This window comes from Neovison vison, chromosome X (assembly GCF_020171115.1).
Source record: "Neovison vison isolate M4711 chromosome X, ASM_NN_V1, whole genome shotgun sequence".
Lineage (NCBI taxonomy): Eukaryota > Metazoa > Chordata > Mammalia > Carnivora > Mustelidae > Neogale > Neogale vison.
The window spans coordinates 114,101,825-114,246,003 of NC_058105.1; the positions used below are offsets into that span (position 1 = coordinate 114,101,825).

General features: G+C 42.2%; 3 protein-coding genes and 1 non-coding gene across 8 annotated transcripts in view; 1 reads left to right on the plus strand and 3 right to left on the minus strand.

Moving 5' to 3' along the window:
- Positions 1 to 556: 556 nt before the first annotated feature.
- On the minus strand, positions 557 to 50,135 carry SMS (spermine synthase). The gene is made up of 11 exons (XM_044234451.1): positions 49,869 to 50,135; positions 29,575 to 29,695; positions 25,449 to 25,539; positions 24,847 to 24,911; positions 20,061 to 20,236; positions 18,657 to 18,811; positions 17,901 to 17,990; positions 9,211 to 9,325; positions 8,353 to 8,432; positions 2,654 to 2,769; positions 557 to 1,056 (listed from the first exon to the last, which is right to left on the minus strand). Exons 1-11 carry the CDS (start codon positions 49,915 to 49,917, stop codon positions 1,017 to 1,019), a joined length of 1,098 nt encoding a protein of 365 aa, XP_044090386.1. The 5' UTR covers positions 49,918 to 50,135; the 3' UTR covers positions 557 to 1,016.
- LOC122897814 lies at positions 9,766 to 9,873 on the plus strand. The gene has a single exon (XR_006382651.1). It is a non-coding gene; the product is annotated as a U6 spliceosomal RNA (small nuclear RNA).
- A 50,960-nt stretch (positions 50,136 to 101,095) lies between the features above and the next one.
- MBTPS2 (membrane bound transcription factor peptidase, site 2) overlaps positions 101,096 to 144,179 on the minus strand; it is a 46,322-nt gene continuing 3,238 nt past the window's right edge. The window contains exons 2-12 of one of the 5 annotated variants that reach the window (XM_044235901.1): positions 144,046 to 144,179; positions 140,341 to 140,575; positions 134,204 to 134,307; positions 131,524 to 131,651; positions 123,470 to 123,588; positions 122,391 to 122,571; positions 113,707 to 113,801; positions 113,166 to 113,361; positions 111,707 to 111,782; positions 109,785 to 110,003; positions 101,096 to 101,257 (exon numbers count right to left, since the gene is read on the minus strand). The exon at positions 144,046 to 144,179 is cut by the window's right edge and continues 15 nt beyond it. In XM_044235901.1, coding sequence (XP_044091836.1) covers positions 101,206 to 101,257; positions 109,785 to 110,003; positions 111,707 to 111,782; positions 113,166 to 113,361; positions 113,707 to 113,801; positions 122,391 to 122,571; positions 123,470 to 123,588; positions 131,524 to 131,651; positions 134,204 to 134,307; positions 140,341 to 140,575; positions 144,046 to 144,179 — 1,539 coding nt within the window. In that variant the 3' untranslated portion in view covers positions 101,096 to 101,205. Of the gene's footprint in view, positions 101,258 to 107,088; positions 109,077 to 109,265; positions 110,004 to 111,706; positions 111,783 to 113,165; positions 113,362 to 113,706; positions 113,802 to 122,390; positions 122,572 to 123,469; positions 123,589 to 131,523; positions 131,652 to 134,203; positions 134,308 to 140,340; positions 140,576 to 144,045 lie in introns of those variants that run through there. The other 4 variants (XM_044235902.1, XM_044235900.1, XM_044235903.1 and 1 more) reach the window with 4 other exon arrangements.
- On the minus strand, positions 127,700 to 129,473 carry YY2 (YY2 transcription factor). Its single transcript, XM_044235905.1, has one exon. The coding sequence runs from the start codon at positions 129,283 to 129,285 to the stop codon at positions 128,053 to 128,055; it is 1,233 nt and encodes a 410-aa protein (XP_044091840.1). The 5' UTR covers positions 129,286 to 129,473; the 3' UTR covers positions 127,700 to 128,052.

Sequence of the window (144,179 nt, forward strand, 5' to 3'; positions counted from 1 at the left end):
TTTTATGAAAACAATATAGCCACTGATGTCTAATAACATGAGTCAGTAGACCGCCGCCCCGATGTAGCTGGTTATCCACAAACACGATACCAACCCTTTACTTGCCTGCATGTCCTTAGGGGAGTTTACCCTCTCTTGTTGTGCGTCTCTCCACAAACTACCATCCTATCTCTGTGCATCTAAAGATCTTCTTAAAAAGTTTCACTGCAGCAATCCAAAATGTTCTGTATTTCCACATCTAATACACTAGTAAGAGTGGGAATAGAAATAAGCTTCTGACTTTCAACTTTACAGTAAGGCCAAATCTTTTCCTATCCTCAGGTCAATTTTATAATGAAGAACTGGTGAATGTAATAGGTTGTGTATCATTTACCACGGTGGTAAATGAAGTCATTACTACTGTTCAAGAAAGGCCCTGCGGCCATCCCGTTATAAAGAGATAAATGGCACTGAGTGATAGAGGAGAACTAAAAAAAACCAGGGGACACCTTTGTTCTGTGAGATCATCGGTGAGAACATGGGGACCTGGCTGAAATAAAACAACAAACACATGAAATTTCTCATTTATAATTTTAATCGAAGCATTGCTATTCATTTTTTTCTTAACTCTTTCTTATAAGCACCAAATTTTAATAGCTAAGTCAATTTTTTGGGAAAGAAACACCATCAAAGAACTTTCCTCCAGAACAAAACAATGATGTTCATTCCTCCAAATAACCCAATTCGAAGTCTACCGAAACAAAAAGAAAAAGCCCACACACACACACACAAAATGTAACAAAAATCACATTCTAGGGGTTCAGTGCATTTAGCAGCCTTCGCTGTGCTGTCTAATCATCCTTCAGCTGACTTTCAAAAAAAATTAACACCCTAGCACATCAAAATATACATTTTCCATTTGCTTTGTTTAAATTAAAAATAATAATTAAAAAAAGAAGACTTGAAGGAAATCACAATCAATTGCCTGACTCATTTCGATGTCATGTACAGCACACATGATTAGGAGAGATTGGTCTTCAAGGTTTAGCTTTCTTCCAAACAGTGTAAAATACCCACCTGGACAGGGAGTCAAGGAATAAGAGCAGGTAATTCAAAGGAGGACAGACAGCACTGAGAATTTGTTTGCTGGCCTACAAACTGGAAGACAGTGAGTTTCATGGCTGAAAGCACTGCGGTGACGGGAATTAAGTCCTCTTAAGGAGGCCACATTTTGGCCTGGACGCCTCCCACCTGTGACCGGGACGCCGGTGGCGTGAAGGGAGCCGAGTGGAGAAAAGGCTAAAGGCATACGAACACTCCCTCGGAAGACGATACCGCTTCCTAGGTCTTAAAATGTTCTAGGGAATGAGTATGACAAGGAAGGGTGGGAGGGAAGTGAGAGATGGGGGGGCGGCTAAGGTGGGGGAATGAGAGGGAGGGAGAAAGAGGAGGAGACAAAGATGGAAGCATGGAGGGGAGTCAGAGGTCAGAAGCCTTTTCTCCAAATGTTATCAACTGATTGCTACAGTATCTCAATATATAAACAGATCTGAGTACAAAAGTGTTCCAAAAGGAAACCGTGATGAAGGTGGACGGTTTGGAGTGGGGAGAGAGGTCAGGGATCTCCACAGGTCATGGAAGAAAATGGCCGCCCACAGACAGACTGCTCCCCTCTCCCAGGGGGACCTAGGCAGTTTCCTAGGGCCTGTGTCTCTGTCAGAGGCTGCCGGGGCTTGCAGGCAAGGACTTCCCTGAGGGTCAGCAGTAGTCACAGGATCCCAGTAGTCACGGGACCCTAAAGAGTGCTGTGACAGGAAACTGGACTCCAGCGCCTCAGATGAGGAAGTTTTTATCTGGAGACCAGAGTCTGCTTTAGGAGAAAGAGAGGCATTTTAAATTTCCAATGGCAATCCTCATTCTGGTTTTTCTCTGGACTAACTTTACTAACGGGAGCTAATGAACAACACCAATATTAGCTCTGTAATCCCCCGCGTTATTTTTAGCTCTTGGTTTCTAGTGCAAATCGGGATCAAGTGAAGTGTAGAAACTAATATTAAGGTGGGATTAATTTTAATATAAAAGTCGAATGAGCGTATTCATTCCTTCTGCCTACTCCAGCTCAGGGGGAGCTTTTGAGGAGAGCTTCTGCAGCTTTAGATGCACAACGGTCTCCAGGCAGGCCAGTTGAGATGGCTCAGCCCGGGCCGCCTGGCTGGCTCAGCATCTGCCTCAGCTCAGGTCCGATCCCAGAGCCCGGCATCAGGCTCCCCGCTCAGCGATGAGCCTCTCCTTCTGCCTGAGCTTGCTTGTGCACTCGCTGTCACAGGAGTAAATAAAATCTTTAAAAAAACAAAAAGCAAAAAACAGATGGCTCACCAGGACTTAAAGCTCCAGCCTCTGCTGGGTGGGGCTTGAGAAGGAGCCCGGCTTAATCAGTAAAACGACCTGGGGAGCTGTGGTAGGGAGCTATGCCAAGGCCACACCCCAGAAGCTGAGGGTGGGGCCCAGGAATCAGCATTGTTTTCAAGTTTCAGGAAATGGCAGCCATATCTGAATACCATGGCCGTATATATACAGAGCTAATTCCATCTGTGATTGGACGGAAATGTTGCAGTGGCATGGGATTTACTTGGGTGTTGTGATCTGGCAACACAGTGGTATGGTCTAAGGATACAATTCCAAGTATGAAGGAACACAGACGATCTCCTTTGAGAATTCCACAGGACAATACAGGCGCCCGAGCTGTTCTTCATAGAGCGACAAGGCTTCCGTCAGATTGACACAGTTACCCTAAATCAAAGAGAAAAGCAAACAATGGGATTCTTGAGTCTCACTGAGGGTCCCCCCGGCTCATCTGAAGACCTCTAAACAATGAAAACAATTCTGGCTTTAGATGAAAGTTCATCTTTGAAAATGAGATAAGGCTTCTGTACTTTGACAAACTGTATTCAGTTCTACTTACAGATCCATTAGCTCCTTATTCTTCTACCTCGTTTATCAAGCCATTTCAAATGATTCGGCGTATGAAGCAACAGAAAGCAGAGAGACAACTTTCTCACCAGGAACACAGTCATTGTATTAACAGCACGCAATGAGCAAAGATGCATACACACCGCCGTTCAAGATGTTTGCGCCGTCATCACCACGGTGTTGAGAATGAAGCACCAGAATGACAATGTTCTTGATTTCCAGAATGGCTTAAAACTACAACCCTGGGGGGGTGCCTGGGTGGCTCAGTGGGTTAAAGCCTCTGCCTTCGGCTCAGGTCATGATATCCCACGGTCCCGGGATCAAGCCCCACATCAGGCTCTCTGCTCAGCAGGGAGCCTGCTTCCTCCTCTCTCTCTCTGCCTGCTTCTCTGCCTACTTGTGATCTCTGTCTGTCAAATAAATAAGATCTTTAAAAAGACAAACTACAACCCTAATCTAAGACAATGACACAGAATATAGTCACATCTCCATGCTTTCCCCCAAATATGTAATTTGAAGGCCTACAGGAATGAACATTTATTCAGTATATATGTATTCTCAATAACTAAGTGAGTAAATAAATAAATAAAGGATATCCCACAATTCCACTCCTTATCAAACATCTCTTGACTTCGCGGTTTTAATTTTTCTCCCTTTCTTGCCACCACCTTTTCAACTCCCCGCCCAGCACCCCCCAGTAGCCAATGGTCAGGGAGATAGAGGGAAGCCTGCTGGGGGCATCTGGGAAAAAGTTTCTGCTTCTGGACAACCAAGGATAAACAGAGTGACCCGCCTCTTCAACTTCTCTCCTACCTAGTACCTAGAGGTGACATCAGAAGCCGCAGTAGCCACTCTGTGACCAGAAAGGAAGAAAGGATGAATGAGATGCGGGCCAAGAACAGAGCAGAGCGAGGAACACAGGATCCGCATGGTTCTAGAGCAGGGCTGCAACGGCTTTCTTATTTTTTTTTTAAAGTTATCTCACACCCAACGTGGGGCTCGAACTCACAACCCAAGATCAAGAGTCCCATGTTCCACTGACTGAGGCTGCCAGCCATCCGTAAAGCAGAGCTTCTTCCTCTGTAATGTGCACGGGAGTCACAAGTGATTTTCACTTGGTAGGTCTGGGGTAGGGCTTATAATTCTAGCACCATTTCCCCCCAAGGGCTGCTCATAATGGGTACTTAATACCACCTACTACCTTTTAACCTCTGAAGTTCCTAACATTCTGAAGACTACTGAATGTGCGTGCCGATTCTAGTTCTTTTTTTTTTTTAAAGATTTTATTTATTTATTTGACAGACAGAGATCACAAGTAGGCAGAGAGACAGGCAGAGAGAGAGGAAGGGAAGCAGGCTCCCTGCTGAGCAGAGAGCCCGATGCGGGGCTCGATCCCAGGACCCTGGGATCATGACCTGAGCCGAAGGCAAGAGGCTTTAACCCACTGAGCCACCCAGGTGCCCCCCCGATTCTAGTTCTTGTTAATAACTTCACTTCCCCATGTGCCTCAGAACAGCCAAGTACAATATAAAATGAAAACCATTTACAAATGAAGCGTCCTGTGATGTAAGCATCCCCACGAAGGGCATTTCAAAACCAACCAACCAACCAACGAGCCACAGGCAAGTAGGCAAAAAGAACTATTCTGAGAGCTGCCCTTGGTGGTTTTAACTTAGCACATTCGCTCAACATGATGTCGTCCTTCAGTGCCAGCCTGTTTAGTAACCCATCATCTAAGGTCCTGCAGTGGGATTTGGCCAAAGAGCCCTTCACCAGTATATAATTTGGTTTCAACATCAAGTTCACTGTGAGAGTATATAAACACCACACGTGTAATTTACGATTCACAAATAGAAAACACTGCCTGGATGTTTTTAGAACACATCACCCCTGGGGAAGCTATAGAATGGAAATGCCACCTGGGTGCACATTTCAATGGTTTTTCTTGCCATCTTAAAATTGACACCACTCTCTCTCCACTGAGGGCATATGGGAGGATGTCCTTGCTGAGAATGTGGTAAGGAAATAGGAAAGTTTTAATTTGTTCTTCCCCAACATTGTCACAAAGCAGTTTTAAAAAGGAAAGGAAAAAAGCCTCACCACAAATGGAGACCTACCCCCAAAAAGTAAGGTTTCCTCTGTTTTTAAATGGAAATGCCTTTCTTTCTTTTCTTAAGAAAAACAGATCAGGTCTTTCTCCGCTGCCATAATGGTGTGCATGAACATCCTGGCCGACGCTCTCAAGAGCATTAACGGAGCCGAGAAGAGAGGCAAACACCAGGCACGTACTAAGCCAGGCTCCGAATTCCACGTCCAGTTTCTCCCCGTGATGTTGTAACGGCAAATCTGTGATCACTGATGATCACAGAGCTGGGAACACTGCCGTGAACCTCATACGCAGGTCAGACAACTGTGGCGTGATCAGCCCCAGATCTGATCTAGAAAAATGGCAGAATAATCTGCTCTAATCCCACCAGTTTGGTTTCACTCTTCTGACAACCTTGGCTGGCATCACGGACCATGAGAAGAAGCAAGGTGAAAATACACAGGAGAGAAAATCCTGGGATTCTTTTTCTTGGGATGTAACACAAGCAAATAAAACGTCTCAATGGATTAAAAAAGACATTGGAGATGCAGAACAAAAACCCAATAGCAGAGAACTAAACACCTTTTAAGGATGTGAAGTGTAAAAACCAATATTAAATGGTAGGAAGGGAAGGGAATATGGTGGGGGAGCATTCTAAGAGGTGTATCGCAATTCATTAGTTTGGTTCTAGAAAGTCTTCATCGGCCCATGTTAGGTGTGGGTAGGTGACACTTGTTTTTTAACTTTACAGATTTCTGTAATGTTTATACCTTTTATTATTATTAGTAGTAGTAGTAGTAGTAGTAGTATTTTTAGAGAGAGCATGGGGGCAGATGGCTCGGAAGTTGTGAGAATGAGGCTTGCACTGGACTCTGCGCTCATGGGGGAGTCTGCTTGAGATTCTCCCCCGGTCCCTCTGCCCCTCCCACTCGTGCTTGTGCTTGCTCTCTCAAATGAAATAAATAAATCTTAAAAAAAAAAAAAAGTCAGATGCTTAACTGACTGAGCCACCCAGGCACCTATTTTTATCTTTTAAATTCAACAGTTAACAGGTTAGGATTTCGGGGTGCCTAGGTGGCTCAATTTTTAAGCGTCTGCCTTCGGCTCAGGTTATGATCCCAGGGTCCTGGGATCAATCCCTGTGTCGGGCTCCATGCTCAGCAGGGGAGTCTGCTTCCCTCTCTCTCTGCCTGCCTCTCTGCCTACTTATGATCTATCTGTCAAGTAAATAAATAAAATCTTTTTTTAAAAAAAGAGGTTGTGATTTCTGTAATGTCAAAAAAAATAGCAGGTCCAGAAGAATACATTCTTTTTTTTTAAAAGATTTTATTTATTTTATTTGACAGAGATTACAAGTAGGCAGAGAGGCAGGCAGAGAGAGAGAAGAGGAAACAGGCTCCCTGCTGAGCAGAGAGCCCGATGCGGGGCTTAATCCCAGGACCCTGGGACCATGACCTGAGCCGAAAGCAGAAGCTTTCACCCACTGAGCCACCCAGGTGCCCCAGAAGAATACATTCTTAACACCACTGTTCTCAGCAAGTTCAAAAGCAAGGTAAACAATATCAGGATTTAGGAAATTTCACGCATGTGAAACATCTCTAAAAGAAAGTACAAGGGGGTGCCTGGCTGGCTCACTAGGGAGAGTGTGTGACTCTTGATCTTATAGTCACGAGTTTGAGCCCCACATTGGGCACAGGGAAGGAAGGAAGGAAGGAAGGAAGGAAGGAAGGAAGGAAGGAAGGAAGGAAGGAAAAATATGGGAATTAAAAAAAAATGGGTTACCTTCTGAAGGTAGACAGGGATTAGGGAGGAATATAGATGTGTCAAGCAAGGGTACTAGTAATGTCCACTTATCAAGGGGGGGTAGTATTTTGCCTAAGTTACACAAATGCCATATACATTATTTTGTATCAAAGAAATTCTACGGCTTTTCCTAATGTGAAGCGGAGAAGAGAAGGGAGGCAGATCAAGTCCAAGGACCTGTCTCTGTCTAGTCTCACGAAAGCCTATCTTCCCCCATTCAAACTACCGGCCTCCCCGCCCAGAGGCAGCTCAATTCACACCCCTGGGGCTCTTCGCAGCCCTCCCCAGGTTTCATTGTAGGCTTCCTATAAAGCATGGGTCTGCAAACTTCTTCTGTAAAGGACCAGACTGAAAATAGTTTAGGCTCTGCAGATCCTATTGTCCCCATCACAACTACTCAATGCTGCCCCTACAGCAGGAGGGCAGCCAAAGGTAAATTGTCACGAATGCGTGCGGCGGTCTACCAAGAAAATCTTATCGAAACAAGCAGGAGAGGAGATTTTGCCCATAGTCTGCAGACCCCTGCTTTGGAGTCAAGTCTAGAATGTGTTAAAAAAAAATAATTTCTAAACATCAGGCCCAAAAAACCCATTCATGAGCCGCTGTCGGTTTCCCTAGAAGCTTCCCAATATTTTCACCAAGTACAAGGTCTAGGATGAATCACCATGGGGTGGATCTTCGTGCAGGAGGAAGAGAAGGAAAACAGGATCAGCTGAAGACCAAAGTGTCTCTTAGAGTTGCCAAGTTGTTTTCAGCATTATTAATCTCGGATCCCATCAACCGCCCTGTGCCTGCATTAAAATGCCTCCTTGGGAGAATAAAGTTAAGACCTCTCTACTAATCCTTCACATTTAAACATACTAATGCTTTTTAAAGGTGTGCAGGTCTCCCAAAAGCCCGTAAGAATTATAGGAACCACAGTGCAATACCACCAAAGTGCTTATCTTCTGCTTATGGGTCAAGGGACTGTTGTACCAAGTAAAGAGACGCAGACCATCATTTAGCTCCTTTCGTGATCATTTTCAGAATATTCTTCAGGGCTTCGGTAGATTTTATGTATATGTATGTTTTACATAACAAAAGATACGAACTTTAAATTTAAGAAGCCCATAGAAAATGAGAAAAAAAAAATTTGCTTCCATCTGGTGGTAGGAGCACATACTACAGGCAAAGCAGTTTATGAAACTTATGTGGCTTTCCAATGAACAATCTCCTAGAGGAAAAAGTCCCCCAAAAAAAACCCAAATCACAATCTGTGTCTCCATCTGCTGGCAAAGACAACACACTACAGCCACAGCCCAGGGCTGGGCAATCAGGACAGCCAACAGTGAGGACAGAATGAATTCCCAAGGCAGGACAGGTCAGCTATTTATAAACTACTGTTTGAAAGAACATAATTCAGTTACAACGTTCTATCCTTAACAAATATAAATTTCAATAAAATACATGCAAATTCCAAAATATAAAATGCTTATTGAGACTTTTGGGGAAAAAAAAACAGTTAAGTAGTCTACCTGTGTAAAGTATTTCCCATCCTGTTTCAGTACTTTCATCGAGAGGTCAAGAATCAGTCTGAGAAATTCCCATGTGGAATCTGGATGTTAAAAAAAGATTTTTACATTATATAAATATGGGCTTGCATGCATTAGAAACAACATCTAAAAAGTCAATTATCCACATTAATATTCAACAATACCCCCAAAAAAGAAAGAAATAGCCAAGAGCTTAAGACCTAATATTCAAGAGCATTTACTGTCATTTTGGGGGAGTCCTGTACACACGTGCACATACTCAAGCAAGGTCAAAAGTATTCATGTGCTTAGCACTGCTTTAGCGATACCAATAAACATTTGAACAAAAATGCAGTGGTTGAAATCTGAAAGACAACAGCTTAAGAGGGAAGCAGGACATCCCAAGAGAGAAACAGCAAGGGTCATCACATGAGGACCTGGTCCGCAAGCTCAGCAGGAAGGCAAGATTATGGGAAAAACACTAACTCGGACACACCAAACCAGCAGCGACGTGGAGTAGATGGTCTAAGAATGGGGAACTGTCTCTGGTGTTGCTCAGAAAGCTCACCAGTTTGTCCCAGTACAGGTTAAAAATCACGTAACAGAAATAAATCCCCAAACAAGCTAAATTAGGAGCCATTTCATTTAGTGTCTCTCTCTCCAACGACTGAGTAAATGTACTCATTTAGTGTCTGAAATCCAACCATCTTTCCACCGTGGGCCTCAGCTGAACTACCTTGAAAAACTGAAGGAACCAATGAAGGAGACCATCTCTAAGAACCTTCCATTCCCACAGGGTGCCGAGGAAAACATTTTCATGAACATTATCTCGGTTATAACAGAAAAAAAAACAGGATCTACCTTCTTCTGGAGATGTGGAGATCGGAACAGCTGTCAAATCATTAATCACATAATCAAACTCTCTCCCTTCTTTGGCGTACCTCTTCAGTACTGGGATACAGTCTTCTATTAGAACCTTCCAAAGAGAAGAGGAACAAACACACGTGAGCCGATTCATGCGGGCCGAAGCGCTGAAACCCTTGGGGAGGGGGGGCGGGAAATGAAACTGCTGTTGGTGGCACATGGCCTGCCTTTGAGCATAAGTGACTTCCAGCCGTGCCCTACGGCTACAATTCCGTGTCTGCTAGAGGCTTTGTCTGCCTCCTCACTTCATCCAAGCAACATATCTGCAGGTACTATTATGAGCCACACTGTACCAATGGAAAACCAAAGTTAAGAGAGGTTACGCAGGGGCACCTGGGTGGCTCAGTCAGTTAAGCTTCCGAGTCAGGGCTGTGAGATCGAGCCCCACGCTGGGCTCAGCGCTGAGAGAGGCGTGGAGAGCCTGCTTAAGATTCTCTCTCTTCCCTCTGGCCCTCCACCCCTTCCTCTAAAGAAAACTAGAGAGAATATAGAGTGTTTGCTTCAGCTGCACACACACTACAAGTGGAACGATACAGGGGAAGATGAGCATGGCCTCTGCACAAGGACGAAACACAAATTCCTGAAGGGTTCCATACTTTTGAGAGATGGAGGGACGGAAAAGGGAGGGAAGGGGGGAGGGGTTACACAGCTTGCCCAAAGGTACCCGGTAAGAAACGAAGCCAAGAAGTACACCTAGATCTATATGAAAGCCAAGTTCATACTTTTAACTCTAGTCTATGGTCTCTCCTACCACTGTCTCTATGTTCTTCTACTTTTACCTTTTCTTCTATGCTAAGCACTGAATGACTTCACTGTCTATTGATTTTTTGCATCTCACCACCAAATTTTTACGTACAGTTTTTCCTTTTTTTTTTTTTTTTAGCCACTTAGAGTACTGTTGGTAAGACAACCGTGTAAGAAATACCAACTCCCACAATCACAGTTATTAACAAATAAGAACAAATTAAGAGCTGGAATTCTTGAACAGATGTGCAATAAACACATTTATCCTTGAACAACATGGGTTTGAACTGTTATTCGCTTATCATTTACAGTTTTTTTCCTCCTAATACAGTAAATAGGTATTCACAGTATTTTTTTTTCTAATGTAACACTGTAGAAGTATTTTCTCTTCCGTATGATTTTCTCAATCACATTTCCTTTTCTCTGGATTATTGTACGAATACAATACATAATACATGTAACATACAGAATGGGTTCACTGACTATGCTCTTGGTAACACATCCAGTCAACACTATGTGACTAGTTAAGTTTTGGAGGAGTCAAGTTATACTGCAGATTTCTGACTGTGTGTGGGGGGGGGGCGGAGCAGGACCCCTAACCCTCATGGGTCAACAGTACAGGAACTCGGTCTGGGGCCTGCCTTCACTGCTCTAGTTACAACACACTTACTCGTGAAAACCAAGTTCATGGAAGTCAGAAGTCAAGTTTGCCAGAATTCCCTAAAATAACCTGTTCCAGAATTTTTCCTCTGAACGTCCTTACACAGATCCTCAGTCACAATTTGAAGAACCTGATCTCACAGCCCTATTGCTTTATAACTTGCTTCACTTAATGCGTCATCTAAGTGTAACCACACAGAGATCAAGACACTCATCCAGCCCGTGGGACATGCGCGGTGCTCTCATACGCTCGCATACACTCCTACCAACACACATTCTCGCAGACGCACACGCGGTTTTTCTTAGAACTAGGATCACACACCTTCTGAACTCAAAAATGTTCATCTAACACCATTCCTGGTAAAGATAGATTTTTTTTTTCTGGGGGAGGGGTAGTGATATTTCTTAAAATTGTATCATTCCATGAAAAACGTATAATTACTCTCTAACCTCCTCGCACAGACAGATGCCGGTCTGCAGGGCACACATGCGAACACTGGGTTGCTGAGACCAAAGGCATGTCCACTTTAGTTTTTATCGTTTCAATGATAATTCACACTCCAACTAGCAGTGCATGCAAGCACCTCATTCTGTTGTGTCCCTCATTTTTATCTGTCCCTCTTTCTATTCTGTCAGGTCTCTTGCTACTGTCTCCACATGAACTTGCTGGACCATTAACAAAGGTGAGCATCCTGCTGTAAGTTTATAGGACATACGTACGATTTTTGTCTTCTGGGAAATACTAGTTCACATCCTTTGCTATTTTTCTATTTAGTTATCTTATTTTTTTAAATCTTAAATTGTAGTGGCTCTCTGCATTCTTGAAAGGATTAAATCCCTGTCGTGTTTGCTACCAGTTTTTCAGCTTCGTTTACGCAATCAGATGGTTGTCGTTGTTTCTGGGTTTCTTATCTTTCTTTAAAAGGTTTTCCAGCTCTAAGGTTAAATATGCTGAATAAGTTTTTGCATCCAGAGCTTAAGCCGTCGGAGATTAATTTTTCTATGGTTTCTAGGGTCACATTAACTTTGTTCTGATGGAGATGGACAGCTCATTTTGTTAGCATCACCTATGACATCAACTCAATCTCCTTTTCCCAAGCAAACTGAAATACACCTTAGGTCATCTTTACTTGCACGAATACACACTCAGACATGTTCAAAGTCTCCGTGCCATTCCTCTTATACGTGCATTCCTGTGTCAACATCACACTCCCTACTTCATTACTATGCTTTAACGGTAAATTACTAAACAACAAGGCAAATTTCCCTGCACTATGATTTTTTAGAAAAATTTTTCTTGGCAGGGCGCCTGGGTGGCTCAGTTGATTAAGCGTCTGCCTTCGGCTCAGGTCATGATCCCAGGGTCCTGGGATCAAGCCCCACATCGGGTTCTCAGCTCAGCAGGGAGCCTTTTTCCCTCTCTCTCTCTGCCTGCCTCTCTGCCTACTTGTGATCTCTGTCTGTCAAATAAATAAGTAAGATTTTATTTATTGGGACACCTGGGTGGCACAGCCAGTTAAGCTGCAGCCTTCGGCTCAGGTCATGATCCCAGAGTCCTGGGATGGAGTCCCACATTGGGCTCCTTGCTCACCGGGGAGGCTGCTTCTCTCTCTGCCTGCCACTCGGCCTGCCTGTGCTCACTCGCTATCTGACAAATAAATAAAATCTTTTTAAAAAATCCTTTTAAAAAATCTTTTTTAAAAAAAGGATTTTATATATTAGAGAGTGAGCACGCACAAGCAGGGGGAGCGGCAGGCAGAGGGAGAAGGAGGCTCCCCGCTAAGCAGAGATCCTGAGATGCAGGGGCTCCATACCAGGACCCTGGGATCATGACCAGAGCCGAAGGCAGGCATTTAACCAACTGAACTACCCAGGTGTCTCAATAAACAAAATATTTTAAAAAAATTTTTTCTTGGCTATTCTTAGGTATTTATTGTTACAAATGAAATTAAAAATCATCTGACTTAATTCTAAAAACTTCCTTGGGATTCTGATTGGACTTACTTATAATTAGAAAGTTAAAGACATTGTTCTGGTATTCTCATCCTAGAAATATAACATGCCTCTCCATATATTCCAATTCTTTTTTTTAAAGATTTTATTTATTTATTTGACAGAGAGAGACACAGTGAGAAAGGGAACGCAAGCAGGGGGACTAGCAGAGGGAAAGCAGGTTTCCTGCCCAGCAGGGAGCCCAATGTGGGGCTGGATCCCAGGATGCTAGGATCATGACCTGAGCTGAAGGCAGACACTTAATGACCCAGCCACCCAGGAGCCCCTCCATATATTCCAACTACAGTTGTGGTAGTTTAATAAGATCTTGACATAATTCTTATCAGTCCCACAATACCATTCTTAATTAAATATACTCCTAACTATTTAACAATTGGTCATTATTCCTAAATGTGAAACCTCAAAGTACAAAAATCCTAGAAGAGAACACAGGCAGGAACCTCTCTGACATCAGTCACAGCAACATTTTTCTGGATCTGTTTCCTGAGTTAAGGGGGAAAAAAGCAAAATTAAACTCCTGGGGCTACATCAAAATAAAAAGCTTCTGCAGAGCAAAGGAAACAATCAACAAAACTAAAAGACGACCTACAGAATGAGAGAAGATATATCTGCAAATGATATTATCTGATAAAGGGTTAGTATCCAAAACATATAAATGACTTACACAACACCCGGAGTACAAATAACACAACTTAAAAACGGGCAGAAGACATGAACAGACATTTTTCCAAAGACAACCTCCAGACAGCCAACAGAGATGGGCAACAGACACATGAAAAGATGCTCAGTATCACTCATCACCAGGGAAATGCAATTCAAGGCTACAATGAAATATCACCTGTCAACACAAGAAACAAAAGGTGTTGGCAAGGATGTGGAGAAAGGGGAACCCGCTTGCACTACTGGTGGAAATGCAAATGGCAGAAGCCATTATGGAAAACAATATGGAAGTTCCTCAAAAAGTTAAAAACAGAGCGCACCCTATGACCCGGCAACTGCGCTACCAGGTATTTACCCAAAGAATACAAGAACATTTGCTAATTCAAAGGGATACATGTATCCCAACGTTTGTGGTAGCGGTATTTACAACAGCCAAGATTCGGAAGCAGCCCAAGTGTCCATCAACTGATGAATGAATAAAGCATGCACGTGCACACACACACACTGGAATATTACTCAGCCATCAAAAGAATGACATCTTGCCATTTGTAATGATGGCTGAGCTACAGTGTATTATGCTAAGTGAAATATGTCAGTGAGAGAAAGACAAATGCTGTATGATTTCACTCATACAGGGAATTTAAGAGAAAAAAATGAACAACCAAAAATAGAAACAAACCAAAAAACACTGTTAACTATACTGAACAATCAGATGGTTACAAGAGGGGAGGTGGGCAGGGGGATGGGTGAACAGGTGATAGGGATTAAGAGTGCACTTAGCGGGGCACCTGGGTGGCTCAGTGGGTTAAAGCCTCTGCCTTCGGCTCAGGCCATGATCTCTGGGCTCTGGGATCAAGCCCCGCATAGGGCTCTCTGCTTGGCACGGAGCCTGCTTCTTCCCTTCTCTCTCTGCCTGCCTCTCTGCCTACTTGTGATCTCTGTCTGTCAAATAAATAAATAAAATCTTTAAGAAAAAAAATTAAAAAAAAAAAGTGCACTTAGCATGATGAGCAGGGAGTAATGCAGAATTGCTGAATCACTGTACTGTATATGTGAAACTAATAATAATAGTCTTGTTAACTACACTAGAATTAAAATTAATAACTTGGAAAAAATTGGTCATTATTCTTTGTCATTATTCTGATAGGATCTCCAGGCCACTCTCTACCTCTAATTTCCGTTCAAATTGTTCTGGATTTAACATAGCTTAAAAAAAAATTTTTTGGACTGTCTCCATCCAATCACTTCACCAAATTCTCATGAACTCAACTCATTTTCTAGGTGAGTTTCCTAGACTGTCTAAGCATTTAACAATTTAACATCATCTGCAAATAATGATTCTTTCTATATTTTTACTCTTCATTTTCCTAACTTACTGCCTTAGCTAATGCCTCAAAAACAATGTTGAATAAGGATAACAATAAGCATCTTCACCTTATTTCTAGTTTTACTGGAAATGCCATATGTATTTTGCCATTTTGTGTGCCATTAAGTTTCTGATAGTTTGTTATGTTTGGGTAGTTTCCCTTCTATTGAAATTTTATCTTACTTAAAAGACTTTTTATTAAGAATGCTAAATATCCCAAGCGCTTTGTCATCTGTTAATACACTATCTGCTCTTTTAAATAATTCATACAATCAATCATGTTGACAGATTTCTTAAGATTCCCATCTTTATGTTTCTGAGCTGAATCTTCTTTGGCCTAATAGAGTTCTTTAAATAAACTGCTGGATTTTGTTTTACTATTTTTCCTTAAGAATCTTGTATATTCATCAAAATCAATCTTTAGTTTTCTTTTTGTACTACCTTAAGCATTTTAGTATTAAGGTTACTCTATCATAAAAGGAATGGGGAGAACTCTGGAACATTTTCTATTTTCTAAAACTGGTTAAGCAGGGTAATTATGTGTTTTTGAAATAAACATTTGCAAAGACCTGGTGCTTTTTAGTAATGGTAGTATTTTAATGGATAAGGGGCTTGCCTGTGGATACCCCCAGATGAGGAAATCCCCAACCCATCCTTTGAGAGCACTCAGAAAACCCTCAACCTCAGAAAAAATTTCCAGGCTCCCCCTAATGGTTGTTCTAATCCAGCAAGAAGACGGAAGGGGTGGGCAGGTGTCTTCAGACATCTAACTTCCTCAAAAGCAGAACCATTTCAAATAAAATACTTTTCCATTCCCTAGAATGTCAATGTCAATGTCACCACCTGCCTTTGGTGCTCTGCTTTGCTTTCAGACAGATGTGCAAGTCAAGAGGTTTTTCAAAGCCATTAGTAATGGTCCCTCCATACAGCCAGCTGCTAATTACAACACTCTACAACTCCACCGTCCCGCACGTCTGGGTTGGTGGTTCTGCATATGCTTACATTGTTCTCAATCCATATAAGGAAGTTTCAGGAGCCAGGGAGCCCGGTATCAGAGTGAATCACTCTTCTAAACTTACCCTATAATCTTGAATAAATGTCCTTTGAACTAAGCTGAATCTTCCTCAGCTACAAAAAAGAGGAGCACAGCCACTTGGTGCAGGGTAGAGAATTACAGGTTAAAACACCTTAGGCAGAGAGTCTAGCTAACAATGCAAACATTATTTGACAACAATGGTAACGTTTAGCTCCATGTGAGTGAAACAAATCTGCCATGCTCTGATGAAACTGACCCCATCCCGCCCCCAGCACATGTGAAATATATATCCTTCTTTTCCCTTTTGCCCACGAAACAATCACACCTACATTTCAATAGAGACAGAACTCTCTTCCAGCTTAAAAAATTAACATGCATAAACCATGAAATCAAATTTGGATGCCAACATATTAGGGAAGATGCAATAGGGGTAAACAATTTACAGATCAACAAATTAAAGCAGTCATTTGAATTGTTTCCAAATCTGGAGAAAGGCAGTGCCTGGGTGGCTCAGTTGTTAAGCCTTGGCCTTCGGCTCAGGTCGTGATCTCAGGGTCCTGGGATCAAGCCCCGTGTCAGGCTCCCTGCTCAGTGGAGAGCGTGCTTCTCCCTCTCCCACTCCCTCTGCTTAAGTTCACTCTCTCGCTGTGTCTTTCCGTCAAATAAAAAAAATCTTTAAAAAAAAATCTGGAGACATACTTTTATTTCCTTTTTTTTTTAAAAAGACACACATTTAAGATCCTATTCAAATAAAATGTATTTGCTTGGTTATCTTGTTCTAACAAGTACTGTAGATAAAAGCACTGAACACGTGCATGCTCAAAACACAATACAAAACATATCCAACAAGCTGTAATGATTGGTCAACTTGCAAGCACAGTACAATTTAGGACAGAAACTAATTTGCTTAGCAAGAAGCAACTGCTGAGATGTACACAATTCACACAAAGAGTCTGAAGGGTAGCAGAACACGCCACCTCAAAGTACGCCACTTTGGTCTTTTACATTGAGCTGTAGGCACGTGAAAAACAGCAAATGGAGAAAGCAACTTTCTGTGAACTCCCCTTCAATCTGCCTGAAGACAAATCCTCTGAAAGAAACTCCACTGTCAGAGAGCCTCTCCCTAGTGGGTTCAACCAGGAAAGGGTGACCTCTATCATAGGACAAGAGACGGATACCACATCCAGACACACTCAGTCACAAATATCATATACCTACCGCGTGTACTCTTCCAAGGGCCCATTATCGTTCCTAAAAACCACTCACTTTGCCCAAGACACCTATGACCCCTTGCCCTATGAAGATGATATTTAAGCCTAAATTCTAAAGCGACCTCTGAGTTACTCACTTATCTCCGGGTCTCTCCCAAGCACACAACAGAAACATTACTCAACTGCTGTTTTTCTCTTGTTAATCTGTCTTCTATTATAGGAGTCTTAGTCAAGATCTAGAAGGGCAGAGGGCAAGGGTGCTGATAATCCTGAGTCCATCTCTGGCCCTCTAATCTTTTTCATGTTTGCACAATGACCTCTTGGGACTACATGTTCTGGAAGCTTAGAGATTAATAGATGTACGTCAGAAATGCCTGCCCAGGAAGGCTGGGATGCATTTTGGCTTCCTGTGAATCTGTTAGAGATAACAGTCTTTCCCCTTCCTCAAACACAGGTGGTGCCATAAAATCTAATGGAAGCTTGATTAAAGGCCAGTTAGGTCAGTCAGGTGCACACATACCCAGTGAAGGTCATGGGAACAGTGCGCTCCGACTCCAGTGCCCTTCCTACATGTCCTCTTCCTCTAGAACATCCGTGGACCACAGTCTGGACCTTGCAGAGAGTAACTATGCAGCTGCCGCGACCATCCTCCGCCCGATCCAGCCACTCAGTTAAGCATCCCGGAGTAAAACTTGGTGTAAACTCTACGGTGTGGCCTCCTTTGTTTTCCGGTCACCAAGTGCCTCATCAGTTTGGGGGGTTAATCTACTGTCCCTCCTCCACCTTCTAACAGTAGAGGGAAAAGTTTTCCTTCCCCCCAAGATGATCTATGTATCTTCTTAACCAATTTCCCTTAAAGTTGTTTTAGGAAGGTACAATTCAAGTCAATAACATATTATTAGCGGACTTCAAAATGTTATCTAGAAAACATAATTACCTGATAGCAGTCTCCTTTAAGATTGTCTAAGACGTCCCCACATGTTTTTCGCATGTATTTCTTACATCCATCAATCACCATTTGGTCAATGTTCCAACAGGTCAAGGAGAAATTAATCCTGAATTTGGATCTATCAAAGAATTCTGAAATAGTAATACTTTAAAGAAAAGGCAGGGGCACCTGCGTGGCTCAGTTGGTTAAGCGTCCGACTCTTGATCTCAGTTCAGGTCACTATCTCAGAGTTGTGAGATCGAGCCCAGCATCCGGCTCAGCATGGAGTCTGCCTGAAATTCTCTTCCTCTCCGTCTGCCCCTCCCTATACTCTCTTTCTCAAATAAATAGATAAAAATCTTAATAAAGGAAAGTAAAATCTTTATAAAGGTAAAACAAACATAAATTTTATAAAACTAACTTGGGTATCAGATTTACCAAAAAAAAAAAAAAAAAAAAGACACAATGATTTCATTTTTGTACCAAGGTCACTCAAAAAGAAAGGAATTGTCTCTTCTCATGAAGAAGCCCTTCCAGAAAGTGATAAGCAGTAGACACGGTACCAAGGTTGCTTTCTCGCTTTCTCCACTAGAGGATCTCTGCTGTTTTGTCTGTAGCCATATAAAAAGGCTACTGGTACTAAATGGAATGTTTGTTCAAGGCAGTATTTATAAGGCATTTGCCTCGTAACATTAACTGGAGTCTTAAGACAAAAAGAGGAAGGAAACAGAAGCCAACTGAACTTGACCTCCAAACAAAGGATATCTCTACCATAGTGACCATCTTTGGTTTCAGTTTGACTATTTCACATAATATGCCCCCATCTCCACCCCCAAGAATCAGCACATCTTTGCCACTGTAGTCTTCTTTTCCACTGCCCATGATGGCCTGGGTATACGCCAAATCACTCTCTGCCAGATCTAGGGAGGAAAAACACAGGTACAAAATGTTAAGTCTACCGAAACCCATACTGCGACCTGACTTGCCATCCTAGAAAGTGCTGGAATCTAGTCTAAAATTCGCATTGTTTTTCATTTTTGATCTTTAAAAACTGTCAACAATGTACAGAGGTACTTTTTTTTTTTCATTGTGGACTTTTCATCAACCCTACTCACCTGACACCTTATGTACCCCATACACATATACTTTGGTCAGCAGGAAAAAGAATTCAGTCTTAAGAATGTTCTGATACGCTGATTAAAAGCAATCACATCTTTTATTACATGAAACAGCATCTGAGAGTTGCTCCAAGTAATAGGAGAGAGAAAAAAAGCAAACTAGGGTTTGGAGGAAACAAGATTGGCCAGAAACTGCTAATTGTTAACACTCAATGGTGAGTATACGCAGGTTCATCATGCTGTTTTGTCTACTCAGGTTTGTAATTTTCCGTAACAAAAATAGTTCTTAAAAAATAAGCAGGGGCACCTGGGTGGCTCAGTGGGTTAAAGCCTCTGCCTTCAGCTCAGGTCATGATCCCGGGGTCCTGGGATCGAGCCCCACACTGGGCTCTCTGCTCGGCGGGGAGCCTGCTTCCCCCTCTCTCTCTGCCTGCCTCTCTGCCTACTTGTGGTCTGTCAGACAAATAAATAAAATCTTTAAAAAAAATAAACAATCATCTTTTCTTTATATGAGTATCGTGCCAATACTCAACACTAAGTATACTAAGAAAAAGGAACATCAAGACCAAGTTTTCATGGCTCTGCCATAAAACGTGAAAGCCTAGGGGCACCTGGCTGGCTCGGATGGTTAAGCGTTTGACTCTTGGTTTAGGTTCAGATCCCGATCTCAGGGTCCCGGGTTGGGGCCCCGGGGGGTCCTGGTCGGACTCCGCCCTCTGAGCAGTGTCTGCTTCCCCTCTCCCTCTGCCCCTCCTCACCCCCATTCACACATTCTAAGATTAAAAAAAAAGATAAAATCTTTCAAATAAAAAATAAAAATAAAACATGAAAGCCCAGACAATCCACGGGTTATTATGACATAAATGTTCCTTTCAAAAAAACAGCACTGCCAAGGACAAACTAGGACACATCCACAATGGTGCTCTTTGTCATGAAAGCACCATAACCTAAAACAGTCACTCTGCTATGCTAAGTGACTAGGATACCTAACTAGGGTAGCTAGTTAGCTAACTAGGTAGCTACCTAACTAGGGTAGGGATGGAATACTTACTAACGTCCCCGCTAAGGATGAGAATATTCCCAAACTGCTTCGAGTGTAGAATTTTAATGTTCTGATAAGGTGAATCTTCATCATACACCACTTCATCTATGTCATACTCAACCAGGCGGCCATCAGCGGTGGGCCAGTATCTGTCGACAGCTCCTCCTCGAACTATGGGTGGTAATCTGGAAAAAGGGAAAACAAGAATGAGCATTTACAGAACACCGCTTATGGGGCCGCTACCTTAAAAGTGAACCTGGAGGGGCACCAGGGTGGCTTAGTCAGCAGACGATGCCATTGTTGACCTTGGGGTTATGAGTTCAAGCCCCACGTTCGGTGCAGTGATTACTTAAAAAAAAAAAAAAAGTTTGGGGGGAAAAGCGAACCCGGAATCATAAGTGTATAAAAGCAAGCCATGTGCCCTCTGACCAGTTCCAGAATAGTATACAAATGTAAAGCCTGGGTTTTCAGCTATATACAAAACTGGACGACTAGCAAATCTCTGCCACTGTCATACATTAAGAGATTACCTTTTCAATGAACCTTTTTGGCATGCCTTCAATTTTCCCTAAAAAAAAAAAAGGCTGGACAAAATGGCCACCTCAGACATCACACTTCATTCCAAATGCCTCAGCAGGAATCTCTGAGCACGGCTCACCCCACACCACGCTGCCACTACCATGTTCACACAAGTGTACGGGGGTCTAATACCATCATCTGGTACACAATCCACATTCAAATGTCCCCACGACTGTCCCAACCACGTCACTTACAGCTGTTCTGCCATTGGATGAAGTATCATATGCTGTATTTTGTTTTCCTTTTTTACCCTCATTTCATCTAGTATAGTTTTTCCACCCGGTGTGTTTCCTAACATCTCAGGGAAGTGCAGATCAGGTGCTCCACAGAAATGCCTAAGGTGGGTTTGCGTGAACACCTCTTTCTTCATTAAGTCAGGGGAGCAGATATTTCCACAAGGCGCACATCAGAGGCAGAAGCTGTGTGCTTGTCCTATCATTAGAGATGCTAAGTGTGACCAGTTGGTTCAAGCGGATGGCACTAGATCCCTCCAACTGCAAAGGTACCTTTTTTCCCTCGGACATTAATAAGCAGCCTGTGGGGTAGCCCTCTCAAACTGCGCGAAAGCCCTGATCTCTCCACAAATTTCCAGTAGTAGCTTTGGCATCTAGAAGATTCTTGCCTGAATATATTATTACTACTAGAAGGATGGCAAACTGAGAATTTCCCATCCCATTCTTTTGCAAACGCTCAGTATTTCAGACAATGTGAATGTACTAGGAACTACCAGCAGAGGACACTAAATGACAATGAAAACCACAGCCTGATCCGGGGATTGGCAAACAGAACAGAAACAGAAAATGAGAACTAGCTCCCTGCCTACCTGTGTGCATGTCATGTGTTCTCCAGCAACAGTCAAACAGCTGTATGCTGAGATCTGCTACCTCTGGCTTCCTCTGGTGAGTCTCTGCCCTCCCACTCACCTGTTTCCAGGAATACAATCTGAGCCTGTTTTAATGAAGCTTCCTCTGAGCAAACACTGACAACCATGAAGAACATGAAGACTGGGGCGCCGGGCTGGCTCAGTCGGTTCAGTGTCCGACTAGATTTCAGCTCAGGACATGATCTCAGGGTCATGGGATGGAGCCCCACATCGGGCTGTGTGCTGGGTATGCGGTCTGCTGGAGATTCTCTCGCCTTCTGCTTCTGCTCCTCCCCCTGCTTGCATGTGCACTCTGTGTGTGTGTGTGTGTGTGTGTACACATATAGACAACAACATTCAGATTTACAAAGCAGATTCCCATTAATTCTCATTTAATCCTAGCAACTCTTTTTTTTTTTTTTTTTTTTTTTGAGAGAGAGAGACAGTGAGAGAGAGCATGAGCGAGGAGAAGGTCAGAGGGAGAAGCAGACTCCCCATGGAGCTGGGAGCCTGATGTGGGACTCAATCCCGGGACTCCAGGATCACGCCCTGAGCCGGAGGCAGTCGTTTAACCAACTGCGCCACCCAGGCGTCCCAATCCTAGCAACTCTTGATTTAACCTCTCCCTGCACTGCTTAAGTGAACAAAGGCAGCTGCTAGAATGTTCGCAGACCAGGCCTGTCTTGTAACATGTGGAGACCCAAACAGGACAATACATTCTCCTCCCACTCTCCCTCCCTGGCCCAGAGCAGGCAAACAGGACTTGGGGGAAGCCTCTTGGAGCCCTGGCTAATGGTTGGTGGCTACACAGAGGTAGGAGCGTAAACTACCAGTGACCTTAGATGAAGGTGAAAAATGCCAAGTCATGGGCTTTCAGGGGAGGAAACCCACCCCCTGGTTGACAGGCAAGCAAGCTATAAGAAAATGACTAAACTATGCAAAAACCTGATGAAACAAAATGTCCATTCTCAACTGTGTCACTAAGTGCCTTGGCTGAAGTAAGGAACTCATGGCAACACAACGGTCTTCATTTGTTTTAATTTTATTATATTTTCTTAAGATTTCATCTTTAAGTAATCTCTACACCCAAGATGGGCTCCAACTCATGACCCCGAGATCAAGAGTCGCACGCCCGACCGACTGACGCAGCCCGGCGCCCGGCAACACAATGGTTTTTAAAGACTGGCAAAGAAACAACAAGGATCTCTAACAGGATGAGGAAGCCATTTATCTTGATGAAGTACTCATCCTAGCATGAAGGGCATGACCGGAGATGTTCTGGAGGCCAGCACGACCCTTCTTTCAACCTTCACTGCTGAAAACTGAAGAGGATTGTAGAGAGCAAGTCCCGAGTCTCAGGTACACGGTGCCTACCGCACTCTCCCTCACCCCCGACCCCGACAAAACGTAGTGGACGGAAGCTTGTTCTCCTGTTTCTTTTCTTTGGAGAAAGAGGACATAAAAATAACTTATCTAATGCACCTCATAGCTTTTTTTTAAGATCTTACTTATTCATTTGACAGAGACACAGCAGGAGAGGGAACACAAGCGGGGGATGGGGTGGGAGAGGGAGAAGCAGGCTCCCCGCTGAGCAGGGAGCCTGATGTGGGGCTCGATCCCAGGACCCTGAGATCATGACTAGAGCTGAAGGCAGACACTCAACGACTGAGCCACCCAAGTGCCCCCATCCCATGGCCCACAGGGGAATAATGATTTCAGATAATGTTACGAGTTACTTGATGACTGTATTTCTAACCATATCATTCCCCAGACAGAAAAATGGCATCATTCTTGTCCTTTTGAGGCCAATTACAAAAAGCCTGCCACCAAGTACTCCCAGTAACTTCTGGACCCCTCTACCGTGATTTTACGAAAAGCTGTAAGGAGCGATGACAGGCAAAAGCAAGGTCTGTATTTTGAACTGAAAATATGAAGCTGAACTCCGCTCTCACTTGGAAAACTGCTCTTTCCGAAACAAAGACTTCTCGTGGGTGCCAAAACCCATAAATGTATTCCATCTACTTACTTACTCCTAGAAGTCCCCAATAGGTGTGCACCAGTCGAAGGAATGCTAAAAACCTCTGCAATCAGGGAAAGGTGGAAAGCCCAGAAAAGTGGACGGGTGTGGACATGTTTTTAAGGACAGGGAAGAGGGAAATATGGCTGAGGAGATGTATACTGAACTTAGGTGGGGTAAACAAATCTTGGTGCTCTGACCGACTTCCACAGTGGGCAAGTTGTACACTATTGTGTTCATTTACTGTCAGTTTCCTGCTTTCTACCCTATCAGGAGATTAACCAACATTCTAGTTGCCTTACATCAGCCCCGGAGCTTTCCTGTGGTCTGAAAAAACTTAGCATGCTGAGCTAATAAGTCCTCCACATACATCCTAGGTCTTGCCAAAATGAATGCCTGCTTCTGGAAAGTCCTGTCAACTAGAGAAATCTGTATTCTGGTCGCTTCCATCAGTGATGGCATGACCTTGATAAAGTCCCTCTAGGTTTCTCTGTGTTTGCTGTTGTGAGTAAGAGACAGATCTCCCACTATTCAGGGCCTGATAAGGAGCCACCCAGACAGGACAGGGGCAAACTGGTGAGAATTACTTGTGGGGCATCCATGATTAACTCCTATTCTTAATTCCCAGGCCCCTCACAAGACTCTGTCCATTCCAACAAATGTCAAAGCTGTGACTTCTTTCAAAGCTCTTTTAAAATCTGTTGCCATGCACAAATACCATTGCAGTGTTCAAAAGAAATGTTCCATACCCACGCTGTGCCGTAGCCCTTAGCTCCTGAGAGGGGCCAGTGAGACTGAGGAATGGAGCTCTTTTTATTAATTGAAATTTAAACAGCCACAGTCAGGATCGGGACTCGGGGGCTTAACTGTTCGGGGTGGGTGGCCTCTCGGATTCTTAGTATCTTGCCAAGTCACCTTACTCAAAAGCTTTGAGGCAAATTTTCTATCACCCCATCTTGTCATAAATCTTAGAACTGAATTCCACTCCGGAGCCCAGAGCTCTGAGCAGAGACAGCAACCTTTTCACTTTACTGGAGCAGGGTGGGGAGTTCTCGCATCCCCTACGACTGAGGCGGAAGCCTCCCCCAGCTCCTCTGCCTTATCCGCTTCCAGATCCTGATTCACTCACTACCTCCTCACTACCACAGCGCATGCGTGCACACGTGTGTGTGCGTGTGCGTATGTGTGTGTTCGTCTATTTTGTCTTGTTTGGGTGTGAGGCATCCAGTAGCTCAGTTTACCATGTTGGCCAGAAGCAGACACTACCCGGGGACAACACCGCCATTCTAATTTTACCAGTTCAACAAATATAAAAGGACATTCAGGAGTGGACTTACCGCTTCACCCGCACAGTACTGTCCTGACTCAATTCTTTCATTCTTTCTTCTACTTTGTTCAAAAGCTACAATTCAAAGAAAAGAAGTCATTGGGCTTACAGAATAAGCTGAGTACAACAGCTAAGGCTCCAGGAGGCTGAGGCCATGGTGACAGAGCTGGGCGATATTCCTGACCTCCCCCATCCCCGCAGCGGCCTCCGGGCCTGGCCCAGTTCCACACACCCACGCCAACCCGGCCTCCTGGTGCTAACCTCAGTTCAAGTCACCAGCAAGATAACAGGAAAGGGGAGAGCACAAGGATAATGCAGATATAACATACTGCTCAAGGGTTTACATTTCGTCCAATGGGAAGTAAAATTACTCAGTTTTCAAGCAGCCAAAGGAACAAGGACAAGCCAGGTCCCTAACAATTGAGGAACCACTATTTTTCTTCTAAAATCACTTAGCTGGAGGGAGGAGAATTTAAACTTAACTGGGCGATCAGCACTTGCATAAAATCATCTTATCATTAAAAATATGAGATTTGATTTAACCCTCAAATATCTGTAATTAAAAATCGGTAACAAAAAATTAAATAAAAGTAAATAAAGTGAAAAACCAACACTGTCCACTTCTTGGCCTTGCAAATCACCATCATAACTCTGAAGATCCAACAACACCAATCCATGCGGGTAAATTCTCAAACTGGCAAAGCTACAAAAGAAAGCATAATTTGAAGGTTAGGAATTGTATCATGGCATTCAAAAGAAGAAAAAAGACACCAACCCACCTAACTAAAAGGAAAGACCACTGCTCTTTTTCCCCCTACATTACATGGTTAAGCCTTTGCTTTCTTACAAGAATGTCTTCTTGGAGGTGGGGAGGCACCAATCATTTAGGGAAGATTTAGACAGTCAGCAGATGCTAATGTTTTCACATAACAGGTTTTTGGGCCCCAAAAGTGATTCAGTAGCAAGTTCTGTGAACCGGATTTTTTTTTAATTAAAAAAAAATTAAAGTAAATTCCACCCCAACTCATGACCCTAAAATCAAAAGTCACATACTCTACTGATTGAGCCAGCCAAGTGCCCTGGTGAACCTGATTTTTTTTTTAATCTTTTTACCTTATTGAGTGAACCTGATTTTTCAGAAGGTTCCTGGTACATAATTTGGCCAAGTTTAGTAACCATGGCCCTTCATCTTCGGATCTTCCCAATTAACCTTCAGCAAGTTCACAACGGAGCCATGGTTTTCTGACTGCAAGCAAGTGGTGGTTAAACTGACTGAGATCAGGGCTGGCACACTCTAGCCCTACAGACTGCAAACCACATCCAGCCTCCAAGACTTGTTTTTGTAAAGCCTGCGCACTAAGAATGGTTTTCACATTTTTAAGGAGTTGTTTAACAAAGAGAGAGCGAATATGACAGAGACTCTTAAGTGGCTCCCTACGAAACAAGCTTTCTGACCCCTAATTTGGGGGATCTCTGCATTTTTCTTAAAATATCAGAGTGGGGTGCGCCTGGGTGGCTCAGTGGATTAAGCCTCTGCCTTCGGCTCAGGTCATGATCCCAGGGTGCAGGGATGGAGCCCCACATCATCGGGCTCTCTGCTCAGCGGGGAGCCTGCTTCTTCCTCTCTCTCTGCCTGCTTCTCTGCCTCCTTGTGATGTTTCTCTCTGTCCAATAAATAAATAAAATCTTTTAAAAAAATCAGAGTGAATCACATGCAATAAAAGTCTATTGCGTAGAGAAACTTCTGCTTCAATCATACATGTACCTGTACAGACACAGATGACTGTGTACAGGGTTATGATATAAAAATACTTCTTGGGGTGCCTGGGTGGCTCAATCCGTTATAGGTCTGCCTTCAGCTCAAGTCATTGATCTCAGGGCTCTGAGACCAAGCCCCACATCAGGCTCCCTGCTCAACAAGGAATCTGCTTCTCCCTCAGCCTCTGTCGCTGCTCCTTCCCCTACTTGTGCTTTCTCTCTGTCAAATAAAATCTTAAAAAATAAAAAGGAATAAAATAAAATTACTTCTTAGTTTAAGTTGTGGTTAAAGAAACATTTGAAAAGTACTGAATTAGAAGAACTCTATAGGCAGCGTGCCTGGATTAAAAACTAAACACTCCTAGTTAATTTCACCTTCAGCCTTTGAAGGGCCCCCAAATCAAGTTCAGGTCCAGAAAACCACAAATAATTTACACCTGAATGAGCCTATCATTCCTTCCCCCTCCTCCACCACAGCACAAAGGAGAGGGGCTGAAGAGGAGTAAGGGTGGAGAAACATCACCCTTAAGGGGGGGGGGCTTCTAGTGCAGTCCTCTGCCAATGGAGCTGCAGAACACAGGAGCACAGACAATGCTGAAGTTAAGAGCAAATACAGGGACACCTGGGTGGCTCAGTTGGTTGGACGACTGCCTCCGGCTCAGGGCGTGATCCTGGAGTCCCGGGATCGAGTCCCACATCAGGCTCCCAGCTCCATGGGGAGTCTGCTTCGCTCTCTGACCTTCTCCTCGCTCATGCTCTCTCTCACTGTCTCTCTCTCTCAAATAAATAAATAAAATCTTTAAAAAAAAAAAAAGAGCAAATACAAAAAGCTCAAGGAATTAAAACCAGCCTGTGGACCAGGACCACACCATCAAAAAGTGGCTGTTAATCAAAAGTCAGGCCAGAAGCTGAGTATGGTCCTTCTGAGCTGGTGCCTGGTCGCCCAGGCAGGGGTGGGAGCAGTGAAGTTTCAGGACAGGCACCATGGGGATGGGGCCCAGGGGAGCAAGTGAGAGAAGAGGGAGACCAATGTTGAAAATACATTTTTAAACGAAGCATGTTAATTTTCATTTTTTCTGCTTTCAGAAGCAATTTCTAAACAGCTCTTGTCATTCAAAATTCCATTCCGGGAAGAATTCCAGGTCCCCCAGACAACTGGAAATGGTGTCCATGGTAGAAGATTTAAGAAGTGAGGCAGAGAAGTCGGCAGGGCCTGGCTGCAAAGGCAGGAGATTCTAAGAGAATCAGGCTTCAAAGGGCCAATGGGGATGGCGGGGTGGCATTGTGACATGGTTCAATTTGCTGCGGTCCCCAAAGGATGGACCACATCCAGGACAGCAAGAGACCTTGGCAGAGAAGGTGGAGGAAAGAGGCCAGGATGGAGAGGGGCTGGATGGAAGCCTGCAGGAGCTGGAAGGGATCAAGGACAGCTTCGAATCTCCACTTGCAGGAAACGTGTTATTAACTGGGCCAGGACGAGGAGGAGGGAGGGCAGGAGAGCTTGACGGTGGTGTTGCTTTGGGATCACCCTTTTGGTGGTGGTGTTGCTTTGGGATCACCCTTGAGAAAAATTATTCTAGATACATGTGAGGTATCTGTTAAACACACGCGTGGACATTTACTACATAGTCACAAAAACAAATCTGGGCCTGGTGAGAGAGGAGCTGGGGAATTCTTTGAGAGGCATCAAGAGAGAGAAGACCGGGACGCCAGGGTGGCTCAGTTGGTTGGACGACTGCCTTCGGCTCAGGTCAGGATCCCGAAGTCCCGGGATCGAGTCCCGCATCAGGCTCCCAGCTCCATGGGGAGTCGGCTTCGCTCTCTGACCTTCTCCTCACCCATGCTCTCTCTCACTGTCTCTCTCTCAAATAAATAAATAAATAAATAAATATATTTAAAAAATAATAAAAAAAAAAGAGAGAGAGAAGACCGATTATCCCTGTGGGGTGGAGCATGTTGATTTAGAAAGAGAATAACAAAAGGGGACACTCAGAAGTTCAAGTTTCCCTCATCTCCAGCATTGCCTTTTGGGCCTCTGAGGTTGTGGGAGTGGTTATTTTTCCTTTTAAGAGAGAAACAAGGGAGAGAATGCAGGAAACCGTATGGAATTCTAGTACTTTGTACCCACTGGGGGAAATAGAATTAAAGCCATTGAAAATACCCAGGAGTTCACATTTTAAAATTAATAGTGCAAATTACAAAGAATCTTACTAGTTCTGCATACTAAACCAGTCTAGATAGAATACAAACCTAGACTTAGGATAGCACAAAGAGCTTAATTAACACTCTGGGGTCTTCTGTTATCGGTCAGTTCTTAATTTAGGTTTCCTTTCCTATTCCCACAAAATATTGGCTCTCATGTATATATTGATTAGGTCAAGTCTGGATAGTCTATAAGAGTCTTAAGGAAAAGAAAAAAAACAGCCTGAAATCTTGGATCCCCTCAGCTTCCTGTCCCCTTCCCACTCCGCATTTGATAATGGTCTGCATTAATCACTAACAACTTCTACCAGGGCTATTCGCGGCGTGGTCAGCCGACCACAGACCAGCAGCATCAGCTTGCTGAAAATGCGACTTCCAGTGCTGCCCCAGAGAGGCTCCATCAAAAAACTCTTGGACTGGGGCCCGGGAATCGGGTTTAACCACCTCTGAATCATGGCCTGCAGTTCACACTGCTTTTGCTGCCCAGGGGTTCTGGGTCCTGGCCGCACAGAATCACCTGGTTGGGGGGGTGCTTTGGAAAAATCCTAATGCCCAGTGACCTCAATGTGTGGGAGAGTGACTGGGGTAATGTCTTGCGAAAGCACTCCCGGGGGATTCTACTGTGCAGCAAGGGCTATGAAGCACTGAAATCTAGCCCCTCTAGCATGAAACAGATCCCTGGACACGACCCCTCCCCCTTTGTTGTCCGGCCGTCCGTCTGCCCGGCCCCGCCCCCACGCCCCAGCAGCTGAAGTGCTCAGATGCGAAGGCCCCTCACCTGCCGTTTTTGTTGATATAGGTCGCTAGATAGCCATGGTCTTGCCAGTTGTGCACGGACTCCGTCATCCCTTGCTCCTGGAAAATGGACTGGAGGCCTTTCAGAATGGTCTCGCCATCAGCTGGAGAAAGAGCGAGAGAAGGCAAGGTGGTCAGGATAAAACACATCCCAAAGGAAAGCCAGTGAGGTGTGGTCTGATGACCGAACTTGGTAGGAAAACCTGAACCCAGAGTTGCCGGAAGTCACTTGGGCCCGTCGTCATGAGCTATGGAGGTTCTCAACCCCACGCGGATTACCAGTTTACACAAGACAGACACAAAAACACCAAGCACAGAGTTATTGGGCCAAGGATGCAGACAGGTTTTCGGCCAACTGGAAATGACCCAACACAATGTTTAGTTATGCACAGTGACCTGCACTGTGACCCCATTCGTGGCCAGTGGCCCGTCTTGCCCTCTCCCTCCCTACCCGCTCCCCAAGGGAAGCTCGGTATCCCCGGGTAGGACTTCGGTCAAGGTTATAGAAATTGCATTAATCTCTGCAGGTTCACATGATGCCAGAATCTTCAAGGACATCTAAAATTATGACGCCTACGAGGAAAAGCAAGATGCAATTTGTTCGCCTCCAGTTCGATCTGCTAAGCACTCACCGCCTGAGAAGGGCAAGGTAAAGAATAGAGAGGAGACAAAAGGGATTACTCTGTACTGTCCCACGAGCCCTGCACGGGCTGGTGCTTTTTCCACATGACAGAAAAAAAACAGTGTAGGCTGCAAAGCGTCAAAATGGACAGTATGTACAAAGAGTGTATCTGCGACCCGAACCAAGGCAAAAGAAAAAAACAAAAAGGTTCACAGCTGACCGCAGTGTGGTTTCACCAGAAAACTCACGCTAGAATTCCTTCCATAAACTAAGGAGTGCCAATGCTTGGACTAGACGTTAAGGAATTTTTCCACCCTACTTAGAATCTATCTCCAGCGATGTCTGGAACGATGCTCCCAAGACCTTCCAGAGCACAGTAAGAGTGAAGACCACAAACTGCGTTCAGAGGCCAAATTAGACAGGAAACGTGTCTTAGTCTAGCGAGCACAGACTTTTCAAAAAACTCCGAACTTAGCTGCCACTTAAAAATCAGACTTCAGGGCACCTGAGTGGCTCAGTCGGTTAAGCTTCTGCCTTTGGCTCAGGTCATGATCACAGGGTCCCAAGATCCAATCCAGCCCTGCAGCAGGGTCCCGCCCGGCTCAGCAGGGCGTTGGCTTCTCCCTTTCCCTCTGTTCCTCTCCCTGCTGCTGTTCTCTCTCTCAAATAAATAAAATCTTTAAAAAAAAAAATTCCACCTACCCCCACCGTAATGGGTGGAATGGTGGCCCCCAAAAGGCATGTCCACATCCTGACCCCCAGAACCTGGAAGTGTGACCTGATTTGGAAAAAGGGTTTTGCAGACGTAATTATAGATCCAGAGGTGAGATCATCCCGGATTATGCAGGTGGGACCTAAATCCAAGGACAAGTGCCCTCCTGACAGAAGATGAGACACGGGGATAAAGAGCAGCAGGTGCCAGAACACCGGGAGCCCCTGCAGCCAGAAGATGCAAGGAAGGACTCTCCCCTGGAGCCTTTAGGAGGACCATGGCCCTGCCAATAATGATTTTGAACTTCTGGCCTCCAGAACAGGGAGAGAATGTGTCTGTTCCCGTAAGCCATGTGATCACAGCACTTGTGCCAGAGCTCTGGCAGACGGATACACCCACCAAAATCGGTACTTTCAATTTCACTTAACAAATGATGGCAAACAGCGTAGCAAAAACGGCAGTGAAGGCATCACTTGCTAATCCTTTGAGTCAAACCGAACACAGAGCTATTAGGACAGCACAACCCAAACTCATGGATGACATTTAAAACACAACTAGTTCAGTGTGCAGCTCCAAGCCCCCACACAGCAGCAGGGATACACGAGTGGGTCCCAACGGGGGCCTGTACGGTACCAGCCACTGCGTGAGATGAAGAAAGCAAGCAAAGGGACTTCAAACTTCGCACGACAATATCAGCTGGGGTTCACCCACCAGGAAGGCATCTCCTCCTCTGAGAAGGCAGCACCCAGGAGGCCACAGTGAGAGAGAACAGGGGACCGGGGTAGAGCCAGAGAATGTCAGGGTGGCCAAGCCCTCTGCCAGCTGAGCTGTGGCTGCACCCGGGAAAAGGCCCCCCATCAGGGAAAGGCTCCTGGGCCTGCGCACACCACGCCCCCATCGCAACACAAGCACTGACCTCACGCCTCATTAGTGTCGCTCAGTTCCGGCAAAACTGTGTCTTTGGGAAACTCACGGAGAAAAGAGCTGGCTTCGTGATTCTCAAAGTGGTTTCAGGAAATTAAAAGGGGGAAGCTTGAATTCTATCCTCTGAATGATACGCAGTTTTAAGACCAAAATCCACCCCCTAAAAATTTCCGACTTCAAACTTCATAAACAAAAGAGACCTCGTGGGGCGCCTGGGTGGCTCAGTGGGTTAAGCCTCCACCTACGGCCCAGGTCATGATCCCAGGGTCCTGGGATCGAGTCCCGCATCGGGCTCTCTGCTCAGCGGGAGCCTGCTTCCTCCTCTCTCTGCCTGCCTCTCTGCCTACTTGTGATCTCTCTCTGTCAAATAAATAAATCAAGTCTTTAAAAAAAAAAAAAAAAGAACCTCGTTCAGTCTGTCTGCCACTGAAGCCTGCTGGGGACAAGCTACGAGGAAGTGACTGAGCTGCAGGGCGGTAAAGACAACGTGCCCAGCATGGCCGAGTCCCACTGAGCCCAGCGCTACTTGCCCTGAACAAGAAAGCCACTATGTCATTATTCAACCCCTCCTTGGCTAGAACACACGTTTTCTGTTTTGAAAGTGTATAAAACAAGTCATCACTCCTGGTAAATGGCCGCAAGACTGGGTTCTGTTGGCACATTACAGAACACGAATCCCCCCTATGCTGGTGAGGGGGACCATTCAGACAGGGCACCCCACGCAGGGAAGGCGGACCTCAGTCCCAGGGCTGAGCTGGAGAAAACTCTCCCTTGGGCCAGGGAAAGGGGTGTCTTTGTCTAATACACCGAAAACCCTTGATAGAGAGCCGCCCCCTTTTTCTAGCAGGCACAATTAGTGGAAAGGCACTGAGGGGGCCAGTGGAGGCCCTCCCACCAGGTTTCAAACTGAAGAAAAACATATTATGACAGAAACCCAATGGAGAGCATTACGTATTTCTATACTATGGGCTTGCCCCTCTGTCCAAAGAAATCTGCCAGGTCTGAATGTTATTTCCGGCTGTCACCTCTGCCTGGTCCCTTGTGGGCACTCAATGTGCCAGCCCTGCGGGGGATACACTGATGTGCCTTTCTGCACTCATTGTTCCCAGCCCTTGGAGAAGATTCCAGAAAGGGGCTCCAGAGCAGAAACTACCCAGCAACTCTTTTCCAGAACTAAGGTTTGAAAATGAAAAAAAAGCCAAGGACATGAGCTCCACTAGGTTCAACAATGAGGCTTGCTTGGTCATTTTTTTAAAGATTTTATTTATTTATTTGACAGAGAGAGATCACAAGTAGGCAGAGAGGCAGGCAGATAGAGGGGGAAGCAGGCTCCCTGCTGAGCAGAGAACCCAATGCAGGACTCGATCCCAGGACCCTGGGATCATGACCTGAGCCGAAGGCGGAGGCTTTAACCCACTGAGCCACCCAAGTGCCCTTTGCTTGGTCATCTTGATCTCAGGGGCTCAATAAATGTTTTGTGGTAAATGAAAATTTATTTTAGTTGGCTAAATTAATCAACCATATTGCTGTATCTTTGTAGAGTTTCTAGAATGTCTAAACCTGTGGTTTTCAATCCTAACAATGCATTATAATTACCTGGGGAGTTTTTTAAAAGTGGTATGTCACATCCCAGACCAATTAAATAAAAACCTGTGGGTGAGAACCAGGCATCAGTATTTTTCAGAGCTCCCTGGGAAATTCCAATGTACAGCCATGGTTGAGAACCACTGAGCAAAACCACCAGATACAAGAAAGAACAAGAAATCCCCACTATTTCCAAACTCATTAGTCGAGTCACCAAAAGGTTACAAAAAATGTTGAAAAGGGTCTGACAAAAGCCTGAACTCCTTACTAACAGGTAGCCTCTTACTAGCCAGTAGCCTAGGACATGCCCCAGAAAATGCTTTGCAGTTATCCAATTTCAACCTTCATGTCTGTCTAGTAAGAAACACGTAATGTGACCAAACACAATGTACTTCACTGTATCGGGGTTCCTCAACTGGGGTTGACGACACATGGTGTGAAGGACTGTCTTGTCCCTCATGTGCCTTTGGCAATCCCGGTCATACACACTACATGTGGGTAGTATCCCCGCTCTGTTTAAAGAGAGAAAGACCCCACACCCCCACTGCCCGGAGGGTGGGGGTGGGCAGATGCGTGGTGGGAAATCCCTTGAAAACTACCAGATGCTCCACAGGAGTGAAAATAAGCCTGGGGTCAGAGCATGCCCAAATGTGGGAACCCCAGACTGCAATGTCAGAAGCGGCTAAAAACCAGAAAATCTGAGAGTAAATTCAAATGCTAAAGAGAGATCATCACAGGGCTTTCAAGTACCCATGGTAATCTAAAACGTTTGGCACAAGTTCTTAGAAAACTCTGACCAGGCAAGAATGACGTGCAACTCTTACACAACTGAGCCTTCCGAAGTGCTCAGCAGCACAAGTGACCCATCTCAGGGCAAAATGTGTCCTTTGTCCACTAGACAACTCAATGTCCCCGTTTCTAGACCACCGCCCACTCTGTGTTTATTCAACAATAACTTAAAAAGAACCAATTTGGAGGTCTAGTCCAAATTAAATACACCACTACCAAAAGAAAGGAAGAGAGGATGAAAAGTGGAGTGGCGGGGGGAGAGGTAGGGAATGAAGGCCCACGTTTCATCTCGCTGCCTCATTTTCTCCCAGAGATCCATTTGTAGGCCGCTCGGACCATCAGCTCCATCTAGATGGCTGAACACCCCCCCCCGGCCCCGCCTCCTGCCTCTCTGCTCAGCACACTGTCCCACCCAGTCAAGTCTGAAATGGAGCTCGGACTTCTCTATCCCTCCCCTAGGTGTTAACGAATACCCTTGTCACCTAAAATCCCCCACGATGCTCCCCTTGAAGGTTCTTGTACAAATCCCCCACCACAGCCTCCCTGTCCCTCCAAACTCATTGGCCAGGCACCCAGCCGGCCCCCCACCCCCGCCACGCGCATCACACTTCCTCAACCCTCAAGATGGGGGCACCACTTTGCAGGGTTCCTGTAGGGAACCAGGCACCAGTGTTCCTTCCCTCCATCCCTCGTGATCTGGTGCAGCTGCCACGTAACCGGTGCTCCGGTGCTCCGTAGGCGGGCAGCCTCAAGTGCAAGTTCAGTAGAGCAGCTGCACTCACCCAGGCTGACCAGCCCAAACACCTAAGACACCCGGCACCTTGGCAAAGAGGGGGGAAAACAAACTTCAGTTAGACCTATTCTCACTTCTTTCTTCCCGTTTTAAGTAATGGCTAAGATCCTGTGGCCTCCTGAACAAGGTGAATTCCAGCTGCGGCTGCCCTGAGGGAATAAGCAATTCCCCTACATCTGGGGAAAAAACCTGCAAACTGCACCTTGCATCATGAAGTCCTTTTCAACCTAGAACACTTGGGCAAAGAACTCGGGACCCAGTGTGTGGCAGCCGCCCTCGTGCAGGACCATCAGCCTGGCTGAGCGCCCTGGCCTCCTCTGCAAAGTCAGAGGGCTGGAGCCCCGGAGCCGCTCACATTCTAGCAGCATCTGGTTCGTGAAATGAGGAGACCAATTTCCATCCTTGTCAAGCGTATCTGGAATTACGAAGACTCCTGCCCATCAATGCCCTGCCCCCTGTTACTATGCTTCCTAGTTCTCCCCCTCGATGGCTGAAGCTAGTCCATCCCCAAGGGGTTGATGAGTCCCATCATCACCTGTGCCCGAGTGGTGGAGCCCAATGCCCAGCCTCCTTCCTGCTCGCCCCTCTCCACCGACCCTGGTACCTCCGGAGCCTGGTGCCCTTAACTCTCTCTCCTCCACGCTCTGAGCCAGACATCTGTGTCCCTCTCCCTTCCCTCTCCCTTCCCTCTCCCTTCCCTCTCCCTTCCCTCTCCCTTCCCTCTCCCTTCCCTCTCCCTTCCCTCTCCCTTCGGGTCAGAGGCCACGCCCACGCCCACGCCCCCTCCTCCTTTCTGAGAGCTGGACTCCCCCCTGGGAGCTCACAGCAAGGGGAAGCATCACCGGAGAAACTGGTGTTGGAGAAGAGGAGCCAGGTTTGGGGTTGCACGGTTCCCCCTCACACATAAACCAGCTTTCAGGGTACCCCTGACAGGCTCCGAAACCTAAAGAGGAAGAAAGGGCAACTGGACTCCAACACAGCTGGAAGCCATTCCCGTATCTGCTGTTAAGCATCCACCCAGATGTGCTAATCTTGACAGTCGTGTTGCTGACATGGCATGGGTCGAAACTCAGGACTGTACACAAAATTTCCTCAATGTAAAGCATATCAAGTTTAAAAAAAAAATCTAGTCCAGAGTTACCAGCACCACTGGCAGAAAAACAAAACAGCACAGCACGCCTCGTGCACTCCCTCTCACCCACGTGGGGGCTCACAAGTGCCTACCGGTGTGAGAACATCTTCTGAACTCCCCGGGGACACGCTAGGTGTGATCAGAAACGTCAGTGCTGACAGGCAGCGAGTCCAGATTACCGAAATCAACTGATACCCAGAGAAAGCCTTCCGATTTCACAATTAAAAAGAGCTTAACACTTAAAATTATGTTTAAAGAAATCTTTTTTTTTTAAATTTTAACAAAGGGTCTGTGTTTCGAGACATCTCAAGACATTCAGAAGCTCAATAAATTCCCAGAAATTAAAGTGAAGGTCAAGCAGATGGCTTCCTGCGCTGACTTCCAAAGCTTCGGCTTCAATTCCCACGTCCAGTTCCTTTCACAACAGCTGCAAAACGATTAATCTCATCAAACAACACCAAGACGATGTTCAGAGCAGCAGGTTTCACAGAAATCAAAATTGTCCATGAAGCTGTAAACGGGTAAACAAACTACGGTCTAGCCACACCATGGCCGACTTACTCAGCCGGAGAAGGAACGCGGAACTGCTATGTGCTACGACACGCAGGGCAAGACGCTGAGTGAAAGAGACCAGTCACAACGGGTCACGCATCGGAGCATTCCATTTATAGGACACAGGCAGAAAAGGCAAACCCCTAGACGTAGAAAGCAAATTAGTGTATGCCAGGGACTGGGAGGAACAGGAAGCTAGGAGGAATGGGGCTGGTGGCTAAAGGGTATACGTCTCTTGCCGGGGTGATGAAAATGTTCTAAAATCATGGTGATGAGGGGCGCCTGGGGGTCTCAGTGGGTTAAAGCCTCTGCCTTCGGCTCAGGTTATGATCTCAGGGTCCTGGGATTGAGCCCCGCATTGGGCTCTCTGCTCGGCAGGGAGCCTGCTTCCTCCTCTCCCTCCGCCTGCTTCTCTGCCTACTTGTGATCTCTGTCTGTCAAATAAATAAATAAAATCTTTTAAAAAAAATCTAAACATAAAGGCAGCACTTTTAGATTCTCAGTTACTGTGAGGGAATCAAGGCGATGGAAAGTTCCAGCACGAGGTTGTTCCCCTTCAACCAACCATAAGCCATGCCCTAGGCACCAGATTAAAGGGGCTGGGAGGGGAGGTTTCCTCTGCCCCCCCCACCCCTCCACACACACCTGCCACGGAGTAACAAGTGTCTGAGCAGCTGCTGGGTGCAGGCGCTGTCCCGGGCACTGGCCGTGGCTTCCACGCCACGAACGCATACCTGCAGCCAGTCCCAGCGCCTCGCCTCACTGTGATCACGGTGGCAATGCACAGTGTGGCCACTACCGTTCCTAACAGTGTAGCGTGCATGTGAAAGTTGCCCCGAGAGTGGATCTTAAAAGTTCTCATCACGAGGAAAAAAATTATTTAACGATGTGTGGCGACGGATGTGAACTAGACTTCTCGGGGTGATCATTTCACAAGATGTACAAATATCAAATCATGTTGAAGGCCTAAATCGAATGCTTTATGTCCCTTACACAGTTCACCAAAATATTCTTCTATATTTAAAAATCAGAGCAGTGAGGTGAAACACGGAAACCCCAAAACATAGAAAGGGACAAAAGACACCTTGGAGGGCTTGTTTTCAGAGCAGTTTCTCTTTTTTCTTTTGAGAGAAGAGGGCGAGCGCGCGCAGGTGTGTGTGTGACAGTGAGGAGACGGCAGAGGCAGAGGCAGCTGAGTGCAGAGCCAGACACAGGGCTCGATCTCACAACCCTGAGAAACCTGACCCAAGCTGAAATCAAGAGTCGGACGCTTAACCAACTGAGGCACGCGGGCATCCCCAGGGCAGTTGCTGGTGTTCATAGAGAGCAACCAAACCCGGAAAAATGAGATACGGAAAGAAAGAAAAAGACCTACTGACACTGGATGGACAGCCACACAACACAACACAAAATACGTGCAAGTGTGCATTCAAGAAAACCACATGGCACTGCTTACTGTGCCAGCCGCAGGGACTGTTTCTTAAAACTCACGTTATCGTACCCTAGGCATACTGTAAATGGGCGGCTAATTCTTTCACGGCCCTGCCTTCCCTTTCCCACTGCAAGAGAACAGTTAGAAAGCCGTTTCCCGTCACCCCAACACCTGCTGGAAAAGGCCACGAGCCTCTGATATAACCACCTCAGTCTCTCCTAGGGCCAATCTCCTTACGACATTAAACAAGGGCTCCTAAGAATAAAATTTATGAGACACCATCCTAACCCCTCTTCAGTCTGGAACCCACACAGTAATGCAGTACTGTACCCTCTTGCCCCCGGTAAACCCACCCCCCTCCAAGACCAGGAGTCTTCCAAGCAGCCACAACCCCCAAACCTCAGTCAGCACCGGGAGCGAGGCACGTCCACGAAGTGCTCACGTGGCTCGAACTATCCAGTCCTCGCATGGCGACCCAGTCCTCCGGGGAGGCCAACCAAGAGTTATAAAGAAAGGCACAGAAAAGGGAGATAATGCAAAACGCCTGGCTTTCACCTGGGGAGCAAAGCGAATCGCAGCCATGAGATGCAGGACATCTGGCCACCTGAGCTCTCCCAGAAGGCGTCATCTGAGCAACATAAGGTGTGCCTGGACTCGACGGGTTCAAGATCCGTGTTTCCAGGGCGCCTGGGTGGCTCAGTGGGTTAAGCCGCTGCCTTCGGCTCAGGTCATGATCTCAGGGTCCTGGGATCGAGGCCCACATCGGGCTCTCTGCTCAGCGGGGAGCCTGCTTCCTCCTCTCTCTCTCTCTCTGCCTGCTTCTCTGCCTGCTTGTGATCTCGCTCTGTCAAATAAATAAATAAAATCTTTAAAAAAAAAAAAAAGATCCGTGTTTCCAGAAGAGGAAGTAGTAAACTCGGGCTGGAGCTGTGGACGAGAGCAGAAAACCACCAAGGCAGAGGGCACCGAAGAGGCCAGCACCCCAAAAAGCCCTCTCTGGGTGCTGAACTCAATCCAGTGGGAAGAAGCCCAAGAAATGAGGTGAAATCAGACCCCGCAGCAGCAAAAAAGGGATGAGCAAGGTGGTCAGAGGGGACTGGTAGGGTCTGGGGTCAGAGGACAGGAGAAGATGACCGAAGGCGCCTGGACCAGGAAAAATAACCAGCACTTCCAGCTTTAGTTCACAACAGCCATGCCCAGTCCACTGTGAGGAGTGAAAAGCATCCCAGCTGCCAACGGCCACCTCCCCTTCATCCCACAGAACAGCCGGATGAGAACAGGTCACAGGCCGGCCCAAGGTCAGGCAGCAATGGTTTCCTTCAGCTCCATGCAGAAGAAACCCCAGAAAAAAAGAAACCAGGAAGGTTTCTTTCCCAAAGTAGAAACTGTGGGATCACCACCTTGATTGTGCAGGAGCCCTTAACCAGGATCATCAACACCCTGCTCTCTTCCCACTGACTTGAGGTGGGCAGAACGCCTCACGGGGTCAGATCTATTACCCATTTGTGTTTCTGCAAACAGTCCTAGGGTCTGTGCCCAACCTTCCATGCCAGGTTGCGAATCAACCATGAAATAGTATTTCCAGAGATAGAGCAGTTTGGACTTTGTGGCATCAAAAAGCACATTCTTGTCAGAGCCATCCCTGAGGTGAGCCCCGGCACCTTCGCTTCTCCGGGCTTTGGCCAAGGCAGACTCAGTGACGTCAACATTCAGGACTGCGCCCTTCAGGCACCTCTCCGAGGAGATGACTCCGCGCCCGGGAAGTACTGGAGAAGTTAAGTGCCACAGAGATCAAAGTCAAAGGACACCAGTCAAAACTCCCCATACAGAGGAAGGAGCGTATGCTATGATGGATTCCAGATGAGAAAAAGGCCATGTGGAGGCCTGGGAATCTGTACTTGAGTATTTTTCCAGATGGCTTTAAAGTAAGCCACTGCACTTAGATGGTCTGAAGGCATGGGTGGACAAACGCGTTCCTTAAAGGGCCACACGGTAAAGATTTTAGGATTTGGCAGGCCTAATCAGGGCTCTGGAAGCCACCCGGAGGCCATACAAAGGAGGCCAGAAGAATTCGATGTGCCCCAGGTGCCCAAGTTTGCTGACCCCTAAATTCCTAACCAATAGGTATAGGGACACTATGCTGTAATTCTACAACCTGAATTTCCAGAAGTGACAGTCTTAGCGTTTGGGACTAGAATAATCTGAGGAATACTTTCTCCATTCAAGTTAGCAATTTATTAAATGCGGGGAGGGGGACGGTTGGAGGGAATAATAGCTAATAACCTATATAACCAGGACCCGCTGTAGATAGAAAAAGGATAATAAACGAATCTTACAAACAACTGTACACATTAATTTAGCAACTTAAAAAGAAATGGGCCAATTCCTCAAAAAACACAAACTATCACAACTCGCCAATATGAAGTAATCTAAATAGCCCTGTAACTATCATAGAAATTTAATCTGTAATTTTAAAACTCCCAAAATAGAAACCTTGCGCACAAGAAGGGTTTCACTGGGGAGTTCTACCAAATATTTAAAGAAAAATAATACCAATTCTATACAAAATCTCTTGCAGAAAACAGAAAAGGAATGCTATATTCATTTTATGAAACCATAGTCCTAATACCAAAACCAGAAAAAGACCGAGTCCTCAAAGAGAAACCTACAGACCAGTATCCCTCTTGAATATATACACAGAATACTCCTTTTGCAATCCTTAACAAATAAGATTTCAGCAACAGGGCGCCCGGGTGGCTCAGCTCATTAAGCTGCCTTGACTCAGGTTGAGATCGCAGGGTCCTGGGATCAATCCCCACCTTGGGCCCTGCTCAGTGGAGAGCCTGCTTCTCCCTCCCCCTCTGCCTACCTGTGCTCGCTCTCGCTCTCTCTCTCTGCCAAATAAATAAATAAGATCTTTAAAAAAAAATTCTTTGACTTAAAGAGCGCCTTTAAATAAAGTAAGACCAACCTTCAAACTGCCTGCCAATGCTTTATTTTCCACCTCTTCTTCTGCCAGCAGAACTTTCCTCATCTTTCAGGAAGTTAAATTCCCCCCTCTTTATAACCGAGCATCTTTATCCACTGGCACAATCTCAAAGTACTTAGCCCTAAGTCTCGCAATTAGTGTTCAGTGTTTTATGTATCATTTGACACTCTTCCAAACATTTATTGGACATCCCACCCAGCAACACAGTGGGTGGGATTTCGTATCATTAGAGCCTTCACGCAGAGGGAGAAATTAAGGCACATGTGAAACTACCCAGAGGGTCATCTAGAAGATGCTACCGGTTCTCAGCAGCTCCTTCTGGGTTTGCTGCTTAGCACATAAACCCATCGGACCCCAAGTACGGCCAGTAGCTCAGTGGCTCCTTCCGGGACACAGATGACAGTAGCCATTTAATGAAATCCAGGCCCACCACAACGCAGGGCCCCAGAGTTGCTTTTCCTGGGGTCTGGATAAGTGCCCAGCTCTAAGGGTTTCAAAGAGCAACCGTGCAGTGGTTTACACACTTGCTTTAAAAATGCAACCGAGGAGCGCCTGGGTGGCTCAGAGGGTTAAGCCCCTGCCTTCGGCTCAGGTCATGATCTCAGGGTCCTGGGATCGAGCCCCGCGTCGGGCTCTCTGCTCAGAGGAGAGCCTGCTTCCCTCTCTCTCTCTCTGCCTGCCTCTCTGCCTACTTGTGATTTCTCTCTGTTAAATAAAAAAATAAATAAATAAAAAATTTTTTAAAAAAATAAATAAAGATGCAACCGAGGCCGTCTCCCGACTCCTCAGCAGAACTGGGCCTGGAAGTGAACGCCCAGAAGATGGTGGCCCGCACGGCAGCACCAGGGAGCAGGCCTGGCTTTCAGGCACTGGGGAAAGCGCCTGCCCCGTGCGGCGCTCCAGAAACCCAACTCACGAACAGCTTTCCCGAACATGCTTTTCAACAGATGCCCAACCACACAGCCCGGGAACTTTCTAACGATCCTCACCTGCCAGGGATTAGTACTTCAAATCACAAAGCCCCGCATTCCAAATCCTAGCCGGGTACCAAGCCTGAAACCAAGAGCTCTAACTTTCCCAGGCTGGGAGCCCCAAGGAGGCCCCCCGGGAACCTTACCTCAGTTGTCTCTCCCAACAGGGTAACAAAGGCCCCAGCGGCCATTCAGATGCAGCCCGATTGGTGACACAATTAAGATGCAAACAAGATTTCGAAACTGGTAACTCTCCACTGCAAAACCTTCCATTATGTGTCCACTACTAGTATTTTTTTTTCAGTTTCCAATCCGGGAAGTTAAGACTATTCTATTTTTATTTGCTTCTCTCCTTGTTAGGTTGGACACTTTATGTCTACCTCTGTTGCCACTTGTATGTTTTTCTTTCCTAGGTTACCTAATCATAAGATTTTGTTTTTAAAGGGTGTACCAGGGTTTCTATTCCCAAGACGATGGGGTTTGCTGTCTGTTCCAAATACTGAACTGTTGCCGCACACGATACATGCATTTTCTAGCTTGTCTTTTTAATCTTCGCCAACTTAAAAGCACCTCCCTACGCCAGCCCCCCCCCCAACACACACTCAGCAAAGTGTCTAGTAGCTGGTTATGCAGTTGGAAAATGCAATCCTGAAAAAATGTCACATGCGGGGCTTCGGGTTACTTAAAAATGCACTTCTCTCATTAGCTGGGGTAGAGATTCCTAAGGCCTGGATGATGGAGTCAATTTCTTAAACAGCTGTTATCCCTTCCACAGCACTTAAAATAACGTCAGAACGACCAAATAGCTAGATGAGGCTTCTTGAGAGATCAAGCACAAACTCCCTTTACCATACGCCACCTCCACACGTTTAAAGAAATGTAACTTTGGAACTACACTCCAGAAAGATTCATTATGGTTTCTACAATTTTTTAATGGCAAGCTCACAAACTAATTCCCAGAAATGTGCAATTACTCAGTCTGGAGTCAAATACAGCTTGATTAGTGCAATTAAGAATCGTTTGCAGAGTTGGGGGCCAAGAGCGTTAGAAACAACCACAAAGCAAAATGAAGGGAGATTCCACTGAGACCTCCCCCAAACAGTCCATAAAACAAACATTTGCCAACAGCATTCAAGTTCGAGAGAATACCTAAAGGACGAAAAATGCCTGCCCCGGAGCTGTTAAATTCTGAGTCTGGGTGCCTCCCAGCTCCTTGGAAGCAAGCACAGGGAGTGTGAGACTCCAACCTGCGCAGGGGGAGGGACCGCTGGGCAGAAAGGACCCCAGGAAGGGCTGACAGTGAGTTTCGACTTTAGCCACGCGGTGATGAGAACACACAGGAGAGGCTTTTCAATGGGAAAAGGGACAGGAATCTGTTGAGTTTGTGGTGATCAGGCCCTTCCCCAAAATGGAGACACACTGGGAGGCTGTGGCCAAGAAGCGGAGCCAGGAAAAAAGGTGAACGCGGAATCTGAGAGCCTAGCGGACGCAGTCTTGCAGGCCTTAAGGACTGGCTGCCTGGGGCTGGAAGTGGGAGACGCCCCGCGTGCACAAGAAGCGAGGGTTTTGGGTTTTTAATGAGGATCCTATTATACTGATTCTCATACTTAATTAGCATCAGAATCACTGGGAGGAAGCTGGCTAAAAATGCAAATTCCAGAAACTCCCCCAGCCCAGATCGTGATTCAGTCAATCTAGAAAAGGACCCGAGCAAGCATTTCCCCCTTCCCAAGCATCTGCCCCCCCTTAAGGCTATATTGTTAAGCGGGTATGTGGGGGCGGGGTGTTGTTATCCCAACGGTAGATAAAGTGTTGGGACCAGGGAGGATAATGCCGAGACAAAGGGGAAAGCTTTTTCTCCTCTTAAACCAAACACACGATGCAATCAAAACTGGATTTTTCAGGTTTTGTGCTTATAGCTATGAATCACACAAAGACGATATGCTTCTACCAGAAAGCAGCTCAACCAACGACACAGAAAGCTCTGAGGATGGGAGGAAGGCTCAGGAAATCGGGGAGGGAGGGTCGCCAGAGGCCACAGGCTCAGCAGTGCAGAAGTGCTTGCTGGCCAAGCCCTCTACTCCTAGCCGAGCCCAGGGCAAACCTTGGAGGAAGGTAAGGCCCACAGTCCCTGCAATAGGACTCCTGATTTACGCATAACGGAGACTTCCAAAAAGGACCAGGGAAATTCTGATGATCTGTCATCTGCATGGCAGCATCGGCTTTGCTAGAACTTACACCGGGGGTTCTCTGCGTCAGCACTACCGACATCTTCGGCTGTCAGCACTGTGGGGGGCCTGTCCTGCGCAATGGAGGGGCGGAGCAAGCCCCCCTGACCTACAAAATGCTAGTAGCATCTCCCCACTTATGATAACCAAAAATGTCACCAAATACTGCCAAATGTCCCCAGGAAGAGGGAGGGAGACAGGGTGGTTGAGAATGAGGGCCTTAAACTAAGAGGCTTCGGCAGTCGTGGAATTAACAAAGGCCTTGGAATCAAACAGACAAAGCTTTGAATCCCAGCTACCCCATTTATAAGGTGAAAAGCTTCAATGGGCCTATTTATTCATCTTTAAAATGGGGATAACAGGACCTACCACAGGGTTGTTGTGAGGATTACGTAAAATAACGTGTAATGCGCTTAGGGCAATGCCTAGCCCAGGAGGCAACTAATAAATACCGGCTTTTATGTTTTCAAAGAGATGTCTGTCTTGAAGAGGAACCAGGGACATTAGCTTACAGCTCTGGCCTAGAGTGGAAACCTACCCTGCCTGAAAGAAACAATACACAGAATCCGCACTCTCCCTTTCCTCTCCAAGTAGGGGGTCTGAACCAGGGGTCCATGGACTCCCCAGGGGCCAGCGGATACAATGCGGGGGGGGGGGGGCTGTGAACTCAGATGGGAAAAAATACACATACTTCTCTTCACGAACTGAAACTTAACATTTTCTTCAGTTACGCTTGTAAAAGCACACATAGACTATGGTGGCTATCGTCACCAATAAAATCACAGCTTTTTCTTACACGATGGCTGAAATAGGATTTTCTCAGTTCTATTTCAAAGTTATGGAAGTTATTAGGCCTGATGCTAGATCATGTTATTTCATGTGCTACTGAAGAAGCACATGTTACCCTGTTACATATTTGGGATTTTCTTTTATCTTGCAAATTGTATTTTAAAGTAACGCATTTATGCATTTAAAATTCTTACTCTGACGGGCACCTGGGTGGCGCAGTCTGTTAAGTATCAACGTGATTTGGGCTCATGTTCTAGGAGTTGTGAGATGGAGCCCCCCCTTCCCACTCATGCGTGGGGCATGGAGCCTGCTTAAAATTCTCTCTCGCTCTTCTCTCCCAACTCCACTCAAAAAAAAAAAACCCAAAAAAACAAAAAAAAAACAAAATTCTTACTCTGAGGCTCCACAGTCTTCCTTGATAAGGGTCAAAAGCACAAAGTAAGAAACCCTATCCTAAATCTTTCTGGTTAAGTCCAATTCCCAAGCAGCCTTCTGTTAATTTATTGAACAAGATCTTTGTTATAAAACTACTTTCTGAATTGGAGTAACAAAAGTCACTGTTTCCCTACATCAACTATAAATCCGCGGTCTACAACCTGAAAGTAACAGGATCAGGCAGGTTTCCTCATTCAAGACCAGTAAATGTGTGTGCCCCGTTTTCCCCTAGGGGACTGGAACTAGCTTTCCATCTTGACCATAATATCAGGTCCATTTTAACCAGCACTTATGAAATATCTATGATGGACCAGAACTGTGTGCAGGATGCAGACACTGGAGGTCGGCCTTCGAAGATACTCCCAGCCCAGGGGAAGAAGTAAGACAAGGAGAGGACTGCTAGACCTTTTGAGGACTCACTGGCCAGAGACTGTTTGCTCTAACAGGGCCAGCAGAGCGTGAGTCCACACTGCCCACTGGACAACCTAGCCCACTTACTGCCCAGCTTATATGACCGGGAACAAGTTATGTGTCCTGCACCAACCCAGAGAAACTCAAACCATCCAAACATGGAACATGTGTATTCTTGTTAGCCTCGGCTGAGAAATCACTAACTGTTTTCCGGGTTCAAAAGTCCTCAGAATCCAATTCTTCACTTACAAGATGACCAAGGAATAGGTTTTGTTTTTTAGCAAAAATTACAATTTCCTGAATTAGGTCATCAGCCCCAACACTAAAGAGGCACCACCAGGATCAAGCCATGCCCAGTGGTGGCTGAGTACTAGCGGGCTTGCACTGGTAACTAAGTTATATGGAATCGCAACATAATAACGTAACTAAGTGGTTCGAGTTTAATTCCATTAAAATCACATCATGGAACTGGAGCATTAGGAAGGATTACTGACAAATGGGAAAAAGAACATGAATCCAGGCTCCACAGGCATTTGACTCACCCTTGAGTCACATGCAGTACTTAACATGCCAACACTAATGCCTTTTGACTCATTATTATCAATTAAAATAAATGTTTTTGGAGACCTCACACACAGGTGGTAGATTTCTCACCAAGTACCCCTAACTGAAAATTAGAACTTACGTAAGATCCCAGTCTAGCCAGATTCCCTTATTTTCCAAGTGTAGACAGCTATCAACAGCAAGGGTGATATGTCTCCCCCAAAGTTGTGGGGAAACACTAAATCAGAGTTCTCAGGGCACCTGGGTGGATCAATGGTTAAGCATCTACCTTCAGCTCAGGTCGTAATCTCAGGGTCCTGGGATGGAGTCCCACACCTCGGGCTCCCTGCTCAGCGGGGAGCTTGCTTTTCTCTGTCCCTCTGCTTCTACCCCTGCCCTCCTCGTGCTCTCTCGCTAATAAATAAGTTCTTTTTTAAAAAATTATACATAAGGGCGCCTGGGTGGCTCAGTGGGTTAAAGCCTCTGCTTTCGACTCGGGTCATGATCCCAGGGTCCTGGGATCGAGCCCCCGCATCGGGCTCTCTGCTCAGCTGGGAGCCTGCTTCCCACTCCCTCTCTCTCTCTGGCTGCCCCTCTGTCTACTTGTGATCTCTGTCTGTGAAATAAATAAATAATCTTTTAAAAAATTATACATAAAAAGAATCAGAGTTCTCTTACTCCCAAAACACTTTCGTAGGGACTCAAGAACAAAGATGAATGTATACACACATCCCACTCATCCCCCTTCTGGGTATTGTTTCTTAGAATGTTCTTCAACTCGGGCGTCAAAATTTTTTCATCTTTAAGATGAACAGGCTGAAAGGAGCACCTGGGTAGCTCAGTCAGTTAAGTGTCTACCTCGAGCTTAGGTCATGATGAGGTCCGGGGAGGGGTGTTCTGGGATCCAGACGAACAGTGAGCCCCCTGCCCCTGCTCAGCGAGGAGTCTGCTTCTCCCTCTACCCCCTCCCCTCTGCTCACGATCTCTTGCTCACTCTCTCAAATAAATAAATAAAATAATTAAAAATGTTTTTTAAAAATTAACAGGCTGAAAATTAAGGATAATTGGCTGGAAATGTTTTATTTTCTCCTTGCCCAATTAAATCATTTAGATGTCTAAACCTTGCCAGCTTAGAACCTGCCAGTTTCTCCTGCTCCCCTGTGCATCTATGTCCTGTGCATCTATGGTCCTCTCCCTCTCTAGCCACTGTTAGCCCCAAGTTCTCTTTCTTGGGGCACCTGGCAGGCTCAGTCTGGAGAGCCATGTGACCCTTGATCTGCACTTTGTGAGTTCAAGCCCTGCGCTGAGCACAGAGATTATTTAATTAAGAAAATTAGGGGCACCTGGGTGGCTCAGTCTGTTAAGTGGCTGCCTTCAGCTCAGATCATGATCCTGAGGTCCTGGGACATAGAGCCCTGCTCTGGGTTCCTTGCTCAGCGGGAATCCCGCTTCTCCCTCTCCCTGGGGGCTTGTGTGCGCTTTCTCAAATAAACAAATCTTTCCTAAAAATTAAAAAAAAGTAAAGTCCTCTCACTTTTTCTTCATAAAGTGAAGGTTCCCCCCGCACTTTTACAACGTAACACAGAAGCCCATTGTGAGCCGTCATTTCAACATACCACACTTGAATTAAGCAGAAAGCTGTTTAAGGCTTCAGGCACCAGCACAGACTGAAATAAGTGCCAGAAGCTTCCAGCCTCATCCTGAGATTACCCTCCTCAGAGCCTAGAAAACCCATGTTCATTAAGGACAGGTCAATGTTCACATATGCTTCCACCGAGGACACTTCCTAAACGCAGCTGGGCGACCCAGAACCACTTCAAGCCTCATCCTCCTCACCTTTAAGCTCAGTATGCAAGAACCTTCACTAACCACTAATCCCTAAAGTTGGAAGGGTTCATTACTCAACAAAACCTGAGCCATCTCACACCCAACACTAGCTGCTCGCTCCAATCACCATTTTATCTCTTGACTCTCCCAGTCATATCCCTTCTCTCCATCCTCAACTAAGAAGTGTGGGAACTAAAAAATGCTTTGTTTTCTCAAAGTCACTTCCCAACCACTGAATACACTGCGATTACTTAAGAACCTTGTCGTATTTTAGGGCAACTCTCTTAAAATCAAGCCCTATGAAGTGTGCACTGTCCTTTTTTTTTTTTTTTAAAACCATGGGGAGGATAGTACTCCGAAAGCTTGAGAGGTAAGGCCAAAGTCCCATGCAGAGCCAATCAAGAAAGACAAGATGCAAACCTAGGTCTTGCTTCAAATCCCCAAAGTTTTTTGTTTGTTTGCTTAAATTAAATCTGCCTTCGGAGAGCCTTTAAGCTTGGGGGAGAAAATGCAAAATGAGTTTTCAGAACTTCAAGAAAGGAGAAGAGAAAGAGAGAAAGTGAAAAAGCCACGGTTTTAGGTGGGAACAGGAAAGGTTTGCTCCATCCAATTCGAGGAAAACGGTGAAAAGGCCAGATATGGATGAGATGCTTCATGTGGGATGCACGGGAAGCGCCGATTCAAGTCTGCAGTCCTTACAGGTTTAAAATTAAAAGCCAGCGGAAAAAAAGGCTGGCAGTCCTACCCCTCCCCCCGCCACGTTAAAACCCAGAGAGAAGCATGCAAAAATACCCTTCCCCTTCGTAATTGCTGCACACAGTTCCCACTTTCCAGCCCTCTGTTCTGGCCGGCTGTGTTCTGAGCCTCCAAGACTCGGAGACTTATAGTTCCCGCGCCCAGACCTCACCCCCCCTTCCATAATCTTCGTTTCCTTTCCCGTCCCCGTCCCTTTCCGCGGGACCCGTCTCCTACGCAGTCGGCTAAGAATTCTGCGAGCGCGGCGCGGTCCTGCCCCAGCCCTGGCTCCCACGAGGGGAGCCCCCGCCCCAGGGTGGAGGGAATTTACCCGCCTCCGAGTACAGGAAAAGGTCACGCGGGCGGCCCCGCGCGGCGCACGCCCCCCGCCCCTGCACCTCCGCCCTAAGTGGGGGCCCGCAGACGCGGGGGTGTTCCTCCCCGGCCGCGCGGCGCCAAGGGGACCCTTGCAGGGGCGGCCACGCCCGCACGGGACGCGCGGGTGGGCGACCCGGGCCTCGCAGGGCGGCGCCGCGGGAGCAGGGCTGTGGGGGGAAGCGGCCCCTCCAGGCCCCGCGCTGCGGTGGGGACCGACCTCGGCGGGAGCTGGAGCGCGGCCCCCGCCCCGGCCGCCGGTGCACGCGGCCCCGCAGCGCGCTCGGCGCCGCAGCCGGAGAGCCTCCGGGGCCGCGCGGGCCGTCCGCATTGTTCGGCCCGCGGCGCGCGGCGCGCGCCCCGCCCGGTCCCCGCTGGCCCCAGCCCGGCGGGCGGCGCGGGCGGCCGGGCAGGTGGCCGCCGCGCGCCCTCACCTTTGGCGCCGAGCTTGAAGTCGAGCGTGCTGTGCCGTGCTGCTGCCATAGTGAGGCGAGGCCCTGTGCCATGCCTGGGGGAGGCGGCCGCGGGAGACTGGGGGGCCGCACGGCGTGTCGGGCTGCGGCCGGCGGGGAGTGAGCCGCGCCAGGGAGGCCGAGGGTAGGAGGTGGGAGGGATCGCCGGGAGCGATCCGGGGCGCGGGGGCGGGGTCGGGCCCGCCTCCGGGAGGGAGGAAGCGAGGAAGCCCGCAGCCCCGAACTTAGAGCGCAGGGTGTGGGGCCTCGCTAATGCAATGGTGGAAACGTGGGCGCCGTGCTCCCCGGCGTGCGTCACCAATGGCTGCTCCCGCGCCGATGATCGGGCGGGCGCTCCCGCCATCCGTTAGGTCACCTTAGGTTTGAACAGTGCAGCACGACTTCCGGGGGGGGCCCACCCCTTACACATCCCCAGACCATCCCCCAAGCCGGGGCCCCTCTTATTTCCTGGCTAAGTCAAGAAAATCAAATGCTAGGATCCACCCCGTATGCTAAAAGTACTGCCGCCTTTTCCTTAACTCTTGAAATGCTACAGTTAAACCCATTAGAATTATTTCCATTATTATTAGCAAGGGTCGGCTTGTATTTGGGGATCAAATGAAAACCTCTTGGTTTTACTGACCTACGTTTGCATGAAAAATGGGAATGGTGGAGAAGCAAGTCAGAGAATAAGGCTGTTAATGCTGATTTGGGATATTACAGATTCCAGAGTTGCTCCCCCATTACTGATGCCCCTGTTCCGAGGTGGTGACCCTTTCCCCTGTGGGCTTCTCTTTGACTTTGCGCTTATGGCTGTATTCAACACGATGTGGCAAAGGAGAGAACATCAGCGCGCCCTAAAGCCCTCCTTTATTCCACCGAGAGTAGCCCTGAGCAAACGGTTCCATCAGGCCAGCGGTCTTCCGTGCGTCCCTCCGTGTCCGGAAGATCCACAGGAATCACTGTAATGGCCAAACTTCAACTGCGTGAACTTCTGTACCCTCGTGAAAGAATAAAGAACCTAGGTATTGAACTCGCCTCTCCCGAGACCAGTCCCTAGTGCTGTTTTTCGGAGTCTTTCACCTTTCTACAAGAACCGAACAATACAGCCCATCCTGTAAAGAACTGGATCTCCCTTTCCGCACTTGCTCTGTGTATGTTCCTGTCTGGGATCCCAGGGTCTCAATTTCTCGAGCTATTCTGTTATCTCAGGCGTGCGTCTAGCTACCTTAGATTGCAGCTCCTGCTTTCATCCTTGGACATTCTCCAGTACTCGCCACTTCTCTGAAGTCCTGTCAGGGGGACCCAGTTGTCCCTAGTCATGCTGCATGGACAGCAAGACTCCAAAGGTCTCAAGTGTACCTCTTGTCACTGTCACGCAGTTGCAGGGCAGGCCTCTAGGGCATGTAACCTGCGCATTGGCACAGCGCCTCAAGCTCAGACAGGCCCTGAACTTGGTTTCTCTGCTCCTTCTTGAAATTCTTAACAATTTTGAACAAGGGACCCCCGGCTCTCCTTTTGCACTGAGCCTGCAAAATATGTAGCCCGGCCAGCTTAGCAGCTTGCGTCCTTAAGCACGAGCAGCAGTGGCCAGTGAAGGTGTCTCCCCTTACTTCTGCAAGGGGGAAAATAGACAGAGGTGAACTTCCTTAAGATGCTTTCTCATTAGCTAATCAGATTGTCATTAAAAAAAAAAAGTGGAGTTTAACACAAGTGGTTCATGACGTCAGCACAACATCAGTGATAAATAGGCCTCGAAATGGAGCCCACACTGTTGAGGTGCTTTTGGGAGTTATTTTAAAGATCTTTGCAGTGTCGGGCATTCCTTACCAATGACAGAATCCTGGCAGAATTGCTAAAGATAAGTCATGGGCAGAACCAAGGTCTTCAGCCCTCTTTAAGCATCTCCAACTGGGCTGTAAGTACCTGTTTGGACTCTAGAATGTGTTCTCATTGTCTGGGTTTTATAATCCAGGCCCCTGGCTTCAAGGCCTGTTACAGGATGAATAATCATTTTGTTTGTGGGAATTGCTTGTGTTACAGTTGACCAGTGTGTGCTGTGTAGCTTTTGTCACACCAGATAATTGAGCAGCCTATCCTGCAGCAGAGAAGCAGGAGAAATTTACCCAACTACAGCCTGCGCTCTCAAAACAGCCTCCTAATCAACAGAATCTTGGCAATGGTGAAAATGTGGATATTCATGGATTCACATCCTCTGGCCTGACCTTGTCTGCTCTTGGCCAAAACTGAGGCCCGAGACAGAAAAGCAGCCCCTGCCATCTGGGAACTGGCCAGGCAGACTTCCATTGAACATAAATAATTCCCCAGGACACCGACATCAGACAAGGCCACTCTGTGGCCAGGATGGGACAAGACAAAAACAAGACCACTCTGTAATCCTGTGTGAACACGGAGAACAAGTGAACCTTGTCCAAATCACAAATGTCCCCACACATGCCCGCATCCTGACTAACAGGAGGGACTGCTGCTTCCTCACCAGTCACAGACTCTGTTGGGTCTTCCCTGCTTCTGGAGAAGATTGAGGGGGACCCCTGACCCTGGAATTACTTCGCTCCCAGCCAGCATCCAAACCAGAGCAACACCCAGCTTCTTTGAACGCTCCCCTAAAGCCCCTGCCACGGGCCCAGTCGTCCACGTGGTCTCGTCCCACACGGCTCCCCGTGGTCCATCGCTGCCACGAGAAGAGAACCGCTTGGTCCACACCAAGTGCGGTCCTGGGGCCGGGGGAGGGGCGGCGGCTGGAGGGTGGTAACAACAGTGACAATAACCTTAGAGGGAAAACCGTGGGCTCTTTTATAGCCAAATGCTACTGATGCTAGGTATTACTCTTAGCCAAAACTCACCTTCACATGGTCCCACCTGCTTCTTCACAGTCAGGCCAATTTAGATGTCTGCAACAGGAGTTTTTATAAATTCAGAGGAATAGGGGCGCCTGGGTGGCTCAGTTGGTTGAGCTTCTGACTCTTGATTTCGGCTCAGGTCATGATCTCAGGGACGTGGGATTGAGCCCCACGTCTGCTTCTCCCTCTCCCTCTGCTCCTCCCCCCTCTTGCTCTGTCTCTCTCTCTCTCTCTCAAACAGATAAATAAAATCTTTATAAATTCAGAGGAATAGCCATAATGTCTGTCCAGCTCGGTTAGCAACAGTAACTCTCTAGTGGGAAGAAGAAAGTAGAAAATGGAAAAAGGCTGTCTGTTCGCAAGGGGAAGGTGGTGGCAGGGAAGCAAGGTGCTAAGTGGAAACCTCGCCAGGGTCTAAGAACCCAGAGGCCAACAACAGTGCTGCTGTTCCAAACCTTCTTGTGAAGGGAGGTGGGGGGGCGGGGTGGGGACCAGCAGCCCTTAGCAGCTGCACCTGCCATCAAAGCCAGGGGCCTTTTGTTTTTTCTGTTTTCAGCAGTTCACTTGGGTCCCTTGGAAACACTGCCTCCCCGCCCCCTGTGTGCCACTGTGGTGAAATCACTTCCTCTCTTAAAAAACAACAATAACAAACAAACAAACTTAAAAACCTGGCCTTAGCTATTAGGGTTGGAATGGCTGACAGAACCCTGTATCGCTCCCCTGCCATTCTTCAGATAGAGATGTGCCTGGCCCAATAAGTTGAACATGATTTGAATTTCTGATTAAAAAGACCGAGTAACTGAGAGCATTCTAGGGTCTTTGGCATAGTGATTCCCAACTTTGCCTCCATAGTGGAATCACCCCCGGAGCTTTAAATCCTGCTGACAGGGATGCAGTCTTAACATCCGGATTGTTAGAAAAAAACAAAAACCCAGGAGAGTCCAACGTAAAACTGTGTCCCTGCAAAGACAGAAAGTAGTGTGAACCACGAGCCATACAAGGACACACCCACAAGGCTAGCTCTGATGTAAGTAAACAGATTTTGAAAGCCAGGAAATAACAAGTGTCAGCAAGAATGTGGAGAAAGTGCTGGTGTAAATGTAAATGTAAAATGCTGCCTCTGCCTTGGAAAACAGCTGGGCAATTCCTCAAAAATCTGAACAGACAGTTACCATATGACCCAGAAATTCCACTCTTGGGTATGTACCTCAAAGAATGGAAAACAGGTGTCCAAACAAACACTTGCACACAATTGTATTTACAACCGCCAAAAAGTAGAAAGAACCAAATTTCCATTGAGCAATGAATGGATAAACAAAAGATTATTCTGCCATAAAAAGGAATGAAGTTCTGACCCATGCCACCACATAAACGAACGTCAAAAACATTACACTGAGCGCAAGAGGATAGACAAAAGGACAAATAATGCATGATTCCACTTGAAATGTCTAGAATAGGGAACTCCATAGATTTAGAAATCAGGTTAATGTTTGAGTGGGAGGTGTGACTGATTAATAGGTGTGGGGTTTCCTTTTGGGGTGATGCAGCATCTTGGAATTAGACACAAGAGGTGGTTGCCTAATACTGTAAAGGTACTAAGTGCCAGTGAGTTTTTCACTGTTAGAGAGTTAATTCTATGTTATGTAAAGTTTACCTCAACTTTAAAAAAAACAAAAAAGATTTGAAGACTTACCAAGTTGGTAAGGTGAAACTATACAGAAATTTTTAAAAAGATTTTATTTTTATTTATTTGAGAGACGCAGATAGCAAGAGAGAGCACAAACAGGGAAGAGAGGGAGCTGCAGGCTCCCCGCTGAGTAGGAGCCCGACTTGGGGCTCCATCCCAGGACCCCAGGATCATGATGTGAGACAAAGGCAGATGCCCAACCAACTGAGCTACCCAGCTGAGCTGCTCCATACAGAAATTTTTAATTTTTTTTTTTTAAGTAGGTGCCATGCCCAGTGTGGGACTTGAACTGAAAACCATAAGATCAAGAGTTACCAACTCTCCGGACTAAGCCAGCCAGATGCCCCTGCTGTAAAGGAATTTTTAAGTGAACTTGATTCCCTGAAGCAAATTTCAAGTACGTGACCCATCAGATGGAGTTGAAGTGAGGTATTTACAAAAAAGAGCAAAATTGAAGGTTGGTAGGAAACCATCCTCATGGTCATGGTTTTCCCAGAGAAAGGCATTCTTAAGCCTCAGTTGCTAACTTACTTAATCCCAACAATAGCTGTAAGAAGTAGGTATAATTATCCCTATTTTACAGACAAGTTAACTGAAGCATGAAGAGGTTCAAGGGCTAGAGAAACGGTCAAGCCGAGACAGGTGGCTCCAGGGTTGGGCTGTTCACCTCCTCATGGTACTGCCTCTGATTGCCCTGCCTGCTGGCTCGAGGCATCTGCGCAGGTCCCCAAAGCACGTATGAGTCCACCTGCCTCCCCATCAGGGTGTGTATGTAATCAAGAGGCTGTTCTGCCTCTCTCTCGAGCTCCCAGCCTAGCTCCACCAGACAAGGTCTGTGGTGAATTCCTAGCCCACCTCCCACCAGCTATGTGACAGTCGTCAACAGGTTCAGCAAGTTTTCTGTGCCTCCTTCGCCACCTCTGTAAAATGAGCTAATAATAGTACCCACCTCATAGAGCTGTTGTGAAAATTAAATGAGTCAATATATGACAAGCACAGAGGGCAATATCTGACACATGATGAGTATTCAGGAAATGGTAGATAGCAGTGATAAGGAGGATATTGATATCATCATTATTTTTTAAGATTTTATTTATTTATTTTACAGAGAGAGAGCACAAGCAGGGGGAACAGAAGAGGGAGAAGCAGGCTCCCCGCTGAGCAGGGAGCTTGATGTAGGACTTGATCCCAGGATCCTGGGATCGTGACTTGAGCCGAAGTCAGACACTTAACAGACTGAGCCACTCAGGCTTCCCTGTTGATATCATTATTAAGGCACCATCTACTTTTGGCCCCGTGCTCCTTCGGGACGCCTGACCTTTTACCTTTACGCTCCCAGTGCTTGGCACGGGGCCTGAACACAGTAGGCCTTCAACATCTGTGTCTTTGGAATGAACTGAGGAATAGATCATCATGCTTGACGCCCCAAAGGACTCCAAGCAGTGACCAGGTTCTCTGAGTTCAGATGCTGGAGAAGGGAGATGAGGATGCCAGGCAACCCGTGCAATTTCCCCACTCTGTTCTTTATCATTTGACTCCTATTCCCAACCCCCAGGGTGCAGAGGCAGTCCACGGCCCATTCAGAAGCCTCTAACAGTTTGTTGGTAGAACTCTCTGGATAATTACTTAAGAAAGGTAAATGACAAACTGGGTTTTCCTCAAGACATTTCAAGCCAACGTTGTGGGTGCCATCCATAATCCTCATCTGTGTTTGGGCTGACTCTTTGATTTTTTATTTATTTATTTTCATTTTTTAAAAGATTTTATCTATTTATGTGTGAGAGAGACACAGAGAGAGAGAGAGAGAGAGAACCTGCACTTGACGCAAAGCCCCCACATGAAACGCTGTCTGACCCACTCCACTTCCTCCTTTCCTCTCACTTCCAGCAAAGAACGGCATTGGGGGAGGGGAGACTTAATTACTGCAATGCATTCCTTAAGGGCCTGGGCCCAAGTAGTGACATAAGCCAAAGTGTTACCAAAGAACATAGAGTGTATTTGGGTTCAAAAAGTAAGGCCTGGCTTCTTGTCTGAGTGCGGCATCTGCTACAGCTGTACTTGAAGGTGGGTCTACATTCTCAATTATTAGTGCTACTTCCATATCTATTTTTCTGTAAGAATGATTCCTTAGTGCCTAAAGCCTCTAGAGAGTCAGTTCCCAGAATCGTTAGGGTCAGGGCCTTCGTCAGCCAGCCTGGATCCTAACCTTGATTCTCCCATTAGCTTGCGGGTGACCTTTGACAAAGCCTCTCCACTTCCTGTCAAGTGTGCATCATTATAGGCACCTGTTTCACACAGTTGCGGGGAGGATTAAGTGAATTCGTAGAAGTATAGCACTTAGAACAGTGCTTAGTGCATAGAAAGCCCCACAGAAGGATTAGTTACTAATTATTAATGAGTTGCGATTAATGTTTAACTGGTAGTTTCTTTTCCCTTGTCCAAATGGGGAGTTCCTGGGCATTTACAGCACACTCCCATTTCAGCTGCCATTTCCCTGCAGCAGAGCCGAAAGTTTTCCAAAGCCCACAGAGGGGCCACTTGTCTTAAAATGTATGTGATACGGGGCACCAGGTGGCTCAGTTGTTGGGCGTCTGCCTTCGGCTCAGGTCATGATTCCCGGGGTCCTGGGATGGAGCCCCATATCGGGCTCCTGACTCAGTGGGAAGCCTGGTTTCTCCCACTCCCCCTGCTTGTGTTCCCTCTCTCGCTGTGTGTTTCTCTGTCAAAAATAAATAAAATCTTTAAAAAATTGTATTTGATATAACCTGCCAGTCAGAGGTAGTCCCAGACGCCAGGCGCAGTGGGTTTGGAGTGGAGCTGCCGTTTTTGCAGCATGGCAGCCCTTACCCGCCCTCCCCTTTTAAAGTAGGTTCCAGGCCCAGAAGGAGCCCAGTGTGGAACTTGAACTCACGACCCTGAAATCAAGATCTGAGCTGAGATCTAGCCTCAGACACTTAACTGACTGAACCACTCAGGTGCCCCTGGGTTTTGCCGTTTTACCTACCAGAACTTTGGGTCTTTGCCCTCACCTGAAACATCCTTCATCCACTGGAGAAGCCTACACACGAGCATTCGAGGCCCAGATCAAATGCCAGCCGCAGCCCCTTCATTTGCTCAAACAAGTACCCATAGGTCAGCAGTCAGATCTCCAGTGAAGAACTTTCCACCTTGCATTAGTGGCAGCGCGTTAGAGCCCCTTGTACTTGGCCTGTGTTTCTCTCCAGCTAAACACTCCTTCCTTACTGGGGCTAAAATCCAGAAAGTTTGAGTGACCAGTCCAAGGTCAGGTGCTTGTTAGTGAAATGAAGGCTCAGGGACCAGGATCCTGGTGCCCCAGTTTCCAGGCCAGGGCTCTTTTCTTTTCTTTTAAAGAAAAGATCCCTTGGGCTCCTGGGTGTCTCAGTCCCTTAAGCGTCTGCCTTAGGCTCAGGTCATGATCCTGGTGAGCCCTGCCTCAGGCTCCCTGGGCTCTGCTGCTCCTCCTGCTTGTGCTCGCTCTCTCTCTCTCTGTCAAATAAATAAATGAAATCTTTAAGAAAAAATAAAGTTAAAAATGGTCTTTTAGGGGCACCTGGGTGGCTCAGTGGGTTATGCCTCTGCCTTTGGTTCAGGTCATGATCTCAGGGTCCTGGGATCGAGCCCCATGTCAGGCTCTCTGCTCAACAGGGAGCCTGCTTCCCCCTCTCTCTGACTGTCTCCCTGCCTACTTGTGATCTCTCTCTCTCTGTCAAATAAATAAATAAAATCTTTTATTTTAAAAAAGGTCTTTTAAAAAATAAACTATATTGCTGTTATGTCCAACTCCCACTATTGAATGTTGTTCACTATGGACCACAGTATTCGTAAAGTATGTCATTTCTAGTCTTTCCAATTCAGCAAAATTTATTCCCTGTTTGAAGACGTAATGGGGTGCCTGGCTCACTCCGTAGAGCATGTGACTCTTGATCTCGGGGTTGTAAGTTCAAGCCCCACACTGGGTATAGAGATTGCTTAAAAATAAAATCTTTAAAGACGTAGACACCGAGGCCAAGTGACCTGCTCAAGGCCACATGTCAGTCTGCCGCAGAGTAAGGTCTGGAATGTGGGTCAGATTGAGTCCAAAGTCAGGAGAATTTCTCTTCTATCATGTTGCCCTCAGGACTAGAAATGAGAGCACATAAAAGCACTGAACGGTTCATTGAAAATATACTCATTCTACATGCAGACAATTGTTGTTTTAAGGAAAAGGAAGAAGAAAAAGAGAGATTACATTTTGGCATGCAAAGGCAAAACAATAAATATTCTTTTTCCTGTTCCTGGATCCCATTGCAGCTTCTTCAAAGCAAGTGAATTTATGCATGTTGACACAGCTCTTATTTTAAAAATCTTCTTTGGCTCCGTTTTCAGCTTCTTCCCTTTGGCACAACCAGTCCCATGACTCCCCTCTGTCAGGCTCTGAGAATCTACCTAAAATCCTTATGCAGCAATTACTGTTAAGATCCATACCGCAAAGGAGACTTCATTCCTCCCCACTAAGCCACAGGTCTCTTCCGGTTTCACACTGTATTGCCAAGGCACATCAACTTGTTACTCATAAAAGTCTTGCACTATAAGGATATACTCACATTACTTTTTTAAAAAATAAGTTCATGGGCGCCTCGGTAGTTCAGTGGGTTAAAGCCTCTGCCTTCAGCTCAGGTCATGATCCCAGGGTCCTGGGATCAAGCCCCCCCTCGGGCTCTCTGCTCGGCAGGGAGCCTGCTTCCCCCTCTCTCTCTGCCCATCTCTCTGTCTACTTGTGACCTCTGTCAGATAAATAGATTAAAATCTTTAGAAAAATAAAAAATAAGTTCATAAGTTTTTTCTTAATCTTAACTTGCACATTTTCAAAATCATTTACAAATACATAGTTTTCTCATTTTTGTCTGAAATAGATATTGTTTCAATCTACATATACCAGTTGACATTAAAACTCCACAAGTAAAAATTAACATATATTATTTTAAACATGCTTCCTTTAAAAATATTAGTTTATTGCATTTTGGTTCTTTGTAGTTAATTTAAAATAGTTCAGAAACTTTGCATTATCATGCTTGTGCAAAAGAGAAATTTGTACTGCAATGCAAGACGTCTGCCAAATGGGAAAAATAAAGCTAAAAGAACATTCCATTGCTGTTAAATAGCAAAGGTAAGATCAACGACTGGGCCAAACTGACCTCATATGCCTCCCACCGCGAGACACGGAGAAGGACCCAATGTCCCTTCTGTGATCTTCTTGCCAAAAATGCACACACAACCTGAATCAAATCATGAAGAACCATCAGACCGACTCAAACTAAGGGACCTTCTACAAAATAAATGGCCCATGTTCTTCAAAAAATGTCGAAGTCAAGAAATACAATGAAAAGTGGAGGAACCATTTCAGGTGAAAAGAAACTAAGACAATGTGACAGTTAAATCACAACATGTGATTCTGGATTGGATCCTGGACTAGGAAAGGAAAATAGCCATACGAGACATTATTAGGACAAATGACAAAAGTGGAACAGGGACTGTGTATTGAACAATAGCTTTGTAGCCAATGTTAAGTTTCCTGACTTTGATCAGTGTACTGTGATTGCATAACCGAATGCCCTTGTTCTTAGGAATTACACCCTGAGGCATTTTGGGTAAAGGGGCATAATGGCTCCAATGAACTCATGGTTTGGAAAAAAATTATAGATGCACATATAAATATGTATATGCACATACACGTGCAGGGCGAGAGACAGGGAAAGAGAGGGAGACGATAATGCCAATGGGATAAAATGTCAATGGTGGTTGAAACTGAGTAAAGATAAACAAGAGCTCCTTGTACCCTTTTTTGCAACTTTTCTGTGCAGGTATTTAGAATTATTATTGGGGGGCCTGGATGGCTCCGTCAGTTAAGTGTCTGCTTTTGGCTTCGATTGGCTGTGATCCCAGAGTCCTGGGATGGAGCCTATGTTGGAATCCCTGCTCAGTGGGGAGTCTGCTTCTGCTTCTCTCTCCCTCTGTCCGGCCCAGCCCTCCCCCTCCCCCGTGAATGTGTTTTCTCTCTCTCTCTCTCTTAAATAGACTTTAAAATGAAATAATTATCAAAATAAGGTTACCAGGGCACCTTGGTGGCTCTGTCAGTTAAGCATCTACCTTCGGCTCAGGTCATGATTCTGGAGTCCTGGAATGGAGCACTGCATGGGGCTTCCTGCTCAGTGGGGAGCCTGCTTCTCTCTCTACCCCTCCCCACAGTTTGTGCTCTTTCTCTCTTCTGTCTTGCTCTCTCAAATAAATAAATAAAATCTTAAAAAAAAATAAGGGTAGTAAAGTGGCGTCTGGGTGTCTCAGTAGGTAAAGCCCTGGCTCTTGGTTGCAGCTCAGGTCATGATCTCAGGGTCCTGGGATTGAGCCTGAGTCAGGCTCCCTGCTCAGCAGGGAGTCAGCTTGAAGGTTCTCTTCCTCTTCCTCTGCCCCATTCCACCCCACATGCTCGCTCTAAAATGAATAAATAAATCTTAAAGAAAAATAAAGTTACTGAAAACAGTGACTGTACAGAAAACACAAGAATGTCAAAAAAAAGAAGGAAAAAATCCCTAAGGTTCCTGTAGATAACATAGCAGCATCTAAGACATGCTTGAATCTCTTGGTAACAGGCAAGCTTGATTTAAGGGAAACAGTCTGCTTTTTAAAGTGCAGGGTTGAGGTGGCTCAGTCGGTTAAGCGTCTGCCTTCGGCTCAGGTCATGATCTCAGGGTCCTGGGAGCCTGCTTCTCCTTCTGCCTGCTGCTTCCCCCTACTTGTGCAAGCTCTCTCTCTCTCAATCTCTCTCTCTCTCTCTTTCTCTGTTACAAATAAATAAATAAAAATCTTTTAAAAAAAATTAAATGCAGGGTAGAGGAAAATAGGAAGGTCTCCTTTTGGATACTTTCAGCTCATTGTTCACAGATTTAATAAAAATACCCGGTAGGTTCGTGCCTTATCCAGCCTCTCCAGGAGGTCTCCAGGTCACTGCTCACCTTCACTGCTGGCTTTGACACCTGTATAACCTCAGTTCAATGCCCGCCTCATCCTGGGTGGGGCTGGGCTTCTGGGTGGAAAATTTCAGCCGAAGCCCTATGGGCAGTTCCTTGATCACGTGATCTCCAGTAATTCTGGATTCCTGGAGCGGAACGGAGGAGGTGGCGGCACCAGGTACAGGCCGAGGGCCGCTCCGATCTGTGTGCTGTCCCTGATGTTAGATTGCACGAAACCCTTCAGTCCCTCATCCCGCACTATTTCCTGCTCCTTCTCGCTCTCCTCATCTCCATTCCCTCCCTATGGTTGGTCCTCACATGCTCAGCCCCTCAAGCCCTAGTTCTTTGTCCCTCTGTACTCCCAACCCTGGATCAGTCCAGCTTCCGGCCTCCTCCTGTCCTTTCTACTTGTTGCTCAGGATAACGAGGAAAACCTCACATTGGTGCCGACTGGTGTACACACACACACACACACACGCGTATAAGTGTGCATGTGCGTGCCCGCACACGCACGCATACATGTGTGTGCATGTGTGTTCTTTTACCCCCAACGCTGGGCTCTCACCACATTTGGCAATCTTTTTTCACCTTTTTTTTTTTTTTGGTTCTTTTGTTACGTGATCTTTCTTGGCTATTTTATATCTTTGAAACCTCTTTATCCCGTGGCTGCTATGATACCACTATCTCCGGGCTCCTGCTACTTCTTTGACTTCACAGCTCCTTCACTAACTTCTTCATAGGTTCCTGTTTTCTGTCTACATGCTGGGTTTCTGCAGGGTTCCATCCTTGGCATGTCTGCTCTTCTTATCATGCACCAAAGGTTTTCAAACCTGGCTGCATATTAGAATCACCTGGGAAGCTTTAAAAAAATGGCCATGCCTGGCTCATCATCCCTGATTTGATTGGCTGGTGGTATGGCCTGGACATCGGGGTTTTTCAATCCCTCCAAAGGACTGTAAGGTGCAGCAAAGGTGGGGAACTTCTTTCTCCAGGTGATCCTATCTACTACTACAATTCTAGCCACCTATATGCAGAAGACTCCTAGAGCTCTGCCCCTGGCTCCCCCTCTTCCCCTGAGCTCTGCACCTGTCTCTGGTTATATTTACCCCTACAGAGTCAAAGTTAGATGTCCCAACTGAATGCTTTATGTTCCTCTCCAACATGATCTTTCTCATGTAATCCCAAACCTAAAAGAGTCACATGTTAGTAAATGGAGAATAAAAAACAGACTGTCCCACCGTCCACTGAGTTGACCACATCAGAAACTTTAGACTCATTCTTGAGTCTTTCCTTTCCCTTCCCACTTCACCAAACATCAAATCTTTCTTCCTTCCTTCCTTCCTTTCTCTCTCTCTCTTTCTTCTTTCATCTTCTCTTCTTCTTCTTCTTTTAACGATTTGTTTATTTGAGAGAGAGAGAGAGAGAGAGAGCGCACAGGGAGAGAATCCTCAAGCAGACTCTGTGCTGAGTGCAGAGGTTGAAGCGGACTTGATCCCAGGGCCCTGAGATCATGACCTGAGCCAACATCAAGAGCTGGACGCTTAACCAACTGAGCCACCCGGGTGCCCTGACCATCAAATCTTTCTTAACTCTGTCCCATTGTGTCCTCCCATCCCCTATCTCCCATTCCCTAAATTCAGGCCTTTATTCCTACTATCTTGTACAATAATAAGTGGATTCCTGCAATTCATGCCCCACTGGCTTCAACTATTATCTTTCTAGAATACAAATCTAATGATACAATAACCCTCTTGCTAAAACCCAACGATGGCTGCTAAATGCCTGTAGAATAAAGATCAAGGGCTGCCTATACTTTAAAGATACACCACGGTCTGGTCTTAGCCTTAGTCTCAGCTACCTCATGGTCTTTCAGGAGCCAGTAATGTTAAAAAAAATTGTCCAAAATTTGGAAATAAGATTACTTAATCAAATAATAAAAAGATTAGTCCATGCTCTTTCAATGTCATACTAGACTACTGTGTTACCGGATGCTGAGCAGCACTGTTTACTGGAACCACAAATGCAATTTTAAATTTTCCAGTAGGTACATTAAAAAAGGAAATAAAAAGAAACTGGAGAATTCGATGCTAATACATATTATTTTACCCGATATATTCAAAATATTATCCTTTTAATGTGTAACAAAATAATTGTTTTTAATTAAAACAATTTTTTAAGTAATCTCTGCACCCAGTGTGGGGCTTGACCTTACAACCTCGAGATTAAGAGTTGCGTGCTCTACTGACTGGGCCAGCCAGGCAGCCCAACAAAATTATTAAAGAGATATTTAACTTTTTAAAAATATTTTATTTATTTATTTGACAGAGAGAGAGAGAGCACACATATGTGTTAGCGCACAAGCAGGGGGAGTGGCAGAGGAAGCAGGCTCCCCACTGAGCAGGGAGCCCAATGTGGGGCTCAATCCCAGGACCCTGGGATCATGACCTGAGCCAAAGGCAGATACTTAACCGACCGAGCCGCCCAGGTGCTCAGGTGCCCCTTAATGATGTATTTTAGATTCTTTTTTTTTACTTTAAGTCCCTGAAATTCAGTATGTATTTTACCCTTACAGCATATCTTTGCATGCTATGTTTGCAAGAGAAGTATTTAATTTGCATTTAGATTTCATACAATTTATGAAAAAATTTAGTTCATAAAAAAGTTAGTTCATAAAACCAACTTGTTTTTAACATACCTAAAAATTTTCCTGAGTACCAAAAAATCGTTTTTAATATTTACATATACATTTACAAAACTAGTTGATTTTTTGGAAGAAGTGATTTGTCTTTGAAGTAAAAGGGATGGCAGTTTCAAAACTATGTCTGTCGAAGCTATGTAAATTAATTAGTGTCAACTCTGTATTAGTTTCAAAGGGATATTATGCTATTTGAAAAGCAATGCTAAATTTATCAATATAAACAAAGCGTCCTTCAATTTTTTTCTTACTTTTTTTTTTTTTTAAAGATTTTATTTATTTATTTGACAGAGAGAAATCACAAGTAGATGGAGAGGCAGGCAGAGAGAGAGAGAGAGAGGGAAGCAGGCTCCCTGCCAAGCAGAGAGCCCGATGCGGGACTCGATCCCAGGACCCCGAGATCATGACCTGAGCCGAAGGCAGCGGCTTAACCCACTGAGCCACCCAGGCGCCCCAATTTTTTTCTTACTTTTTACAACTAATATACATAACACTATTTCAATGAAAATCTTCCCCATATTGATTCATGTTAGAAAAAGGTGTAATATTATTATTATTGATTTGAATCATGAAAAGTGTCAATTTTAACATGAATTCTTCTACCTGTCTAGTTAAATGACAAATAAGCTTTTCTCTTCCTAGGAGCTTTGAACTTATCCACGAGAAAACATGTAAATCACAATGTCATTTTAAAAATTAATATTTAGCAAGCATTCTTTTTGTTTCAAGAATATATTCAATCGCTGTCAACAGCGCAGTAAAACTTTGTAAAACTTTTTGTGGCTCAACTAAAGAGCACTGGCAGCAAACACAAGATCATTAAAATCATTGTCTACTTCTTTCAGCGGTTCTGTAACCACTGGTGATGAGTCATAGCACTTGTATATGCTGCATCGTTTTAACAACTGTATCCATGATGGTTTCATACTTTGTTTCAGAGGACTGAGCAATCTGAAACAGGTTTTCTTTTGTGTGCAGAAATCCAAGGCATTATCAAACTGGCCAAAGTGGCAAGTTCAGAGCCAGTTACCATTTTTGAAACAATTTTTATTGTACGTTCAATTTTGAAGGTAGGCAACTAATTTTATTGATTATTTTCTTGATTATTCTCATCAAATTCACTCTGTATCTGCCAAAAATGTCCATTATTAATTGTTCACTTTATTATCTTTATTCAATTTGTATACAACAAACAGCTTTTCTGCTTTGGTTGGCTACAGCAAATTATATGACACTTACAACATACTTACTTCAAATCTCTGTCTTCTTCTTCTGGTACCATACGAGTATCTCCATCTCCACTCAATTCTGCCTCAGGAGCATGCCTTCAGTTTAAACTTAAAATTAGTCCATACTTATGTCTTATTTTTAAAACAGTTTAATCCAGGGTGCCTGGGTGGCTCAGTGGGTTAAAGCCTCTCCCTTCGGCTCAGGTCATGATCCCAGGGTCCTGGGATCGAGCCCTGCACTGGGCTCTCTGCTCAGTAGGGAGCCTGCTTCCTCCTCTCTCTCTGCCTGCTTCTCTGCCTACTTGTGATCTCTGTCAAATAAATAAATAAAATCTTTAAGAAAAAAATAGTTTAATTCTATTATAATCGAAAGCATAAGAAGTATTTCATTTTGGGGACACCTGGATGGCTCAGTCGGTTAAGCATCTGCCTTTGGCTCAGATCGGATCAGGTCCTTGAATCAAGCCCCGTACTGGGCTCCCTGCTCATCGGGGAGCCTGCTTCTCTTCTGCATGCCGCTCTCCTTGCTTGTGCGTGCACTGTCTCTCTGACAAATAAATAAATAAAATCTTAAAAAAAAAAGAGGTATTTCAGTTTAGGAGCACCTGAGTGGCTCAGTCGGTTAAGTATCCAACTCTTGATTTCAGCTCAGGTCATGATCTCAGGGTTGTAAGATTGAGCCCCTAGTGAAGCCCCATGCTCAGCATCCTTCTCCCTCTCCCTCTGTCCCCACCACCCCCCTCTCTCCCTCTCTAAAAAAAAATCAGTTTAGTTACAAATTATGATTTACCCAGGTATGCCTGTAAATGGTAAAATCTGTACAAAAGGTTCAAGTAAACACATTTCGGTGTTAAATTAGTGCATAGGAATTTACTGAATTACTGAATTGAATAGACCTTTGACACTAACTAGAGTGATGATGTGTTTTTGTGTCATACTGGAGATGACTCAGGTACTCAGCACAGGCCTACAGTACAGCAATGTCTATGAACTATAACAGTTAAAGTGAAATGCAGTCCTACTTAAACAATGCAGTGGAGTTTCATGGAAAAATATTTTACACCGTTTCAATTTTAAAATAAAACTTAAAAGATTTCCTGAACCCACCTTAAGAAAAGCTAAGAAGGGGCTCCTGCGGGGCTGAGTCGGTTAAGCATCTGCCTTCAGATCAGGTCATGATCCCAGGGTCCTGGAATCGAGCCCCATGTCGGGCTCTGTGCTCAGCAAAGAGCCTGCTTCTCCCTCTCCCTCTGCATGCAGCTCCCCTTGCTTGTGCTCTCTCTTTCTCTGGCAAATGAACAAGTAAAATCTTAAAAAAAAAAAAGAAAAAGAAAAAGAAATATTGCCATGTGTAACAGCATGGATGGATCTAGAGGGTATAATTCTAAGTCAGTCAGAGAAAGCCAACATATAATTTCACTCATATGTGGAATTTAAAAACAAAACAAATGAACAAAGAAAAAAAGAGACAAACCAAAACCAAAACGAAACCAACCAACCAACAAAACCCCAGACTGTTGGCTACAAAAAACGAACTGGTGGTTGCCAGAGGAGAGGTGGGCGGGTGGGGAGGGTGAAATACATAAAGGGGATTAAGAGGACACTCTCTATGATGGTCCCTGAGAAATGTAGAGAACTGTCGAATCATACTGTACACCTGTAACTAATATAACACTGTACGGTAATTATATTTGAATAAAAATAAGTAAATAAATCATTTATGGTGAGAGGCATATGTATGATATCAAAAAAGAAAAGAAAAGAAAAAAGCCAAAAAACCAAACCCAAAAAACTTGAGGTTCTCAGTCCCACTAGCCTTCCTTTTTTTTTTTTGAATTTTTAAATTTTTTTACTAACATATAATGTATTACTAGCCCCAGGGGTACAGATCTGTGAATCGCCAGGTTTACACACTTCACAGCACTCAGCATAGCACATACCCTCCCCAAGGTCCATCACCCCACCACCGCCCTCCCCACGCGCAACCCTCAGTTTGTTTTGTGAGGTTGTCTCTTATGGTTTGTCTCCCTCCCGATCCCATCTTGTTTCATTTATTCCTTTCCTACCCCCCTGCCTCTCAGCTTCCTCATATCAGGGAGATCATACGCACGCTAGCCTTTCAAGTCCTCAGTATATGTGGCTAGTGGCTGCCATACTGCCTAGTGCAGATCCAGAGAAACGTAACCTCAACCTAATGACTACTATTGGCTGGAGCTGAGACATCATGAAGTTATATATATGCTTGTTAACTTTTAGAAAATATTGATAAGACGGGGTGCCTGGGTGGCTCAGTCAGTTAAATGGCTGCTTTCGGCTCAGGTCATGATGCCAGGGTCCTGGGATCGAGTCCCACATCGGGCTCCCTGTTCAGCGGGGAGCCTGCTTCTCCAGTGCCTCTGTGGGGTTTTTGCACTAATCCTTCCATGCGCCCAAACTGTGAATAAACTCACTGACAATGCCTTGTACATACAACAACAAATGCAGCGCATATTTCATCAGTCCCTGTCCCCTCCCAAATTTTATAACTCACTGTTTATGTTTCTCTCTTGCCCACTAGCCTGCAAGCCCTTGGAGCAGGGGCTCTGTTTTATTAACCTCTGTGGTTCAATGCCTAGGATACTTCCCAGCATAGAACAGGAGACTGGGCAGGCTATAATCTGTGAGGAATGAGTGGCAGAATGAGAACGCCCATGTATTCACTTTCACATGCACGCACACAGCCCCTACTATGTGCCAACCTAGGCACCAGGGACAAAGCCATGAACGTTCGCAAGTTTGGAATACAAAAGGACCATGATTTAACCGCTTGGATATGATCAGACAATGGATTTCAAAGCAGAAATCAAAAGACATAACCAAGAAGGCAACATAGACCAGACTAGCTTTACAAAGTGGGACCTTCGTCCCATCTAGGAATCAACTGCATCGCTCTGAAAGTGAGAAGTAGTGTCCTTAATAGACTTCTTTCTCAGTGGGCGTCCCATCCGAACACCTTATGAAAAGCCTGAAAGAAAAGGACAGCTCTTTGCTTCTTTTCTTTCTCCCAATCTCGTGATTCGGGATCAGAATCACAAGTTGGCAAACCTACACAGAGTTTGTAGCATTCTGTTTCAAGCACAGACTCTGTTGAACTACAAATAGAATTAAGTGTTTTCATCACAGTTGGACTTCCACCTTCTCTGCAAGCCGTGGAGTCCACCTGCTGGGTAATCAGTCAAAGGCACTCGCTTTCTTTCTGTATTCCTATGGCATCAAGGCCACCATTTCCACAGAGAAAAATCTAACTCTGAAGTAGGGTCCTTTGATCGTAGTTATGGTGCTCTTATGTTCACGTAGCAAGATGAGACACCCCAGGGATAACTTATTAATTATAATGGAGTGATCTGGGAGATGAGACCTGAACCAAATGATCCAACTTTTCGACATGGATAACAGGACAAACTGACATCATGTGTCTCATGGTGTGATGCTGTAGTCTCTGGTTATCCACTGTTGCAACATAAACCATTCCAGAATTTAGTGGCTTAAAATAACAATTTAGGGGAATCTTCAAATCAAATACAAACAAATGAACAGAAGCATTTTTCAAACGCATAACATAGTCCCATCGGGGAAGGGGTCATTAATCCAAGTAATTCTGTTACTCAGAATTTGGACTACATGCTCTCAAGCTAAAAAGAACTCCAGACAAATATTGAACTCTAGTAAGAAGATCCTTTTAGCACAGGCATGAGATCACAATTCTGAAACTACTTTCTATGCATTCTAGGATTAATCGAGTAAGTCAATATATTGTGAATGGTGGGATCCCGATTTTCATTGTTGGAGAAGGTAGAAACCATTATGGAAAAGGGGAGGAACTGACTGAACATTGCTGTGTTGGGTTGGAACCAAAGGTATCAGTTTTTGTGTTTTTATTTTTAAGATTTTATTTATTTATTTATTTGACAGGCAGAGAGGCAGGCAGAGAGAGAGGAGGAAGCAGGCTCCCTGCTGAGCAGAGAGCCCTATGCAATGCGGGGCTTGATCCCAGAACCCTGGGATCATGACCCGAGCTGAAGGCAGAGGCTTTAACCCACTGAGCCACCCAGGTGCCCCAAAGATATCAGTTTTAATATGTAGAGATAGCTAGATATAGAAATGGTACAGATACATGTGACTGTTATGTATGTATTCAACACATATGTGTGTACATGTATGTATACACACACATATCTATATATACATCTATTTCCCAGCTCTGTCTGCTGCTTAAGGACTCTTATTCTGGTTATTTTTAATACGACTTTAAAAAAATACATTTTCAGGGGCATCTGGGTGGCTCAGTGGGTTGAACCCCTGCCTTCGGCTCAGGTCATGATCTCAGGGTCCTGGGATCGAGTCCCACATCGGGCTCTCTGCTCAGCGGGGAGCCTGCTTCCCTCTCTCTCTCTCTGCCTGCCTCTCTGCCTACTTGTGATCTTTCTCTGTCAAATATATAAATAAAATCTTTTAAAAATAATAATAATAAAAAATAAAAAAATACATTTTCAGGGCACCTGGGTGGCTCAGTAGGTCAAGGTGCCTGCTTTTGGCTCAGGTCATGATCCCAGGGTCCTGGGATTGAGTCCTGCTTTGGACTCCTTGCTCAACAGGAGGTCTGCTTCTTCTTCTGCCCCTCGCCGACTCATTCTCTCTCTCGTGTGTGCTTTCTCTCTCTCAAATAAATAAAATATTTAAAAATAAATAAAAACAAACTTTGTAAGGCGTGGAGTAAAAAACGTTTTAAAAAAACATTTTGGGGCCTCCTGGGTGGCTCAGTGGGTTAAGCCTCTGCCTTCAGCTCAGGTCATGATCTCAGGGTCCTGGGATCAAGCCCCACATCAGGCCCTCTGCTCAGCGGGGTGCCTGCCTCCTCCTCTCTCTCTGCCTGCCTCTCCGCCTACTTGTGATCTCTGTCAAATAAATAAATAAAATCTTAAAAAAAACCATTTTGAAACCAAATAATTGACTTAATGTAGCAAAACAACTTATTGAATTCATGTCTCTACCATTGATTTATAACTCCTTTATCATGTATTAGATTATTAAATGTACTAGTATCTACGTCTTGAATACTTAATTCTTTTATTCTTATGCCACTCCACTCATGTGCTATATGTCGACTCATCTAATTACACCTCTGAAATTTTGGACATTTGAACGATAATAATAACAACAATAAAATAATATTTTAAAATAAGAGTTCAAAAATGCCCTGTTTTTTTTTTTAAAGATTTTATTTATTTATTTGACAGACAGAGATCACAAGTAGGCAGAGAGGCAGGCAGAGAGAGGAGGAAGCAGGCTCTCCGCTGAGCAGAGAGCCCGATGTGGGGCTCGATCCCAGGACCCTGAGATCATGACCTGAGCCGAAGGCAGAGGCTTTAACCCACTGAGCCACCCAGGCGCCCCCAAAAATGCCCTGTTAAACAACAGAATGTCTAGCCTTGAACTGAGCTATTGCCATCCAGAGATCCTGAGCAGCTGTATCTTTCCAGCCTCTTTGAGTACTAGCAACAGCAAGAAATATATTTTTGCCTTAGAACTTATCACACACATATTTATTTACTTGTGGTTTTTTCATTCATTCATTTAAATGTGGACTCATATATTCTTATCTTATTCAATAAAATATAACCCTTAATGTTATTTATGTTTATGCTCAAACTGTTTCAGTGTTTTGACCTGTATTCTGTGACCTAGTAACGTGTCCGCACCATTTCTCGACATCCCGTCCTTGATGGCACAAGATGATCCAGGCTTATCCTATCCTAAGTTGGCCATTTCTCCGAGGATCCCTGGTTCCTTTTATTTTATTTTTTTAAAAAGATGTTATTTATTTGACAGAGAGGGAGACAGCGAGAGAGGGAACACAAGCAGGGGGAGTGGGAGAGGGAGAAGCAGGATCCTGCTGAGCAGGGCTCAAACCCAGGACCTGAGCCAAAGGCGGACACTTTATAACTGAGTCACCCAGGCGCCCCCAAAAATAGACTCTTAAATACAGAGAACAAACTGGTGGCTGCCAGAGGGGAGAGGGGTAGAGGGAATTGGTAAAATAGATAAAGGGGATTAAGAGGTACAAACCCTCGGTTATAAAAAAAAATAAGTCATGGAAATGAAAAGTACAGCATGGGGAATATAGTCAACAATATTATAATAACGCTGTTTGGTGACAGATGGTGACCACACTTACTGTGGCGAGCACTGAGCCATGTGTAGAATTGTTGAGTCATTATGCCATACACATGAAACTAATGTAACATTATATTTTAATTATACTTCAATTTTTAAAAAAGCTGAAGTTGTTTAAGGGCAACTTCCCTTTTCCAAGTGTTTGTTTTTAACCCAAGTTCCTTAAAGGAGTTATGCTGAGTTGAGAGAGGCCAACTGCATAGACTCTACCAATGGTTTCCTTTTTTAAAAAATTGTATTTTTTTATTTTTAAAGATAGTTTTATTTATTTATTTGACAGAGAGACAGAAAGCACAAGCAGGGGGAGTCACAGAAGGAGAGGGGGAAGCAGGCTCCTCACTGAGCTGGGAGCCCAACATGTGGGTCAATCCCAGGACCCTGGGATCATGACCTGAGCCGAAGGCAGATGCTTAAATGACTGAGCCACCCAGGTGCCCTAACTGTTTTTATTTTTTTAGCTTTTATTTATGTATTTGAGAGAGAGAGGGCACAAGGTGGGGGAGGGGCAGAGGGAAAAGCAGACTCCCCTGCTGAGCAGGGAACCCGGCCCAACATGAGGCTCCATCCCAGGACCCTGAGATCATGACCCATGGTTTTCTTTGAATTAATTTTATTTGAACTCATTGCGTGTATTTCAGATAAAAGATTCCTCACCTTAAAATGAAGAGATTGGACTGACCCAGGGGTTATTAACCTGAGGTTTGGCAGATCAGTGACTTTTAAAGAAAAACATCTGCTTTTCCTTTTCAGTGATCCCTAACAAAAGTGTTTCCTTCAGTTGCAAATATAAGTATCAAACCGCAATCCCGCTAGCAGGAACTGTGACTTGTTACTAGTAGAAATCACAAGTACTTTCACATCACATGACTGTTCTTGCAGATATCTTAAAATATCATTTATGATCAATATTACATCAAAATCATGGTAGTTATTAGATTGATGTTAGATCTTGTATTTAGTGGATTAAATAAAGATCTACATATATCACATATTCATACATTTTTATACTTCAGTAACCATATTTTCAATGTAATTGGTTTCCTTTGTATTCCTCTGTAAGATGTTTTATGCATCCAAAAACATTGTTCTGGGGCACCTGGCTGGCTCAGTCAGCGGAGCATGGCAACTCTTGATCTTGGAGTTGTAAGTCTGAGCTCCACACTGGGTGTAGAGATTACTTAAAAATAAAATCTTTTAAAAAATAAAAATAAAAACCAGACATTATTCTGAGAAGCCAGACTGAAAGGGCCCCTGGCTGGGTCAAAAAATATTTAGAGCCCTTGAACAGGACACTCTGGTTTTTGATGTCCACTTTGGTATGTACACAGGATCTCTATCTGTCTCTCTGGGAACACTGCCCATAATTTAGATAATTATCTCTGTGACAAGGTTACACTGACATTTTGATCATTCCATATCTGACTTCAAATACAAGCTAGTCCCCAAGCCAAAACATCGAAACCTTTAAACTCAACCTTCCATACAAACCCGTCTCTTCAATTATTCTCTAACACTTTCACAGCAAAATGTGGGAAAAACAGAACGAGAAATGGAACCAAAAAACCCATGTCTTATTTTTAGTTCTGCTCTCCGATCCTGGGAAAGTCATGTAATTTTTCTGAACCTCATCTATAAACACATTTAGATCATCTTTAAAATCTGTAAGTTCCCAAGGCAACTGGGTGGTTCAGTTGGTTAAGCATCTCCCTTCGGCTCTGGTCATGATCCCAGGGTCACAGGATGAAGCCCCACACATTGGGTTCCCTGCTCAGTGGGGAGTCTGCTTCTCCCTCTCCCTCTGCCCCTCTCTCCCATCCCCCAGCTCACCCTCTTTCTCTCACTCTCTGTCTCTTTCAAATAAATAAACAAAAGCTTTAAAAAAATAAAAGCTCTAAGTTTCTTTTCAGTTGTTAAATTTTATACTTCTGAAATTGATTTTCTGCTAGGTGTGTTCTTTGGCATTCAGTTCTTAGTATTCTATCTTTAATTAATTCATTCACTTATCAGTTATTGATGGGACTAACTAAGCAACTAAACCAGAGGGTCCTGGAAAAATTTTCCAATGAGCCATATTTAAGCTGAGTTTTGAAGGCTGAGTATGAGTCCATTAAGCAAGGACAGGACAAGAACTTTCCAGGCAGAGAACACTGCCAAGGCCCAGTGTGCTTAGTGCCCACAGTGCACTGAAGGGCTTTACAGGGGTTCAAAGGGTACCAGATCTGTACAGTATCTTTCTTATAAGCCTGGCCTCCTTAGCTTATAGGAAATGGGAGAAAGTGTACAAACAGGTGAAGTGACATGGTCAAGTTTGTGTTTTGGGTAAACAGCCTTGAGAGCAATGAGAAGCAAAGGGGAAACTGAAATCAGAAAGATCAGTTAGAAAGGAGGATCCTGCAATATTTGACGTAAGAGATAATGGAGACTCAAATCAAGGCACTGGCAATGAAAAAGAATAGTCAAATGAGTAAAAAGAATGGAAGTAAATGATCTCATGAGAAACTGGATGTGATGATGAAGGAAGAATCTAGGGTGACCCTAGCTTCTAGTGAGGGCACCTGAGTGAAGAGTGGTATTGAAGGGAGCAAATATTCACCAGAATAGGGAATACCAGAAGAAAAGGCTCTCTGGGGAAGAAAGCTAGGCTTTGAAATGTTGAGTTTGAGGAGCCTATTAGACCTCCAGAGAGAAAAATTCTGGCCAGCCCTTGGAAATGAGAGCATGGAATTCTGGAGAAAGAGACTCCTGGAGATGTAGAATTACTTTTTGTTCCTGGAGATAAAGAACTATAAAAATCACATGAGGTAGCTGAAGCCATTCAGTTAGCTCCTCCCTGCCCCCTGCCAACAGCACCAGCAATCCCGCCCCTCTGCAGTGCCTCACCTCACCAAACCCCTCCAGTCCTGAGTCCTGAGCTTGCTATTAAGGCTTGCAACAGTTGCTTCCTCCTCTGTCTCACCTTTCCCATTGACCATTGCTACTCGGTAACACATCTCTGTGTTCTTTAGGATACAAGCAAAATCACTGTAGCAAAGGAACCCCAAAGTACAATAACTGATACATGACAGGAACTTCTTTCTTTCTTATGTAACAGTTCGGGGCCCACAGGTCAGCTCTGTTCCATTAAGGATACACAGGAACCTAGACTGATGGTCAGCTCTGCCGTTCTCAGCATCCCACTTAGGACTCAAGGAATCGTTCCAATCATTGTCATTTCAACTGGGGCAGCAGGAGGTGGTGGCGGTGAGAATCCAGGCAAGAAGCTTCATGTTTTTAAAAGATTTTTAAAAAATTTATTATTATTATTATTGTTGTTGTTATTATTATTTATTTGACAGAGAGAGATCACAAGTAGGCAGAGAGGCAGGCAGAGAGAGAGAGGGAATCAGGTTCCCCGCTGAACAGAGAGCCCGATGTAGGGCTCCATGCGGGGCTCGATCCCAGGACCCTGAGACCATGACCTGAGCTGAAGGCAGAGGCTTAACCCACGGAGCCACCCAGGCGCCCCTTTTCAAAAAAATTTTTAAGTAATCTCTACGCCTAATGTGAGGCTCAAATTCACAACCAGGAGAGTAGAGTACTCTACCAACTGAACCAGCTAGGTACTCCAGGAAAACTTCATCTTTATTAAAGATAAATGCACATGACTTCTGCTCACATCCCATTGGTCCAAACTCAGTCATGTGACCACACCTACCTTCATGGGAGACTGGGAAATGTAGTATCTTGCCGGGTAGCCAGATGGTGAGCTCACACTCAGAGAGGCTCTGATACTAAAATGTAGAAAGCAAAAATGGACACAGGGAACAATTAGCAAACTGACATTTCTAAAGCCCTGGCCATCTAAATATTCATGCACACCCTTATTTACACACATAGAATGCATTCATCTCTCCCCTAAAGAGATAGCCCGAAGTATAATCCATTCATTGAATGTAAAATAAAGTTTAGCATCTCTGGGTAGTGTGTAGTCCTCTCCATCGGGTCTAGCACCAGCAGTATATCTAACAGAATGGAATGCCTCCACCATTACTCAACTTTCAGTATATAATGTGGAGTGGGAACAGGTTAGCTCCAGTGAGCATTCCCGTTTTGTAAGGGGAAGAATGGAAAGCATTTAGCAGTCACAGGTTCATAGCAATGATATATTGTGTTGAACAAGAAAGGCAGATTCCCTGTCTTGGAGTAAAGGAAGTCCTTGCGTCAGACCTTGGTTATGCATTCTGGGAGGAATGTCTTGAACCTTGTCCTCTCTGGAGTTTAGCTTTGTCCTTGTTCATTATTCTACATGGTCATAACGGAAGTGGGCTGTGGAGAGTATCCTGTTCTTTCTGTCTGTTGGTTTACTTGTTAATAAGAAAGTTGTATTAAAAACTCCCACTATGGGACGCCTGGGTGGCTCAGTTGGTTAAGCGGCTGCCTTCGGCTCAGATCATGATCCCAGCATGCTGGGATCGAGTCCCACATCAGGCTCCTTGCTGGGGGAGAGGGGCTGCTTCTCCCTCTGCCTCTGCCTACCAATCTTTGTCTGCCTGTGCTCCCTCAGCTCTCTCTCTCGCTAACAAAGACAAAACAAAACAAAACAAAACAAAACTCCCCCTGTAACTGAGAACTGTCTTCTTCTTCTTGTTGTTTTATCAATTTTTATTTAATGTATTTTAAAGCCATGATATTACCTACATAGAAATGTAAGATTGTTCTATCTTCCTGGTAATTGGATCTTTTCTTAAGAAAGGAGTTGCTCTGGGGCTCCTGGGTGGCTCCATTGGTTAAGCGTCTGCCTTCAGCCCAAGTCCTGCTCAGCGAGGAGTCTGCTTCTCCCGCTCCTCTCCACTCTTGCCCTCTCTCACCGTCTCTCTCTCTCTCAAATAAATACAATCTTAAATAAATAAATAAAAATGTTTAAAAAAAGAAATTACTTGCTTTATTTCTAATAATGCCTTTTGCTTTGAAGTCTATTTTGTGTGCTATTAATATAGGTAGACCTTTTCATTAGTCATTGTGGGGAAAATGTTTCTACCTTTCTGTATCATTATGTTTTAAATATAGCTCTTTAAACACATAGTTGGATTTTGTTTGTTTGTTTTTCATCTCACAATCTTTGTTTTCTCTCTGGAAAACTTCTTCCACTTACAGTCAATGTAATTGCTGGTATAATTGTATTTAAATCTACCATCTTCTTATGCATGACTCTTCTTCTGTCCTGTGTTCTGTTTTCTTTCCTTCCTTGCCTTCTTTTGGATTGATTATTTTTATCATTAAATTTTAAAGTCTCGTGTAGTTTAGGTATCATGTGCTCTTTTGGTGGCTATCCTAGTTACAACAAGCACACTTCACTTATAAATATCAAATGCGAACTGCTATTTTTCCTCCACTCTAAATGTGAGAAATAAAGATTTAACCTCCTCTTAACCTTTTAGGCTATCATTGGCAGGCATTTAAAATATCTATTTCCATAGGACATCATAATAACTGTTTCACATAGTCAATGATCATTTAAATTTACCCAGTATATGGAGTTCCTCGGAGTCTGTTTTGTTGTTAATTTTTTCCTGGTGGTTGTTGCTCATGGTTTTCCATCTCCTATTAAGGCTTAGTTCTCTTTAATTGTGTGGTAGAAAAATAATTTATAGAAAAAAGTGGATGCCCAGGTTGATGTTTCCTTCTAGACAAAATAGTCATTTGCTTTTTTCCAGGATCACTTTAGTTCAAGATCAAGATTTGAGATTTTTTTTAAGCAAGCCGCTTCCAGTTCACCTTTCCTTCTGGGGGAGTGTGTGCGTGTGGAATGGGAAATGGTTTACCAGTTCTCCACCCTTGTCAGGTCGTGATTTGACTTTTGTTCTGCTCATCCCATAAAGGTTGATAAAAAGACAGCTTACCCTTTCAATTGTCTCTTCAGGATCGGCTAATGTCCATAAGGTGAACATGTCCAAAAATGACCAGGCTCACTCCTCTGGACTTCCATCCTGGTCAGGGTCTCACCCTAGGAATTTGTCAATATTTTGTTAGTGTTTTTATGCTTCTAAAAATATTGTCAGTAAATTATGTTCAGCAGGAAGGATGATCTGAATTAGCTAGTGTGCCATTATTGAAATTGGACGTGTGACTTCCTTAGAGTTCCTAGGACAATGTTTCTTCATATGGGAATCCATGGACCATGTGTATCAAAATCACATTATATGCATTAAAAAACTGGGATTCCAGGGCTGCCATCTCAGACTTCATTCAAAACCTACTGTCCTAAACCCAGAAGTCTGCTTTTTGGGTAAGTTCTCGGGCTCTATTTCTTAAGACTTTAAGTTTGAGAAATTTTGCCCCAGAGCACAGTAATAGACATTCAAGGAATTTGACTTGTTTGTTTGTTTAAGGGTCATGTAGGTCAGAAGAAAGCCAAATATTGCCCCAGTCAGAATTTGGTCAATGTTGAAATCTCCCATCTCCTCACCTTTTGAGAAAAATCCTCCTTAAGACAAGATGATCTCTAAGAAGAACTCTAAAGAACCAAGACCTTAATCTAGAGCCAAAGTCCAATCCCATCACACTCCCCTTTCTCAGGAGTAGCATCTGTTTTGATCAGTCATGGATGGCAGATACTTTAGTGTGCTTATTAGTTACTAATGAAAGGTTTGAGAAAGAACCTAAGTTACCCTACAGATATCTTGACCCCAAATCTACTAGTAAATCCAATTATGGGGGCACCTGGGTGGCTCAGTGGGTTAAAGCCTCTGCCTTTGGCTCGGGTCATGATCCCAGGGTCCTGGGATCGAGCCCCGCATCGGGCTCTCTGCTCAGCGGGGAGCCTGGCTCCTCTCTCTCTGCCTGCCTCTCTGCCTACTTGTGATCTCTGTCAAATAAATAAATAAAATCTTCAAAAAAAATCCAATTTTGAACTAGCTTCAAAAAATAAACAACAACAAAAAAAACAAAACAAAAAGCCCCCAAACCTAACCCCAAAATGGGTTTTTTTGAGACTAGTTCATAATTGGATGTCAATTACAAAGTGAAAATATTAAGATTTTCCCCCCAATATTATTGTTTGCCAAAATGATTTAACACCATATTGGCCTTCAACTTTATTTTGAACTTTACTGGTCCAAGTACTCTGTAGATCTTGAAATAACTGTCTTACAGCTCCTCAAGCCACTCTAGAGTCCAGTATTTTTAGCCTGCCTACTAAAGTTTCTGCAAACAGCAGGCAAATCTGCATTCCACCCTGTCAGGAACATGATTAATTATCTATTAGGATCAGCCAACAAAAATCTATGTTCCTGCATTTCTGTGACACACTTACTTAAATTTCTTAGCTTTGGTCATGCCTTTAAGTTAGAGTGCTTTCAAAAATGTTTGTCTTTGCTTTCTTGCAAGACTAAGAGAAAAACAAAAGAAAAACAAAACAAAACAAAACAACCAAACAAAACCCACTGCCAAGCAGTTGGCGACCAACATTTAAAGATTTCTCGTTGCTGCACCAATGTGTGGTCTTAGATTTCTTCAACTTTTAAAGGAAAAGCTTTGTGTGCATTCTTGTGTTTTCCACAGCTCATGTTACACACACCATAGACATCAAGAGAAAGTTTTAAGAAAATTTGAGCTTTTTAATCAGATGATCTTGTGCTCTACTCAGAAAATGAAATTCCATGGGGGAAACTGCTACTCAGAGTAGGCTTTGTTCTTTTATAATATTCATTTTCTTTCATTGCTCTCTAACCAAGAGGATACTTCACCAACCATTTGAATAGGGAGGATGGTATTACAAATGAGCCGTTATGGAATTTTTAAAAATCAGATCTGTTTTGGAAACTACTATCAGTTGAAGAGTGGTTTATACGTGAACTGTGCTAAATTCCTTAAAGTTAAGCCAACTCTGAATATGCTTGACTGAGGAAATAATATTTGTCACTTCAGTAAACGAATAGGCTAGCATACATTACATGGGCTATAGTAACCTATGTAACATATGATTGAAAAATAATCACATGTCCTTATGGTTTCGTTTAACCAGATTAATCTGCTTTGGTAATGGAATCACTTATGCATAATTAAATATATCTAGATTATGATTCTAAGGAAAGGGTAATTTGTGACTAAAAAGATATCTCTAAAACCTGCAGGTTTGGAGCAACTTCACAATTTTAGGTTTTTAAAAATACCTCTTCACGTGTACCTCGAAGGCAGAAAACTGGCCTTGCTTTAAATAAACCACATCTCTTATTTCTATAGGCTCTTTATAAATCCATTCATGGCCCTTTATTTCATCAGCTCCCACTGTACTGGGTTTATAACCCTTAAGGTGAGTGGGATGTATGCAACATTTCATTATGTGAGGAAAAGTTACCTAACATTGGAACCAAAGGAAAAGGATGACTGCTTGTCCTTTGAACATTGGACTAAAGCTTTATTTCAAGGCCTTTCTCTGACAGCCCCACCCAGGGAATGTTTAGTTCTTGAGAGGAATGCACTGCTGTGTTGGTTAAAGCTCAGATATGTTAACTTGTAGATTTTTGTCCAGGAGAGATGCAAAAGATTTCTGGGCAGAGGTTCTGGATTTATTGTCCTATTTTGCTTCTAATTTAGTAAACTAATTTCAGCATGCTTTTCCTTTAGGAACGTATACATCTGTCTTTTGAATTCTCCTTTGTACCATATTTACCATTCTCCCGCTTCTCTCATTAATGCATAAAACCCGTGATATGTATTCATTCTATATTTTCATTAGGGTCATGTTTTTGAAAGTTATACTTTGTCTCTATGAAGAAAAAGAGATGGTGCTCACAAGACACCCAAGATGAAGAATCTCCTTTCTTTAGTTCATTCAATTTCACCTGTCTCCCTGGGGGACATGTATTATAGGTACTAAACCAATGCATTTTGATTGCGCCCCCCCTTTAAATCCCAGGTCCTGCTAGCCTTCTGACAGAGTCGTCAACTTTACTGTCCCAAGAAAGGAAGGATGGACAGGTAAGAGAGAGGGCCTTCACCTCTTTTTAGTAAGACAATGTACAGAAAACTCAGGCTTTTGGGGGAAAGGGCTTTCTAAATGACAAAGCTTCCTTTTAAATACATAGGGTCTGTGTGCACAGTAGAAGGGAGACCCCCTCCCCCGGGGCTGTAAAGAATGAGGGGAAAAGCAATTGTGGATCAGTTACAGGGAAACGGGGTTGGGGGGGTGGAGTTTGGGAGGAAGGTCACAAGACATAATTATCCTGATCTCCTTCCAGGCTGAAGTACTGGGGCAGGAAGTAGGTTAGCCAGGCTCCTGGGAAAGCAGAAGACAGAAGTGGGGCCATCTGGATTCTGCTTTTCTTTGGGAGGATTAACATATGCCCTTTGCCTCTTTGAGGTCATGATAGCCACTCCCCTCGCTCACACAGCTGGGTGTCTTCTTGGAGAGGAGTAGAGGGACAGTGGAAATCTGAAGGACTGAGTTCTTCACTGAATCATCCAAGTAGAGACTCTTTACCTACAAAGACATTTTATAGGATTGAATTCAGGTAAATAAATTGGACTTGATCTTCTTCCTCCTACCAGTGTCCACACAGAATACAAGAGCTTGTAAGGTCGATGAGGGCAAACTTACAGAAATAAGAAAGTTACATTTTTAGCCCAACTAGGTATATCATGAATAAATTTGAAAGGTTGTGTCAAGGAGGAAAAATTTCTTCTGCCCTTCAAGGTCCTTCCAACTGGACCAAGAGTCAAACTGACATGAGAAAGATTAACAGGAATAAATCAAATTTAATTTCATGAGTATGGGGAATCCACAGACAAGGAAGATAGTAAAGGAACAAGAGCCTTAAATGAGCTCAGGAGCCCGGTAGGGGTCTGGATACAAAGGGGAGAAAACCATTAGCAGAAAGACGAGAGGTATTTGGAAAACAAGGTTGCTCTATTATTTGGTTAAGTCTCTTTGGGTAGAGAGGAATCTTTGTAAATAGCTCTCTTCCTGGGACCAACAAGCAGTTGAGGGAGAGGTAAGGAGTTTTTCTTGAATGTGGTGGGTTCTGATTGCTTTTGACTCAAACTAACATTAATGCCAAAGTGGCCCATCTTGGGACATACCTCCTTGGCCCTAGTTTCCTCCTCTGAAACTTCTCTTAAATTTTACATATAAAATTTAATCAGGTAGATCATTCTGTCTTGTTGAACCAGCCCCTGCAATAAGTTAGTTCATTTAAACTCATTTCAGGAGGCAGTGATGCAATTGTGTTCTCAAAGTTAGGCCTATGGTTCAAGCAATCAGGTTTTAAAGTTTTATTTATTCACTCGACAGACAGAGACCACAAGTAGGCAGAGATCGCAGAGAGAGAGGGGGAAGCAGACTCCCCGCTGAGCAGAGAGCCTGATGCGGGGCTTGATTCCAGGACCCTGAGACCATGACCTGAGCCAAAAGGCAGAGGCTTAACCCACTGAGCCACCCAGGCGCCCCCAAGCCATCAGGTTTTAAATAAGAGGCATTTATATGGAAACAAAAGAAAAAGAATGGTTAATTGTTGGATCAAATTATAAACCAGTTTTTGAGTTCTGAGGCTAGCCAGCCAGTTGAGATTTCTGGATGCCAAGCTTGAATCATCTTTGGAGAGCGTGACAGCAGGCAGTGTCAGCCTGATAGATTTTCTTGGTTTGTAGTTCAAATGTTTGTGGTGATTTTTTTTTTCAAGGGGAGGTTTATTTAACATTATTTCTATTAGAATTACATATTTCTGGAAACCTAGTTTCTTTTTCTTTTTTTTTTTTAAAGATTTAATTTATTTATATGACAGAGAGAGATCACAAGTAGGCAGAGAGGCAGGCAGAGAGAGAGAGGGAAGCAGGTTCCCTGCTGAGCAGAGAGCCCGATGTGGGACTCGATCCCAGGACCCTGAGATCATGACCTGAGCCGAAGGCAGCGGCTAAACCCACTGAGCCACCCAGGCGCCCCAAACCTAGTTTCTTTTTTAAGTAAGCCCTACGCCCAATGCAGGGCTTGAACTCATGACCCCGACATCAAGAGTCACACACTCTAGTGAAAGCCAGCCAGGTGCTCCGTGTTAATCTTTTTTGAATGGCCCAAAGAGCAGTAGACATGTAGATTGCCTACATGTGAGCTACTGAGGCTTAGTCAGGTAAGCAAGCGTCTGTCTCCCTTCAGCTCAGGTCATGATTCCATCCTGGGATCATGCCCCGTGTGGACTTTCTGTTCATCGGGGGGTCTGCTTCTCCCTCTCCCTCTGCCCTTCCCCGCAACCCCACCTCACATGCTCCCTCTCTCTCTTTCTCACTTTCAAATAAATAAATAAAATCTTTTTTAAAAAACGGGAAATATAGAGAAGAGATAGCTATTTGGAATGCTCATAGAGCTTTGGTAACATCACGGGTTTTTAGACTGAGGAACATTCTCCCAAAATATGAAATGGCATACACTTTTGGTTGTCTACCAAAAACCTATTCCTCTCTCTCTCTTTTACCTTCTGGAAGGGTCTGTATCCTATAATAGAGGATAATAATGCCAGATACTCTCTTTCCCACTCTCCTTGCAGGTAGCCAGGCCATGTGGACCAGGTTTGGTCAGTGAGGCCTTCAGCAGCACTCTCTTTAGATGCTTCTAGAAGGATTTTCAATCCTGATGAAAGCAGGATATTCAAGGAGAGCTTTCTTTCCCACTTCTTCCTTCCTGTCATTTCATAGGCTATGGGAGCTGTGGAAACCATATTGCAGCCATTAAGCACTAGACAAAAGTGCATGGGTCACAGACAACACTGTTTAGCTTGGGATAACTGTCTACCTCTAAACTTCTTGTTAGGTAAGACAATGAAACTTCCTGTTATATCTGCCACTTTTAGTTGGATATTCTTATTCACAGGCAAACACATCTTAACTGATTCAAGATTTTAAACATAGTCCAGAGAAATCTATTTTATACCAAATATTTACCAATTTTCCCTCAGATATTGGGAAGGCATGTTACTGAACATAAGCGTATAAGAAAGTCCTTTTAACATTGGGATAAAGCGAGGCTCCCAGTACAGAGTCCTGACCTGGTAACATGTCAAGTTTTATGGTGTCAGAAATAACTGTTCATAATGTCCAAGAAAAGACATACTATCACAGTGAAAATATATGTTAGGAAAATTTTTTGGCTAAATTTATTGGCACAATTATTAGAATACAATTCAAAAATAATTGGTTTAAATTTTAAGAGCAAAGATATGACTGCTAATCTTAATTATCTGAGATTCTTCTTAAGGATTTAATTCAAATGTGTCATTTATTCTGATTGTAACAGGAATTTTGAATTGTCCTATTTGAAATGCCATATGAATTCTCAAGATTGAAAGTAGAATTCATAAACAAAGCAGCTTTGAAATTGTTTCTGAAATGTCTTAGAAAACCCAGATAGGGGCGCCTGGGTGACTCAGTGGTTAAGCGGCTGCCTTTGGATCGGGTCATGATCCCAGGGTTCTGGGAGTGAGCCCTGCATCAGGCTCCCCGCTCAGTGGGAAGCCTGTTCTCCCTCTTCCACTCCCCCTGCTTGGGTGTCCCTCTCCCACAGTGTCTCTCTCTGTCAAATAATTAATTAAAATCTTAAAAAAAGAAAACCCAGATATCTGACCTGGTATTTTACCTAATGAAACAGAAAAGGCCATTTGCTAAAAAAATTGTTATTCATAACATTATGAACTACATTATAGATAATTATATTATGAATTACATTGTTTTTAACCAGCATTTTGCTAGAAAACTCTCTTCATTAAAATTTTAGATTTGGGGTGCCGGGGTGGCTCAGTCAGTTAAGCATCTGCCTTTGTCTCTGGTCATTATCCGAGGGTCCTGGGATCAAGCCCCACATTGGGCTCCCTGCTCAACACTTCCCTCTGCCCCTTTTCCCTGCTGTGTTCATTCTTTCTCAAAAAAATAAATAAAACCCTTAAAATATTTAGATTTACTGTAATTTATATGGAACACACATATTCTACTTACAGATTTGGAACATTTAGCAATTGACTCCCATTTTCCATTTGCTGTGACAAGGCATATAATTTTTCTAAAATGTATTAGATCAAGTTGAAAAGTGAAATTAATATGAAAATATCTATTAAAGGATGTTAGTATCCAAGCTGTCCACCTTTTCCATCTGTCATTCATCTAGATGTAACCAGAGTTTATTAAATATACCATATGTACCACAACCGGGATAATTCTGTCCCCCAGGGAACATCTGGCAATGTCTGGAGACACTTTTGATTGTCACTACTGGGAAGGGGGCAGGGTGCTGCTGGCATCTGGGGGCCAGAGGCCAGGGATACTGGTAAGCATCCCACAATATACAGGTCAGCTCCCCAAAAGAAAGAATGATCCTGACCTAAAATGTTAATAGGGTTGAGAAACTCTGGCCTACACCAAGCATTTTGATGTTTAAAATGCTTAAAAGGGCTGCCTGGCTGGCTCAGTCAATAGAGCGTGTGATTCTTGACCTTGGGGTCATGAGTCAAGCCCCACATAGGGAGTAGAGTTTACTTAAAAAACTAAGTAAGGGGTGCCTGGGTGGCTTAGTCAGATAAGCGTCTGACTCTTGATTTCAGCTCAGGTCATAATCTCAGGGTTGTGGGATCCAGCCCTGTGTTGAGCTCTGGACTCAGTGGGGAGTCCAAGATTCTCTCTCTCCCTCTCCCTCTGCCCCTCCCCTGCTCTCTCTCTAAAATAAATAAAGATAAAAATCTTTAATGAATCAAATTAAAAATTAAATAAAATATAACACAAAATGGCTCTTGATAAGGAAAGAATAGATTATTATCATTTTAAAGTCATCTTAAGAGACTGTCAGGGGAAACCTTGATTCTTACACACTGCAAAATATTAGATTGAAGTCTAGCTTGTATTATGTATGTATGTATGTATTATTATTATTATTTTGGTTTTTGTGTGAGTATTTTTTCAAGTAATCTCTCCACTGAATGTGGGGCTCAAACTCATGACCCCAAGATCAAGACTCAGATGCTCTACTGACTGAGTCAGCGAGGGCCCCTGTATTACTTGTTTTGTATGAGAAATTCCTTCTTTTGATGTGATAATATTTTCTTTCATGTAAAGATGGAACTTAGATGGAGCCTTCCTTCCTGGAATTCCATCTTTGAAAAAAAATCTGTTGTTTTTCTAGTCCGTCTGGAGGTGAACCTGAATGTTACTAACATTGCAAAGATTTCTCACCAAGGCATGAAACTATAGATGTGAATTTAGCCTAAATTATATAGCTATAGGAAAGTCAATTTAAAAACTTTTTTAAAAAAGATTTTTATTTATTTATTTGCAGAGAGAGAGCACAAGTAGGCAGAGTGGCAGGTAGAGGGAGAGGGAGAAGCGGCTCTCCACTAAGCAGGGAGCCTGATGCGGGGCTGGATTCAGGACCCTGGGATCATGACCCAAACTGAAGGCAGCTGCTTAATTGACTGAGCCACCTGGGCACCCCTAAAAACTTTCTTTGTGTCTCAGTATTTCCCTGTCCATAGAATAGATACCCACTTTGCTTATACAGATAATGTGGTAACATTTTATTTGGAAAGAAAGTCACAATCCAAATCTAAGATCTGATATAAGAGAGAAGGTCAAGAACACCAAGTCCATGTTAACCTTCCTGGTGTTTGTAATTTAAATGTCTTTTTAAAAAAGATTTATATATTTATTTGAGAGAGCGAGAGCGTGAGCATACACACATGTGAGTTGAGGGGAGGAGCAGAGGGAGAGAGAGAGAAAGAATCCTCAAGCAGATTTTCTGCTGAGCGGGGAGCCTGAGGTGGGGCTCGATGCCAAGACCCCGAGATCATAACTTGAGCTGAAAACCAGGAGTCAGACATTTAATTGACTGAGCGACCCAGCAGCCCCTAAACATCTTTTCTTTTTAATTGAGAGATGGCATACATTTCTTATGTCTGTGAAAGTTTAAACTGCAACACAGAGAAGGAAATTTGCTTTCTTTTATTTTTAAAGGTTTATTAATTTATTTCAGAGAGATTCAGAGAGAGAGACAGAGAAAAAGGAAGCAGGGGAAGGGGCAGAGGGAGAGGAAGAGGGAGAAGCAGACTCCCTGCTGAGTGTGCAGCCTGATGTGGGGCTCAATCCCAGCACCCTGAGATCATGACCTAAGCCAAAACCAATAGTTGGACACCGAACTGACTGAGCCACCCAGGCACCCCAGGAAAGTTCTTTTCTTTTCTTCTTTTTTTAAAAGATTTTATTTATTTATTTTAGAGAGAGGGAAACAAGAGAGATCACAGTGGGAGAAGGAGAAGTAGAATTGCTTCTGAGTGGAGAGCCTGATGTGGGACTCGATCCCAGGACTCTGGAATCATGATCTCAGCTGAAGCAGTTGCTTAACCAGCTGAGCCACCCAGGCGCCCCAAATTTATTTTGTTTTTTAAAGATCTCTAAGGAAAGTTGTTCTGTAGCTCATCCGGTTGTTCTAATATCTAACCTATGTAAGATATGACACATTACAATGTAGACTGATATAACTAGTTTGGAAAGCAGTTTGACAATATTTATCAACTAACCTCAGAAACTTCCAGGGTGCCTGAGTGGCTCAGTAGGTTAGGCACTAACTGTTGATCTCAGCTCAGGTCTTGATCTCAGGGCCCTGAGCTCAGGCCCTGCATTATGCTCCACACTGGGCATGGAGCTTACAGAGAGAGAGAGAGAAAGAGAGAAGAAAAGAAATATCCATGGCCTTTGAGGCAGTAATTCCTTTTCTGAGAATTTATCCTGAAGTGTCATCCTAAATATACACTAGCCTTTCTACAAAGAGATATTCCTAAAAGTGTGTTTTACCCCAGTGAAAAAGTAGAAAGTATCTAACTGTACCACAACTAAAATAGTAGATTGAATTGACTAACTTGACTCAGCTTTATGTCCACATAATATTAAAAATTGGGGACCTGTCTGGCTCAGTTGGAAGAATGAACGACTCTTAATCTCTGGGTCGTGGGTTGAAGCTCCACGTTAGGTACTGAGATTACTAAAACAAACAAGCTTAAAAATTGTTTTACAGAACACATGTGATAACATGGGGAAGTATTTTCATTAAAAATAATACAGGATATGAAACATCATTTGCTGCATGACTATAACAGCATAGAAAATAAATCATTTGAACCCACCCAGGGACTCAAAAAACAAAAGAAAAGAGAAAAGAAAGAAAGAAAGAAAGAAATCAAGCAAAATCCTATAAACTCATATAATCAAAACTGTTTACCCAGAAATTCCCTTTCTAAGAGATGATCTTAGGGACATGATTGGTATAAGAAAATTAATCACTAAGCAAAAAAGTTTAAATGAATTTAATGGTTTTTTTAGTAAAAAAGTAGAAACAACTCAAATGTTCTATCTGTGTGGATACACTGTACGTTTACTATTAAATTTGACTTTCTTCTACTGATCTGTCTCATGTCACTTTGACATGAGCTAGAGGGTCTTTTTAAAAAAGATTTATTGGGGCGCCTGGGTAGCTCAGTGGGTTAAGGCCTCTGCCTTCGGCTTGGGTCATGATCTCGGGGTCCTAGGATCAGGCCCCGCATCGGGCTCCCTGCTCAGTGGGGAGCCTGCTTCCCCCTCTCTCTGCCTGCCTCTCTGCCTACTTGTGATCTCTGTCTGTCAAATAAATAAATAAAATCTTAAAAAAAAATAAGAAAATAAAAAAATAAAAAAGATTTATTTATTCACTTGAGAGAGAGACCATGAGCAAGCAGGGGAGAGGGCGGGGTAGAGGGAGAGAGACTCTCAAGTGGACTCCATGCTGTGTGTGGAGCCAGGTGCTGGGCTGGATCTCACAACCATGAGATCACTACCCGAGCCAAAATCAAGAGCTTCATCAACTGCATCACCCAGGCACCTTCCAGCTGGAGGGTCTTGAAAGGCAGAGGAAATTCCTCCTCGCCAACAGCTGATGCAATCTGCAGGAAACTTGCATTCGCTGGGAACCTGTCACCCTGAGAGACCCTTGGGACATCTGACATTCAGCCAGTAGCAGGTAAGATTTCTTACCACGTACGTCTCCTGGAATTGCTGTCTGGGGAGGCAAATGGAACCAGAGTGGTGAGAGGCCTTTTTCTCTCTAAGTTTAGATTAGCAGGAGAAAATACTTATGGAACCAGTTCCTTGTGCTAGGTTACTCTTTGGCTATATTTGGTAGAGTACTCTTTGGTCCCTGATCCATTTCCTCCCAGAGATGGTTTTTGTTTCCCTTTGTCTTGTCTTCGGTGTCCCTTAATGCCCACTTGCGGTAAAGGCTGTTGCTAAGGAACGTGTTGGAAGCTGAAGCTGCAAAATTTTAAGTGTTTTAAGTCAAACACTTGAAAACTGTTAGAGTGTTTACCACCTCAAGAAGATTCCAGTAAGTTGTCACAGAACAGGTTAGATCAACACTATATCACCCCTGAACCTCAAGAAAACATCCATGCAATGAGATATACTGTAAAACAACACATAATTCCTAACCTCACTGCACTTCCCTCCTAAGTATTAGTGTGGCTGTGGCTCCAAGAGACCCAAGGCCTAGCCAAGGTTGTTAATGTGCATGTAAAAGATTTGTCCTTTCCTTCTTGTCCTCTGTGTGTGTGTGTGTGTGTGTGTGTGTTTAAATATTTATTTGTTTATTTGAGAGGGAGAGGGAGCATGAGTGGGAGACGGAGAGAGGGAAAGAATGCCAAGCAGACTCCCTGCTGAGTGTGGAGCCCAACATGGGCTGTACATAGGCTTGGATCCCATGACCCTGAGATCATGACCTGAGCTGAAATCAAGAGTCAGATGCTTAACCAAGTGAGTCACTCAGGTGCCCAGTCACGTGTTCTATGTCTAAGAGTACAGCTGGGGCACAGGAGTGCAAAAGCACCTGGCTCTGGGGCTCCCAAACAGAACAAACAGGTTTGGCCACTTGCCACTGAAAATCCAAAGGCAGAGAAGGAAGGGGTGGTGAACCAAGAATGGAATTTATTTCAGTGAGGCCAACACCAAGAAGACAGTGGATTAGCATCTCAGAGACTATCACCAAAGTGCTAAAAATACTTCCAGGTTTACATCAGGAAAATGTGGGGCAAAGGTGGGTCAGTACCTGCAGGCAGGCAGTGAAGGTCAAGTCGATCATTGTCCTGTAAGTCAAGCACGGGCAGGGTCTTGCTGGCTCAGGACAGTCCTTGCTTGAAGGAGTAGTTTTGGTTCCCATCAGGAGTGCTTTGCCCACAAGGTCTTTTGCCGGAGTTAAGAGATAAACAGGAAAGAAGAACTTAATCAATTAGAAAGTTTGAGGTCAAAATGGAGGTAGTTTAAGTCCTCTTTTAAGAGCCTTGCTTTGTGAGCAGTGAGAATATTCTCTTGGTCTCCACCATTCAGAGGGTGCACTTTCTTGAGTGCAGTGGGTGGCCAGTCAAATACACTGAGATCCAAGGCTCGCGCTGTCTGGCCGTGGGAAGTTTGTCATAAGAGGTTCCCGCCCAGAGGAAACCCTGTCGTCTCAACCTTCGTTGCTTGTCAGTGCTGGAAAGACCCATTCCAGAGCACCTGCCCCATGTCACAGATGACCAGGTCTCTAACCGAAGGCATCTCACGATTTTGTGAGGACCAGAGACCGTTTCCCCTACACCATCCTTCCCTCATATGCAAGAAAGGCCTTTGCTTTCTCAGATGAATTCTAGAAGTTAACTTTTGAATCATGGATGCTGTGTCATCTAACCCCTCTTTGGATGCCTTGCATCTCCAGTTAAACTGTTAAGGCTTATTGGTTTATTAATACATCCTACTCATCAATGACTGAAGGACGGAGCCTTTAAATTGGTTATATTAAAAACATTTTTTAGGGGTGCCTAGGTGGCTCAGTTGTCAAGCGTCTGCCTTTAGCTTAGGTCATGATTCCAATGTCCTGGGATGGATCCCCCTGCTCAGCAGGAAGCCTGCCTCTCCCTCTCCCACTCCCCCTGCTTGTGTTACCTCTCTCGCTGTCTCTCGCTGTCAAATAAATAAAATCTTAAAAAAAAGAACATTTTTTTAATAGACAGCTCTCAACTGTCTTATTATTATAGTGGCTAGCCTTAGGGACCTCCTTGACAAGATGAAACAACAGAAATTAGACTTATGACTTAAAAATAAATGTCCAGGGACACCTGGGTGGCTCAATCCGTTAAGCAGCTGCCTTTGGCTCAGGTCATGATCCCAGGGTCCTGGGCTGAAGCCCTGAATCAGGCTCCCTGCTGAGGTTTGGCCACTTGCCACTGAAAATCCAAAGGCAGAGAAGGAAGGGGTGGTGAACCAAGAATGGAATTTATTTCAGTGAGGCCAACACCAAGAAGACAGTGGATTAGCATCTCAGAGACTATCACCAAAGTGCTAAAAATTCTTCCAGGTTTACATCAGGAAAATGTGGGGCAAAGGTGGGTCAGTACCTGCAGGCAGGCAGTGAAGGTCAAGTCGATCATTGTCCTGTAAGTCAAGCACGGGCAGGGTCTTGCTGGCTCAGGACAGTCCTTCTTGCTTGAAGGAGTAGTTTTGGTTCCCATCAGGAGTGCTTTGCCCACAAGGTCTTTTGCCGGAGTTAAGAGATAAACAGGAAAGAAGAACTTAATCAATTAGAAAGTTTGAGGTCAAAATGGAGGTGGTTTAAGTCCTCTTTTAAGAGCCTCTCCCTCTCCCTCTGCCTGCCGCTCTGACTACCTGTACGCTCTCTCTAGCTCTCTCAAATAAATAAATAAAATCTTTTTTTAAAAAAAGAAAAAAATAAATGTCCACATCCAAAGTAAATTCCCCTTCTTTTTTTTTAAAGATTTTATTTATTTATTTGACAGAGATCACAAGTAGGCAGAGAGAGAGAGAGAGAGAGGAAGCAGGTCCCCCACAGAGCACAGAGCCCAATGAGGGGCTCAATCCCAGGACCCTGGGATCATGACCCAAACTGCAGGCAGAGGCTTTAATCCACTGGGCTACCCAGGTGCCCTGTAAAGTCCCCTTCTTAAAACCCAGCTTCACCTGCCTATTTTAACTTCCCTTTCCCTACAAGACTTACAGGGAGCACTCCAGCCTAATCTATAGGCTCAAAGTATACAGGTTGGGTGCCTGGGTGGCTCAGTTGTTAAGCATCTACCTTTGGCCCCCGGTCACGATCCCAGCGTCCTGGGATCCAGCCCCGCATTGGCCTCCCCTTTCCGCTGGTAGCCTGCTTCTCCCTCTCCTACTTCCCCTGCTTGTGTTCCCTCTCTGTGTGTTCCTCTCTGTCAAATAAATAAATAGTCTTTAAAAAAAGTATATAGGTTGTTCATGTAAATGTTATATGATTTTTGTCCCCTTAGTGCCTGTGGTTCTGGATCACACTGCTTCGAAGAACGAAGAGGTAGACCAGATGCAGAGTGGTGGGCAGCAAAGCAACATTTGTTGAACAAGAGTATAAAGCTCCCGGAGAAGAAGTGGGTCCAAAAGGGTTGCCCTCAAAGTTTCTAAGGTTAAGGGTTTTTATGAATTCTTTTGCAGAACTTTCTCTCTTTTAAAAGATTTTATTTATTTATTTGACAGAGAGAGATCACAAGTAGGCAGAGAGGCAGGCAGAGAGCGAGGGGGAAGCAGGCGCCCTGCTGGGCAGAGAGCCCAATGATCCCAGGACCCTGAGGTCATCACCTGAGCCGAAGGCAGAGGCTTAACCCACTGAGCCACCCAGGTGCCCCTTGCAGAACTTTCTTAAGCAATCAGGGCTTTGGCCACATGTCTGTCTACCTATTAGTTTAATGTCTCTGAGCTGATGGTCCTTTTTGCTCACATCTGGAGGCTTATGTCTTAATTGCCTCTTGCCTGTAATAGAGACAAATGCTTTGTGGTTATTTTAGGACGTTTTGCTGAAGTCATTTCTGCAAAGGCTGCAAAGCAGAATGCTAGTGTGGTCCTGTCTAAGTTGTAAAATGAGATGTTAGTTTTTTATCTTAGCTGTCCTGACTCCATATTTTCTTGCTGGGGACTCTGGCCCTGACTGGGGACTCTGGACTTGTCCAACTAACTCCCAGCAGTATTGCTAAAATTAACTTGTAAAAGGGATATATGTAGCCAGTTTGAAGGCAAGAGCTTGTAAGATTAGGCATATAAAACTCAGAATGACAAAAACTAACCCAAATGTTTTTCACTTTCACATAATCTGGGAAAGTATTCAATATGAAAGCTAATTTAAGGTTGTTGATTAAATTAAAATACACATTTTTAGAGTTAACAGCATTAAATATAAAACTTATAGTCTGCCTGTATTCACTGAAAGTCAAATAAGTCTGTCATTTCTGCTGGAAAATTTGTCCAAAAAACCCCAGAGTAATGGTTGACTTTGTCCAATGGCTCATAAAGTTTTGTGGGTAATCTAAATGTAATTGTTAAGAACAAGTAGATTAAATAGATGTACAAAGGCTTATAAGTAAACTTGTAAGTAGTTTCAAAATCTTTGGTAACCTGAAACTTAAAAACTTTTGCTAAGTTAAATGATGAGTTAAGTTAAATTTATTGAATACCTAAATCATTTCCAAATAAGACAAAATAATAAAGCATCAAGTACTAAACAGAAATTTATCTGTTTTTCTCTTATACAGAGAAACTAAAGATAAATACGGGTCTATTAGTAAACTTGGCTTTGTTTTATTGAAATATTATACTATGAAAAAGCACATTTCTGGAAATATGAAATGTACTCATAAATTTGCTAATGTAAAGAATAATTGTGTAGCAGATGACTCAGAACTACTTACCAGTTTTCACTGGAAACTAAGTTTTCAAAAAGTTATGATTTCTAATAAATGTAAATGAGACTACTGGAAATAAGGGGAACAACTCTGTATGCAAGGAAAATACGACATTTGTTTTTGATAACAAGTAGTATAGGGAATAGAAATGCATTTTTGTTGAGTTGAGGGAAAGAAAATGATTTTGTCCTAAAATGGGACTGGTCATTTAAAGTGGGAAAACTGGGGTGCCTGGGTGGCTCAGTGGGTTAAAGCATCTGCCTTTGGCTCAGGTCAACCCTAACCCAGGGTCCTGGGATCAAGCCTATTCTGCAGGAAGCCTGCTTCCCCCCCTCCCCTTTCTCTGCCTGCCTCTCAGCCTACTTGTGATCTCCGTCTGTCAAATAAATAAATACATCTTAGAAAAAAAAATAAAGTGGGAAAACTGAGGACAAATGGGAATGTAAAAAGAATTGCAGAAGGTTTATACAAAAGGAATCTTTTGAAAGGAATTTGTGTGGTCAATACTGGCTAAGATTAAGATAAATTTAAGAAAGTAAATGAATTTTAATATCAAAAATGAGAATTGTGCATTCTCTTTACTAAAAGGATGGAGTTTTCTTGAACTATTGGTCTGTTCTTAATAAGAAATTATAAACGAAAGTTTTTCTTTACCTTTAATGTTTTCTGCCTAGGGGTGCCTTGGTGACTCTGTTAAGCATCTGCCTTAGGTTCAGGTCATGATGGAGTCCTGCACTGGGCTCCCTGCTCAGTGGGGAGCCTGATTCTCCCTCTTCCTCTGTTCTCCCCCTGCTTGTGCTTTCTCTCATTCTCTCTTCCGCTGTCAAATAAAATTAAGTAAGTAAGTAAATAAATAAATAAATTAAAGTTACTTGCCTAAAAAACAAGGATTCTATGTTTTGCCAAAATAATTTCCTTTTTGTCAAGTCTTTGATTATTTGAAAAAAAAAGTCAAAACAAAAATTTAAAAAAAAACCTGAGTCTTAATATTAAAAAAGCTAAATTTTGTTCACTATTATATAACCTTCTGTATTTGCCTTTAATATATTTTATTGTCACTTTGGTTAAATGGATAAATACCATTTTGTAATAATTTGTGATTTTATTTAATCACATGTTCAAACCTTTTAATATTTTTTAACATACTTTGCAAAATCAAATTCTTTTTTTAAAATAAGATTTATTTGTGAGAGAGAGAACACATGAGAGGCAGGGAGAGGCAGAGGGAGAGGGAAAAGCAGGTACCCCGCTAAGCAGGGAGCCGGACTTGGGGCTCAATCCCAGGACCCTGGGATCATGACCTGGGCTAAAGGCAGACACCTAACTGAGCCACCCAGGCGCCCCACAAAATCAAATTTCTAAAATAAAGTCTTTTGGCCACGATCTGTGGTGTTAAAATGGGCCCATGGAACATTTTAAAGTTTTTGTGAGACATTAAACTAATTAGGCTTATTTGGTATGTTAAATCACATGAGAAGCAAATTCAAAAAAGTGGTACTAAACCCTCTTAGACTTTGAGTAGATGTGTTATTAAGATGAATGTTCTAAAAATGGTATGAAATGCCAAAAATCTGATGTCCTGGTATGTAATTAACTTGAAATGTTCATTTACAGGTACTTTACTCTGATGCTGTTACAAATGTGTTTCATATTCAAAGATACTCATAGAAAACCTCTGGGTATAGGTTTCTGATAACCTTAAGATCCTAAAACTGAATGAGTAAGAATTTCTAAAACGGGGAAAACTGTATTTAAGTAGAACAAAAAGTACTAACATGGAACTACATGAACTGAGGAGGGTAATTACAATTTTTATGACTTTGTTTAAAACATTGCTGAGCTTTTAAAAAAATGCTTTGTTTTTCCAGATTCTAAAAAAAGTACTCTTAAGCTTATTGATATATAACAACTTGATAAAATGTACTTTTGTGAACAGATTGAAACATTTATCTTTTGTCCCTACATGATCCCAGAATTCAGAAACTGTCAGTGTTATTTTTTTTTTTTAGACTTTAAACTTTTTTTAAAAAGATTTTATTTTTAAAGTAATCTCTGTACCCAACATGGGGCTTAAACTCACAACCCTGAGATCAAGGTTCACATGCTCCACTGACTGAGCCAGCCAGGCTCCTCGAGTGTTTCTATATTTTTATGGCAATATATATTTGTATAAATTCAATAAGAATTTGTTTTCCTTGTAGCAGGACACAGTTGGAAACATGCATTATATGACACAACAGAAAATGAAAGACTTTGGCTGCCTCCATTTTGACCTCAAACTTTCTAGCTGTGTTCTTCTTTCTGGCTTATCTCTTGGCTCGGGCAGATCTTTTTTTTTTTTTTTTTTTTTTTTTAAGATTATTTATTTATTTATTTGGAAGAGAGAGCAGAGTGTGTGAGAGCACAAGTAGGGGTGTTGGGGCAGAGGGAGAGGGAGAAGCAGACTCCCCACTGAACAGGGAGACCAATGTGGGGCTCAAAACCAGGACCTGAGCCAAAGGCTGAAGCTTAACCGACTGAGCCAGCCAGGTGCCCCTGTACTTCCCATTTTGATTTGGAAATTTAAAAAAAAGGAAGGAAGATCCTTTGAGATAGTGTCCGTTGTCCGATCTCCACAGAGCCTACATGTTCGAAACTTGTGTTTTTGCAGACACCCAGAGGGAAGTCATTTAGTATACTGAACAACTTTACTTTTCAGGTTGAATCCAATTATTTTATGCCTCCAGTGTCTGAAGTGTGGTAGAGATCCTGGCTCAGAAACACATGGGTGAATGCCTCAGGCTGTGTCTCTTCTGGGTACCCTTTCTTGAAGAAGAGTTAGGCTGGTTGGGGCATAGCCTTTCTTCCTGGGGAGCAGGTGGACTCTGCTTTTTGGACATCCTCCTTGAGAGGTCTGCTTCAGGAGTAGGACTGGTGGCATGTGGTCCCGCAGCATCTTCTGTTAGATAAAGGGATGAAGGCCTTCGAGTTTCTTGGGGCTGCTCCTGACAAGACTACAGTCTCTCTGGTCTCCGAGGCCAGGTTGGCCCTTGAAGTTCTGTTACTCCACAGGGGTGAAGGCATGGGTGTACTAGTGAGAAGGGACTGCAAAGTCTTCCCCTCCTTGAAGTCACGAGTAGGTGGCAGAGCTAAAACTTGGACTCAAAATATTTCTTACTCCATTTCTCCTCTTTTTATCCTTTAATGTGTATAGGAACTATGTAATAATCAAATAGCATGGCAAAGGCAAACGTATTCCCAGCACACTCCACTCCGATGACATCAAGGATTGATGACCAATCATCCAAAGAGTTCATTCTTACCAGAATGTGGCAAGCCACTTATTTTTCTCAGGGGAGAAAACAAACATTACCAAACTTTCACTCATAGGACTGTAAGATTTTTTCCTCTTTTTAAAGACTACTGCATATATGATTTTTACAGTAAGCAGGGAGCTAAATATCCATGAGTAAAATTCCTGTGCCATCCTTCCAAACCTGGGGAAATTTTTTATGTTATGTCTGGCCTTCCACTGTAATAGAGAGAACAGTTCTGCTCATCCGTCTTCTTGTCTCCAGTAGCTGAGGGTAGGTGTGAAATTGGAATGTACCATATAAGAAGGAGGCTCATTTTCTACCTTATAGAGTGGCTTTAGCCATCTGCTCAAGAGAGCTCATTGACTACCATTATGACCTAGGCCCTGTGAGGGTGGCCATACCAAGGGGAAACAAAGAGTCACAGCCCTCAAGGACTTTATAAACCAGGAAATGAAATAGGACACATGAGATCATAGGTAAATGCCATGAGTACAGATATTTATAAAACACATGCTACAAATGGATAAGCCTCGAGGACACGAGGCTAAGTAAAATAAGACAGTCACAAAAGGCCAAATACTTTATGATTCCACTCATACGAGGTAGCCACAGTAGTCAAATTCACAGAGACACACAGTAAAATGGTGGTTTTTCAGGGGCTGCGGAGAGGGAGGAATGGGAATTATTGCTTAATGGGTATGGAGTTTCAGTTTTTCAAGATGAAGAGTTCTGAAGATGGACAGTAGTGATGGTTGCGTAACAATATGAATGTATTTAATGCTGTACAACTAAAATGGCAAATTTTATGTTATGTATGTCTTAACCACAGTTAAAAACAACACTTGAGGAGAAATATCAAATTATGGTGTAACAAAAAACACAAGAGTTGGCACTAAAAGAACCTGAGTTCTCATCCTTACATTTCTACTGACTGACTGTGTGAGCCTAGCCAAGTCATTTAACTTCATTAAGTGCCCTAATCTATAAGGCAAAGAAAATGACTGTGAGGTTATTGGGAGAATTCAAAGATGTAATGTATGAAAGAGCCACTTAGCTAAGTGTAGGGGTGATACAAAATAACTTTTATCTTGGAGGTGATGAGGGAAGGTTCCATAGGGCACTGTAATTTGAACTGGTCCTGGAAAGGTAGGGGAAAACATTTATTGAGTGCCAATTTAGTGACTATTTCAGTTAACACAACCAAGTTTTGAAGGTATCATTCTCGAAAAGAAGAAATTAAAACACAAGGATATAATTTGCCCAAATCCAAAAAGCAGCTCTGTCTTTAAAATCCCTCATGCTTGCCATTTATAGGAAGCTGTGGAAATAAAAAGTGTTGAAATTGGGAATCAAATAAAATAAAGTTAAAAAGTGGAGATTCAATAAACGCAGAAGCTGGTTCTTTTTTTAAAAAAATCATTTTATTTTGAAGTAACTTCAAACAAAATTTTCAAGAATACAAAGGAAAAAAAAATACAAATGACTCCCTCATGCCCTTCAACGAGCTTCAACAATTGTTAACATTTTCCATTTTTTGGAAAGATTTATTTATTTTACAGAGAGATAGAGAGAAAGCACGCACAAGCAGGGGGAGCAGCAGGCAGAACGAGGGAGAGAGAAGCAGGCTCTCCGCTGAGCAGGGAGCCCAACTCAGGACTGGATCCCAGGACGCTGGGACTATCACTTGAGCCCAAGGCAGACGCTTAAGTAACTGAGCCACCCAGGCAACCCAACATTTTGCCATCTTGGCTTTATTATCTCTCCCTCTGAACCATGTGAGAGTAAGTTTCACATATCATGCCCCTTCAGTCTATCAGAGGAAAAAAAAAACTTTTCCTCTACTCTGTTAGGTTAATAATTTGATGTCTGCAAATTAAACTAGACAGATAAACAAGAGAAAAAATAAATTTATTTACACACACAGCACAGGAGTTCACAAAGAAATGTGACTCAAGGCACTTTGAATTTGGGGCTTATCTGGCATCTACCAGGGGACAGATAGGAGCACAGAGTCACTGATGGGTGAAGAAATGACTTCTCAGAAGGAGGGAGAAAGGGCACTTATGAAAAAACAAATGGCTTTTCGGAAAGATAAATGGGCTCCTAAAAGAACTGGTGGGAGATACGATAGTTTTGTGTCAATGCCTGTTTGAAAAGATTTGAGGGGCTCCTGGTAGGAGATTCATGACAACTGAGTTCCTTTGGGAAGCCCTGCTTTTAGGCAGCTAAGGCATTTTAGGAACTCAAATGTCTTTAGCTCAAAATCATTTTTATGCCAGACTGTCTTATTCTGGACCCTTTCAACTTCTAAACTTCTGCCCTGTGTTTTCCGAGAACTTAGGTAAACAGAACATTCTCAAAATCAGGAAATTCAGTGCTATCATCCCAGAGCTGAGTACTCTGTACCTGTTCTTCAATTACCTCTGCCAGTGTGTCTTATCTAGAAGGGGGGTTGGCTCAACTGCTCCTTGCAGCTATAGGAGAACTCCATCTTACTCAACAAGGATTTCTGGAGTACCTACTCTGTGCCAAGCACTGTACTATACACTTAGGATTCAAGATAACTCTATTTGCAGCCATGTTTCCTCTTCCCCCCTCTGACACAGGGCATCTCTCTTGCTGAAGGCTATTGCTCTACTTGTGCTCTAGAGCCCATCTCCTCCCTTGACGATCTGCTTTCTTTTTCTTAGGTTCTTCCCATCAGCACCAGAAACATTTCCATGATTTTCCTATTGCTAAAACAGTAACGACAATACTGACACTTTCCTCTATATCCTTTACCAAGTCCCATTTCTCCCCACCCCTTCCAAATAGAACTTTGTTTTTTAAGATTTCATATATATATATATATATATATATATATATATATATTTGAGACTGAGGGAGAGAGAGCAAATATGAGCAGGGAAAGGGGTAGAGAAAGAGGGAGAGAGAATCTCAAGTTCACTCTGCACCATGCCCAGGGTTCTACCTGCGACGCCAAGATCACAACATGTGCCAAAACACACAGTCCCAACATGAGTCAGATGCCCAATCAACTGAACCACCCAGGCACCCCGCCAAATGGAATTTCTTGGGTACGTTTTCTGCATTTGCAGTCTCTCCCTGCACCCCCACTCCCCACCCCTCCGTCCACAACAGCAAGGCTCAGCTTTCTGTGCTGCACTGGGGCTGCTCTCTCAAGATCACCTATGAACTGCTAAATGGACATCTGGCAGCCTCTCTCAGTAACATCTCACGTTATTGACATCTTCTTGCTAGATTCTCTTCCCTTTGTTTCTCTAATACCAAACTCTCACTTGTGATTTTCTTCCTAATTTTCTAAAGTTCATTTTTCCTCTTGCGTTGTACCCTTTTTACCTAAATGCTGATGTTCCTGAGTGCTCTATCCTAGGACACCTACTCTTTCCTTTTCCTTTTCTTCTCTCCTAGACTATCCACTCCCATGGGTTTAATCACATATTTAATTAATAATTAATAATAATTAATAATCACATATAAATCAGCTTATACATGGTGTCTCCAACTAGCTTCTCCAGAGTTCCAGACCTGTCTGTCCAACAAACTACTTGAACTTCTCCCAGGCAGTCAAACTCAAGAGTTCCAAATTGAACTGCTCCTTGTCTGGTGTTCCCTAGCCACCATTCAATTGTCCAAGCCAGAAACCTGAAGTCTTCTTGACTCCTTCCTGAATCTAAACCACATGAAACCATCAAATAGAGTGGATCCTACTTTTGATTTGTCTTTCTCTCTTTCAACCTCTACTATCACCATCCTATTTTATATCACCATCAGCTCTTGCCGAAAATAGTGAAATAGTCTCCTCACCCATTTCCCTGCCTCCAGACTTGCCTCCCTCCAACCTATGCTTTAGCCTTTGTCAAGGTGATCCACAAAATGCAAATATGATTATGTCACTCTTTCGCTTGAAACTTCCAAACACTTCCCACTTGCAATTAGGCTAAAGTCCAAAACATATTTGTAGGACCTGGCCTCTACCAACCTTCTTGGCTTAATCTCTTGTCACCCCATGCCTGAAACATTTAGTAATGCTTAGCATATATATTTTCTTTTAAAAATAGATGGTATTTTTTCCTTACAAAATACAAAAGAAAAAAAATTGACTTATTTATTGCTGTATCCTCAGAGCCCAGAACCGTGCCAAGAACACAGTAAGTATGCAATAAATGGTTCCTAAATGAATGGAAGAATATTTGTATCAGTTCTAGTGGCTATAGAATGGGAATAAGCAAAAAAATGGAAACTTTCAAATCCAACAACCATCTCCTGGAATAGCGCATTTACAAGAGTCATATTCTAAAATTTGGCAAATTTAAAAACCAACTACAATGATCTCAGAGGAAAAACATTTTGAATGGGGAAAAAAGTACCCTTATTCAAATTTTATAAGAAATAAAATACACATTCATAATATCTTTATTATCTCTTATTTTCATGATTTTAAAGTATGACTAAAAATGCATATATGTGAACAAGTAATCAAGGAATGCAGTGTTTCAAACTTAATCATTATATAATTAAAACAGATGAAGATAAGATACTTACTTTAAAGTCTGGACATCTATTCCAAAGACAGTTTTCTTTTTAACCTTTAAAGACTAATATTAAACAATCCACAGAGAGAGGAATTAAAGCTTGAAAATCTAAGAAGCAAAAAAATAATTAAGAAGATGATGAAAACAGAACCTTTTAGATAATGATATATATATTAAGGATAATCTCCAGATTGCTAATCTATATTGCTTAGGAATGAGAAACACTATTTCAATAAAGCTAAAAATGCCTCAGGGAAAAAAATGATTTAAGGACTCTTGTCAATTAAAGTACAAGACATATTCTCAATTTAAATTGAAAAAGTTAATAATAAATAGCTGCCTCCTATATGAATAAGAATGGTTTATTAAATGAGAGATAATTTCACATATTATATCCATTCTCTCCAAAGGATATAAATTCATGACTTCTTGGCTGGCATGAAATATCTCTTAAGACTAGCCATCTCCTTTCAGATGACTGGCTAATCATTTGGGGATAACAAAGCACAAGGTTATATTCCTACTTTGCACCAACATCAAAATACATTGCTTGTAAATTAAAGATTATAATATTTGAAAAAAATGAAGTCATAAAATGATCATAAAATGTTTGTGAATATTTATAAAATCTTGATAAGACTCTGAAAACATTTCGCCAAAGGTAGAAAACATAAGGCAAAGGTTGACACATCAGGATATATAAAAATGTAAAAATAAGCATTAGCATTATACTTAAATGTAGTTTTAATTTATTCACATGTAACAAATCAAATGGCAGAGCTGAGCTTATGATGAAAAGCAGTAAGACAATAATCATTCCCATGAAAAACGGGCGAAGGATGGGAATAAATGAAAATAACACAATGGCCAATAAATACATTTTAAAATGTTCAACATTTTTTCTCATCAAGGAAATGCAAATTAAAATGAGATGCTATTTTACATATCTAATTAAGAGAAAAAATGTAAACGCAACAAGGCAATATGTATATATAAAACATTCACATTTTGAGACAGTAATTTTTCTCTTAAGATTATCATAAGAGTTTCTAGAATTATCCAAAAAATCATAGATATGCAAAAAGACTCAGTTATAAGTATGTCCCTAACTGCTCTGTTTATAACACTGCAAAACTGGAAATAATAGGGGTTGGTTAATTATGTCATATTCAGGTGTGCCTGGCTGGTTCAGTTGGTAGAGCATGTGACTCTTGATCTCGGGGTTGTGAATTTAAGCCCCATGGTGGCCATAGACCTTACTTTAAAAACAAAAAAAAAAAAAAAGAAAAAATATGGTATATTCAATGCTGCAATATTATATATCCATTTAAATAACACTAGAGTATTAATAACATTGAAAATTGTTTATAATACATGATAAAGTTTAAAAAGCAGTTTACCAGTTAATCTATAATATAATCCTATTTTCCAATTACAATTTACTTTAAGATGTTTTCTATAACAAATGTGTATTTCTTTTTTAGTAAGAAAATTGTTTTTCTATAAAGGCCAAAGGAATCACATTATCTCCCTCCTTCTGTTCCAATTCTGTACTCTCCAAGTAAATTCCTGATTATCAACTTCTTTTTCCCAGGTATTTCTGTAACAAAAAAGGGGATGCCCTGGACTGGAGAAGTGAACATTCTGTAAACTGCAAAGTGCTACCTACTTCCCATTGTGGATTTCTGGTGATACATACAGCCTAGAAAGAAAATTAGAAGCCATTAAAGGAGGGAAACAAAGTGACTGAAAGGGAAGAAAACAATGCTAGGAATAAAGTATTAAAGTCAGGGACCTATAAGAGAAGGTAAGGTATGGTCAAATGTATTTGTAAACTCTTGCAACAAATATGAGTCCTGAGTAATGAAAAGTAGTAAGAAGGTGAAGATTACTGCAGGGAAAGAGGGACAAATGATGTGGATTTAAAAACCTACATAAGAACACACATTAAAAAAGAAAGCTTAGCCTCTTTTCTAATTAATTAATGCCAAATAAAATGAACACGTAAAAAAAATAGCTTATTTTGAAATACAATATCCTAAACTGTGCACAGAGTAGACAGCTTTCTATAATCTGATGTAGTCCTCAAAGTCCATTCTACCCCAAATTCTCTCTCATATTGGTTCATCACAATGTGTCCTTCTGAGTTAAAATGTTTGGGTAAGAGCAGGTTTAATTGCCCAAGTTACTATCAGTACACATACCCACAAAGGTCATTTTGAATTGTTTCACTGAGCAAAATCTTTAGCCAACATCTTAAGTATTATGATTTTTGGCTCATTTTGATTGGAGGAAGAAATATTTTAAAGGGTCAAGGACTGGAAGACATCTGGACAACAAGAGCGAGCCCAAAGGCAGTGGAAGCCAAGGAGGCATATCAAAAGGAGGCAGGATCTGACACTGTGTGATCAGGGATGTCAAGGCAAATTTATGTCATAATTCTGCATTATGAAAATAAGTAATTTAAGTATATAATATCTTGAACATTCCAGGCACCATATTAAGAACTTCATGTAAACTGCTTTAACAATCTTAAAAAGGAAAATACTGTTATATCTATTTTTAAAAATAGTTCATGCTACATAGAAAAATAAACCTGGAACCTGGATTTCCTACCTCACACCACATATTGTAGAAATCAAAGATCTCATTGTGAAAGTACAACTCTAAAGTAAATAGAAGAAATTGTAGAATATTTCTGTGACTTTGGAAAAGGACAGGACTCAAAAAATTAATGGATTTTACTGTATCAAACTAAAGATACACTTGTTCAATGACAAAACCTCATGAATAAAACTTATAAATGGGTGACAGATGGAAAAATTATTTGCAACATCTAAGATGGACAAGAGATTGATATCTAGAACATGGGCTGTTCTATAAACAGTAAATATTTTAGGCTTTGGAGGTCATATGGTCTTTGTTGGAACTGCTCAACTCTGCTGTTGTAGCATGAACAGGGCCATACACAATATATAAATGAATGAATGTAGCTGTGTTTTTTAAAAATATTGATTTATTTCAGAGAGAGAGAAAGAGAGAGCGAGAGAGCAGGGGAAGGGCAGAGGGAGAGAGCGAATCTCCAGCAAACTCCCCATTGAGTGCAGAAACTGAAGAGGGGCTTGAATCCCAAGACCCCAAGATAATGGCCTGAGCCAAAGTCAAGAGTCAGAGGCTCAAATGACTGAGCCACCCAGGTGCCGCTGAATGGGGCTATGTTCTAAGAAATCCTTATTTACAAAACTAGGTGGTGAGCAGGATTTGGCTTGCAGGCTGCAGTTTGTTGACTCCTAATCTAGAATATACAAAAAATTCTTATGGATCAATAAGAAAAATTTAGTAAACTCAATGGACAGCCCGGCAAAGGATATCAATAAGCACTTGGCAAAATGAAAAATCTAAGTGGCTAAACAAGTATATGGATGCCCAACTTTATTAATCGAGAAATGCCAATTAAAAGTAAATACATTTTGGGGGCGCCTGGGTGGCTCAGTGGGTAAGCCGCTGCCTTTGGCTCAGGTCATGATCTCGGAGTCCTGGGATCGAGCCCCGCATCGGGTTCTCTGCTCAGCGGGGAGCCTGCTTCCTCCCCTCTCTCTGCCTGCCTCTCTGCCTGTTTGTAATCTCTATCACTTAAATAAATAAAATCTTTAAAAAAAAAGTAAATACATTTTGTACACATCTGTGAGAACATGAAAGTCAGACAATTCGGGTGGAGGGAAGGGCATGGGGAAACATGGAACCCTCATGCCTTGCTGATGAGGGTCAGTTAGACATTCTGCAGAGCAATCTAGAAGTGCTAAGTTAATAAGTATATGTTTCCATAATCTAAATAAAGGAGAACTCCTTGATAAAGGGTAGCAGGCACCTTATAACAACAAAAATATATTTGCCTTATTTTGTAATTAGATTTAACATATTTTTCTCATTTCACTAGAGATAGACAAAAACACCATCATAGACTGTCACTAGTCTACAGATCAGCTGTTATAAACTGCTTCTATCAATGTGTTTTAGATATGGAAAAAATATTAATATTCTTAGCATCTAATTCTTTCACAGTTTAGAGTTTCGTATGTTTAAGAGAACTGGTTTTAGATACTAGACTGAGTGCAAAATTTACATAAACTTAAGATAAAGCAAGACTTCAATTTTGTAGGATGGACAGCCAATGAAGAGGGTTCTATTCTTAGATCTTTCTGCATTTTTTCTCTCTTCTGAAGAGTGTCAGGAGCACATCAGCAGAAAAATCTGAGAAACGATCAGTTAATAAGAAGGGATGATTATTGAATATCCATCAATCTTTAGCTAAATAAAACTAAGATATGGCCAAAACACCAAGAGGAGCTTGCAAATACACTGATTAAAAAGGTGTATTACCTCGGGGTGCCTGGGTGGCTCAGTGGGTTAAGCCTCTGCCTTTGGCCCAGGTCATGGTCTCAGGGTCCTGGGATGGAGCCCCACGTTGGGCTCTGCTTAGCAGGGAGCCTGACTCCCCGCCCCCACGCCTGCCTCTCTGCCTACTTGTGATCTGTCAAATTAAAAAAAAAAATCTTTTAAAAAAACTGTATTGTCTTAAAGAAAATATATCCACATGCTTTATCTTTTTTTTTTTTTAAGCAGGGGGAAGGGCAGAGGGAGAGGGAGATAGAATCCCTCTGCATCCAGCATAGAGCCTGACACGGGGTTCAATCTCACAGCCTTGAGTCATGACCTGAGTCAAAATCAGGAGTAGGATGCTTAACTGACTGAGCCACCCAAGGCACCTTCACATGCTTTATTAAGTAATCTCTACACCCAGCATGGGACTTGAACTCACAGCTCTGAGATCAAGAGCTGCATGCTCTACTGACTGAGCCAGCCAGGCACCCCTTTACATGCTTAACCTTAAAAATGATTTATTTAAACTCTATTCTAGTATTGAAAACCACTTGCAAGTTAAAAGCTGTGAAATAAATGAAACATTATCTTACTTTCCAGTGTTTTATCACATGTTCATTTGCTTAAATTTAGTTTATACTAAAGCTTATGCATACTATTGTTTTTTGAGTAGTCATTGAAAGAAGTTTACCCAGTGAATTGTACATATTAAACAGGTAGATTTTATAGTATTTAATTCTATCTTAAGCTGCTAAAAAACGTGGTTTAGATAATCAGTCATCTAGACTTGTGGCTCTTAAATGTAGCAGAATGGGATCAGAGGCAAAAAGGAGGAGGGGAATGATGCCAGCCAATCAGGATTTGGGCTAAATTTCCAGCCTATTTTATCTGGCCTTTAGGTAATCTAGAAAGAGAATATGTGCCCGTGTGTGTGTGGGGGGGGTTGTAGAGAGGGAAAGAGAGAGAGAGGGGAGGGGGAGAGAGAGGAAGAGAGGGAGAGAGATTGAGGCTGGCACTGTGGACAAGGGAGGGAATGCTAGAGCAAAAGTTCAAGATGAACCAAATGTCAGAGTTGAAATACTTTTCCATGAATTCCTAAGAAACAGAGAAGACTTCTGTTGGACACTACTGAAAGGAAACGTGACAGTCCTCTAAAACAGTAGCCGGAGCACAGGAATCTTATTTAAAAAAGATTTCTTTCAGGTGCCTGGGTGACTCAGTTAGTTAAGTGTCCACCTTCGGCTCAGATCATGATCACAGGGTCTTAGGATTGGGTCCCACATCAGGCTCCTTCCTCGGCTAGGAACCTGCTTCTTCCTCTCCCCACTTATGCTCTCTCTCGCTATCTTTTTCTCTCAAATACAATTTTTTTAAGACTTCTTTCTGTGGCCCGCAACAACTTTCATATAAGGACTGCTTGAGTGGAAACTGAAGGTTGCTTTTAGAAACAAGAATTTAAATATGAAGATCACACACTGTATGTAAAGGGAACACTTTTGGTAGAAAAGAACACGTTTTTTTTAAAAAAAGACAATACATAGATATGATAAAACACAGAGTGCTGGTACACATTTATTCTTTTATTGCTAAACATCAAATGCCAGCGGCTATGGTATCTTCAACTTGAATACTAAGAATGAATTACAGCATAGTTGAAAGAAAGATCCATAGAAAAAAATACCTGTGCACCATTAATTAGTATGTGGACATTCAATAAATACCACAGGACAAACTGATGACGGAGAGCCATGTATCCATGAAGTGCCTGTCTAAAATTTGCTGTTAGAATAGATGACAATGACCCTATAAGAACGATTATCAAAAGGTCAAGTTAAAACGCATGTCTTTTCCAACTGAGATGAAAAGAATATATATGTTCTTTACACATTGTAGGTGATTTAAAAAACTGTGGAAAATGTAAACAATGTAGAGTAGAACACTGAAAATAAAGTACTGTTGAACAATGTGACAACACAGAAAGCACATTTTTTTCAAATCCTCAAAGTAATTCATTTTTCTAATTGCTCTACATTAACCAAAATGGGTTATTTTCATAAAGATGATAATATACTAGGGACACAAAGACCTTCCAAGTTATTTTGTTGTTAACATATATTTACAGTAAATATTCAATAATACTATTCATAGCTTACTTAAATAGAGACATGCTTTTCTAATCCATAAATACCAGTATTCATCATTCATTCAACCACGTTTATTAAGTATTTATGATGTCTCATGCACTGTGCCAGGGATGCAAAGCTGAGTATGGCATGGTCCTTGCTCTAGAAGTGCCCACAATCAAGCTAAGAGACAACAGATAATATTTCCTATCTTACACGATGAGGCCATTTCTATGCAAATGCAACTGATCTGCTCATTATCCTAATAAGAGTGGTTCTCAAATCCCGACCCTATAGAGCAAGAGACCAAGATGTTCAAATGCTACAAGAAAGTGAGGTGTTTGGTTGTAGCTGTTTTTTTTTCCCCACCCAGAAAAAGAAGTTAATGGGTAGGATTTCCTCTATTAAAATTTTTTTGTTTTAAAAAACTGACCTGCACATATACAACATGTTCATTAGTAAACTGCATAGTTCATGTTATCAAATTAATTATGCAAGTATTTCATGGTATTCTCCAAGTTCTATTATCTAAACAGGTCTGAGCTCTCTGCTAACAGACTTTGATCCCGAATGACTATCTACCTAAGAATACAACAACCACCTTTTTCCTGGGATAAAAGAATAACTTGTATGATTTTAGTAGTGGTAATAACTGATGACATCAAGTCATTCATAAAATCTTAACAGTATACTCAATAAATAATTTCTATTTAAGAAGGCAGGCAAACTTGCAATACAGTCTAAAGAACTTCTTAAAAATTAAAAACCTTTATTGCTGAAGAGCAGCTCAATAATCAGAAAAAGGTGAACCCCAAGGAATGCCTCACTTAGTGAAAAAGTTGGGTACACAGTTGTTAATGTTCTTGAGTGTATGAAGGAAGCACGTATTTTTCAACAAAGAACAGTACACTCAGACACTTCTTTAGAAGACCAAGAGCTTCACAGTGGCCTGTTGACTTCCTGGGTCTTCCAGGGTTCCAGCTCCAGTCCAAAAGACCTTGAACTACTCAGGGCTCTTTTGGGCTCAAGAGTCAGTTCCCAGGCTCTGGCAAATCCACATCTGTACTCATGTGTAGTCATTCTCACTGTACTACCAAGTCTTCTGTGGACCCATAGAGGTAGCTTAGGAGAAAGATGGAAAGCAAGGACTGGGTGTTTACAGTCAATACAGAGAAACATGGAAGCTGCTGGTGAGGACAGAGTATGGTTGAGAGCTTAAGGTAGTTGCTCCTTGAAGGCAGGAACCCAGGACCTAGGCCGCAGATAACCCCAGCAGCACAAGAGAAAACGTCTACCCTGAAAGGGTTTTGAGCTTCAAAGCTTTGTGGAGAATGGTAACCAGGATTGCAGCAGATCTGTCTCGTGATCTGTAAGAAGACCAGGCTCAGTTCTGACGCTCAACTTTAACTTCCTCAGCTCACATGCTGCAAGTGGAAGATACTTCTTATAGCTCACTCTTAATGTCAGAACACAGTGCTGCTTTATGAGGGTACGTATGGGGACACTTTATCAAAGAGGCAACTCTTGTAGGGCAAAGCATGTGTCATTGTAAGCCCTACTTCCTACTTTGTTCCCTTATTTGGTATCATTTAACAAAGATTTTCCCTTTCATGTCAGCTGATGCTTTTATAGAATTTTATTAATTGTAATCAGACCTCAGTTGTCAGAGTACAAAATAATATATCAATAAATCTTAAAATACTTTTCAAACTAAGAAAAAAGACAAGATATGTAGGCCAAGGAAATGCTCACCCTTCCACTTGGCCAGAGTTTGGTCTTCTTCAAATCTGGGTTAATGATGCTTTTTCAGAAAGTTTGCCCCAATTAATTCCACCCAATTCTCTTCTCCTTTACACTACTGCAGTATGATATGTAGTCACACAGAATGGTTTAATATAAATTTTCACTTGTTTAGAAACTGTTTCACAAGCATCTGAAATTTGTTAAGTTCAGTCTTTAAAATTAGGATGTGGTCAGGGACTATGCCTTTCATTTCTTCTGTTTATCCCCCATTCAGAGTTTGGATATTCTGATACAGGAGGAGCTTAAAGTTGTTGGTTAAAATGTAATTTTAAGGAAATGCTTTCTCTTTCATATAAAGTATCATTCTGCATGATGAGTGCAAACATTACCGTGCTGTAACCATCCAGAGTCCCAGGGTCACGTTGGCAGCCAGAAGTACACTACCACCAAGCAAGATGAAAAATCCTATCAGATCTTTGATATCATTGTCTCCAATCACTGAGGTAAGGGTAGCATCTAGGAAAGAGTTTAAAATCCACTGACCATCCAAGGCAAAGCAGGGCACTGCATTAACAATAGCCAGAGCTCCTGAAAGAGAAATCAGGTACCTGGTTGAAATGAGTTAAGGAGCCGACTGTGAAGTCTGAGTGGAAAACACACATTTAGTAATCAGAAGAAGATATTTTACTAGGACTACATTTGAGATTATACTTGACTTCCCTCCTTTCTTTAAATTTCTGCCCACTAGTATAGGATATTCCTTCTTAGATCCTGGTATTTACTTATTTATTTTTTAAAAGATTTATTTGAGAGAGAGAGAGAGAGAGAGAGAACGTGGGTGAGCAAGGGGGATGGGCAGATGGGGAGAGAGAGAGAATCCTGAAGCAGACTTCTCACTGAGCAAAGAGCCCCATGAGGGGTTTGATCCCACAACCCTGAGACAATGACTTGAGCCAAAAACCAAGAGCTGGCCGCTCAACTGATAGCCACCCAGGCAATCCAGATCTCTACTATTTCAAACAAATCATTTGTATTATTTTTTTTAAAGATTTTATTTATTTGACAGAGAGAGAGAAATCACAAGTAGGCAGAGAGGAGGGCAGAGAGAGAGGGGGGAGAAAGCAGGCTCCCTGCAGAGCAGAGAGCCCGATGCGGGGCTCGATCCCAGGACCCCGGGATCATGACCCGAGCCGAAGTCAGAGGCTTTAACCCACTGAGCCACCCAGGCAAAGCTCAAAAACCTTGACTAGAAAAATAAAGGCCAACCATTTGCAAACTAAAGCAATCGATAACAAACTCAGAGGAAGATTGAGTCTTTGTAATCTTCTAATGACACAAGGAGGGAAAGGAATGTGGAAGCAATTAGAAATAAGGGAAAATCACTTTTTGATCCTTACAAAGTACTAACTTATCTTAGGAAACATGAAGATTTTGGCCCCTTCAACTCTATTTTACTATTATCTATGAGGTGATAGAGTAAATATAACTATAACATAACTATTTTATTATCATCTATAAGGTTATGTCTATCATAAATCTCTGAGACAAAAGTACAATCTACAAGGTACAATCTTGACTGTACATATTTTCCAGTAACTGCTCATTTGTTTTCCCTTTCACATTTCTGCAAATTATTGAGGAAAGAAATGAAGATGATTTAAAAGCGACAAAAATATGTATTGTGCACGTGAAACTGATATAACACTGTAATGTTAACTACAATGGAATTGAAAAAAAAGATAAACTTAAAATCTAGAAAGTTTTAAAAAAAAGTGACAAAAAGAAAGAACCCTTACAAACTGCTCAGTTTGTTCAGATTCTTCATAATGATGGATTTAAAAAATCAAGTTTTATATTCAAACAAAATAAGCTGAAGAACTCAAGATATTGTCCTCTGAATTGCTATTTTGATAGTGGAAACCAGTTCAATCTCCCTTTCTCATTCCTCCATTTAGTCAGAGTTAACGGGCTCAGACAGGGCAGAATTCGTCACCGTGGTAGAAATTGAAGCTTTCAATCTTTATAAACTTACTAAGGGGCCTTAGATCAGTAAATTCAACTCTCAACTCCCAATTTATAGTCTCGGTTCCTCTTCTTCCATATCTTAACTTTTTTCCTTCCCTGATCTCTCTCTCTCTCCTGTGACTTCTTCCCTCCTAGTTACAATTTGATCTTTTTCAACTTTAAAGTCTCCTTTTTAGTTGTTAGCAATCAATCGATATTATAAGGTACGTGCATGCTCTATTCAAGGTAAGCCTGATCATGTTCCAAGTAACACTTTTAAAAACATTCTTCACACCAGAAAGGATACTTGACAAATGTCTCCACAACCACAGGCAGATCTATGCTTAGAAAGTTGAAACGTGGGATAAAACTGGTGATGCTCACTAAAAAAGAAAAATAAGGAATAATGAATATTGTTCATACAGGTAAGTAATAGTATTATAAAAATTTTTTCTATATGGTCAAAAATTAGGCTAGCCTATTAAATTGGTTGAGAAAACCCTTCCCAAACATATGCAGGCAGCCTATATGCCCCACATATAAAACAATTATTCTAGAACACCTAATTAATATAGTGGAATATAGAAATTCATGTCCCAGTGTGTACTTATATTCAACTGTATACCAAGTATGACTACCAAATACAGAGACTGACTTAAAAACTATGGCAGAATTTATCAAGAGTCCTTATCCTTCAAAGAGGTATAACCTTAAAATCATATTAATTCTAACTATTAATTAAAAAGAAGAATGACCCAGGTTGTAACTCAGAATATGACTATGAAGCAATGGGAGAGCGTTTTAAAGAGTAACATAAAACCTACATATTCATCAACTGAGGAATGAATAAAGAGAATGTGGTATGTCCACAGAATGGAATATTTGGCCATAAAAAGGAAGGGCATACTGTTGCCTGCTACACCATGGATGAACCTTAAATATATTATACTAAGTGAGAGAAGTCAGTCACAAAATATTCTACTTATATGAAATGTAGGAACAGGCAAACTTATAGAAAGTAGATTTGTGGTTGCCAAGAGGTGGGGGGCGGGGTTGGGAAGAAATGAGAACTGACTGCTTAATGGATATGGGGTTTCTTTTTTGGGGTGATGAAAATATTCTAGACCTAGATTGTGGTGATGGTGACACAACTCTGAATATATTAAAAACTCTTCAATTGTACACCCTAAAACGGTCAAATACATGGTATGTGAATTATATTTCAATGCAATTGTTATAAAAAAAACAGCAAAATGAGTTAGATTATATGATCTTCATCCATATGGAGAAGCTATCTATTTAGTCCAATCATGTAGCCACTGTTGAAACAATTATGCTGGCCCAGTTTTGAAATTTATATTCATATAAAATTCATGTGTTACATACAAATTATAGTCTTAACACGATAACTCCTGGATTCTCTGGGATATGTTGCTCTGCCACTGTTCTGGGAGTTTGGAGAGATGTAAAAAGCTCTCAGAGAACATCTGAGAGAGCACCTATGTGACTTGGGAATAAATGGTGGTGAAAAGAAAATACATTACTCTCTATAGGCAGACATGGGAATCAGCTCCATCTTGCTTCATAAATTCAGATTATTTTCCTAATGGTAAATTTTATACAACACTTAAGAACAAGTCAATAAGACTTTGAAAAGTGGTCACATTTATATTAATAAAATTAACATAGGATTTGTACTGAATTTCTGCCATGGAGAATATATACCATCTTAATGATTTTGGGGGTTGACCACAATAAACACTCACCTGTGTAGTGAAGGTGCAGTGGATGGCCTACATACAACATATCAATTTGAGGTGGATGTTTCACTTTTATTAAGCGAGTATGAGTTTCCAAAGAAGGTATTATACAGAAACTTGAACTTGAACTTTTTTTACAATCTTTATTGGTTCTACAAACTTGCGTGGCTTCAACGGCTTTCCGGGCAGGTAAGCATGTGTGCTATGAACAAAATATTAATTAGTCAATACTAAAAATAATTTACTAACAAGAAAGTTATAGTTCTTTAATATCTTTTATGTCACAGAGAATATAAGGAACAAATTCACAGAGAAGAAATGCCATTTATGTGCACCTACTATAAGTTAGATTCAAATATTCCACTTTGGCCAAATAAGGTATCACACCTGTAAATTGTTGAAAAGTCTCAGTTGAAATGTGACAAGTGAAAAGTAGAAATGTTAATAAAGCAACACGAAGCAAAAGGGAAAAGTTTTCAGAGATTCCATTTTAAATCTATATGATTATTTTGTAAAGACTGTATCAGACAAGCAAGGGACAACTCACCAAACGCTTATTAAAGTTATTTCTGTAGGAAAAGCACACATCCGTGAGGCTGTGATTGTTACAGCATTCGGTCGAACCATCTAGCCGTTTGTATGCTGAAGAGAAATAATTTAGAATCTGTTATACAGAAATACATTTAAAAAATTTTTTACTTATTTATTTGACAGAGAAAGACACAGCAAGAGAGGGAACACAAGCAGTGGGAGTGGGAGAGGGAGAAGCTGGCTTGCTGTGGGCAGGGAGCCCGATGCGGGGCTTGATCCCAGGACCCTGGAATCATGGCCTGAGTTGAAGGCAGATGCTTAATGACTGAGCCACCCAGGCTACCCCAGAAGTACATCTGTAATAAAAATTTTGTTTTCAAGACAAAAAATGTAAGTAAAATTCACATGAATTTGGAAACAATTGTATGATTGATTGAGGGTTCAGTTTGACAGGCTACTTGCTGCAGTGACTTTATGGTACAAAAAGGGACATGATACTACAAAAAGAGATGCATCCAGTTTGGAATCAAGAAGCAGTACTAGGGGTGCCTGGGTGGCTCAGTGGGTTAAAGCCTCTGCCTTTGGCTCAGGTCATGATCCCAGAGTCCTGAGATCGAGCCCCGCATCGGGCTCTCTGCTCGGCAGGGAGCCTGCTTCCTCCTCTCTCTCTCTCTGCCTGCCTCTCTGCCTACTTGTAATCTCTGCCTGTCAAAAAAATAAATAAAAATCTTTAAAAAAAAAAAGAAGCAGTACTATAGGGGCGCCTGGGGCGCTCAGTGGGTTAAGCCTCTGCCTTCGGCTCAGGTCATGATCTCAGAGTCCTGGGATGGAGCCCCGCATCAGGCTCTCTGCTCAGCGGGGAGCCTGCCTCCCCTCTCTCTCTGCCTGCCTCTCTGCCTAGTTGTGATCTCTCTGTCAAATAAATAAATTTTTAAAAAAGAAGCAGTACTTACCCTAGATTACCTGTCCTCACATAAACTTACCTACAAATAAAGCTGGAGTTCCAGGGACTCAGCAGGTTTTGCAATAACTCCATCAGGTCAAGCACAAATATTTACTGAGCCACTATTAGCAGCTATAATGCTACTGATCTAGGATTACTACTCAGTTCCTGCATTGTAGTGTTAGCAGAATGGGCGAGAGGATGCCTAAGAGGCTCTTATCCCTAAAATCCCTATTATAGCAACTATCTATCTTACCTCCATGCTTACCTTGGGGCTTTCCTCATAAAACCAGGGCAGCCCAGTTTGACCCCAGAGATGTGCAATATTTGACTGCCTACCAGTAATCCAGTTACCGTTTTTGGAAGACAATGGAAACAGGGCAACTACTTATTCTCATTATTCATTTATTTTTAAAAGTTCTTTGCTAGACTGCCTCACTTGTATTTAGGGCAGAATAAGAAAACTAAGTCATTGATACAGGTGGGATAAAAAATTATTTCCATGTATTTATTTTGGGAGGTTTCCTGTATTCAGCATATCAAACTTGTAAAGCATAAATCGATGTGCAGCAGGGACCAATTAAACTTAGAATCTTATATTCGCACTACCATACTCAGATGTGCTGAGGAAGATAGACTCAAGAGCAAAGTTACCACAGAACTACCAAAAAAAAAAAAGTATATTTTTCCAGTCCACAGGAAGTTTTGCTATTACAAGAGTGTCTTCAGGAGCACTGGCATGAAAATTTTAGTCGATGTGCAATGTGATTTTATAAGGATTTTCTATTTTTGCCATCAGTTGTTGTTTGCTTTTAAGGGTTTTTTTTTAAAAAAAGTTTTATTTATTTAAGTGATCTCTATACCCAACGGTTGGCTTGAACTCCTGACCCTGAGCTCAAGAGTCAGATGCCCTACTACTGAGCCAGCCAGACACCCCAAAACAGTTTTAAAAAAAAAACTAGGTTATTTGAGGGGTGCCTGGGTGACTCAGTCCCTTAAGTATCTGACACCTGATCTCGGCTCAGGTCTTGATCTCAGGGTGGAGAGTTCAGCCCTGCACTGGGCTCCACACCCAGTGGGGATCCTACTTAAAAAAGAAAGGAAAAAAGACATCTTGTATTGGTTAGACTGTCACCATCTTTCCTTGGCCAACATAAAACGAAGAACAAAACAGAGGTGACAAAAACTAGCTGATAAATCAGTTTCTTCTCTGCATTGCTTGGCTGTGTGGGTAGTTTTGATTTGTTTTCTTAGCATAATTGAACAGGTATTTAAATTTTGGATGATGAGTTGTCTTTGAAATATGAAAGCAAACTGTGACTATCTAATGGCACAGACAAACCTGTGCCTGTAATCATTCATCAGCCCTAACTGTAAAGTATAAGGTAAAAAGTTGTTTAGGATTTTTTATTTTTTACCAATTCAGGCTATAATTTCAATGTTCTCTCTGATTAGTTGCCAAGTCCCACCAATTTTAACCTCATTATTATTTTTCTCCCTATATATTCCCATTTGAGTATAGATTCTATTTCCTCTCATGTGACCCATTTGAAGAATCCTAGTAAGTCATGTTTGCTCACCAGCTAGCCAACACATGCAAGCCTTTCCTACATAATGAATGCTTCAGATTAACCTTCCAATGTAGAACTATGAGACTATAACTCCTCTAATCCAAAACTTCCAAAGATTGCACTGCTCCCAAATAATGCTAAATTCCATAGACTAAAATAGAGAGACTAGAGACTTTTATCATCTTATCTCATACCATTAACTTGCTGAACCAAATTACCAGCAGTTCCCTGACCACTTTCTAGTCTGTGGTTACGAGGTTCATTTCTATCTTAGCCTCCTGAAATTAAACTCACTGCTGAAGCCCAAGTTGCTGCTATGAAATCTGCCCTCCTCTTCTCAGTCAAGACTGATTGCCACCAATTCCCAATAACTCCACCAATTCCCGTCATTACCCACAGTTAACCTTGTATCGCAATAATATGGCTATGGTCTGCTTCTTTTTAAAAAAAGTTTTTATTTAAATTCCAATTGGTTAATATACGGTGCAATATTCATTTCAGGTCTAATATAGTGATTCAACACTTCCATACCTCCCCCAGTGCTCATCACAAGTACACTCTTTAATCCCTATCACATGGTCTATATCCTTGACTAGACTGAGCTCCTTGAGAAAAAAATTTCTCAATCTTACATAAGGTACATAACTCAATATACATTGACTACATAAATGATGTTCTATGCCATTTGCCTTTGTTTTAGTAATTATTTACAAAATTTACATCTGATACTTGATCACTAACTTTTCTTGGAGGAATGTATGCAATACAGAATTGAAAGTCAAGAATCTGATATCACTTTTGATACAGCATGGCTGGTAACACAAATGCTTAAAGGGGCCGACCAGGAAGCAAATAAATGAAGTGCATAGTGTTTGGAAAAAATAGGAAGTGTTGGAACGGTGATGAATTAGGAAACATACATCCTGTTTTAAGGGGTTAGCAGCTAGACTATTCAACTTGGGGCCCTGATTTCACAGATCATCTATTTTATTCCAAAAGAAATCTGAAATCTGTACTTTCATGTGAAACCTCTTGAATTTTAATCATTGGCATCTAATTGATATTCATATTTAAAAAATACCACACAGGCCAAACCAAATGTATCTGTTGACGTTGGCTTTGGCCTCTGGGCTATCGCCAATTTTCAACCTCTATGTTATGACTTCTTCTTATGGTGAATACTCCAACCAAAACATAAATCCATGGCTGTGGCCATCCTGACAAGTTTAAATACCTCCTGACAAACATAATTTTCCAATACAGAGTTAAATATTTTGTTGTGATTTGAGAAGTAAATTTGATATTTCTGTTTATCCATTAAAAGAAGTTGTAGTTTTAAAAACTATTTTATAATCTTTTCTACTGGGTCACATTTAAGGACAAGTTGCTAAGCCAATTTCTGTAACTCATTTCTTAACCTATAAGATAGGGATGCCACAGACAATTTTCACATTAGTGTACATAGTTTTATTAAGGATGAGAGGCCAATCTAATTCTACTTTAGAACGAGAATTCAAGACTGCAATGAGTGGCCCTGGAGGCATTCATAGGTTGAATTTAACTCTAGATGATTAGAATTGTCCTTTAAATCTCCTCAGTCTGGGAGACAATTAGGTAATTCAAGAACAGATCAGCGGCAGAATTCTACTACAGGGAGAATCTGCATACTCTAAATATACCCTAAGATGGGCCTCAACACAGTTGTTGACATAGTCTAGCCTCTAAAGACTGGTCTAGACCAGAGGCTTATTTTATTATATTTTAAATTTTTTTAAAAAAGTAATCTCTACACCTAAATGTGGGGCTCAAACTTAACAACCCTGAGATTGAGAGTTGCACGCTCCACTGGCTGAGCCAGCCAGGTACCCTACCAGAGGTTAATTTTAGAATAAGACTGGAAAGAAGAGATTTTTTTCAATCTACAGTTCATAGTCCCTACTACTTTCTTTTTTTTTTCTTAAAGATTTTATTTATTTATTTGACAGAGAGAGAGAGAGAGAGATCACAAGTAGGCAGGGAGGCAAGCAGAGAGAGGAGGAAGCAGGCTCTCTGCGGAGCAGAGAGCTCGATGTGGGACTCAATCCCAGGATCCTGGGATCATGACCTGAGCTGAAGGCAGAAGCTTTAACACACTGAGCCACGCAGGCGACCCCCTACTACTTTCTATATTACTAAAATGAACTGAACAATTTTCTTACACTAAATATATAAATGTAGTTAGGGCTCCAACATAGGGAGGCAAGCCTAGTTATTTATTCTTAGTTCCACAGTAGAATTTTTATCAGCATCACCTAGTAACCAGTAGTTAAAAAATTATAAACATACACACACAGACGCATGCACACACACACACATATTACCTCTTCAGTTTAGGATAGCAAAAAAACCTTTGGATCATAACTTGATGTTCACAATGGAAAAACAGATACTTTACTCCAAACATTAAAGAAGATTCAGGCATAAAAACAATCTAGGTACTCAAAATATATGGAAAGTCTTTCTGAAATTTTCCTCTTATCATCTTAAACCAGGTGGGAAAGGGTCTTTTCTCACTTGAGGCAAAGATATGTAGGACAGGACAATATTCTCATTGTCAGGCAGTTACAGGGATATACTCTTGCCTCCTCTGAATAGGAATGCAGGCTATTCAAGGGGGCTGTCTGAATCTGAGCTCAAAGCTTCATTTTAGGGAGCAGTTGCTGTTTTTTAAAAAAGATTTTATTTATTTATTTGACAGAGAGAGAGAGAGAGAGAGCACACAAGCAGGGGGAAGGGCAGAGGGATAGGAAGAAGCAGGCTCCCCCACTGAGTAACAAGCCCGATGTGGGACTTGATCCCAAGACCCTGGGATCATAACGTGAGCTGAAGGCAGCCACTTATGAAGCAACTGAGCCATCCAGCTGCCTTTAGTTTCCTTTTTTTTTTTTTTTTTAAAGATTTTATTTATTTATTTGACAGAGAGAAATCACAAGTAGATGGAGAGGCAGGCAGAGAGTGAAGGAAGCAGGCTCCCTGCTGAGCAGAGAGCCCGATGCGGGACTCCATCCCAGGACCCTGGGATCATGACCTGAGCTGAAGGCAGCGGCTTAACCCACTGAGCCACCCAGGCGCCCCCCTGCCTTTAGTTTTCAATCTCATGATCCTGAAAATGTAGTTCAAATGGTGGACTTGTTTAGTACAGCCTTTCTTACTCAAGATAATGCTTTCAGGAAAGAGAAAAAAGGAAAGGATTAACAGAAGAAAAAGTAGGTCTAAACAATTTAAATCATAAGGTAGATTAACCACATTTTTCTAACTTGACAGAAATCTATTTGTTAATACTTTTAAGGAGAACATCCAGTCTGCTTGATTATATTTTAAAAAATATAATAATATACCATGAGAGGTAAGTGGCCAGATATGACTAATTGGGACAGCTTACATGCACTTCCAGGGTCAGATCTTTCTAAGGTGGCTTTATTTTTCTGCAGTGGTGTAAATTCCTAGAATTTTAATTATGTATATTAAATTCCAATCCAAAATGAACACAAATCATCACTTTTGGATTACTGGCCACTTTGTATTACCATATTTAGCTGTATGTTTCCCCAATGTTTATAATGAAGGATAAAAAAACCGTATCTAGATATTAAAATACTATTATTAATCCATAGCTTTCTTAAAAATGTCCACAGCCCCAGTGGTCAAGTCTGCCATTAAAAATTAATCTGGTATTTATTTGAAGTTACATTTACAGTCATTAGGATTCCTATAAGCTAGCTAAATATGTGTACTCCATTTTAAAATGGTTAATTAGAGGTAAAGGTTTATCAGACACAGTCATCATGTAGAACCAACCTGTATCCTAATACAGTCACTTCTAAGGAGATAAAATGGACACTGAAGAATTATTTTGGGGCTGATTTTTTTATTAGTGTGCAAAGAATAATCACTGCTTTAGGTTTTTACACAAACATCTCCAAAATACAGCATATGACCCACAAAAGTGAAATACTCAAAAAGTGAATAAGAGCTTCAGAGTATTTCAGGAAGATTTTCATTTCCATTCTGTCTGACAGGAAAGGACAATACCTTAAATTTCTGAAATGCAGTTACTCTAAATAAAACAGTTCTACTAGAAAGAACCTGACTTGATTACTGTGTCAGTTTGGCTTTTGTAAATCAACAGAAATTATATCAAATTTAAAGAAATTGGGAGGAAAATTATAAAGGACGTAAGAAGTATGAGATAATGTATCATTTTTCTCAGAGAAGAATGCATTATAGGACATATACCAACCTTGCGTCATCTGAAATGTTTGGGAAGATTGTAAATGGTTCTTGAGAACAAGAAAAATTGATAAATATTTCAACATTCAAGAATCAGGTTAGCCCACTGAACAAAGTTAACATTACCACAGGGTATAACACTATGTGCCTCTGGACATGATGCAATAGGAAGTAGTGAGCAACAACTATGAAATATTTTCACCCCTTCAAAAGATGGATCCAGAATTTAAGCAAGCCTCTAACCTAATGACCATTTATAGGAGATTTGGGAGATAACTGAACATATTAACAACATCATAAGGATAACACAGAGCCAGACAAATCCAGAATACGGGCAATTTGACAAAACAAATGACTGTTTCTTAAATGATATCCTCCCCCCCAAGAGGGGGAACTGTTCCAAGTTCAAAGACACTTAAAGGGCGTACCATTCAACCTAAACCAACTATGAGAAAAACAATTAGGAAAAAGTGAATGCTAACTAGTTCTTACAAATTGGTGTTAATTTTTCTTAGATGTGAATAACAGTACTATGGTCATGTTTAAAAAGTCATCATATGTTAAAGACATGCTAAAGTTCGTGGAGAAATGATATGATGCCTGGGATGTGCAAAATCCCAAAAGTGGGCTAATTAGATAAAAAAAAAAAGCTGGGAAAATGCTTATAACTGCTGAAGCTGGGAGAAGGATGCAGGTTTCATTTATACTACTTTTTTTTTTCTTTTCGTTTTTGTTTTTGTTTTTTTTGTTTTTTTTAGATTTTTATTTATTTATCAGAGAGAGAGGGGAGAGAGCGAGCACAGGCAGACAGAATGGCAGGCAGAGGCAGAGGGAGAAGCAGGCTCCCCGCCAAGCAAGGAGCCCGATGCGGGACTCGATCCCAGGACGCTGGGATCATGACCCGAGCCGAAGGCAGCTGCTCAACCAACTGAGCCACCCAGGCGTCCCTTCTTTTTGTTTTTTAGAAGTTTTATTTTTTTAAAGTAATCTCTACACCTAATGTGGGGCTCCAACTTACAGCCCTGACCAAGATCAAGAGTCGCATGCCCCTTCGATTGAGCCAGCGAGGGACCCCCATACTACTTTCTTGACTTTTATGTATGTTTGACAACTTTTTACAGTAATAAAAGTTCTTAAGATTGTATTATACATGGAAGATTACACTTGAAAAAAAAATTAAAAATCAGTTCCTACTACTCTGCCATTCTTGCACACAGTACTTAAGTTGTTCTTGATTATTTATATTTCCTAGCCCCGAGTAGATGTGGACAAGCATCCAGGGTATTTCTTGACTTAAAAATATAGTCTGTGAACAAAATTTTTGTTTTTCAACACTGACAATAATCTGGGCCCCATGATTTTGCATAAAGACTTGGGAGGCTGATTTTTCAGAGCTGAAAGAATTCAAAATAAATCTAGCAGCTTCTGAGAATAAAGTTGTTTCACCTTGTCACTTGCTACACAGAACAAAAGATCTGACTTCAGAGTGTATTTTTGGATGCCAAAATGATGTCCTCTAGATGCCTGCCACATAGAATAACTCTATCCCAAATAGCTTTGGATATGATACCACCCATACAGCAAGGGGTTATTTAATTACTGGAATTTAGTTAATTGGTTATGGTTGAGCTTGAACGCTGACTTAACACAAGTTCTTCTAAATGAACAAAGAATCAGATACCAAAGTCCTACAAGTCAATTATAGTATTATGAAATTAGTTAGAAATTCAGTAACAATTAAAAATATTAGTACCCAACTTACCAAGAAGAAAATTTCCTAGTTTGGGCCTACTAGTACTTTACTGATTTGCTTTAAAGAAATTAGAACAAAATAAATCTATAGACATGGTCTAAGAATTGATGAATGGCAAGTACTGTTGCTTGAAGCATTATATTATACTGAAGAAATATACACACCTCTAACTGGGAAGCTTAACTGCTGTAAGGTTGATGCACTAATACAGTAACCAATTTGGGGCTCATAGGCGATGGTATCTAGACATTCATTCCAATCTTGTACATTAGTAACAGGACAATCCTGTAGATGGGTGACAAGGTCTCCCACAAAAAGGCCTCTGGGTCCAACGGCAGGTGAGTCCTTGGGAAGAGGGTACAACCAAATCAGATAACGTATGAAGACAAGCTATGATTAATCTGACCAAATAATAAAGACACTGAGCTACTTAGGTAAAATATTTTCACCAATGCAAAAATAAGCCGGCTTTGAATCCAAGATGTATAGTCCTGGAACATTAACAAAATACCTAACAATTTTCCTACTTTTCCAAGATTCTGAATTTTTCATTACTGAAAAAAAAAAAAACCCACTTGCCAACTATCAAGATTAAAATGATAAAGTTTTCCCCAAACTATTAATTAAAATTTTTTTGTGAAAGTAGTCATCAGAATGCCTTCGTTATCTTGTATACCCTCAGTGGATAAAATTATAAGACAAGTCCTTATCTAAACACACTCCCAAATATGCAGACAATACCATCAGCACAATGAACATGTGAGCCAGGGACTCACAAAGGCAATTTTCCTCTTCGGAAGGTCTGAATGGAAGACTTGATGCCATTGTAGTAATTATTGCCTAAGGCAGTGAAATGAAGAGTTGAAGAAAGTAACTTAAACTCCTATGAAATGTTCTGGCCATCAGTTTCAATCTTTTTACTTAGGACTAAGGACATGTGACTCAAAACCACAGTTACAAAAATAAACAGTAAAGGCAAATGATGCATTTTATCAACAAAGTACAGGCAGAAAATTTTGATACTCTCTTTATAACTCAGAACAGAAACAATTTTAAGTAATTTTAAAAAGCCAATGGGTTTCAAAATACTTTTTGCTCAACTTAAAAGGATTATAGTAATTTCTTCAGGAGAAACTGAACATTCTGCATGTGAAAACTTGAATATATGTTCCTAACATAAAATGCTAAGTGTTATACCACGAAGTCTGGTAAATGAACGCCCCAGAAAATCCTCATTATTTACCTCAGCAACTTCCGTGATAAGCACCCCGACTCCAGTGTAGTAAAATGGCAAGAGAATTACAGGGAGGAGCACAAGAGCTAAAATACCAAGGAGTGCAAGGACGAAATTATGCCAGATACCTGAAAAGAGAGGAAAAAAAAAAGAGTAAGCTTAACCGGGGACAGGAATGATCTAGGTGTGTGACTTCGTAACATCTGGGCATTCTGATAAATTAGCGAAGTAATCACAAGAAGCTGTGAAGCAGATAGATCTACTTTAGTACTAAGGAAAGATGTTCAGTTAGAGGCCTCTTCCATTTCAGATACTGAAATGTAAAATGAGCATGTTAATACCACATTAGGAAGACCATATACTAATACGATTTAACATTAGTAGGATCTATATATTCTAATATATATATGTAAAAATATAAAGTGAATTAATATCTTTTACTTGCTTCATCCTCTTTTCAGAAAATGTACACATTATTAACTAAAGCATACTTGTGATCTTTGAAAAAATTTCAAAGCTATTCAAATGAAAGATGAAATTAAAAAAGATTCTTGCTGAGCTGGTTTATGGAAATCCAAATGATACTTGGAAAAAAGGAAGTGTTTTAAGAATTAATTTGTTATGGAGAATTACTATTGATGGACCAAACACAGTAACTTACACCATGTCACAGACTATAACCAGATGTACCGTATATACAGAGATTTTCTTTCTTTCTTTCTTTCTTTTTTTTAAATACAGAGAAGGTTAAGGTGAACTCAGTGGTGTGCTGGAGGCTGGTCCTACCAGCTCGCCACAGCTGACTATGTACATCTCTTCCTAATTCCTCCTTCAGGGACTTTGGGCTGGCACCTTGAAATTGGCCAAGGCAGGAGTAATTATACCACAGAAACCAGAAAATGCTACCTATGAGAGCTCCTCATTCTCCCCTCCAGAAATAGGGCTTAAACAATCACTAGCATATCCACTAGCTATCCTTCTCTTCCATAGCTAGCCTTTCCTTCTACAGTATTTCTCATGCGGCAGGGTGGGTGCTCTACCAGCACTCTGAACCTCGCAATTCTTTGTACAAGTCTGTCCCTTGAATTACAGGATATTTAGCATTTTTGACTCCCTTCCACTAAATGCCATTAGTAGTCTCTCCTCACTGAGGCACCCAAAGAATGCACCCTATGCCCCACACATTCCAAACGTCTCCAGGAGGGTAACAGCACCAGTGGTTGAGAATCAGTTTTATAACGACAGAGATGTAACCTAAAGTCATTTGCTATACTCACAGGAAGCTGAGTATGGCCATATGCCACTTTGGCTAACAGGATATAAGTGGAGGTGATGGGGACAGCACTATAGCTACATTGGAGCTATGATGGAGATAAACCTGAGTCCATGACGAAGAAGCTGCGTGTCGGGAATAGTAGAGCTAACAAGATAGAAAGGGCCCGAGTCCTCCAAATAACAGAATTAACGTATCAGTGCTGAACTACCTACATTTGGTAAGTTTTATGAGTTCAAGCCATTGTTATTTTTAGCTATTATAGTAGTCAAACACTGGCTAAGACATGTTTCATGTACCTTATTCACACTGTTAAGATGTTCTTCCACTTTTTGAGTGTTTTAAGCTGCTTAATTCCAGAAATATCCAGAGTAATTCTAGTCCAGGACACAATGGGTAAACAATCTTTTCTGTTCTATACAGAGAGAAATCTTTTAAATTCACCAATGGTACCAAACTATTTATTGGAAACTGTGTTTTGCTTTTCCATGTATGTACTTTGGACTTTCCCCTCAGCTGCATATTCCTATCTAGCCCATTTCTTAAATCCACTACTTTATTTTCTTATATCCATTATTTTACTAATTTATCAGAATGCCCAGTTCTTATATCCATTACAGAGTAATCCATGTTAAAAAAACATACTGACTTATTTATAAGTTTCCCTACTAATGATCACTTAGGTTGTTTTAACTTTTTCATACAATGCTGCAACAAATAGCTTTGTTCATATTGTTATATATCTAAGTATGCATCTGTGGGGGTTTGGCAAGTTACACAGAAATGGAATTGTTGGGTCAAAAAATGTGCACTGAAATTGACCTCCAGGGCTGCCTGGGTGGCTCAGTCAGTTGAGCACCTTCAGCTCAAGTCCTGATCCCAGGGTCCTGGGAACAAGCCCCACCATAGGCTGCCTGGTCAGTGGAGAGCTTGCTTCTTCCTCTCCTCCCTGCTTGTGCTCTCTCTCGCTTAATAAATAAAATCTTTTTTTAAAAGATTTTATTTGACAGACAGAGATCACAAGTAGGCAGAGAGGGAGAGGGAAGCAGGCTCCCTGCTGAGCAGAGAGCCTGATGTGGGGCTCGATCCCAGGACCCTGGGATCGTGACCTGAGCCGAAGGCAGAGGCTTTAACCCACTGAGCCACCCAGGCGCCCCAATAAATAAAATCTTAAAAAAACAACTAATCTCCAATGAGTCTGCATTAATATTCTCATAATTGGCATAGGTTTCCTTACCCTGTAACACTGGATGCTATGATGTTAGATTTTGTCATCTGCTATGTTAGAAGTAAAATCTGTTGTGATTTGTTTAAGCTTGTACATTTTCCATGTTTATTAAAGGACTATTTGTATTTCAGTTGAGAACTATTTCTATCCCTCACCTGTTTTTATATATATATATTTACTAATTTGTTTATATTATTCCTGAATGTATATATTGAAGAATTTGGTCCTTTTTTTAAAAGACTTTGAGAGAGAGAGAGAGACAGAGATAGTGAGAGCGTAAGAGTAAGGCAGATCCTTAGCCAACCAAGCCACCCAGCGCCCCTGAATTTGATCCTTTGTAAGAGGTATTAAAATTTTTCTTCCAGTTTGTTTTTTGGCTTGGTTTATAGTTTTGCCTATGCAGACATTTTACATTTTGGTGTGGTCAAATTGCTCCTTTGTGTTAAGCCTTTCCCAGTTCAAGATTATAAAGATACTCACCTGGTGTTTTCTTATACTGCTTTCATAGCTTCGTTTAAAAAACAAAATTAAAACAAAACTTTTTTTTGCCCACTGGAATCTACTCTAGTGAAACGAACTTAGGCATACAGTTATAATCCCCCGTCAATTGCTAGTCCCATTACAATTTCACAAAATAATCCATCCCCAACACTGATTAGATCTGCCACTGTTAACATGTGTGAAACCCAACTTTCCCCCAACTCCTCAGGATGATAGTCTACGAGCAGATTGTCATGAGAGTTGCACTCTCACCATTTCTCCCTTACCAGGATAATTCCACCACACAACCATAGCATAGACCCTAACATCTTCCCATCCAAACAGGGGCGGGCACAGAGCAGCACTGCTTTCCTGAATCTCCGGGCAGCTTCTTTTCTCTTGTTAGGGATGCAGCTGGTTTCACATCACCCCGCTAGACTCCAGATTTGCCCATGATGGCTAAGTGGCAATAAGGGTGGTAGAACATACACATTTCCCTTATTTAAACAACCTCTTGTCCATTAATGATTTGTCTGTAAGTATACCAAAGGAATCTTTGTTATAACTTTTACTTTTTCTAGAGCAGAGTTTTTTGACAGTGACACCAGTGGGATTTTAGGCCACATCATTCTATGATGTGGGGAACTATCTTGTGCACTGTAGGATGTTTAGCAACATCCCTAGCCTCTACCCACCTGATAACAGTAGCACCCTCCCCATTTTCTCTGTTTTCTAGCTATGGTATTTATATAGGCACTTTTTATTTTCCTTCTTCAGAAGAGGTATTTTATTTTTGCTTTTTCTATTACACAAGATATACACATCAAGTGTTAAAAAATCAATATATATACAATATATTCTACAACTGAGCACCACTCTCTAATTGAACATGCAAAGAAATTATACTAAACAGCAGCACCCAGCAGTATTTTGGGGAAATAAAATGACTAAAATAGATTTAAATTGACTAATACTATTAAGTCACATCTAATTCAAGACCAAGGAAAACAGTGCAGCTAAAAGTTAGCTTTGTGTTAACATCAAAGAATACTACCAAAATTAAGATAGCAAACAAAACCTATGTTTTTTTTTGAACAGGAAACTATATACGTATGTAATTGTTCATTGTTTTGCATGCAAAACATTATCAATCTTCAGAAAAAAACACACAAAGAATTACCAAACATATTCCTAAAAGTATAAATATGAACATTTGGAAAGTACAGAATTTTAAAAACTTGCAAGCAATACATGAGCTTCATATTTTAAAAAACCCTGAAAAGAAGTTCCATTTTTAGAACAGCTGTGTAAAGAACTGTCTTTTGATATGACGTTCACAAATTATCCTCCTATTGGGACCAAACTTTACAAAAATACCATGTATTTCAAATAGCATTACAGAACAAGATATAACATCTTAACCATGTATTTTATATAATACTTTTTTTAAAATGTTACTTTCGCTTTTACTAGTCTACTAAAACATGACCCTTAGATGTGTAGGAATCATTAAAAAAATTATTTCCTAGAAGCAATACACAAGAGAGGCATATTTATTTGCAATCACACTCCTAGAAGACACCTCCCAAGTTTGGAAAGGGTCTTCTCTTTTTACTGGCTGTTTTTGTTCCTCGCATGTGTTAAGATATGAGATTTCAGGTTAGTTGACTGAGCGAACTTCTTACTACAGCCATCAAACGGGCACACGTAGGGCCTGTCTCCGGTATGGATTCGCACATGTGTACGCAAATTGAAATCCAGGGAAAAGCGTTTTCCACAGCCTTCAAATGTGCACTGGAAGGGCTTCTCTCCAGTATGCACCAGTTGATGTCGTTTTAGTTTTGAGCTCTCGACAAAAGCTTTGCCACATTCTGCACATACGTGGACTCGAGGACCGTGAGTGTGCAGATGTTTCCGCATAGCAGAGTTATCCTTGAACATCTTCACACAGCCTTTATGAGGGCAAGCTATGGTTCTTGCCGCATCTTCTTTGGGTTTTCTTGGCTTCATTCTAGTAAATTCTGCCAGTTGTTTAGGATCTGAGAGATCAATACCAGGTAATCCTTCGGGAGGAAGCTTCTTCCCGGTCATGTACTCTGAATAATCAGGAGCTGAGTTCTCTAGCTGTCCTGTCTCATCGTCTTTTTTCTCGCTCGGGGACCACATGGTGACGGAGAACTCACCCTCCAGAGTTTTGATCTGCACCTGCTTCTGCTCCCATTTCTTGGTGCCCATCTCGGAGTTGCTACTTCCCGCCCGCGGCTCACTGGTCGTGTAATTTTTCTTACCGCTGGCCTTCTTGCTTTGGCTGCCGCGCTTCTTGCTGCGGGTGTGGGTTGATGAGGATGCGGAGGCAGACAAGGAAGCCAGGGTCTGCTGGAAGCATTCATCTTCATCAACCGGAAGGACCATCTGGTCCTCGAAACTGCTGTGGGCCTGCAGGTTGTCTGACTCGTAGTAGCCCACCACTTCCTCCTGTGTCTGCACCATGATTATATCCTGGTCGTGGTCCCCTTGGTTCGGGTTGTTGGTAAAGAGTGGCTGCAGCGCGATCAGAGGTGGATGGTGGTGGCCACCGTGGACCCAATTGCCGCTGATAATCTCGTACTCTGCGATGGTTTCCATCGCCATAGCCTCCACAGGGATGGTCTCGAAAGGAATGGCCTCCACCACGGGGATGGTCTCCACAGGGATGGTCTCCATGGGGATGGACGCCACAGGGACAGTCTCTACTGGGGCGCTCTCCACATGGATCTGGTGCAGCTCCACAATATCTGTAAGGAACTCCGAACTTCCCGTGGAGATGTAGAGAGTGCTGTTTGAAGCCATGGCTGGGAGCTCCATGAAGGCTCTGGTTCCCGGAAAGCAAGCGGGCGGCTGGAAGGCTGGGTTAAAGGCTGACAGAAAAGCGAAGCGCTCCAGAGCAAAGCGCAAGCGCCAGAGGCAGGAGTGGGCGGTTGAGCGGGAAGACGCTGAAGACTCGAGGGCGCGGAAAGACTGGAAGACGCGCGAGGGACTCCGCCGAAGCCGCTAAAGATTCGGAAGACGCAGAAGGAGTGGAAGACGCGTGGAGGACTCCGCTGAAGCCGCTAAAGATTAGAAAGACGCGGAAGGAGTGGGAGACACGCGGCAGCCTCCGCTGAAGCCGCTGAGGACTCGGCAGGCGCGAGTGCTTCTGGGAGCGCCAGGCGCATGCGCTTCCCACTACCTCAACAAACGGGTGCTTACGTTCACACTCACGCGCTCGTGGACGCTCCAGTCCTCAGGAACACGTCACCCTCCCCTCCCCACTCCGAATGCCGCGCTATTGTTTTTTGACTATTAATTCGGTAAACCAGGTTCTTCACTGAATTTTTTTCTCTTTTCTGTTGATTTTCCCTTTTCCTTCCCCCACCAAAGTACGTAATAGTACCTGAAAAAAAGGCTTACATTATTTTTGCTTCTTTCTTCCCTCTTACTGTACTGACCCACATTTAGGGACCCATTTCATAGTATCAGTGATAATCGATAATGGGACCGCTTGTCTTGTCCTTTAATAAGAATGCCTGTTAGTGTTATGTCATTAGGAAGTATCTGGCTATTTTTATTTCTACTAAGGAAATTTTTTTTTTTTTTTGCCATTAATGGATGGTAAATTTTGTTAAATACCGAGTCCGATATCTGCTGAGATGAAGATTTTTTCCCCCAATGGTAAATAAAGCTTAACAGTTTCAAATAGATTCCCTATCGTTGAACCATACTTGTGCTGTGTAGAGACACCGTATGTAGTTTTTGGTACTTTACAGGATGTATATCAGTGTTCTATTAGCCTATTTTTTTAAAAAAAATTCCTTCTCCATGCGATACGGAAAATCTATACTGAATTGGAATTAAATAAAAAGCCAACTTTCCTTGATGACTGGAAAGAATTACACCTATGAAACTTTCAGGGGCATTCTTCATCAACTTTCTTAACTTCTCCCGTTGTAATTAATTAGCCTATTTAGATTTTTTTCTATCTTCTCTGGAGTTTACATCATTTATACTTTAAAATAATTATCCAAGTTTTAGAAAATTTTTTGCAGAGATGAACAAAGAACAATTTTATAATTTTAATATTTTTCTGTATCAGTTATCATTCCCCAATCTGGCTGCAAATTCTGTCTATACTGCTTTTTACCATGTTTACTCCTTTTTTTCTTCAAAAAGCCTCTTGGACTTAAGTTTGTTTTTTTTTCCTAATTTATAATTTTCTACCTACATCCTTATTAATTATATTGCTTCTTAACTATTTTATAGTTCTTTTCTTACTTCTTCAGTTGAATGCTTAACTGACTTATTTTCATTCTAACTGCATAAGGCAGTGAATTTTCCTTTCAGCAAACTTTTACAACTTATGTCATTATCATTTTTAAATATACTGCAATTATGTTTTGAATTAAATTTGCCAATTTTCATGTTTCATGGTCACTTGAAAAGAAACTGTTGATATATAGTTTGATGTATTTATTGAATTTTACTTTACTAATTTGAGTTTTGATGATCTGACTTTTCATACTTTTCTGCCATGTACTGAGAGATGAGATGAGCTTCCTTTATTACATTTTTGTTTTCTCCATGCACTTGCACCTTTTTCATTTTTGTTTTGCTGGTTTGTTACTTGATGCAGTGAGTTCACAATGATTACATTTTCACTGTGGATTACACACCTTTTGATTATTAAGTCACCCCCTATGTCTAAGTAACCTAATGTAGATATAGTTCCTGTTCACATTTGTATGGTATGTCCTGTTCATTTTACTTTCAACCTTTTAAAAATTGTTGTTTTTGAAGATACTGGAATGTAAATTATTTTGCTTTATTACTTAAGAAAAATAAAATTTAAGTAATCTCTGTACCCAACAGGGGGCTCGAACTCACAACCCTAAGCTCAAGAGTCACATGCTTCTCAGACTGAGTCAGCCTGGAGCCCCTTGTTTTGTTACTTTTAACTGAGAATCTTACAAACTGAATTTATCAACCAAAAGGTGAGATGTTGTCATTTGTGATGCGAATATTTTCTATAATGATACACATATGAATAAAGAAATTTAAGTCTGTTACCTGCACAGAATATCCTTAGTTGCTGGACTGGTGATATAAGTTGCAAATGAGTAGTGAACAGATCAACAAATGCTCCAGGATAAATAACGAAGAGAAAAATCCCAAAGCCATTAAATCGAACTTGTTCCCTAAGAAATCATAAAGAAAAAGGAATTTACTACTAGTATTGCAGTTTTCAAATTAATAATGTATTTAATCTTAAAACTTGCCACTGTGATTTAAATTCTTGCTTAACAAGTCTCTCTGGACAATTGAAAAAAATAAACTCATATATGATGTACATTTATCTTATAATTTTACAGTAGTGTATGGGTTTGGTTATCTATGAAACTGCATTATGTAAAACAAGGGCATTCTGAAATAGGCTTAAAACTTTAAAACTTTTTGAAACCAATAGGCTGAGAAAATAACTTGAAATTAGTCACGTATATAAAGAAATGGTTAATATTTCTGTGAGAAACTAAATGAAAAACATTTTTATGGTTTACTCTGAATTATTTTCAGAGAAGGACACAAAAAATGTAAAGTATCTATATTTGTTTTAGCTATTATTAATAAAAGTATAGGTTTATCGAAGTATATACCTGAATTATTGTTAATTCATAATGTTAATTCATAATACATAATGCTCAGATTGTTCTTAAGAGGACGATTTTTTTATCAATTCATTCTTTAAAAATGGAATTACTTGTAATAGTCTCATAAGGCCAACAGCTACGCTAAAAAAAAAAATTCCCCAAATATATTGTGCTGTTATTTAGTACTGATTGACTTTCACTTGTCAGTTGGATTTTATAAGATTACTCACACTGTTTCACAAACATACACTGAAGTATTAAACTGTTAATAACAACGATTTTATATGCAAAACCCTAAAAGCTGCAATGCTAAAAATATGGAAGCAAAGGAGAGAGAGAAAAAAAGTAGCCTCCTACTTAAACCACTATATGTCACACTGTGTAACAGTATACGCTCTGTCGAGATGAGAGTTTATTGGCAGCCAACAGACTCGTGTTCATAAGCAATGGGAAAGTAGTAAGAAGAATTTTCATCTTCTTCTATAAAATCTTTTATCTGGTACACACACCCAGGGGATAAAACACATTCCTATCAGTATGTGTGTTCATCATGGCAGTAATTATCAGAGGGAGTGAAGGGGGGCACTGTGCTTCCCTATCACAACTTTCTAAGTTTAGGAACCTTTAAAATGCTCGGGTATAATTACAATGATATATTTGTGTAGTGAAAACAAGAACATGGTATGATACTTGAGCAAGTTCCAGGTCTCATCCTCTCTTATCTTCTACTTGGGTTTCTAGACAGGCTATGATATTTGTTAACAATCCCAGAGCTTTCAGTGTTCTTGCTATGACCAGCACAGGCTGTGAGTAGAAGCAGGAAAGCATTTCAGCCAGTAAGTCAAAGAAAGTACTAAGAAGGCAGGCAGGTGGGCTCAAGTTTAGCAGTTACTATTCTAACCTAATGATAAATACAAAGATTAGGTTTCAGTTTGAGGAGTTCTTAATAGATCTTGGGTATCAGCCCTTTGTCTAACATGAACAGACACTTCTCCAGTGAAGGCATACAAACGGCTATCAGACACATGAAAAAATGTTCATCATCACTAGCCATCAGGGAGATTTAAATCAAAACCACACTGAGATACCACTTTACACTAGTTAGAATGGCCAAAATTAACAATACAGTAAACAACATGTGTTGGAGAGGATGTGGAGAAAGGGGAACCCTCTTCACTGCGGGTAGGAATGCAAGTTGGTGCAGCCACTTTGGAAAACAGTGTGGAGATTCCTTAAGAAATTAAAAATAGAGCTACCCTATGACCCTGCAATTGCACTGCTGGGTATTTACCCCAAAGATACAGATGCAGTGAAAAGAAGGGCCATCTGTACCCCAGTGTTCATAGCAGCAATGGCCACAGTTGCCAAACTGTGGAAAGAACTAAGATGCCTTTCAATGGATGAATGGATAAAGATGTGGTCCATATATACTATGGAGTATTATGCCTCCATCAGAAAGGATGAATACCCAACTTTTGTATCAACATGGATGGAACTGGAAGAGATTATGCTGAGTGAAATAAGTTGAGCAGAGAGAGTCAATAATCATATGGTTTTGCTTATTTGTGGAGCATAAGGAATAACACGGAGGACATGGGGAGATGGAGAGAAGGAAGTTGGGAGAAATTGGAGAGGGAGATGAACCATGAAAGACTGTGGACTCTGAGGAACTGAGTGTTTTGGAAGGGAGGAGGGTGGGAGGTTGGGTGAGCCTGGTGGTGGGTATTGTGGAGGGGACGTATTGCATGGAGCACTGGGTGTGGTGCAATAAACAATGAATTCTGAAACACTGAAAAGAAATTTAAAAAATAAATAAAAATTTAAAAAAAAGATTGGGTTTCAGGGTTTGATGAAAATCTTGAAGCACCATGAAGATATAAGAAGGCTGGCAAAGGATAGAAAGACCTAGATTGTAGATGTGCATAGTTAACGGAGTATTCATCAATATATTAATCTTTATAAAAGAGTAGGTACCTCAAAATAATGTGGATATGCACTGGGCAATATTCACAGAACAAAAACTATCAAATGTAGCAGATTTTTGTAATAAACCCTCCTAAGTAAAAAGTTATTACATGTTGTAGAAAGAAAAATATCATTACCTAATAGCGGCTATCCCATGTCCAATTTCATGTACAACACCACTAATGAGAACTGCAGCGAAGAAATAGGTCAGTTGGTTGACAGGTAAATTTATACCGGGAACCTGTTCACAGACACAATGATAAATACACATGTGGGCACAAAGAAACCACGATGTTCACTCCATGTTAAAGCTTAAACTTCCAGGCTGAAGGTTCTGTAAACTAAAAGTGGGGGTGCCAGTTGGTTAAGCATCTGACTCTTGGTTTCAGCTCAGGTCATGATCTCAGGGTCATGAGATCAAGTCCCACCTTGAGCCCCACTTCAAGCTCAGTGCTTAGCGCCGAATCCGCTAGAGATTCCCCCGCAACCCCCACCCTGGCTTGTGCTCTCTTTCTCAAATAAAGAATAATTTTTTTTTAAAAAGTAAGTAATATGACTATCAGTGGTTACTTCTCTACTTCTATCATAATAAAAGTAAAAACATCAGTTTTTTCAAACTAGGCAGTTTTCAAATTAAGCACAACACCAATCTAAAGATAACAGTGAACACCAGGTTAAAAAGTCAAAACTTTCCTGTCCTGAAGTCTTCACCATGGGAAAGAATTAGGAAGGCAGGCAAAGTGCCAGGGAATGTGGAGTGACAGCGACAGAGTCAGCAACTGTTCTACCCTCTGGAGCTGGAAGCCTGATTTGGAAATTCTTGTTACAATTCCTAGACCCTTCTCTGAATTTTTATCGCAAGGTTCCAAGTACTTAGGTGAGTAATATAGGATATTCCTGCCTCCCATCAATGAGTTTTCATTTTAGTATTCTCAAATTACATGAGCACTGGGAATCAGGGTAGTGTAATCAAGTGTCTCACTGGTGTGGGAGTTGGAGCACCCTGCCCTCCATTTCTTTGATGCCAACAATTTCTCTAGTACATTGGTCAGAAAAATATATCAAAATGATACAATTATTACATTAACATTCAATGCAGGAAGGAAGTCCTTTGGAACGTACAGACATATCAAGGACTTACGAAGCAGCAGAACTTGTCCTGCAAGCACATGCTCCCAAGATGATGTGCATGTACGTATCACTGAATACACAAAGCAAGTTTGCTGCTTTAAGTGTTGTATGGTATAGTTTTTTAGATACCCAAGAATCATCTTGCCAGGTAAATAACCACTCCCAAGTTATGTCATCTGTTAAGGGAAAATTCCATATATTAGGTTAAGTGGGACACACCACGCATTTAATATTATTCACACACTGAGCATCTGTTTCTCATAGTCCAGGAGCTGGACCCTAAAAATATCCTTCTAGAGGAAATTCCTCCTCTGTCTTATTATTACTTTAATTATAAAATGTGCTTAAAGCAGGAAAAGCTGGAAAAATCAAAGAAAACCAGAAGCCTATAATGCTGCTCCCAAAACACAAAACAAAAAACCATTCTCAATGTTTTATGTCCTTCTAGTCTTTTCATATATATAAATATATATATATATATATGCATTTTTAAGAATTATACTTTTATTACACCTCTGGTTTTGAAACCTGCCCCTTTCACTTAACGATATCATCAACATTTTTCCATGAGTGTTTTCTGGTTCAACGTGATTTTCAATAGCTGTATTGCATTCTATAAAATAGACTGTTGGGCATTTAATCATTTAAAAAAGTTTCTCCTCTTATAAATATTGTGATGAACATATTTGGGCACATATATTCAAATATTTTGGGTGAATAAATTCTTAGACAAACATGGTTGGTTCAGGTTCTGGAGACATGTCACTTGGGTTTGACATTCTGGATCCATCTCTAACTAGCTAAAGTGGCCTTAAGGAAGTCTGGATTATTACCCCCAACATTGCAATTTCTTCACTATTAAAATGGAAATAACCACATTTACATAAAGGGAAATTCCGAGGATTATATAAGAATCCTTGGGGTGCCTGGGTGGCTCAGTGGGTTAAGCTTCTGTCTTTGGCTCAGGTCATGATCCCAGGGTCCTGGGATCGAGCCCCACATTGAGCTCTCTCTCAGCAGGGAGCCTGCTTCCCCACCCTCATGCCCTCTCTGCCTGCCTCTCTGCCTACTTGTGATCTCTCTCTCTCTCTGTCAAATAAATAAACAAAATCTTAAAAAAAATCCTTCCCCATGTTTAATATTATGTGGGTAATAAATGCTGTCATGACACAAAATTTAAAGGACTTTGATACATATCAAACTGTTCTCCAGAAGCAGACCCTTCCATAACCTTGGGCAAACTTGTATTATTCAAGTCTTTCAAATCTGCAATTTGAGGGATATAAAAAGTATCTCATTGTTTGATTTATATTTCTTTGATGATTATTAAAGCTCAGTTTTCCCCCTGCTTCTGACCACTGACAGGTCTTTTGTGAGCCAGTCTACTCATGACTTACTATTTTTTTCTCCTAGAGTATTCTTTTGTTCTTATTGTTGTGGAAGATCACTTCGAGTATCAATGATCAGTCCTCTGTAATACATATCACAGATGCATCCCCAAGTTCTTCTGATTTTAATTTTACTTTTAGTTTTTTGATATATAAAAATTTTTAGGTCATCAAATCTATCAATATTCATGGTTTGTGCCATTAGTGTTATGCTTATGTATGTCATCCTAATTCTGTGTTCATATAGCAGAAGCCTGTTTTTTTATCTTTTGATTTCTTATGATTTTGTGTTTCAATTTTAATTCAATTGAAATTTATTTTTGTGCACAGAGGAGTTTCACTTTTAAGTCTCCTTTAGTGACTGAAGAGGAGATTCAAGCCATGTTGCTTGGATCACTTTCTTTTTATTTTTTTAAAAACCATGTTGCTTGGATCACTTTCTTTTTCTTTTTTTTTTTTAAAGATTTATTTATTTGACAGACAGAGATCACAAGTAGGCTGAGAGGCAGGCAGAGAGAGAGAGGAGGAAGCAGGCTCCCCGCTGAGCAGACAGCCCGATGTGGGGCTTGATCCCAGGACCTTGGTTGGGATCATGACCGGAGCTGAAGGCAGAGGCTTTAACCCACTGAGCCACCCCGGTGCCCCCTAAGCAACTCTTTCTAAGAATATCAGGGTATGCTCTTCCTCATACCTGCTCCGTTTCCATGTTGTCAGAGGTCTTCTGCCTGTTAAGATCACTAGTTTCCATTTCTCTGACTTCTCTTTAAATTTACGTACTTAAGATTAATTTTTTAAAAGATTTATTTATTTATTTGACAGACAGAGATCATGAGTAGGCAGAGAGTCAGGCAGAGAGAGAGAGGAAGCAGGATCCCTGCTGATCAGGGAGCCTGATGCAGGGCTCGATCCTAGGACCCTGAGATCATGATCTCAGCTTAAGGCAGAAGCTTAACCCACTGAGCCACCCAGGCACCCCAAGATTAATTCTTATACATTCTCTCTATATCACAAAGTATCTATCTTATTTTACCTTCATTTCAAGTACATTAGTAGGCTGGATTCAATAGGACATTGGTTCCTTTTGCTTTATTATTGTTTTTAAATGATTTCATTTATTTCAGAGTGTGTGCATGAGAGAGAGACCACGAGCAGGGGGAGGGACAGAGGAAGAGGGAGAGAGAATCACAAGCAGACTCCATGCTGAGTGCACAGCCTGATGCAGGGCTTGATCTCATAACCCTGAGATCATGACCTGAGTCGAAATCAAGAGTTGGATGCTTAACCAACTGAGCCACCCAGGCACCCCTTTTGCTTTATTGTTTTATGGATGTAATGATGAGATAAGGTAAGGATTTGAGTGTGTGACTATACTAACAGATGGTAGGTCTTATTTGCTGGCAACAGTATGTGAATGCCCATCTGTCTTGGCCATGATCACACAGGGTATTAGATGTACCAAAATTCTGACCTCTCAATGACACACAGTGCCAGGTTTTTGGGAATTAATACTGAATGAGGCTGTAGGGAATTATACTGTAAACAGAAAGTACATTCTCTGAGCTACAAGAACTCTAACCAAAACCAGGAGACCTAACATTCTGAAATGTATACATAAATATGCACAGTGGACTACAGAGGACAGCTGACTTTTTCATGGTTCCGCAGCATGACTCTCCTAACACAGTCAGTATTTTTGTGAACTCTATGAATAAACTAAGAAGCAGAAAGAAGAAATAACAATAACACTTTGTTATTCTAATCCTAGCGGGCAGACAGGTGAATGATCACATTTCCTCTCAACCTGCTTCTTTTTCTACTATCCTCTTCTTTAGCGCACAACAACCAATTGTGTAGCCTGAGCGTTTAGGATGACTCCAGCCTCACTGAGCCAGCCAGATGCTCCCCAAAATAAAAACTTCTTAGAATGGTCTTTCATAACCCAGACCCTATCTGTATTTCCCATCTTATCTTCTACACCACATGCCATACACCATATACCACCTAGACATAGGTGAAAGTTACTTTCTAGTTCCTTGAAGAATTACTGGTCTTTCCTTAGGGAGTAGAGCATAATGGCTCTGAGGGCAGTGGTGGGTCCACCATTTACAAGCTGTGACTACAGGCAAGTAAGTGGCTTAACATCTGTCTTCCTTGGTTTTCTCATCTGTGATCAGATACTTATCTCTAGATTGTTATAAAAATAAAATAAAATGGAAAAAAAAGAATAAAATGGGCACAAAAACCTCACACAGGAAGCACTGTATATTACCTAGGTTTTATTATTATTCTACTATTCCCCCCTCCCTAATGGGGAACACTCTACATAGGGTTAAAATGCAATTCATTTATATGGTATAGAGATCGTAAATAGGCAAATATGTTTCTCTCTGTTACCGGGAGTAACTCTCTGTTACTGCCATCTTTCCTTAGAGGCTATGGGGACTTTTCTCATCCTTCCCTTAAAGGTCTCCTCTCCACTCTTCCCAGTGCCAGGGACATCTCAGCATGCATTTTCTCTGTACCGTAGTACCTGGTACTCTGTGAACTGTAGCACAATCACAGCAGCTGTCCCTCTAGACTAACAGCTCCATGAGTGCTGGGATTGGATTTTGTTCCCCATGTAAGCAGGACTCAGCATAGGGCCATGAGGCAGACTACATTCAGTAAATATTGAAGAAATAAATCATCTCTTCTGAGGCCTCACCTAGCAAATCCTCTGAACCTCTAAAAAAGAGCTATGACCACAGGTGAGATTCATTATCATTCTCTACAAATGACTTCTAAATCTACCCATGGTGGCCCAGCCTAGTAGAAACCACAAAAAGAAGAGTTAAAAAAATTGGTAACTAGCTCTTAAGTCGTTTATTCCATTAATAAAAGCATGATAAAGAACATAACACCCGTGACTCCTGGAAATAAAAACATATATGTAAAAAAATCTGAACTAAAACATATATGTAAAAAAATCTGAACTAAAAGGTAAAGCACCCTTCCACACTCTGGAGACATGCATCAGTAAGGTATATAGGTTTATACGTGTGCTATCAAGTGAGAATTATTATAAATAGCTTATAGTCAAAGGAGTAATATTCGGCATATTCTTCCCATCAGGAAATCACAGTGACCATTCAAGGTCTTTTATCTTTAAATAAAAGGATATTACTGGTTAGAGTCTGAAAGCCATTAAGAGGAGAGGGCTAAAATGCAATTTATTTATTCAGTATAGAGATCTTAAATACGCCAGCTCATTTCTTGATAGAAACAGTCATTTAAGACCTCAAGAAGACGGGGCGCCTGGGTGGCTCAGTGGGTTAAGCCACTGCCTTCGGCTCAGGTCATGATCTCAGGGTCCTGAGATCGAGTCCCACATCGGGCTCTCAGCTCAGCAGGGAGCCTGCTTCCTCCTCTCTCTCTGCCTGCCTCTCTGCCTACTTGTGATCTCTCTCTGTCAAATAAATAAATAAAATCTTAAAAAAAAAAAAGACCTCAAGAAGACAACATGAATTAAATCAAGTATCTGTGTAATTGCTGACAGTCGATGGTGGTGCATTTGTTGCATCGCTACTGCTACCACATATTCCAACAAATCCTTCCTAGATTCCCATTAATATTTTTGTTTAAGCAGGCAGTTTGAGAAATCGTGAGACTTTTCATCTATTTCCATATTTATAACATGGAGAGGCGTTATGCTAGCTAGAAAAAATACCTTCTATTTGTGTTGCGATAAACTTAAAAAGCAAAAACAAGGTACTTACCACAACTTGGAGCACTTGCTCATTGTGAAGTGAGGAGGAGGAGGAAGAGGATGAAGAGGAAGATGACGAAGAGGAAGAAGCAGAAGAAGAGGAGGAAGAAGAAGAGGAAGAGGAAGAAGCGGAAGAAGAGGGAGAGTCAGCCATCATTTGCGCCAAAGTCTGCATCAGTGTTTTCCCGAGGAGGAAAAAAGAGCTGAACATGGCAATTACACCAAACACCATTCCAAAATTGAACCTGTTGGGAGGAAACAAAATCACATAAATGTGCAATTCCATATAACTCATGGGTTAACAAATTAATCGACAAGCCACATTTCACAGCTTCAAAATAATGGCTAAAAATTTCACTACATCTGCCTCGTTTTTCTTATCTGAATTTTAGGTATGTGACTGAGGCACAGGCATGGATCTCTCCAAGCAATTGTAATAATTTATAATTCTCTCATAACTGAAGAGGCTGAATACTCTTCCCAATAAAAAGCTTCTTTCCTCTCATGTCTTTCGCCCATTTACAAAGAACTGTTTTGATCTCGTTCTCATATAATTATGAAAGCTCTTTTGACATTGTAGACATTCATATCTTTTTTCCTCTACCAATTCTTTTGTTTGCATTTTATTTTAGCTACATTTTGTGATGAGCTTAAATATTAACATGGTAAAATTGAACAAGTTTCCTTCTACTGTTTTAATAATTACAAATTACCCTTCTGTAATTGGGAATAATCTATTACATTTTTGAACTTTTAATAAGTTTTTCAAGGAACTTGTCTGTTTCATCTAAATTATCAAATTTATAGGCACAGAATTGTTCACAATAGTTTCATTTTTTAAAAAGTCTGTGGAATAGGCAGTAATGTGCCTTTTTCTCAATTCTGATTTTTTTAAAGTGAAGTGCAATTAACATAATACTGTATTAGTTTCAGTTATACAACATATTGATTCTATACAATATTCAATACTCATCATGCTAAGTGTAGTCACCATTCTATATCGTTACATTATTATTGACTATATTCCCTATGCATTTTTTAAAAGATTTTATTTATTTATTTGGCAGAGAGAGAGAGAGAGAGAGAGAGATCACTAGTAGGCAGAGAGGCAGGCAGAGAGAGGGGGAAGCAGGCTCACTGTTGAGCAGAAAGCCCAATGCAGGGCTCGACCCCAGGACCCTGAGATCATGACCTGAGCTGAAGGCAGAGGCTTAACCCCCTGAGCCACCCAGGTGCCCCTTCCCTATGCTTTTCATCTATATTCCCTATGCTTTTCATCTCTGTGACTTATTTTGTAACTGAAAATCTGCACCTCTCAATCCTCTTTATTTATTTCAGCTATTCCCCTGCCTACCTCCAGAGTGACAACTAACAGTTTGTTCTTTGTATTTAAGAGTCTGCTTAGGGGACGCCTGGGTGGCTCAGTTGGTTGGACGACTGCCTTCGGCTCAGGGCGTGATCCTGGAGTCCCGGGATAGAGTCCCACATCAGGCTCCCAGCTCCATGGGGAGTCTGCTTCGCTCTCTGACCTTCTCCTCGCTCATGCTCTCTCTCACTGTCTCTCTCTCTCAAATAAATAAATAAAATCTTTAAAAAAAAAAAAAAAGAGTCTGCTTAGTTTTTGTTTGGCTGTTCTTTTGTTTTGTTTTTGTATTCTACATATAAGTGGAATCATACACTATTTGTCTTTCCCCAACTTAGAGTAATACCCTCTAGGTCCACTTGTAAATGGCAAGATCTCATTCTTTTTTATGGCTAATATTCCATTATGTATATATACCACATCCTCTTTATCCATTCATCTTTCTTTAAAAGGTTGTATTTATTTATTCGAGAGAGAGAGAGAACGAGAGAGTCAGTGGGGGGACAGGCAAAGGGAAAGAAGCCTTGAGCAGACTCCCTGTCAAGCGCAGAGCCTGACATAGGGCTTGATCCCACCATCAATGAGATCATGACCTGGACCAGAACCAAGAGTAGGATGATCAACTGACTAAGCTACCGAGTAGCCCCTCCATTCATCTTTTTTTTTTAAAGCTTTTATTATTTTTTATTTATTTTTTTGGGGGGGGTAAAGGTGAGGGGGTGGAAAGAAACAGAAGGAGGAGAGACAGAGTCTTAAGCAGGCTCAACACCCAGTGCACAGCCTGACACAAGGCTCGAACTCACAACCCTGAGATCATGACCTGAGCTGAAACCAAGAGTCGGACACTTAACTAACTAGGACACCCAGGTGCCCCTCCATTCATCTATTGATGGACACCTGGGCTACTTCTACATCACAGCTATTGTAAATAACGCTCCAATAAACACAGGGGTGCATCTATCTTTTTGAATTAGTATTTTTGTTTCTTTTGGGTAAATATCCAGTAGTGGAATTACTGGATCGTATGGTATTCTTTAAAAAAGTATTTTTTTTGGCAAATGGCACTAAATGGCACTAAAAAAATATTTTTTTAAATTGACATACAGTTGGCACACAATGTTATATTAGTTATATTAGTTTCAGTGTACAACACAGTAATTCAACAAGTTTATACATTATGCTGTGTTCACTATAAGTGTAGCTACCATTTGGTGGTATTTTAGTTCATTTTTTTTTGACAAACCTCCATATTGTTTTCCACAGTGGTTGCACCATTTATATTACCAACAACAGTGCACTAGGGTTCCCTTTTCTCTGCATCCTAGCTAATGCCTGCTACTTTTTATCTTTTTGATACTAACTATTCAGTTACCTGATTTTTAGTTACCTGTGTTTTCTTTTCTTCTTGATAATTATGGAAGGGGTTTATTGGTTTTATCAATCTTTTCAAAGAACCAACACTTGGTCTTTGCTGATTTTCTTTCTTTATAATTTTTATTGCACTTTTCCTGCTCTTTATTACTTTCTTCTTTCTATCTTGTTTGATCTGCTATTGCATTTTTGGCTTTTTAATGATTTTTTTTTACATTTAGCTCTATTCCAGTTGGAGCTAACTTTCTAGTAAAAAGGAATTTAGACAAAGGCCTCCTATGCCCACACTAGAAATTCTGCCAGCTATAAAACATGTCAGTCTCTAAGGTGTCCAAGAGATCTTTATAAACCTCTTAACAATAAACACTATATGGTCCTTGATTGAAGAAATTTGTTAAAATAAAGGGGTATGCCTGGCATGGCCAGGGGACTTCAAAACCCTGCTGCTACAATCTTGCTGGCCATTTTCCCAGTTGGTGTGTGTATATGCCTTACTGGTTGTGATATATTTTAAGTATCATTCCCCTGGAGGGGGATCACAAAAGAGGTATAGGAAAAAGCCTGCAGACTTTTGGACATCCTTTGACTCCCAGGACCTACGTTTCTATGTGTGATGACAGGATTCTACAGAATTAGTTTCCTGATGGAAAGCGCTTTTTTGCATTTCTCTTCTTCGTTTTTCATTTCTAGTAGTGTATAACTTATACAGTAAAGTACCCAAGTCTCAAATACACAGCTTACAGAACTTTTACATGTGTACCCGTGCATCTACTACCCAGATCAAGATACAGAACCTTGACTTTTGATGTATGCAAAAGTACAATGATGTAATCTCCTAAGTTCATATAAAACCAGAAAAGTTTTATACTACTGACATTTTAAAACTCAGTAGATTGGAAAATAATGGAAATAGTTCATTTAACAAGCATTTCTCATGATTATAATGACTGATTTAAGCCAAAAAAAGAAAATGAAGAATACCACTGGTAAAGCATCCTTGCTTTCCGCCGTCCCCAACTGTAAAAGGCACGATTGAAAACAGCAGTTTGCCATCTTATGTGAAAAGGGGAGATGCTCAGTCCGTTGTTTTCCAGCCAGTCTTCATAGGAATGTTT

What these genes read in the sequence shown, in the direction of transcription:
- SMS (XM_044234451.1), bottom strand. Translation starts at nt 49,917, where the DNA reads ATGGCAGCAGCACGGCACAGCACGCTCGACTTCAAGCTCGGCGCCAAA. An exon ending in CTCCACATCTCCAGAAGAAG is followed by an intron (nt 8,433 to 9,210) that starts GTAGATCCTGTT and finishes TTTAACATCCAG; the next exon opens with ATTCCACATGGGAATTTCTC. An exon ending in ATGGGAAATACTTTACACAG is followed by an intron (nt 2,770 to 8,352) that starts GTAGACTACTTA and finishes TCTTTGATTTAG; the next exon opens with GGTAACTGTGTCAATCTGAC.
- YY2 (XM_044235905.1), bottom strand. Translation starts at nt 129,285, where the DNA reads ATGGAGCTCCCAGCCATGGCTTCAAACAGCACTCTCTACATCTCCACG.